The 144179-nt window shown below is 38.5% G+C and overlaps 2 protein-coding genes across 11 annotated transcripts; one reads left to right on the plus strand and one right to left on the minus strand.

Annotated features, from left to right (window-relative positions):
* Nucleotides 1-1244: 1244 nt before the first annotated feature.
* On the minus strand, nt 1245-30097 carry SLC25A27 (solute carrier family 25 member 27). Of its 10 annotated transcripts, none has more exons than XM_058554202.1 (9): nt 29802-30093; nt 27028-27219; nt 24870-24954; nt 21658-21780; nt 19535-19647; nt 15976-16060; nt 10932-11024; nt 10215-10317; nt 1245-1411 (listed from the first exon to the last, which is right to left on the minus strand). In XM_058554202.1, the coding sequence occupies exons 1-9, from the start codon at nt 29905-29907 to the stop codon at nt 1343-1345; spliced, it is 969 nt and encodes a 322-aa protein (XP_058410185.1). In that variant the 5' UTR covers nt 29908-30093; the 3' UTR covers nt 1245-1342. The 10 variants fall into 10 exon arrangements, 9 of the variants coding, with proteins under 9 accessions (XP_058410185.1, XP_058410189.1, XP_058410184.1 ...); XM_058554206.1 differs by lacking the exon at nt 1245-1411 and adding an exon at nt 5382-5824; XM_058554201.1 differs by lacking the exon at nt 1245-1411 and adding an exon at nt 5382-5991.
* A 266-nt stretch (nt 30098-30363) lies between these two features.
* On the plus strand, nt 30364-120136 carry LOC131413600 (24-hydroxycholesterol 7-alpha-hydroxylase). The gene is made up of 12 exons (XM_058554211.1): nt 30364-30727; nt 42792-42927; nt 45164-45338; nt 47267-47416; nt 48331-48424; nt 62739-62846; nt 67626-67716; nt 87462-87595; nt 97069-97164; nt 98289-98377; nt 115962-116049; nt 119382-120136. The coding sequence occupies exons 1-12, from the start codon at nt 30551-30553 to the stop codon at nt 119451-119453; spliced, it is 1410 nt and encodes a 469-aa protein (XP_058410194.1). The 5' UTR covers nt 30364-30550; the 3' UTR covers nt 119454-120136.
* The last annotated feature ends 24043 nt before the right edge of the window (nt 120137-144179 follow it).

The following is a 144179-nucleotide window of genomic DNA, read 5'->3' on the forward strand; positions in this document are numbered from 1 at the left end:
TGGACATTTGGGTTGTTTCCACCTTTCAGCTATGTGAAAAATGCTGCTATGAACATTGGTGTACATATATCTGTTCAAGTCCTTGCTTTCAATTCTTTTGGGTATATACTAGAAATGGAATTGCTGGATCATATGATAATTCTATGTTTAATTTTTTGAGGAACCCTCATGCTATTTTGTATAGCAGGTACACCATTTTATATTTTCAGTAGCAATGTACTGTTCCAGTTTCTCTAAATCCTCACCAACACTTGTTATTTTCTTTGTGTGTCTGTGTGTGTATGTGTTTTAATAATAGCCATCCTAATGAGTGTGAAGTGCTGCTCATGGACTTTTGCATCTATTTTCATAAGAGACACTGGTCTGTAGTTTTATTTTTTATAAATGGATTTAAGCATTCTAGACAATAAGTAAAACGAATGAGAAGTCAAGGATGTTCTGAGGTTTCTTGGCTGCAGTACTGGGTTTGTAGCACAACAGAAAATCCTGGAGGAAGAGCAGATTTTAAAGGGTAGGGAGGAAGGATTATTATAAAAAATACTGATTTAATATTGGGAAATTTGAGCTCATAAGGACTGTGGCCCAACCTGATATATAGTTGGCAACTGAGAAAACATGACTAAAGCTTGAGAAATGAGTAACGATCAGAAACACAGACGATGGTAACATCTACCATTTACTGAGTGCCAATTATATACTTGGGAATTACCAGCCTAAGTGCAGGAGCTGAAGTCACAAAAATGTGTGGCTCTTCTTAGAGAGAGTGAAAATTGAGAAGAGGGCCAAGAAGAGAATGTTGAAGAACCAAAATTTAAGGACTTGGCAGCAAAGAAACAGCAAATAGAGACTGAAAAGTAGTAATGAAAAATATAAGTGACAGGAGGGATAGTGTAGTGGAAATCAAAGTAAAACATGATATCCAAAAAGGGCGAATTTTCCAATGTTTAAAGTAATTCTAATTTATTTTCCTCTTCTATCCTTAGCCAGTGAGCATGTCTATCACTGTAATTATTAGTTATCCATCTTTTTAATCAGAGCAGAACTGGGTAACAGGGAATATGTATAAAATAAAATTTATAGCGACAAGGTATGAGTGTCCTTTTTGCTAATATTTCAAATCTGACATTATAAATTAGGCCACTTTTTATTTCAATTGTGAAAAGATTAAGAATTAAAAATCATCTCTAAATTTACCATTTTAAGTCAAAAATGCACCAAGACAAAACAAAACCCTTAACAACCAATTAGGCATTTTAAAACATTTATTTTAAAAATCAGAATAATGCACTATATTTACTCACATATATTCCTGTTACCAGATATTTTCAGCAGACAGACATCTTTAAGCATCTTCATCTGCTTTTATCAAACGTTCAAAGTGGCTCCTGCTGCTGCTGACAATCACAGCAGCCTGTTGGGGGTAAAGTATGGGGAGAGAAAAATAATCATGTATTCCTCAAAACTCAGAAATAATAAAACACTTGAGTGGGTAAAATGTGCATTTTTATGGTATCAGTGAAGGCCAAAAGAGTAATTTAATTTCCATATACACTCTAAAATGAAGAATACAAACTCATTTCTTATTTATTAACTATTAATCAATTAACCAAATATTTTGTATTATTTAAAACTATCAAATTCTAGATTTTTGTGGAATTATAGCCATTAAACTGATGCAGATAATACTTCTTAAAATTATAACTACACGTTTAAACACACATGATCTTTTGAAAATGCAGTTAAGCACTTAATATGGTAAAGAATGTCATGAAATCAAGTGTTATTGACCCAACTTAATTATTCTGAAGGTAGACAGAAAATTGCATATGACTTAATCGTGTGTACATAAATGTTTTTCTCTCTCCACCCCCAAAAATCTCTGAATTCAACAAATACTTTTTAATTGGCGTCTATTGAAGTTTATAAGAGATACAGAGATGTATTACTTGCTTGCAAGCAGTTCATCCTGTATAGGGGAAGTAGGTATACATCCATACATACAGACAGACATACATCCGCAGTAGGGGAAACTAGGGGAGCACGGAGGTGCTGAAGATGTTGAAGTCTTCAGAGATCATTCTAGATATTAAAGTAGGACTTAACCAGCGAAAATGAAGATGAATGGTGGTAGTGACGGGAGGAAAGTTAGGTGGCGAGCACAGCATGAATACTGCATAAAAAGGAGCCACGTGAAGAGCATCTCCAGAGAAATAAATGGAGCAGTGCATTTGCAAGGAGGTAGAGTGCAGGTATGCAGTGAAATGGAAAGGTTAGAAAAATGGGTTGAAGTCAGATTGAGAGGGTCTTGGATATAGTATTAAAGATTTTAATTTTTATTGTGTGTGTATGAAGAAGTTGAAGGTAAGAATATGGGGTGATGTGCCCAGAGTTGCCTGCAGGAAGATAACTCTGCTACTCAGTGAAGGATGGATTTCTGGGTGAGACAGGCTAGCCATATACAAAGTTTGTATTACACTTTAATGCCTGAATAAACTTTCCCCAATCTTGAAATATAAGAAATTAATTAAATCCAAGAAAAAACAAATCCCAATAAATTTTTTAAAAATTCCCATTTTTTTCACATCAATATAATGGCACCCTTCAAGTTTATGCAAGTTAAGATTCTAGGGTTCAATCACTTAATCTTATAAAGAAACAGAAATCAAGAGAAGTGAAGGGACTTGAGCACAGATACAATCCTTTGTCAGAAGTAGAGCCTAAAATAGGATAAAGGTCTTTAGAATTCACGTTCAGTCTTTCCTCCACATGACCTAGCATTTAATAATTATATTTGTTTGGTAATTATCTTTAAAGAGTCTCAGTTTAAATGGGGAGAAAAGAATCGAATATTTCCCCCCCCAATTTTTTTAACCATCAAGTATTAAAATTAAAAGATTTTTCTTATGGAGGACCTGAGGGAATCTGTTTTCATGAACATATAACTATTTCAATTGTAAATAAATGATTGTGCTTGAGAATTTGAAGATGATGGAACAGCAAATATTTTTACATTTAAAACCTCCCTGAATTTATTTCCTTTTTTTCTTAGCAAAGTGAAAGAAATGTCAGACTAGTCTTGTGATAGTCACAGATTCTTAAAATAATGAAGACTAAATTAGTTAATTCATTATATAGTTATATATAACTATAATCAATTTTGGTTGAGGATTCAACAGCAAAGAAATGCTATTAATAAGAGTAGAGATTTATATAAAAACAAGGCATGGTCTTATCCACTACTAGCTTATAATCAAATAGTATTTGCAACACTTGATAAAGACACATTCCTTACTAAAAGCAAATTTAAGGTTATCTCTTTATTTAGATATATATGCTAATTCACTGATACATATAAAGAACAAAGAACTGTATATAATTAAAAATAAGAATATATATATTTTTTAATGAGAAAAAAATCATTTGAGGAGAGAAAAAAATGTGGAAGCTAAGCAAAAGAAACTTAGATATTAAGTGTTATCAATACCAAGCTGCAGATAAATATCACATACAGTAGTAGTATTAATAAGAAAGTGAGATTGAAATGGTTAAGTCTTTCAGTATGGACACAAAATTACTAAAAGTTTTATTCCTTTTTATTTACTTTGGATTATTTTGGAGAGGAACAAGATGATTTCAAGTTGATAAAAATAAAGCAAAGTTCCAAGATACATTAATGAATGATTTCACTGGAAAAGTATTAATGTGATGAGATACATGTGTTGGCCATACAGGATTTGGTCAGATTATGGACGGTCTTAACGTTCAAGCTAAAGCATGGTGACTCCCTTCTGAAATTGATGATAAAGGCTATTCAAATTCATTTAAAATGTATAAGACAAAAAAATGCCAGAAAAGAAAAAAATCTGTTTTTGGAAGACTCAAGAGCATTGGACTGGGTTGTTGTGAAGATGACATAAGGCATTTTACTCGATACCTAACTAGTGTGCAATAACTGTCGGTTGTAATAATAATGAGGAGATCTGTCTTTTTATCATGGCTCTGCTACTAAGTAACTTATGAGCATGAACAACTCTACTTCTCTGGGCTTCAGTTTCCTAACATGTAAAATGAGAGGGTTAAACCAGGTGATCCCAAGGCGTCACTTCAGGTTAAAAAATTCCAATTATTCATGTTCAATCTAGATACCAAGGAAGAGTCTCAGTACTTAAGCAATGTTTTCCCCCCAAGCCTCTCAAAGAGTAAAGCTAAATAAATTTTTTCATAGTCCAGTTTGCATATAATTATTTTGATCCAAACTTGACTTAATTTTAAAAATTCTAAAACATAAAAAACCAAAAGTTCCCCAAATGATTCCAATGCAGAACACTTGGGAAGTTAAGTACATGATATTATTTTAAATATATTTAACAACTCAATTCATACAGATTGACAAATGCAATGGAAAAGTAGACCACCTAAAGATTTTAAGAGATTAAAGTCCACATTCTTCAAATTCTATAGAAAAACAATAAGCCACTGTGTATTAGTACATCACATTAAAATATGTTTTAAAGTATACCTCCTCTCTGAAATGGCAGTGATTATGTATTAGTGCAGCCACAGAGCACTTGTAAACTTTTTTCTGTTCAACATCATCCATGTCCAAGATAAATCCTATTTGGTCAGGTCCAAGGTCTTTCTTGGATCTGAGTTTTTTGAATTTTCCTATTTTGACAGTTACAGCCTCAACCCATAACTGTAGCCGTCCATCCAGAAATGCCCATTGTCTGAGGTTGGGCAGCAGGTGGTATATAGGTGAATCTGAAGAAATCTTTCACCTTTCTAAAATAATAAAAGGGATGTGATTCAGTGATTGGAGACAAAACTGTATACCATGGACAGTTTATAGTTATCACGTTTAGGCAGAAAGCTTTGTCAAAATGAACAAGACTCAGGCTAGAGACAACTCCAGTGTGACTCCTGATCCTCTTTCTCTCTAGGGCCCTTAGTGTTAGGGAAGGGGACATAAAAAGGTTGCATGTCAGAATTGGTTGACTTCCTCTCAGCCTTGCTTTTAAGATGCCACTGGAAGGCTGATGACAACAGAAGTTGTTTTATAAAAAGGACCTATCCACTGGAGCTTTAATCAATTAAGTTGCATTTTTTTATATATTGAGATTCTTGAGAGCTAGCAACAAATCCAACTTGTAAGGGGATATGTAACAAAGTAAATACTCTTCTCTGTTTTCATCAAGATTCAGAGTCTGCGGCTGTCGAGAAGTCCTTAGCACGTGGAGTGCTAACCAGTGAACACAGATCTAACTCATGATGGGGCACTGAAAGAAAGCAGCTTCTTTCCTTGAAATTCAGACATCATCTCAACTTGATTTTTTTTCATCCTCCTTGCAAGAAAAGGTGCATCAACTTTCTTCAACACTAGGGAAATTCAAAATGTTTATTCATGAATTTGCATTCACCTTCATTTAATTTACAGTATGTATACTCGAACAACAGAAAAGTGAATTATCAAATTTCAATTGTAAATACTGACATAGATTAAATATATATTTCTTAATCACTATGTATGTATGAATTCTCCCACGTTCCTGTTGTTTACTCCAGGTCTGAGATGCTGTCTCCCTCTGGCACTCCTCTAAGCAGGCTCTTCAGCATAGAATAGCATCTCAAAGGTCAAGTCTTCTCCTCCAAGGTAAGTGGTCAGGATTCAACTCTTCTCTAGAAAATGCTGTGCTGGGTCTCATCTTGTGTGATCCAACCAGATTGCTTTTGAACAAAAAGAGGAGTCAAAGAGAACTCGGGTTTCCAGAGAAAAATAAAGTGCTGCCCCCTATAAATCACAGTCTCTGTGGAGTAAGGTGTCTTCCTAAAGAGGTAGAAATAATAGGGGCGGTGTGTTGCAGATGCCCATATTTCAATGACACTGAACACTGTATCTTTAAGGGCTGCATCTTTAAGGGCTTAAAATGGACTGACTCCACTCATCTCTCTGATTTTTTCATAAGTAAGCCAGAACACCAGTGACCAAGGGGTCTGAAAGATTAACCAAAGAAGTTAGTGCATATTTCAAAGCAATTATAGATATTCTACACATATACATACACATCTTTGAATGATGAAGTCATTTTGAATCCACTTAGGCTGAAAACAAATATTTTGGCATTTTGCCTTTGTAAAGCACTTTATAATTTACAAAGCTTTTTCATGTCTTACATTTCTCACAGATTTCTCTGCACAATTTACAATAGAAAGGAAAGCTGTTGATATCCCTATTTCACAGATGAGGACACTGAGGCTTAGCAATCAAATGCCTGTTAGCATGTTGTGGAGGTAGACCATGGGCTTCTAGCTTCCATTCCACAGTTCTTTTTACTGAACCATTACTGGCTAAAAGGGTAGGGCTCAGCATGCCTGAATTCTAGGCGGGGCTCCTCTACTTGTAGTTTTATATGAAGCATGACAAGGAGGCACTTAAGAACTTGAAAGTGAAGATAAAACATTATCTTTTAAAAGTTACTTCATAAAACCAACACCTGATATTATCACAAAATGGATATAAAAATTCACATTAGAGAAAAGAGCTTCCAGCTCAGAAAGAGTTGACTAACTTGAATGAACGTGTAGCTGTACCAAAAGGAATTATATATAAGGGGATGAGTTTTATTCAACAATAGAAGATATAAATGCTACAGACACAGAGGAAAATCACAGAGTAAACATTGGAATTAACCATCAGAGACAGAGCGTCCTGGATCCAGTTCCTGTCTGGTTTAGTTCATAGGTGATGGGTAATGTTGATCAGAGAGAAACTCTATCATATTAGAAAAATAAGCTTAAGCAACTAGATGTAAAAATTATTTGGTTAGAGAGTTTGTAAAGTAATATGCATGTCATATATGTTTGGAAATAGTGAGCATGTTATATTGGTAGATGAGAATTTACTAAATAGTGGATTTAGGAGAACACATCTTGGTCAGTTAGATGTATGAAGACATAGACAAAATAAAGAATCTGAAGCTGTGACAATACAATATTCTTGTGACAACAAAAATGAGTGAGCCAAGGATATAACTGTAATCGGATCAAGGAGCAGAGGTCTTAGTTAAGAATGGACTATGCAATCATTCCTAATAGCTCTGATAATCAGACTTTCTCCTCATGTTAATGACATAGCAACTAAACTATATGGAAATGAAATAAATATTAATCAGGGATTGAGCAAAGCTACCTCTACTTAGTGGATGGGATTGGGATGGAGTTTAGCTGGGTTTTGAATAGAATTTAAGGAGGGAGATCATATAGCCAAATAACATGGGTAGTCTATAAATGGGATATATTGAGCCTCTGTGCAGGGGCTCATGTGGGTAGTGCACGTTTACTTCTTTTTTCCTCACTGGCACAGTTGTACCACTGAAAATGATCCAAGTGTATGTGAACTCATGTTTTCTTCTCTGATCTGCCTGCTGCCGTAACTACTGGTGGAGTCCTTCTTCATGCCTATTAACTGTGGAGTTGAACACAAAGGGCTCATGGGTTGATACTCTTAAATATTAAGTTTACAAATAAGCTCTTCCTGTTGTTATTCTGTGTTCAGCAAGCAACCTTCTGATTATAACTTGGTTCCCCACATAACTTGAATTTAGGAGGAAGCATGCTGTCTTCAGCATCTGGGTCACTTGCTAAGTGTGTTTCTCCATGTGAATGAGCCGATATTGTGGTCTAATCATCAGTTTTTATGAGTTCAGCTGAAGTGAATCTGTATTTGCAAGGTCAGTTTACTTGGAAGTGTTCATGAGTCAGGTTTTTAAGCTCCATGTCATGCAGTGTGGCAAATCAACAAGGCAGTGCCACCCTGGTGATCTTTGGTAGTTAGCCAGTCTTTCTGTGGTAATCTCTCTCCATCACCCCACACTGTCTCTTTTCTTTTAAAACTTCTATAACTAGCTGTAGGATTTAGAGAAACTCAGTATTCTGTATTAGGAGCATGGGTTTAGAGTTGAACAGACCTGCAGTCAGTTCCTAGCTCTGCCACATTCTAGCTATATGAACTTGAGCAAGTTTCTTATACTCGGAGCCATGGTTTTCTCATCTGAAAAATGAGGCTAACACCACCTGTTTTACTAGGTTCTTGTAAGACTTTAAAAAAATAATGTGTGTAAAGAGCTTAGCACAGTGCTGGTCACGTATTAAGTATTCAATTTTTTTTTTTTTTTGGTCATTTATACTTCTTGAGTCTCATGGATAAAGAAAATGGGTTGACTAAGTGGTCTCAGTATTCCTTTGTACTTGAATATCCTCCCTGCCCCTCACCCCTCCTGACCCTGATTTTGTTTTTCATCAATGGTCTCACCCATCCTCACGGTCTCCCACACTAGAAACCTATAAGTCCCATTTCCTTCTTTCCCTCTCTCACCTTCTACATATAATCAGTTACTAAGTCCTGTGGAGTTAACCATAAATGTCCCTAGAATCTATCTTCTTTCCATTTCTACAAGCATCTCCTGGCTAGACCACTGCCAAAACTTCCTTTTCTGTCCTAGCTTTCAATGTATCTTCTGTATTGCTGCCAAAGTAATCTTGTCCCCAAACAAATCTTAGCACATTGCTTCCACATTTAAGTAGCTGCTTGCTCACTATAGGGTTACACCTATACTACCAAACTCACCCCACAAGGTCCTTCTCAACGTAGTCCTTGAGTACCCCTCTAGGACTCTCTCCCACCACCTCCCCCGAGGACCTATTCTCCAGCCACACTGAATTGTCTGTGGTTCTCCAAACATACGAGGCCCACACATGACCTGACGCCTATGCTCATGTTGCCCCCTCATGCTTTTCTTGACAAACACCTACTGATCCTCCAAAGCTCATATCAAATGTCACCTCTGTGAAGGCTGCTGTTTCTTCCCAAACAGCTAAAGCCAGTTTCACTCCACTGTCCGTGTTTCCACAGCGTTTTGCTCATACCACTGGCGGAGCACTAACATAACCTCCTCACTAAGACCATGTCCTCTGGAGTCAGACTGCGTGGGCTGGACGCCCTGACTCCATTAGTTCATAACCACCTAACCTGGCCTGGTTATTGAAACTCTTTAAGCTTTTGTTTCCTCCTCTATAAAAGAGAGAGAGGAGAGTAACCTACTAAAAAGATTGTTGGGAGAATTCAATGAGGTAAGCCATAAAAATGATTAGCACAGTGTTGGCCATATACCAAGTAAATCAGTAACATTAGCTTTATTATTTCTGTATAAATATTTGTATTATTTCTGTATAAATATACTCCAACTATTCCCTCTACCTAGAATGTTCCTTTCTGCTCTTTTTACCTGGCTAAGTTATACTCACTCTTCAAATTTCAATTCAAAAGTCCATTTTCCAAGGAGATTTTCTTCATCTCCCAGCCTAGGCTGCACTTACTTGCTATATCTTTCCAGAGCAGCATGCACTTTCCCCCTACCATTCCACACTTATCCACTGTTTTCCCTCACCCAGACTAGAAGCTCCAGCAAGAGAGCAGGGGCTGAGACTCTTCTGTTCATCCCAGAGCCAGGCATTTAGTACAGGGCTCTCCAGCGAGTAGGTGCTCAGTTCATATTATTGTATTGGATTGTGTAAAGTATTGATTGTTGGAATGTCTAGACCTATAACTCATTCATTCTTTCAAATATTTTCTAACTTACAAAATACTTGAGTACCTTGTTTTTATTACATTTGTTATATTACTTAAATAAGTCTATCTAATTCTACATCTTAGTTCACTTCAGTAAAAAATCCAAATGAAATAAAAATGACATAATGCTTTCTTACTAAGCAGAGCTTTGTGCTAATAAGTATTAATTGGTAACGCAACATTTGCCATTAAAGTAACAGATTTTGTTTGAAACAGTAACATTTTCATAATAATGGTCTCTGGTATAAAATCTGTATACCTGTCTCCAGCTACAAAATTTTGGCTAAATAGACTACTAAAGGGTTTATATGGCAGAAAATCTATCCACTGGCATTATAACAACAGAATATCAACCTATTCATTTCTGGATGGAACTGAATTATTTTTACCTTAATCTACCAAGGAAGGTAATATGACTCTGAGGAGAGGTAAAAGAAAACAAAAGAGATATAAAAAAGAAACAAAGAAGTGTGGTTTGGGGGCAGGGCCATGCCAAACACCAGAAGAGAAAAGGGAAAATATTTACAGATTAAAAGTAATTTAAGTACAAAGAAAACAAAAACCAAGGAAGGAAAAAACCTAACTTTACCATTCGCAGCCAAGATGGTAAAAAGCCTTTATATAGACTCATGAATCCTTCTCCTTGAACAGCCTGTATCAAGCAGTCAGTTGATGATTTATACAAAAGTCCCCTAAAAAGGAAGCAAAACAATTTTATTAAATTTCTTGTGTATAAATGATGTATAAATAAAATATAAATAAAAAACAGTTTAAGGAAACTTCTGATAAGTTAAATATTTTCTGCTAGTTTAGAACAGATAATATTTGTGGTTTTGTATATATAGATCACCTCTTAAGTTTAAAGATATTTTCAAAGTTGACTCTTCTGATTCATCCCACCCTCGGTTTTATACTTAGAATTCACTCTACCTGATCTCTTCCAGAGAGAACATACTGTTTTATATCAAATCAAATTCTCCATGTTACCTGTAAGTCATAAGCTTCTGAAGAAAGTGCTTTGTAAATTCTCAGCAGAGTATGTTTTCAAAAACTCTTTGGAAACAATAAAGTCACAATAAATACCTTGTGTCTAAATAATATGATGGTTAAATCAGCTTATTTCCCTAAAAATGCACAGTACTTTTCCATCAGACAAAGAGCAGGTAATTGCATAAAAACAATTTCCTGGTTGAACACATAAACACACAAATACATTTCTATCAAGAATAAATACAGGGAAGCATCTCTAAAGAACAGTATTACAACAGACATTCAAACACATGGATACTGAAGACTTTCTATGTACCTTCCTTGTTTATCTCGTGGTTGATTCATTATTCGGCTTTTGATGACATCAGCTGGTGTTCCCAGAATAGAAGCTACCAGTCCAGAACAAAAACTATAGATACAAATAAATAAAATTTAAAGATAATATGTAGCAGTTTCTAAATCTTAAGGGAATTTGATATTGAGAAGGAATGGAATACCAAATATATTACTATGATATTCTTCATAATAATGCTCTTTTAGCTTAAAATCAATGCTAAATTAATTCATTAAAGAGGTACAAAAAATTAAAACAAAAAGAATGTCAGTCAACAAATATACACTGAACACCTACTGGTGCCAGGCACTCTTCTAGGCAGTGAACAAGACCGATAAGATCCTTCCCTCAAGGTACTTTCACACTAGTTGGGGAGAGGCGGAGGAGAAAGGAAAAACTGCAGATGCTGGTAAGTGCTATGAAAAAAATTAAATGGGGTAGTGTGATACGGAGTAACTGGGTGTCACCAGTTACAGAAAGGCTGTTGGGGTGACAGAAGAACTGAGACCCAACTGGTAAGAAGGAAGTGTCTATGTGCAGACCTGGAGGAAGAGTGTTGCAGGCAGAAGGAACAGCACCTTAAAAGCCTGAGTCAGGAGTACTGTTGGTGTGCTTAAACGACAGAAAGCAGCATCCTGAAGGAGTGAGAGGCCAGCCAGATGAAAGACTAAAGAAGCAGGAGAGATGAGCCCATGCAGGCTATTTAAGGAGTCGGATTTTATTCTAGATGTGAAGAGAAGTCATTGAGAGGATATTAAGCAGGGGAAATCACATAATTTGGTCAACATTTAACAAAAAATTCACTCTGGCCACGGTTTAAGCCTCACTTCACTAAGCTATTCCATTTGAATATTACAACCTTACCTTCTTCTCTCCATCCTAAAAGATCTTTCTAAAATACAAGTCTAATTATGTCATTTTTCCTACGTAAAACCATCCAGGGCTCATTCCCTATTATCAGATTTAGCTCATACTTCTGGCCATGTCATATACATCACTCCAAGGTGGCATCTCTCTTTGCCCATTAGGCTCTAACAACACAACTAAGTAGTTCTCTGTACTTACCACACTATGCAACACCTCCATGCCTTTAATTCTTCCATTTGGAATGTCCTGCACGCCATCTAATTGGAAAATTCCTGTTTTTCCTTCAATCTATGCTCAGGCATAAGGTTTGATGAGTTTCTGCTTATCCCTTCTTTCTTTACCCAACAAGGTTAATCACTCCTTGGAAAAGGCTTCTTGTAAATTACTCAAAACAGGCAAAATGGATGCCGTCAACCTACTGCAGAGTAAATCAAGATTTTGTAAATGAGTAATTAAAAAGTTAAGAAATCATGAGCAGTTTATTGTGTACGTGAGCATGAGAGAGGCAATACTGCAATATGATCAAAATTCCATAAACTGAAAACCCATTAACTGCTTTAAACTTTTCTAGGAGAAAGACGTGATGAGAAGAAGGTGGTCAACCTGAATCACAGAAAATGGGAGGCCCAACTCTATGGCAGTTGAGTCCATAGACTGGGGTCATGGAAGTCTGAAGAATAGCTCACGTTTGGCTAATGGAAAGCTAGAAAGGAAAATTGTGGAGAACTTTTATGTCCTTTTGGCACATCAGATACCTCACAAAGATGAGCACTGCTGAATTCTGTGCCAAGACTTTTGAAGTCTCTGAGGGCTCTGTGGTAGGAAGTTGAACTGCATTAGGCATCTTCATACTCTCTCTTACTCTAAACTGCTGTAGCAGAAAGTACCCAGGCTGTTTCTACCTCTTTCAGGTCAGGATTTAAAATTCAAAGGAGAAAATCACTTTAGAACTATTTGAATTCAAGAGATGGAACCCACATAACCTGTTTACATATTCCAGCAAATGACCCAACTGTGTATAACTCTTCTTGGGTCTCTGTCCACATAACAGGCATTGCCTCTGTGGAAAGAACTTGTTGTTCCGCCGTATATATTCCAGTAGATGCAGACTGCTGCTCTTTTTATGTTCTCTCCTGCTTGTTCAGATTCTTTAAAAGTCAAATTTTTATATCACTGATTTTAATATACCTTCACATTTTCACACAGAAATGTCTCAACTAACACAAAATTCACCAAAGTTCTAAAACTATCTACCAGAAACAGCATACAAAACTAATCGAGAGGTAAGGGAAAGCAAAGAAATAGGGTAGAAAACAGATACATAGCTTTCCCCTCTTTGCCCAAAAGATTGGAAGGACACACTACATTGTTACTTGTTCACTTGCATCAGAGAGACTGGGTGCCAGCTCAGCTTCACATATAAATGGCAAGAGAGGAAATTACTTCTACCAGAATGTTAATATTAATAAATTCTATTTTTAAAATGTGGGTAGCCCTCATAATTGGTTATTAGAGAATTTTTTTTAATCTGTATACTAACCACATCAAGAACCCCTTTCAACAACTGTAGGCCCCATATGACACATGGAGACTTGAGAATGCAACTGCCAATGGCCTCATCTTATCAAATTGTTTTGAGGACATAGTGTGAACTGGATAGACTTCTTTAAAAAATAAATATTAAAAGAGAGCAAATAATGTTTTATAGAGCCCTCAAGTAAGACGGTATCTAGAGTCAAAGTGAGAAGATGGAGCAATCAAAGGAATATGGATTTCACCAAGCTACTGGTGTGATAATGGACGTTGCTGCTTTTTGCTAATGACCTTTATCACTCCTGGCTAGTAATACCCCCAAAATGAAGCCCAGGACACAGCTAAAGTGATAATAGACAGAGACTGATTGGGCAAGTCTTTGGTTCTCTCCAGGAAACCAAATGGCTATCTGCAAGTCTAGTTTAAAACATTCCACCAGCACTATGTCAGAATCAGCGATCCTCTTCAACATCAGCTAAATAATCACGCTCACGTATAATCTTCACACAATGTAAACTAACCTTTTGCACAGTTTTACCTCTTAATAGCCTCATGATTTAAAAGGAGGAAAAAGGGGATAATCCTGGTCTTTCTGTTCTATATCATTTCCTGACCATTACTGCAACTCTCCCTTTCCTCAGCTTTCCCTTAGTAACGTACCTGCCACCTGCCTTCCTCCCTCACTAAAATCCTGGCCACAGTCTCCCACTGCTCCTGCTCTGCTCCAGGACTTTGTTTTACTTATACCATTTTTTTAAATTGTAAAATATTCATAGCACACAATTTACCATTTTAACTATTTTTAAGTGCATGGTTCAGTACTTATACCACTTTTGTTATTATTCTTCACATCAAACTCCTTTTTCCTCAGATGTTGATGGCTCATATAAAGCTCTCTGACTGTACACCTGCAGTCCCCTTCAAGCCTCCATGAGAATTCACTTTATCCTGTGCCACAGCACCCAGAACTTCCAGATCACACAGCACTGTTTACTTAGATTTGAGTTTGTGGTTAGCAACTTTTGAGCTGCTTTGTATACCACATACTCATACCAACCCATTTTAAAACCTGATTCAGTGGTGGAGCTGAAAAATGAACCAAAAATGAACCAAACACCAATGATCCCATTTTCTCAAATCCTGAATTAGAGAGCAGTAAGACTAAGTTATTTCAGATTAGGGCTGGAATACAGTGATGGGAAATCCTGTGTTTTTCCAAAAAAAGACAGATCTGTTAGGTGGAGTAGGGTACATTTGGCAGATTTACATCTGCCAGGAAATCCATGAATCTTAGGTTAGAACTGTGGTATTTCAAAGAACATTTTGGTAGAAAGACAATGAAAAAGAAACAGAGGTAATATCACTGTGGAACTATTGGACAGACCTCAATATCCTGTTCCCAGAGTAGATTGTAACGCTGGACTAGAGAGGCATCTTGACAGAGGAGACTGTCTCACAAGATGACTTGACTGGGTAGAAATTGGAGAATAAAGTCTCACAGGCAGAGCAAACAGCATGAACAAAGATAGTGGAGGAAAGAAGGTAAGGGTGGGTACAGATGTAATACATATGTTTATAGGGATAGAGGTAAAAAGTGGAAGGAGGCCTACAATGCTCAGTTTCCTCTGTGAAAAAGGAGGCCAGACTTTTGGCTGGAAAAAGTATGGTGTAGCTTGTGAACACACCTGGTGAGAGTTTAGAATGGGAAAGAACGGTGAGCAAAGACGTACAAAAAGATTGCCCCAGCAGCACTGAAGATAACACTTATTTTAAAAGAGGAGGAATGGAGAAAAACTACTCTAGGAATGTTAAGGTGAACCTGACATTAAGAATCATTTATATCTATATCTATATGTTTCCAAATATCATTGATTTTACACTATTAATATACTTTTGGGATTGTCTAAATAGCATAAAGCGTTCTAGAATTTGGAAATGAGATCAGAAGCTACATAAAAACAATAATGTTAAGAACACTAGACATCTATGAAGTAACTCTCTCTAATGGATAATTTGAAATTGTGTTGCAAAGAGATTAAGGTACTGCTCCTTCCTGAGAGCTCTTCTTCCTGTCTCTTTCTGTCAAGAGCCACAGTCCTTCAAAACACTTATCTAATTCCATTTCCTTTGTAGGCCTTCAAGTGATTATTTTTTCTCCCTCCTCTGAACTCTACAGTAACTAGTCACTTTCTTTTAGCATTTACTGTACAGTGTTTTTATACTTGTCTTGTTTTCCCACTTGGTAAACCCCCTGGGAAAGAGTTGGGTTTACCGTTTGTACCTACTGCAGGGCCTTGCAGTGCCTTTAACATAAAAGATGCTCAATTGCATCTGCTGAGTTGAGTTGGAGATAGATCATCAGAATCTGACCCTGGGACAGCTCCATCAAGTTGCAAATATTTAGGGAGGCTGAGTATGAAACCTTCGACAACTCTGTCCCTTTCTTCCGCATTTTAACTGCAACAAACTTTAAGAAAGTTGCTCTTTATAAATGTACTATCATCTTTCTCTAAGGGTGATAGCACTAGATTCCCAATCAAAAGAGAGACAAAAAGTTAGAATTTATGCCAAATATGGAAGAAAAGATGATACAGAAAAAAATAGAAAGAGTTAAACAATCCCTTACCTTGATAAACCATGAGTCATGATATTGTCCTCAAGTGGTGTATTCAATACCAAGTAGTGTTTCACTGTATCGTAAGTGGTTAAATCTGGCAACAGAAAGAAAAAGAAGGCTTAAATATTCATTCATTCGACAATGAATGTCTTTTGTGACAAGAATATGCTAGGTGTGGAGCAGGAATGTGCACAAGGCTGAAAGATACCATTCTTGTTCTCAAGCAGGGGAAAGCAGAGCTACAGATGGAGGGGGAGGAAAAGAGGGAGAGAGACAGACACTCACTTATATCACTGGAACATCTGAATGCAGCCATGCCTAAAGTCAGCTCAACCCCTGGCCTTTTCAGTATTTGAGCTGATAAATTCCTTTTTTAGCCTAAGTTGGGTTGAGTTGAGCTGTCACTTATAAACAAAAGGTCCTGACAATTTTTCTACATTAAGCTTTTTACACTTTTTTCTAATGACAGTGGAGAGCTACTGAAGAGTTTTAAACAGGGGAGTGATATATCACAATACTGGAGTTTATAAAGATGACCAACACTGAAATATAGGGAAGTGAATTGTAAAGAGGCAAGAATGGATAGATAACGTTTGATCATTCACCATATACTTGAGTGCCTACCATGTGGTAGGCATTATTCTAGGCACTGGGGAAAGAGCCATGGACAAAATGAACAAAATCCCCATTCTCTGTTGAGAATGAGACAATAAACAAATAAGTAAACCACACGGCATTTCAGATGGTAGTAACTGCTCTGAAAACAAATAAGGCAAGGAAAGGGCAGAGAGAGTAACAGAGGGTGGAAAGATGGGGGTATATGATTTTTAAAAAGGGTGACCAGGGAAGGCCTCTCAGTAACTTTTGAGCCGAGACCTAAAGCAAGCCTGAGAAAATAAACCTTGCAGATATTGAAGAGAAAGTGTCCCAGGCCAAAGAACAGGATGTAGTATAACCCTGAGGCAAAAGTCATCTCGGTATGTTGGAGGAACAGCCAGAATACTGTTGTAACAAGAACAGAGCAGGCAAGGGTCAGAGAATAGCAGAGTCCAGATGATGGAGAACCAAAAAAGCCAGGGGAGGCTTCTGAGCAGAAGTGACTGGCCTGGTTACTATTTACAAGGATCACTCTGGCTGTTCTGTTTAGAGTAGACTATAGGGAGGCAAGGCAAATGAGCTGTGAGACTACAGCAGCTATCCTGGTGAGAGATGATGATGACTTGCATAAGGTTGCTGTGGAGCACCAGTCAGATTCTGGATATGGATCTTATGGGTTTTTTTTTTTTTTTTGCTGATGAAGACTGGCCCTGAGCTAACATCTATTGCCAATCCTCCTCTTTTTTTTTTTTTTTTGCTTGAGGAAGATTACACCTGAGCTAACATCTGTGCCAGTCTTCCTCTATTTTGTATATGGGTCACTGCCACAGCATGGCTGACAAGTGGTGTAGGTCTGCGCCTGGGATCGGAACCCGTGAACCTGGGCTATTGAAGTGGAGCATGCCGAACTTTAACCACTATGCCACCAGGCTGGTCCCAGATTCTGGCTATGTTTTGAAGGCAGAATCAACAAGATTAGCCAGCAGACTGAATATGGACTGAAAGAAAGGAATCAAAGATGACTTCAAGGTTTTGAGTTTGAACAATCTGAATGACAGAGCTGCCATTTATGGAGATGGTGAAAATGAGAATTGACTAATTTAAATTTTTTTAAATAAAATGGTAGGCACTGGTGACCTTGATAAGAACAGTTTCAGAGGCATCGTGGAACAAAACGGCTGTGGGGTAGACATGGGGAGACCAGTTAGGAGGGTTTTGTAGTGGTCCAGTAGGAGGAGGCAAATAATACTTGGACAAAGGAGTGGCTCCAGGGATGAAGACAAGTAGACAAATTTGAGATATATCTGGGAGATAGAATTGGCTGGACTTGGTGACTGACTGGCTATAAAGAGTAAGTGACTGGAAAGAGAACAAAATCATACCTTGGTTTCTGGGTTGTTCAACTGAAAAAATGGTGATATCATATTCTGAGACTAGGAAGAATGAAGAAGGAAGTGGTTTGATAAATGAGTTTGGTTTGGACACATTCAAAGCAATATATTTGAAATAACCAAATGAAGATGCTGAGTAAATAGCTGGAACTTAGAAAAGAAAACCTGAGCTGCAATAGATTTTGAAGCAATGAATTGAGAAACTAGAATCAGAAAGGTTTCCTGACAACCAAAATATCTGCCAATATGATGCAGTAAACATGGATGGACTGAAATAGCAAAATAGAAAATAAATTTACTTCCTTTTATGTTTAAGTGACGTATTACTATAACCCTCAAAAATGCTATTCATCAGTTTCTTAGAATTGTATAATTTTAGTCTTAGAAAGGATTCTCTCATTCATTAATTCATTCATCAAATGTTTATTGACTACGTATGAGGGGCTGGGAAAATAAAGAACAATAAAACACAGTCCTTGCCTTCATGGGGCTCGCAATCCAGTGGAGGAGAAGGAAGTGAAATGAGGTACAAGCAAGGACAGAGATAAGCACAGGGAACCCCAGAAACACACACAAGGGCATCTAACACAAGACTAGGGAGGGGTGGTTGTGGGAGGTTCAGGAAAAACACACTGATGGAGAAGACACCTTAGCTGAGTATTCAAAGATCTGCAGAAGAAAACTAAACAGAAGAAGAGGGAAGAGGACAGAGTGTACAGAGGTGAAGAACGATTGGGTATGTGCAGGCAGTGGAACCTCTTTACTCCTTTCTGCTTCACTGTGCTCCAGAATCAATGGAGTGTTCACGTCCCTGAAGGCCCAGGTTGGATTATGCAGACCTTCTATGTTATGTTAGGAAATTTCCACTTTATTCTGTAAGTGATGAGAAGCCAGTGAAGGGTTTTAAGGATACCAACAACATGTTCAGATCTGTGTTTTAGATAAATCACTCTGGATACTGGGTACAAATTTGAGGACAGAGGAGGAGACCAGTTAGGGGGCTGTGGCAGTGCTTTAGTTGGGAGGTCTTGATGGTTAGTAATATACAAATGGTCATTTTAAGGATACTAAGATAGTAGGTACTGGAGGGGGAAACTTAAGAAATAGAAGACAGAAGAAATCAGTGACTGAACGCGGTAAGTGCGGGATAGGATGAGTTAAGGAAACATTCAGGTTTCTAGCCTGGGGTGCTGGGCTGTACAAGGTGGCTTATATAGCAATAGGAGCAGGATTATTGGGGGGAAAGATTTGGACAATTCGGATATAATGACTATCGCATGGTTACATAGACCAGTTTGAATCTCAGAGGAACGTGCGGCCTGGAGAGGAGACTTTAGAAATAGTTTGGTTTTATGTCCTGATTGCCGTAATTTGTTTGAAGAAATCTTTTTCACACATCACCATAGAATAAAGTGAAAATGCTCTAGGGAAAAGATTCAATTACGATATTACAACATAAAGGAAGACTTACCAGTATATATTGTTAAAAATAATAAAAATGTTCATTTTCCCTGATATAAGGCTTATAATTATGATTAAGGCAATTAGGACCTCTCAGAACTCAATAAAGTTTCCATTACCTCCCATATTCACCAGCGCCGCTCTTTGTATATTGGGTACCCAGCCTGCCCAAAGCCCACGTACTCCTCCTTCAGCTAAGATTTTTGCAAATGCATGATGCACACCACGAAATCTAAGGAAAATAATAATGAAATGTGAAAACTCTATGCATTCCTGTGTATGGAATGCAATTGGATAAGCGTCACCTATATAGCTGTTATGATTTGAAGTAAAATAACATCTTCTTTATCCAGAATTGTTATTAATTAAAGCAAAACCACATAAGTCTAATTTCCAGATAAGTTTAATAATCCTTTAGAAAAAAGGCCAACATGTGATTTAAACATTTTTTATGGAAATCTTTATAAATTGTGTCATCCTCTTTTTATCTTCCCGGGTTACTGAACAGATTAAAACTCCTTTCTTGACATTTTATATCATCAGTGCACATATTAATTATAGAAGGGAACAATGGTCATCAGATTACCGAGTTCATTTTATTAGTATTGTGGGAGACTGGCAAATTTTGTAATTTCACCAAATAACAACATTAAAAAACACTGATACTCACATAATCTCATAAAAGAAATATTTTTAGACCCAAAGGCAGGAAGGACAATCTCATAATAAGAGTTCTTAAAACTGAACACTTTTGGCTTCAGAAAATTTACTATCTTATCCTTATTTTTCTGTCACAGATAAAAAATGGTGCTGAGCCATGAACCAAATCTGGAAACCTCTGGTATAAAATAAAAGTCTGGGTTTTATATAGTCAGAAATACCTGGAGTCAGATGCCATCTTTACCACTTACTAGCTGTGTAGCTTTTACTCAGGCATTACACTCTCTCGGTCTCACCAAAAAGATAATATGAGATATTTATTGGGCATGCATGATTACTATTATGCCACATGGGAAGTTATGTTCACAAAAGATGGTCACAGTAGCTAAAATTTATTGTGCACTTATTAAATGCCAAACTTTTTATATTTATATATATTTTATATATATTTTATAAATAAATAAAATTATATATATTTTATATATATTTATATAAGGCAACATCACTTCTCCCTACTACTCAGTAATTAGAAGTTGTTACAGATGACAAAATGGACCCTGGGATTCTGTAAACTACTTGGTTAGACAGAGTGATACCCTTTTCTCCCGTCATTCATATTCTCTCCCTGTTTCAAGGCTGAAGGGGAGCCCCGACTGCCACAGCCCAACCTCACTTTCCAGTGAGTCACCCAGAGGAGCAACAGAGCGAAGAGCAGTGGTCAGTGGTAAACTCCCAAAGGAGGCCCCAAACCCTCCTTCACCTCTGGCCAGCAGCATACCTGCAGTGTTCAGAGGGGCAGACCCCTTTGTACTCAGCTCAAAGCATCCTGTAGTTTTCCTCTTTCCTGGGAGAGGTCTATCTATTGGCAAGATTTTGCCCCTTTCCCAGGGGAAACTGGCTAAGTGGTATTTTAATAAATTGTTGAACATGAAGCCCTTTGAAGAAAGGCAGACTTTGATAATATAGGGTCATGCAATAGGAGGCTTTTATATTACAAAGTCATAATAAAAAACTTGCTTCAACTTGGGAAAAAGAAGAGAAGTGGGATTAGACAGGCAGTGAGAAGAATTTGCAAGGTCAGCCTTGCTATTTCCCTTCTTTCAAGGAGAAACGGAAAGAAACCAAGCTTTTTGGCACCTTATGAGCCAAGCAGTCTAACTGTCATGCAAGCCTTTTGAATGGCCCCTTTGAAAGATGAAGAAACAGAGACTAGAAATGTTAAGTGACTTCCACAACACCAAGCCACAATGGCAAAATTGGGATTCACACCAGGGCAAATTTTAATTATCAGGTTCTTTATACCAAGCTGCAATGGGAGACAAGTCTAGCTGCCTTGGCTGGGAAAAGCAGCAGAGCTATGCACACATATAATTCGTCTGGCAGAGAACATGTATACCTTACCATGCAAAGAAAAGAGCTATCTCGGCTCTCCTCTTAATGAATATAACTTCTGGATTAAAAGTCAGAATTAATGTCTTTACTGAATTTTGGATTACAAAAATGCTTAAGTCACTAGGTAAATGTTCAAAATATGGTGGTGGCAAAGGGGAAAGGAAAGGTCTCAGTTAACTGGAGATCTTACCGCAGTGGTTTTCCTTCAAGTTTCCTTTTTCCTTCCATTTGCATCTGAACCTTTACTAGGTCTGTTGGGTTGGCTAAAAATTGGCCAACAACACCAGCCATCATCCCTCCAATCACTGATTTCCTAATTATAAAAGGAGATACACTTTTTAAAGGTTACCATTAATTTCACAAATTTTGTAGTGAACAATACCGAGCTGGTACAGCCCTGCATAAGAGATTTAGGACAAAGTGAAGAAAAGGACAGACCAAACAAATCAGAGAGGAAAGTAGATGGTTTGCCTCCTTACTGATGGGAGGGTTAAAGGACCACAAGGAGTTGAAATGCAACTCTGAAATTTCAGGGGCTTACATGGCCTGAAATTCAAACAAAGGGCAGTAGCTTCAAAGACATCAACATCTGAACTGGTAATTTAATTGCACTTTAATTCTGACCACATGGGAATAAAAACAGCATAGATGTAATCAGTCTAACAGACAAAGGTTGGTAAGTAAAATTTTATGAACTACTATTTTAGTAGTTTTCCAAGTGAAGGGGGTTTGAAAACTTTCCTCTCTTGGAAGAAACTCTTTCTGTCCCTAGACTCTTCCTTCTCCTCACCTCCCAGAGCCAAGAGCGATCAGGTTGAGACTATTATACTTAAACACGGTTTGAATCCATCCTCTTCTCGCCCTTCCAGCCGCTCTTGTCTCAGGCCAGGCTCCAATCATCTCTTACCTAGATTATTGCCATAGTCACAACTTTGGGGGAAAAGGGGAATTTTCTCTCCTTTTACTCTAAAACAATATTTGAAGAGGTACAAATGGGTATAGAGTAAAAAAGGGTCCCTAGTTCCCCTCCTCCAAAGCAACCACAGTGACTAGTTTCTCATGCCTTCCACAGATGATAATAATGCACTCACTGAATTTATGTCAGGCGCTCTGTTAAGCATTTTTTAAAAATATCATTTTATTCTCACATCAACCCTATAACATTAGTACTCCTGTTATTTCCTCTTTACAGATGAGGAAACGGAGGCATAAAGCAGGTAAATGACAGCTCAAATCACACAACTAGTGAGTGGTACAGTAGCCAAGGTGTAACCAGGAGTGTGAGTGCAGGGCCTATAGTCTTAAACACTAAGTTACAATTGATAGTTTGTGCACACACCAACATATCTGTATAAATATTCCTTTTTAAAAGTGCAAATGTAGAATGCCAGGTTGTATACAGTTTTGCACTTCGATTTTTTCCGAATAGTCTATCTTAAAGGTTATCCCAGTCAGTTCATTGGAGCTGCCTCATTTTTAAAAATAGTTTCATAGCATTCCATTTTATGGATACACCATAATTTATATAACCAGCATAACTTTTCACGAAGAAATCTGAAGATTTACAAGACATTGATAGACCCTGCCAAATTGCTTTCCACAGCACTTGTATCAGTTTACATTCCCCCTGACAACCTAGGAGGGTGTGTCTTTTTCTCCTCACAATGACAAGCACAGTACATTATCATTGTTTTTTCTCTCTGAGAACCTCATAACCACTACTTCCTGTGACTGTTACATAATTCTAATTGTTTAGGCATCTGTCTCTATTACTGTGAGCTCAGTGATGGCAGGGACTATGTCTTTTTCATTACTACAGCCTCAGTATTAAGTATGGGACGGGCATGCCATAATCATTCAATAAATACCCACTGACTGAATGGCTGGTTCTGACTAGCTCAAAGGACATCAAGCCAATCCACCCTGAGAGCTGACTTCATAGTGAATACTTCCTTTGAACTCCTTACCTGTACCTTTCCCTTCTGGAGGGAATTATAAAATGCAAGGACTATTAATCTATTCCATCTCTAACTCCAGGAAAGCAATTAGTATAGCTTAGTACATTACAGTTTTTCAAACACAGGGCCAAGACACTTTGCCTGGAATGTGAATTCTGCCTATTGCCCTTTTCTCATAGTTGTGACTTGGATTTCTTTTAGCCAAGAAAAGATACTATAGACATCTTTATATGTTAGTCATATAAAACCTACCTTATTCTTTCAAAGCTGTGTTATGTTTCCCTGCATAAATATATCATAATTTATCTAACCACTTCCAAATTGATATTTAAATTAAAAAAATTTTTTGCTACTAACAACGCTGCTACAGTCAATATCTTTGTGTGTGTGTGTGTGTGTGTGTCTTTATGCACAGGTACAAGTATTTGTGAATGATTATAATCATAAAGGAAGGGTTGCTGGGTCAAAAGATTACACATTAAAAAATTTTAACAGGTACTTTATGCTCCAAAACGGCTATAGTAACTTGTATTCTCATTAACAGTTTAATGGCTAAAAGATAGTTTTAATTAATTTCCCTGATTACTGGTAAGGTTGAACACTTTTACATGTTTAATTAACATTTATATTTCTTCTTTTGTGAATTGCCTATTGGCATCCTTTCCCCATTATTCCTTTGTGTTCTGTATATATTTTTTGATTTATAGGCGTTCTATGTGTATTATTTATAATAACCTATTTTTCTCTGTTTCTGTTATAAATGTTAGAAATGATATGCATTTACAGTCATCATCTCATCTAATCATACAAAAACAAAAGCCTGATGGTAGATATAGAGTAGCTAAGAAAACCGAAGATTAAAAAAAGGTGAAGTAGGGGCCGGCCCAGTGGTGCAAGTGGTTAAGTGAGTGTGCTCCGCTGCGGCGGCCCGGGGTACGCCGGTTCAGATCCCAGGCACGCACTGACACACCACTTGGCAAGCCATGCTGTGGCGGCATCCCATATAAAGTAGTGGAAGATGGGCACAGATGTTTGCCCAGGGCCAGTCTTCCTCAGCAAAAAAAAAAAAAAAGAGGAGGATTGGCAGATGTTAGCACAGGGCTGATCTCCTCACACACACACAAAAAAAGGTGAAGTAGTTTAACCAGATTGCATAGTAGTAGAGTAGGAATTGAAGCCCATTTCTTCTGATTCTAAAGCCCAAGCTTTCTCAGTAAAAAGAGGAATAAAGAAGGTGTTCTGTAAGAATTCTTTTAATATTAAAATATTGAATAATATAGAAACAATTTTATATACATATGTACATGTATATTTGTATAAAATGTGCAGAAATTGCTCAATTATTTAGATTTATATTGCAATTATTTATTATTTTATACAAATCTAATGGATAAACATTAAAGAATTAGGGGCAATAGTATATTATTTTCAAAACAAAACTTACCAAAGGGGATAATGCTTATCTTCAGTTTTGCCAAACACAACTTCACGGAGATGTTCGTATGTGACCATTCGACCTCCAGAGTACACTGTATAAAACAGATTATTAAAAAGGTGAATTCAGTTATATGTTTAATAAAATAAGAGGACATTCTGACCTGGCTAGTCAGTCTCTCTAGCTGTGTGTTTCTCCCATGCGCCCTATGCTTCTGACACATGGGCTTCTTGATGTTTCTCCAAATGTGGCCTGCCTTTTTTATAAGCCTCAAGGCTTCTCACATGTGTGATCTTGCTTGAATGGATTCTCTCTTCTTTGCTTTGCTAACTCCTCCTAGTCTTTCAAGACTCAACTCAAAGAACATGTTTTCCAGAAAGTGCTCTCTGATCTTTCCTCCAGTGTTCTATACTGACACTGTACCTGCCATGCTTCTCCCCTGTTCCCCCAGAACTACCCAGGCTACATCTAATATGGCACTTATCATATTGATTAGAGAGTAACTTGATTTTCTTGCTCATCTTTCCATCAGACCACGGGTTTTTTTTTTTTTTTTTTTTTTTTTTGTGAGGAGATCAGCCCTGAGCTAACATCCGCCAATCCTCCTCTTTTTTTTTGCTGAGGAAGACGGCCCTGGGCTAACATCGGTGCCCATCTTCCTCCACTTTATATGGGACGCCGCCACAGCATGGCTTACCAAGCAGTGCGTCGGTGCGCGCCCGGGATCTGAACCAGCGAACCCCAGGCCGCCGCAGCGGAGCGCGCGCACTTAACCGCTTGCGCCACCGGGCCGGCCCCCAGACCACGGGCTTTTTAAGGCAGGTTTTGTGTGTTTTCATTACTCTATATGTCCCAGTAGAGAGCTTGGTACATAGCAGGCATTTTCATCCAATACACGTGCATAACTTCATTGGATAATTTATTATTTTAAGGTAATTTTTCAGTCAAATATCAAACATGAAATGAATCTTAACTGTAAAACCATATATGGTGGTCAACAAAATACAAATGAAAAGAAGTGAAACTCAAAACAATAATGAGAAGCAGGGGAGAAATGTAAAAAAACAATAGAAAATAAAAATCATTAAAATCAGTACATGATATTCATGTAGAGAACTTTTCTTGATATTTCAGGAAGTTTGATGAAGTATTTTAAATATTCAAAAATATACAAAGTACCAAAACAATAACAGTCTTTATGCACACTTCTGGATAGTTCTTGATGAATACACTCTAACTCATCTGAAGAACTGAAGCTTTAAAAATAAGAAGTCAGTAAATATTAGCACTGGGCACTTTTCTGATCAAGGGTCCTTACATACTTCAGGAAACGTGGTGAATGTAAAGGAAAAAAATGCCACAGCTGCCCCACTTCCTTTTGAAGACAACTTTATGTTCTGTCCACAAGCTAAAAACTCAACAACTTCTGTCTCTGTGAGTGCCACTTTGGAAGCAGAGCAGAAAAGTGTTCTCATTGGCTACAGTGTAGTTACGACTGTTTTCTTTTAAGAGGGACTAAAGACCCACACGGCTAGTTAGGGAGTCTGAGGAACAGAGGCAGAAACCACCAGCGCTGCATTTCCTCTCTTGCCAGACTTGGGTTAGACAGTCGTCCCTGCCCTCTTTCAGAGTAGCCTGGTCTCTAACGTGTGCAACTGAGACTGGTGAGATATGGCATTGTGGTCAAATATATTTTAATTTTCAAAGAACATAAAAAATTTAAATTTTGTGTTTAAAGTTTCTGAAGTGGATAAAAATATCAATTATTCATGTTTTTCTTTCTTAAAGTTTAAAAAAACTTTTTATTAGGAAAATTTTCAAACACACAGAAAAGTAGAGAAAATAATATAACTCCTATATTTATCACTGAGATTTATCAATTGCTAAGATTTTTGCCATATTTGCTTCATTTTTTTTTGCTTAATTATTTTAAAGTGCATTACAGACATCATGACAGTTTATTCCTAAATACTTCTGTATGCATTTCTAAAAATTTAAGGCAATACTTCCTTAAAACAATTGGTAGTTAATTTTCTTCTTAAGAAACTATATATTTATCACATTCATAGAAAAAACTAATTGGTTTTTGGATACAGCTAAACAGAAAAGCAGAGGAGACAAACACAGAACTCATAACAAACTTACCAGCTAGAATAAAGATAAATACCTATGTGTCTGTAAATGGCGGGTGTCACTCCTTGCCAAAGCTTTAGAAAGCCTTCCTCTTGGACAATCCCTAGGGCTGTGCGCACCATGCCCCTATAGGGAGCAGATTCTCTTGCACTGTCTCCCAACCGAGCAAGGGCAGCTTCTCCTTGCATTTGGAGTCGAGTTTTTGTAAGATCGAGAGGAAAGGTTGCTAACAAACAAAAAACGAGGAGGAAACCGACAACATTCAGAGAAACAAACAAAAATTCTAAAATTCTAAAAGCATAGGACTAATATTTTAGTCACCACAAGATCAGTAGTTCTCAAATTTTAGAACACATCAAAATCAGCTTGGGAGATTGTTAAAAATTACAGATTTCCTAGCCCCATACCTATGGATTCTCAATAGGTTGATGTGGGTTTAGAAATCAGTTGATTCTTCTGCACTCCCAAATTTAAGAATCACTGTCCCAGAGCACCCGAGATCACCATGAAAACAAAAGTGACAAGCCTTAGAATTTTTTTTTATTCACAAATTTCAGTCTAAAATTTAATTTAGTCCTTAATTTTTGCTTTCCAATGGGAATAATTTCAGGTATCCATATTCTGTGATGTCCTCTTGACTGCAACCATGATTAAGATCCAGTGTGACTTTTAGAATATGGTACTACTTATGGTAGGTTCTTAATAAATGCCAGATAAAGCTGAATTCTATAATTTCCTGAGTGATAGTCACATGCACATGAATCACTGACCTGATGTTTGAGATATACAAGATGAAATATGGAGTTTATAATATCTTTTATATACAAGAGTAGCACACTTAATATTCTTTCAATTAAGGCAAATATTGAGTTCTTTTTCCACCACTGATAAGATTTATACATGGCCTCCTTACAAGTACCAACTGTACTTGAAAAATTTTTTTCTAATAATTAAATTTTGAATTAGAGATAGACCTTTTACCTTGAAACAGAGTGAAGCTAACTGGCCCACATAAGGAAGTTCAACCTCATAACTTTATACACACAATGTCCTGCATAACTGAAATAACCAAATTCAGATAAGCTCGTGAACATTATTGACATTACCTAAGTCTTTTCAATGACCACCACCTGATACAAAACCATAGCTATACCTTTTCCAAGAGAAAACAGAGTGGGGGGAAGAGACTATTAAATCTTACCACTGGTCTTTGGAAGAATTAATATCTTGCTAATAGCTCCCTAAAACAGAAGTAGTTTGCATATAGAGAATTCAAGCACTGCTTTATCGACATATGCAACTTGCAAGTCTTAAGATATAGGAGCCTCTATATTAGCATAGGTTATGCCTCTCAAAATAACTTTGGTTTTCTTGCTGGTTACTTAATGCTTCAGGTTCTGATCCTAAATTGTTTTGTACTCAAAACCATCTCATATTTTGATTCCTCTGCCTCCCATTTCCAGCCCCCACACAATTCTCCATGAAACTTGAACAGAAAGAAGGGTCCTCGACCAAAGCCACTGGTCATACAGGGAAACAGGTTAAAACAAACAAAAACAAAAACTGGAAATATATCTAATCATTCAGCAATCTGCTTTTAAATTTTTTAAAAAGTTGATGAATTATATTTCAGTAAAAACAATGAATAACAATTCTTCCTCAGCTTTGGGAGGAGAGAGAAAAAAAAGAATGTCCAAAAGGCCAGAGTGGGGGTGCACAAAGGACAAAACAGATCATGCGCTGGCTCCACTGGAAATACAAAATAAACTCGCTTTAGAACAGGACAAACTCACATTTACAGATGATTACACATCGGAGCTGCTGCTTTATTTTGTTTTTTTTTTTTTTGGGCAAGAAAATGAAAGGGCAATCTTAAAATGCACAGTGAAGGCTTCACGGGAACACACAGGCAAAATCCTCGGAAGAAACACCTCCAGCTCATGGAAGAACATCATAATTCTGCTCTAGCTGGCCTCTTAAGTTTTCTCTGACTTGCTTAGGCACATGTAATTGTCCGTCCTCTATGCTCTTATGACACTTAATAATACCGTCATTATAATAAGGAGCACAATGTAATTGTCTATCCCTGCATGTCTCCTCAGCAGCCTGTAAGAAGGTCAGGGCTGGGTCTATTTAACTGTATCTCCACAGGCCTTAGCATTGTAGTAATTATAATAATGTCACAATTAGTGGGTGCCCTGCCTTGGATTCAGCATTTATAGATTAAGGACCTCTCAGAATCCTGCAAAGTAAACACAATATAGATGAGTTAAGCTCCAAGAGGTCAAGTGGCAGATGTTGAGTAGATGCTCAATAAGTGATAGGTTAATAGCTTAAGTCCCACAAGTTGGGTCCACAATTTGGACCCCCCAAAAATGATACAGTGAAGCTGTGTAAGAATATAAATCACAGAGATTATCTGGATTATATCATTATAAGGATGAAAAGTGGATTGTGTTTTTAAAAAGGTCATCCTCACGAAAGGAAAAATGATTCCTATAGAGAAATGACAGCTCATGAAGGTTCTAAAAGTCCACATTCAGGCACAAAAGCACACCTCTGAAGAAGATGAAATTGGAAGGAAGAGACCTTAGTGACCTCCAATCCCTCCTCCTCACAAAGCTGGCCTTGCCCCTACACGCCACATCTGCGTGCCAGGCAGGTGTGGGAGAAGAGGGCGCAGCCTCGCGAGCTGCATACACCCGGGAACGAAGCCGCCGCCCCCCGCCCCCCGGGCTCCCCGCCCTGCAAGCCCCAGCGCGGCGCCTCGACGACTCGCAGGAGGCCCAGGCGTGGGCGGCCGGGTACCTAGCTCCGCCACCGTAGCCGCGCAGCCCGACAGCAGGAACTTGCTCGCTCGGGGCCATCTCTGGGCGAGCGGCAAAAGCCTCTCCTCATCCTCGGGAACCGACATTCAGCAGCAGGACAGGACGACAATGCACCCCTTCTGGCCGGCGCCCCGCGCCGCGGCTGGCCTGCCACCCTGCCAGGGCGGCCCCTCCTCACGCGGCGAGTGGCGGGGCGGGGACCATGTCCCTCGTTCGGCTCTGCCAGGCGGGCCGGGCAAACACGCAGCCTCCCTAGCAGTCGCAGGCTTGAGTGGTCCAGCGGCCTGAGAGCAGGAAAAAAACAACGCGAAGCCCACGAGGCTTCTGGGAAATGTAGTCCGCCGGACTCCGCGCCTTCCGGGCCACATTCTCTGATTGGCCGCGAGCCGGGCGCCCACCGCGCCACCACCCCCGGTCTCTATGGCAACAGCGCGTGGTCTGCCTCCTCCACCTCTCCGCACCCTAGCTGGCTCCTTCCCGCCCCCTGCAGTCCGTCGGGAGGGGCCCGGAGTTGGAAGAGAAGTGGAGGTGGGAGGGAGCGATGAAGCAAAAGTCACCTAAACGTTGGGGCGGGGAAAGGAGGCTACAGTTAAGAAAGCGAACAAGCTGCGGAACTTGCAGCAGAAAGATTGGGAGGTCCGGTGGGTGCTCTATCCCAGAGGGAAGGAACAAGTACCACGGCAGCGGGACTTTTCCCGTCCCTGATTCTGGAAGGTGCTAGACAAAAACATGGAATTAATTTACCCGGCGGTGATTATAATCCTTGGGTGCGTTGCTCTTTTGTTATTCCTTCAGTGGAAGAACTTGCGTGGACCTCCGTGCGAAGGGGGCTGGATTCCTTGGTTTGGAGCTGGATTTGAGTTTGGGAAAGCCCCTCTAGAATTTATAGAAAAAGCAAGAATCAAGGTATGTGACCTTACAGGTGGGGTTTCTGGTGGAGTAATGTTTTCTTTTTTATTTCCATTTTTTGGCCTTCAAGTGCAATGTTACAACACGGGGAACATACCTGCTGTGCACACTTAAACCATCTAGTCATTAATTCCTCAACTAACAACGACTATGTTTTATGCAAGGTTTTTCGAAATAAATAGATTTTTGTCATTATGAAATACAATGCAGCTTGTAAGCTGCCTTTTTGGAAATAGAGATTAATTTATAAGTGCTAGTTACTTCATCATTTAAAAAATCCTGGGTATACATATTAACTAAATACTTCCAATAATTGGCAAAGACAAGTGTAATACAATTAATTTCAGTGTATGAAAACGCGTAATAAATTAGTATCCAAATCGAAGTTTACACCAGGCTATTGTAAAAATTGCTTGCAAACTTGGTCTTGACAAATTTAGCTGGCACTGTATTTTCGGCTGTTTTTATTATTTGATGATGATGAGATCCAATTTCACTGCGCACTAAGGAAATTAGTATCGTTGTAGTAGATGTTTTTGTCCTTAAAATAGGTTTCAAATATATCTTTCAAAAGTATGTCTTTCAAAAATAGTATAAAGGTTACTGCCAACTTTTTCCCCTTATTTCAAACAATCTTTTGATGAACAGTCTCGTGTGTGTGTGTGTGTGTGTGTGTGTATTGTGTGGTTGTGCTTTTTGCACATATCTGATTGTTTCCTCAGAATAAATTCCTAAAAGTGGAATTGCTCAGTAGAAGGACATGAACATTGAAATTGTTTATATTATTGTGTTACCTTTGCAAACGGGTGTAACAATACACACTTTCTTTTCCTTAGAGTGGAGGGGATTGCCAGTCTCGTTGTATTCTGGCTCACACCAAGTACCATAATTCTTGCTAATCTTAAAGATGAAAAAATACCTTTAAAAGAAATGCTCTTTTGTCTCCCATAGCCTTCCTTAGGCATACGTTTTGATAAATTTTAAGGAAGGTTTTTACAAGCTTGTCTCAGAAGGTCAAACAAGGTCACAAAGATTATTCTGTTTTCTTATAAAAGGTGTATAGTTTTGCATTTTACATTTAGGTGTATGATCCACTTTGAGTTCAATTTTTTGTATGGTGAAAGTAAGGGGTGAGGGTCGTTTTTTCTCTAGTTGGAAGTCCAGTTGATCCAGTATCATTTCTTTAAGGACTTTCCTTTTCTCATTGAATTGTATTGGCAGCTTTTCAAAAATTATTTGACCATATGTGTGTAGATCTATTTCTGGCCTTTCTATACTATTCCATTGATTTATATGCCCACTCCTTTGTTAATACTACACTGTCTTAAATACTATAGTTTTATAGTAAGTCTTTAAATCAGGTAGTAAAAGTTCTTTATATTTTCTTTTGTAATTGACTTGGCATTCAAGATTATTTGCATTTTAATATAAATTTTAGAATTGGCCTGTCAATATTTATAATAAAGACTGCTGGAATTATGATTGGAAGTTTAACTCAGAAAACTTGAAAGAGAATTGACTTTTTAATAATATTAAGTCTTCTAATCTATGAATGCTGTATATCTCTCCATTTATTTAGCTATATAATTTCTTTCAGAAATATTCTGTAGTTTTTTTGTGATGAAGTCTTGCCTGATTGTTAATTATTTCTCAAGTATCTTATATACATATATTTTTTTCTTAGAGATTGTCTCTGAGCTAACATCTGTTGCCAGTCTTCCTCTCTCTCTTTATTTTTCTCCCCAAAGCCCCAGTACATAGTTGTATATTTTAGTTGTGAGTGCTTCTAGTTCTTCTATGTGAGCTGCTGCCTGACAGATGAGTGGTGTTATTCTGTACCCAGGAACCGAACCTGGGCCACTGAAGCAGAATGTGCCGAACTGGAACAGCTAGGCCATCAAGGCTGACTCAGTATTTTATATTTTTGAGCTATTGTAGATAAAATTGTTTTCACATTGTTCTCCACTTGTATCCTGCTAGCAGGTAAAAATACAGTTGTTTTTTTGTCTGTTAACTTTGTATCCTACGACCTTGCTAAATTCACTTATTAGTTCCAGTAGTTATTTTTTACCTTCCTTAAGATTTTTATAGGCAAACAATATGTCCTGAAACAAATATATTTAATTTCTTTTTTTCTCATTCTTGTCCCTTGTGTTATTACAATCAGTACGACATCTACTATTTTGTTGAGTAGACGTGGTGAGAGAAGACATGCTTGTCTTTTTCCTAATATGAGTGGAAAAGTATTCAAAATTTCACCATTAAGTTTGTTATTAGCTGTTTTATTGAAGGTGATCTTTCAGTCCTGACCTTCAATCCAAATCCAGAATTGACAGATGCCGCCAGGTAAAAATAGTAACTCATTATCTCTTTACCTCCATGCAGTTCTCTGTCTGTGGAATTTTAGTTCATTTAGTCTTGATTATTTCCCCAACTCTCAGATGCCTTTAAAAATATGATCTTTGTAAGCTATTCATCTTTTCCTAGTGGCTAGTGAGATCCTTAGATCACCTGGTTCTACCTCATCCTACACAGAAACAGAAGCATCTGCATTTGTTTTAAAAGCTGCAAAGTATCCCCTGGATCATAGTTCACTGAAACAGTTGCTTAATAATTGAGATGGTTTGTTTTCTGTAGTTTGCTACTATCAATAATGTAGCAACAAATGTCATTTATATGTGTGCAAGTATATCTGTACAGAAAATTATCAGAATCAAAGTGTAAATGCACTTGTAATTTAGAATGAGACAGGAAAACTTTTGAGTGTTTTAAGCAGAGAAGCAATGTGCTCTGATTTAAATTTTAAAGAGTCACTTTGGCTGTTCTGTTAAAAACAGGAGCATAATGGTAAAAGAAAGAAGATAATATGAATGTTACTGCAATAATTCAAGCTTGAGATCATGGTGGCTTGGACCATGGTGGTAGCAGTGGCGGTTTGAGAAATCCTTGGATATAGTATGAAGGTGGAAGCAACAAGACTTACTGGTGGATTGAATGTGGCATAGAAAAGAATGGAAAGGGTCAAAGGTGGCTTCCAGAAGTTTGGCTTGAGAAACTAGAAAGTGGAGTTGCCAGCAAGTGAGATGGTCAAGATTGCAAGAAGAAGAAATTGGAAGGGAAGATCAGTTTCAGATATGTAGGAGTTTGAGATGTCAACATCCAAGTGGAGATGTTGAGTTAAGCAGTTTATGGATAAATGAACGTGAAGTTTGGGAAAGAGGTCCAGTTATGCATGGGTTTAATCTCTTTTGCCTGTCTTCTACAGCTGTCATTTCCCCTGCAATTCTTTTCACATATTTATTTGTATTTCATGTTTTTTATTTTTCACATTTCTATACTTTCCTTTCTGTAGACTCTCTGTGTTTTGTGGCTTGGTCTCCCTTGTCCTTCTTGTAATTCTTGTCTTTTATTCAGAAATGTCTTTATCATCTCTTTCTTTTCTGAATTCTTTTATTTCCTAATTTTCTTCTATTGTCTCACTATTTCTTCCCTGGTTCCTTATATTTCTGCTTTGTTTATTTCCTTTGCAGCTGCAATAATTACATTAATTTTTTTTCTTTTGTTTTTGCTGAGGAAGAGTCACCCTGAGCTAACATGTGTGCCAGGCTTCCTCTATTTTGTATGTGGGTTCCCACCACAGCATGGCTGCCAACAAGTGGTGTAGGTCCGCTGCTGGGAACTGAACCTGGGCCACCGAAGCAGCATGCACTGAACTTAATCACTAGACCAGGGGGTGGCCCCCTAATTTTTTAATTTCATAAAAATAATTTTGCATTACAGGTTTTATGTACTCTTGAGCAAATATTTTTGAGAGTTTCTTCATTTGTAAGGAACTTCTGCTTCTCTCTCTTTTTTATTTTTAAGAATTTTTCTTATAGTGCTGAAGTTTTCCATTTTGTTTAACCATATCTTAAGGAGTTGTGTTGTCTTGGACCAGCTGTCAGCAGGAAGTTTTGGTTGGGGCTGTTGCTTTCCAGGTTTCTTGGCTTAAGTTTCCTATACTCTTTTGCTACAGTGAAAATATAGTGCCTCTGCATGCATGGCTCCTCTGCCTTCAGGATCAAATCTTTCAGACTTGAGCTTTCACTGCCTTTCTTCAATAGCTGCTGCTTCTAAGAGAAACAGTGCTTGTCTTCTCAGCACTTTTAGAAGATGGTCCTTCTGGAACCTTCTGAACACCTTCTGTGTCATCTTTTGTTACCTCCCTCAATATCCATGGCCTATTTATCTTAGCCCATCTCACAGTGATCCACACTCTGTGTATTGCCTTCTCCTATCTCAGAGTGTATATTTCTGAGCTTTTCCATTATTGAACCCCGTGTACATTCCTTATTCTTTCCCACCATAATGTTATAGCTTCCACTGCCAGTCCTGCTGGTTTCAGGTGCTGTGGGCCACACTTTTGTAGTTTGTAGATTTTCTTCTTATTGTTTAGCTCAACATATTGCTTGTGCTTGCATTTGTTTCATTCTCCTTGTGGCTCTGTGTGGTTTCCAGGAAAGAAGTGGCACAATTCCGAAAGAAGTTGCCACAATATTGCTACCAAAATTGGAAGTCCATCTTCTTCTTTAAAAATTAGTTAGTTTTTTTCAAATAGGTTCATATTCTAAAGGCATAAACTTGTATGCAATGAAACGTATTCTTCTCACCTATGTCCTCCAGCTGCCTAGTTTCCCTTCCAGCAAGAATGTTTCCATTCTTGGAAGGAGGATAAACAGCATCATGGGCAGAAGACTCAGAGATATTTAACTTTCAGAGATAGTCTATGAATTAAAAACAATGAATCAGGGATGTTTGCTTTTGAAAAGATGGCATAGTTGTATTTTTCCCTATTCCTCCCAACTAAGTACAGCTAAATAATACTTGGACATTACATGTAAAATGAACATACGATTCTGAAAGGTGGAGAGAGGAACGCAGACAGGCTAACAACCACAAGATCTGAGGAACAACATGGCAGTGAGTTCTCTGAGTCTTCTTTCTGCTTTGTATCTGTAGATTGGTTTCTAGAAAAGCCAGCAACCTGGAGATGCCAGTGGGCACAGACCAAAGAAAATAAATAAATAAGCTCCCCTCAAAAGCCTAATTTCTCTAGGTAAAGGACCAGGAAAGGAGCAGCTTAGCAAGACAGAAAACTTTTAGACAATATCTGCTCTACTCCAGCCAAATACTATAGGAAAAACCATGGCGTCACCTCAGTCAGCAAGTCCCATGTGGAAAGCCTACCCATAAACCCTTGTCAGGCTGTAATGAAGTAACACTCCCCCTCCTAGGTGGGTGGTATCAGAGAAGGCCTAGTGGACAATCATGACTTTCAACACTGCTCAGGAATAATGAGGCCATCACCATTTCAGTGTTAGTGGAGACCACATCAGGAGCCTGGACTTCACCACCACCTAGCAATAACAAGGAGTCTTCTACTCACTGGGGTGGTGATTGATGAGCCCTAGCGGCGGGGTCTGGATTTTCACCAGCACTCAGCAATAAAGAGGCTACTTCCTGAACCCTTTTCACCCCCATGCCAGCAGAGGTCATATTGGAGCAGCAATGAGGATCCCCTCATTTTCCCAGCCAGAGTGGTGTAAGAAGAGACCTAGTGGGAAGACTTAACTTTCACCCCAACCAGCGGTAACAAGGAGCCCTTCTCCTCCAGGTGCAAATAGAGGCCAAGTGAAGAACTTCAATTTCCACCCCACTACCTAGCAGTAGTGAGATGGCATCACCCTTCTCACATCAGAATAATGTCGGAGGAGGCCTGGAAAAATATAAGATTTAAATAAGATTCAGAGTGTCATAACATAAGATTCAAAATGTCCAGATTTAAATAGAAAACCACTCTTCATACCAAGGACCAGGAAGATCTCAACTTGAATAAGACAATCAGCAGATGCCAACATTGAGATCACCCAGATATTAGAATTATCTGACAGGGATCTTAAGACAGCTGTAATAAAAGGCTTCAACAGGTAAATATAAACATGCTTGAAACAAATGAAAAAAAGAAGTCTGAGCAAATAAATAGCACATGTAAAGAAGAAACAAATGGAAATTTTAGAACTGAAAAACTAGAATAATTAAAAAAGAAAAAAAAACTCAGTGGATGGTACAATAGCACAATGCAGAAGAGAGAAAAGAATCAGTGAACTTGAAGATACATCAATACAGATTATCCAATATGAATAACAGAAGATAAACTGAAAAAAAAAAATGAACAGACCTTCAGGAACTGTAAAACTATAAAAGAAGATCTTAACATTTATGTCATCTGAGTCCCAGAAGGAGAGGAGAAGGAGGGTGGGGCTGAAAACTATTTGTAGAAATAAAGGCTGAAAAATTCCTAAACGTGGCAAAAGACATAAACCTACGGATTCAAAAAGGTAAGCTAATTCCAAACAAAAGAAATCCACATCAAGACACATGATCATCAAACTTCTGAAAACTAAAGACAAAGAAAGAACTCGTAACAGCAACAAGAGACAAATGAAACTTTATCATCAGGGGCGGGGTGGGAGGGCACTGGAATGATAGCAGATTTAGTGGCATATCATTTTTCAAGTACTCAAAAGAACTGTCCACCTAGAATCCTATCTCCAGCAAAAATATCCTTTAGGAATTAGGGAGAAATCAAGACATTCTCAGTTGAAGAAAAACTAAGAGAATTAGTTGCTAGTAGACCTATCCTAAACAAATAACTAGAGAAAGTTCTCTAAACAGAAAGGGAACAATGAAAGAAGGAATCTTGAACATCAAGAAGGAAGAAAGGACACAGTAAACAAAAAATATGTAAATACAATAGACTTTCCTTCTCCTCTTGAGATTTCTAAATTATGTTTGGTGGCTGAAGCAAAAATTGTAACGCTATTTGATGTGGTTCTAAATGTATGTAAAGGAAATATTTAATGCAATTATATTATATATGGGAGACAGTAAAGGGACATAAAAGAGAGATTCACTTGAACTGGTAAAATGAGTACACAAATTGACTATGGTGAGTTATGTATGTTTAAGTAATACTTAGAGCAATCACTAAAAACGCTATACAAAAAGATTCACTCAAAAATACTATTGATAAATCAAAATGAAGTTCTAAAAAATGTTCAAGTAACCCACAGGAAAGCAGGTAAAACAGAAAAACAAAAACCAGAGAGAACACACAAAAAGCTAAAAATAAAATAGAAGACTTAAGCCCTTATATATCAATAATTGCATTAAATTATAAATAGTATAAATATAATTATTAAAAAACATATTTCCAAAATGGATAAAAACATGACTCAAATATATGACATTGGTGAGAAACTCACTTCAGATATAATGAAATAGGCATATTGAAAACAAAAATATGGAAAAAGCTATAAATGTAAGCATTAATCAAAAGAAAGTAGGAGTGGCTATATTAATATCAGATAAAGTAGCTTCAGAGCAAAGAAGATCATCAGAGACAGAGAGGGATGTTATATAATGATAAAAGTGTCAGTATACCAAGAAGAGTTAACAATCATAAATGTGCATGCACCAAACAGCAGAGCTGCAAATTATGTGAAGCCAAAACTGAAATAAATTTGAAATGGGCAAATCCACAACTATAGTTGGACACTTCAACAACCCTCTCTCAGCAATTGATAGAACAGGTAGACAGAAAATCAGCTAGAATATAAAAGACCATCAACTAAAAGGATTTAAGGAATACTTACAGAACGTTCCACATAACAAAGCAGGGCACATGTTCTTTTCAAGTTCCCTTGAAACTTGAAGATATGAAACAGAAAGATAACAAGAAGCTAGAAACTAAACAATATACTTAGAAACTAAAGAACATCTAAGTAATCCATGAATCAAAGCAGAATTCTCAAGGGAAATAAAAATTTATTGAATTGAAAGAAAATAATGCAATCTATCAGAATGTTTGGGACACAGCTATAGCAGTACTGAGAGGAAAATTTATATCACTAAATATTTACATTATAAAAAAGGATGTCTAAAATCAGTAATCAAAGCTTCACCGTCAGCCCCCTCTCACAAAAGAGCAAAACAAACCTAAAACAAGCAGGAGGAAGGAAATACTGAAGAGCAGAAATCAATGAAATTGAAAACAGAAAAACTATAGAGAAAATCAATAAAAGAAAGAGCCAGTTCTTTAAAAAAATCAATAACGTCGAAAGACCTCATGCAAGACTGGCAAAGAAAGAAAGAGAGAAGACATAAAAAACCAAAGTCGGTATAAAACAAGAGATATTATTGCATACCCTGCAGACATCAAAACGGTGATAAGAGAATACTGTGAGCAACCCTACACATATAAATTTGACAACTTAGATGAAATGGACCAATTCATCAAAAAGCAAACCAGCACAACTATTCAATATGAAATAGATAACTTGAATAGGCCTATGCAATTCAGGAAATTGACCCAGCCCTGGTGGTCTAGTGGTTAAGATTCGGTGCTCTCGTGGCTGCAGCCTGCGTTTGTTTCTGGTCAGGGAACCATGCCACCCATCTTGGGTTGTCATACTGTGGCAGCTGGGTGTTGCTGTGATGCTGAAAGCTATGCTAATGGGATTTTGGATACCAGCAGGGTCTTCCACGGTACACAGGTTTCAACAGAGCTTCTAGACTCAGACAGACTAGGAAGAAGGGCCTGGCCACCCACTTTGGAAAATTGTCCATGAAAACCCTGTGAATAGCAGTGGAGCATTGTCTGATGTAGCACCAAAAGGTGAGAGGGTGGTGCAAAAAGACTGGGCAGGGTTCTACTCTGCTTTACAGGAGTTGCTAGGAGTTGGAGTTGACTCAACAGCAGTAACAATAATATTAAGTTAATAATTTTAAAACTCCCAAAAAGGAAATCTCTAGGCCCAGATTGTTTTACTGGAGAATTATGCCAAATATTTAAAGAAGAATTAACATCACTTCTATACAGAAAGTAGAAGAGAAGGGGGAATTTCCCTGTTCATTTTATGAAGCAATATTACCCTAATACCAGACCAGAAAAAGACAGTACAAAAGAAGAAAACTATAGTCAATAGATGCAAAACTCCTTAAAAAATATCAGCAAATAAAATTTAGCAATATATGAAAGGAGTTATACCCAGTTCCCAAGTGAGGTCTGTTCCAGGGATTCAAGACTGGTGCAGTATTTGAAAACCAATCAGTGTAAGCCACCATGTTAACGGCCAAAGAAGAAAAAGCAAACAATCATGATAATTGATACAGAAAAAACATTTGACAAAAGTCAACATCCATTCATGATTAAAAAAAAAACCTCTCAGAAAAGTACTAACAGAGAGGATCTTCTTCAACTTGATAAAGAACATCTACAAAAATCCTACAGCTAATAGCCGTCTTAATGGTGAAAGATTAAATGCTTCATCTCTGATTGGGAACAAAGCAAGGATGTCTACTATCACCACTCTTATTCCACATAGTGCTGGAAGTTCTAGGGAGTGCAATAAAGCAAGAAAACAGAAGTAAAAGACATATAGGAAGGAAGAATAAAACTGTCCCTATTTGCAGCTGACATGATTGTCTCCTTAGAAAATCCTAAGAATCTACAAAAAATCTCCTGGAACTAATAAGTGAGTTCAGCAAGGTCGTAGGATATAAAGCCAACATGCAAAAATCAATTGTATTGATACATATTAACAATGAATATGTGGAAATGGTAATTAAAAATACAATACCATTTACAATGACTCAAAAAGAGAAAGAAATATTTAGGTGTAAATTTAACAAAACATGTATAGGAGTTGTGTGCTGAAAACTACAAAACGTTGATGAAAGAAATCAAATGAAGAGACATACTATGTTGATGGACTGGAAAAGCCAACATTGTAAAGATGTCAGTTCTCCCTAAATTGATTTACAGGTTTAATGCAAATCGTATCAAATTCTCAGCAAGTTTTTTTTGTAGGTATAGGTAAGATTACTCAAGAATTTATATGAAAAGGCAAAGGAGCTAGAATAGCTAAAACAGTTTTGAAAGAGAAGAATAAAATGGGAGGAATCACTCTACTCAATTTCAAGACTTATTATATGGTGACAGTAATCAAGACTGTGTGGTATTGGTGGAGGGATAGATTCAAAGATCAATGAAACAGAATAGAGAATCCAGAAATAGACACACCTAAATGCTCAACTGATTTTAGACAAAGATGTAAAACCACCTTTACTCAATGGAGTAAAGATAGCCTTTTCAACAAATAAAACATAAAACCATAAAACTTTTAGAAAAAAATATAGGAGAATATCTTCTTAATCTAGGGCTAGGAAATAGTTCTTAGACTTGACAACAAAAGCACAGTTTATAAAAGCAAAAACTGATAAATTGGACCTCATCAAAATTAAAAACTTCTGCTCTAAGACCCCATTAAGAGGATGAACAAACAAGATATAGACTGAGGGAAATATTTGCAAGTCATGTATCCAACAAAAGACTAGTATCTAGAATATATAAAGAACTCTCAACACTCAATATTTTTTTTTGCAGGGAAAGATTCGCCCTGAGCTAACATCTGTTGCCAATCTTCCTCTTTTTTCTTTTCCTCCCCAGTCTTCTGGCACATGGTTGTATATCCTAGTTGTAAGTCATTTTAGCTCTTCTCTGTGAGCTGCTGCCACAGCATGGCAACTGACAGATGGGTGGTGGTGTTCCGTGACTGAGAAACAAACCTGGGCCACTGAAGTGGTGAAAGTGCCCAACTTTAACCACTGGGCCATCAGGGCTGGCTCTCAACACTCAATATTAAAAAAAAAAAATAACAGTCCAATTATAAAATTAATAAATGACATGAACAGATAATTTACTGAAGAGAATAGATATACAGGTAGCAAATGAACACATGAAAAACTGTTCAATGTCATTAGCACTTGGGGACATGCAAATTAAAACCACAGTGAGATATCACTATGCACCTAACAGAATGGCTAAATAAAAAATAATGAGAACAGCCAAATGCTGGTAAAGATGCAGAGAAACTGAATCACTCATATATTGCTGGTAGAAATGTAAAATGGCACAACCACTCTGGAAAACCCTTTGGCAGTTTATTAAACAATGAAACACATAGCTACCATATGACTCAGCAATTGCACTTCTGGGCACTTATTCTAGAGAAGTGAAAACTTATGTTCACACAAAAACCTGTACATGAATGTTTATAGCAACTTTTTTTGTAACAGCCTGAAACTGAAAAGAACATAAATGTCCTTCAACAATGTTTAAACAAACTGTGGTATATCCATACCATGGAATACTACTCAGAAATGTAAAGGAATGAGCTATTGATACATAAAACAACCTGGATGGATCTCAGTGAATTATGCTGAGTGAAAAAAAGACCCTCCCCCCAAGTTTCCATTGTGGGAGATCGAGATTTGGCCATCCTAAAATATATCTCTTTACCTTGATTGTTTTCTCTGAGGGACATTTGACCTCCCCCACTAACTGCCTAAAGAATTTGACATGGTGCCTCCTTCCTGGAACAGTTCTTCTATCATGATGGCTGTAAAGATAATGTAGGATAAATGTTACAATAGGAAAGGCACCAACAAGCCCATCTTATCAGAAGTTCTGTCTCTCTGGCCACATTCTCTGGATGGCCCTGCAAGGAGTTGCCAGACAAACATTTACATTTAGAAGGGAAATCTCCATTTGTAAAGGTATCTCCCTCTCTGTTTTGGGAAGAGGGGGGGATGGCCTCATTTCTAGAGGCTTATCAATGTGGAAGGTGAGGCCTTAAATCTGCATAATAACCTTACTCTTGTTTACTGTGCTTTGGTGGTAATCTCCTGTAACTGACTCCCCCCACCCCCAACATCCTCCTTTGTCGTTGGCTGAACATGGTATTTAAGACGAGAATTTCTGCTATTGTGTTGAGAAATGCAGTGTCCCTGCTTTCTCCCATGTATACATGTTATTAAACTTGGTATTATTTTCTCCTACTAACCTGTCTTGTTAATTATTTGGCCAGCCATAAGAACCTTAAGGGAAAGGGCAGAGGGAGATTCTTCCTCTTCCCCTGACACTTACTAATATGATCTGTATTTGTGTGTTTTCTTTCAGCATGGACCAATATTTACAGTCTTTGCTATGGGCAACCGAATGACCTTTGTTACTGAAGAAGAGGGAGTTAACGTGTTTCTAAAAGCCAAAGAAGTAGATTTTAAACTGGCAGTGCAAAATCCCGTCTATCATACAGGTGAAGAATTTTTTCAGATATTTCATTTAAAATACAACACTGGAATCCAAAAGTAGTTTTAAGTAACAATTACCTCCTCCTCACTCCTCTATCAAGAAATGAGAGGGCCCGTTTTTTTATTCTTTAGAGTAGGGATAGTAGGAGAAAAGAATTTATGATGAGTTTGGTCATTGAAAAAAAAATTATTGGCAACCTGATACATTTAGATCTTGATTAGACATGTATAAGAGATGAGGTTACCTCACTGATGTTTACTTTGGAAAATATTTGGAATCTGTATCCTGTTACAGCTCTCCATAATGTTGCTAACTCTCTTCTGCTGCTGTGTATACAATGTTCTACAGGCTATAGCTCTTGGCTTGATCCCTTGTTGCTACTCTTCTCTCTGAAAGTAGAATTCCACTGCTTAGTAAACCCTTTACATGGCATTTCCTGACATATTCCATAGGGCTGTTAAGGTAAGTGGGGCTTGGCTTCATGTAATTGGTGCCCGTTCATTCTCCATCCTCAGAGACTGCTGGATTGTACAGTCAGCACGCTTCCAGTGTGACAGTCTGCCTTTATTTTTTCCCAGGCTGCAAACATGCGTCCTGAGGTCATTTGTCCTCCCAAGAATGCAGAGCTGGTTCATTTTGTGCCTGGTTCTTTTCTCTGCTTTCACAATGTCTGTGCTTGCTTCTGCTGTCTACGGCTTCTTTCTCTTTGCTTCCCTTTTTGCTTCTTTCCTAGGTTTTTTTTCAGGTAGCCTCTCGTGCATTTCTTGCCATTAAGACGAAACAGTTTGTTTTAAAAGCTGTCAGTGATTATTAGCATGATTATTTTTTCTTTCTGTTTGCATTAAAATCACAACATGTTGCTTAAATTCTTTGACTGTTTAGTGCTTCTTGATGTTTGGACTATGGAATTCCAGATCAAAGAATATAAATACTTTGAAGGCTCTTGATCTGTAAGTTCACATATCCCTTCAGGAAAATATGCCTACTTACTCACCTATCAGAGGTATATGGAATTGATCAGTTTTTCTCACTTATGTTTCCTGTGTGGACTTTTATGTTTAAATATTTCTACTTAGATGAAATATGTTAATATTTACTGTTGAGCCAGCTTCTTATTCCTCTCGTGTATTCCCCTACCACAGAGAAGATGTATGCTCAGGAAATCTAAAAATTATTTTTAATTAATTTACACAAAATGTAATCTACACAGAATAGAATGATGAATTACAAAAGTAAAAATTATTTTTTGAAAAAGTTACTTTGAAGACAATAAAACAGGATTAAAGAAAAATAAAAAGGAACAATGAGTTTAAAAACTCGCTCATACTCTCACCACCTCAACCCAAGCAGGAGTATGCATGGTGGAAGGAGCATGAATCCTAATGTGGAGGAAATAGTGGGGCCAAAGCTAGTCATGGGTTTAGGAAAGGCCTCCTGGTGGAAGTAATGTTCAAGAAGACGCTTGAAAGAGAAATAGAAATTAGCAGGAGAAATTTATGGCTTGTGGGTCGGGGGAAGGTTGGTCAAGTAGGGAACATTCTGAGCAGATAGAACAGCTCATGAAAATGCTGGGATATATAAAAGAGTGTGTGTTTTCAGCATACCTGGAATATAGATTTGGAGGGAGAAGGGGGTGGAAATATCATTGGAGAGCTAGAAAGATGGTAGAAGACCTTGTAAACTTTGTTAAGGATAAGAAGCCATGAAAGGTTTTAAACATGGACATAATCATTAGATTTGTGTTTTCTAGAGGCCCTCTTTTTTTTTATGTGAGGAAGATTAGCCCTGAGCTAACATCTGTTGCCAATCCTCCTCTTTTTGCTGAGGAAGATTGGCCCTGGGCTGACATCCATGCCCATCTTCCTCTGCTTTATGTGTGGGACGCTGCCACAGCATGGCTTGATAAGCAGTGCATACATCTGCGCCCGGGATCCGAACCTGCGAACCCTTGGGCCGCCGAAGCGGAGCTCATGGACTTAACCACTATGCCACCAGGCCAGTCCCTCCAGAAGCCCTCTTAATCACCCATTTATAGATCATCCCTTAAAGTGAATCACCCTACATGCTTTTACTGTCTCACAGAATAGGTTGGATCTTCATCTACTTTTATTTGCAGGAGGTGATTTTATGTACTGGGTGGACATTGGCTATAGTCCCCACTGACCAAGTATTAGTAGGGGTACACTGACTATTTGCTTTAAGGAGTTGTTTCTTTTGATAATAGTTTTCTCTGTTTATAGCATCAATTCCAAAGAATGTATTTTTAACAATGCATGAAAAACTTTATACTGTGATGAAAGAGAAACTAGGGACTAGCAATGTATATCAGTTCACTGGACAACTGACTGAAGAATTACATGAACAACTGGAGAATTTAGGCACTCATGGGACAATGGACCTGAGCAACTTAGTAAGGTAAATAGAGGCATTGGTATTATTTAATCTTGTTTTTTTGGAATAAAAATTTTAAAAAATTTGAAGCATATACCTTGGACTTCAAAAATTATCTGGTGGATTGATGAAGTCTACCTAACTAGGCATTTAAGAGATTATATTAATCTTTTAAATTCTAATTAATGGGCAATTTTCATTTAGCACTCTGATTTTAAGATGAGCAAATAAGCCAATGTAATCATTTTAATACGTTAAAGTAATTTCTCTTTAGTCATTCCATACAATTGTGTGTGCTCTACATGGATTTTCCTCTTACAATTGTCATGCGTCCATCAGAATTTTGAAAAAAACGTTCAATGTAATATGTGATTACAAGTAGACATTGAAAGGACGGGGAGAGGACAGAATCATAAAGTAGATGACAAAGGTCCGGATGTTTGAGAGGCTTGAAAGGGTGACTGAAGCAAAGTCAATGTGGGCCTCAGGGCTGAGCCCAGGGTCCTCCTAGAGGGTTGGTGCTGAGACACAGGTGAGACAGGAAAGAGCAGAAGCCAGGTAGCACTCAGCCATGTTCTGAGGCTTCCTGGTAAAGGTAAGGGCTGGGCATGGGAGCCATGAGAAGAATTCCCCACATGCATAAGGAGATTTGGTAAATTAAGTTACCAATAAGGCATTTTTCCGTCTCAGTGGGATACTGGGATGCTGGAGGCAGGATTCAACAGTGCAGACTCATAAGACAGAACATTTAATATTTTGTTAGAGGTCCAGAAAAAAAGAGAGAGAAAGCGAAAATAAAAACAAGCAACCAGCCAAACTTTTAGCATGCCCAGTATCTACAACAAAACAAAACTAATTCTTGGATATCTTTGAAACTTTGGGGTAAAGAGATCCTGCAAGTTTTCTAGTGAGGATGGGATAGTAAATAAAAATGAAATAAACAGTACTTAGTGTTACTATCTAGGGCATATTAACAATCTTTGATATTCTTTTACTTAAGTATGCCACAGTAATCATTTTATTCACTTATGGTAAAATTGACTGATGATAGGTGCTATATTTCAATATGAAATATTTCAAACTTGTAGGATCCCATGAGATATTAGGAAATTTGGTCACTAATATTGACCTTGATTCTTTGTTTGGTTATTTGGTTACTTTTTGCTGCTATCTAGAGGCATGAGCTGTATCTTAGTTACTGTTTTTTTGTTGTTAGTGCCATCGAATTAATTCTGACTCCTAGCGACTCTGTGTACAGCAGAGCGGAACCTTGCCTGGTCTTTTCGCACCATCCACTCACCTTCCAATGCTGTATCAGACAATGCTCTGCTGCTATTCACAGGGTTTTCATGGCCAATTTTTTTGGAAGTGAGTGGCCAGGTGCTTCTTCCTCGTCTGTTCTAGTGTGGAAGCTCTGCTGAAACCTGTCCACCACGGGTGACCCTGCTGGTATTTGAAATCCCGGTGGCGTAGCTTTCAGCAACACAGCAACACTCAGCCGCCACAGTCTGACAACTAACAGATGGGTGCTGCGGTTCCCTGACTGGGGAAACAAACCTGGGCTGTGGTGGTGAGAGCACCAAATCTTAACCACTAAACCACCAGGGCTGGCTAGTTATTGTTATTATTTGTTAAATAAATCCTTGTTGAAATTGTATTGAATCAATTTATTTCTATGTACCATCTCACATTTGTCAAGATCTAACAGTGCTTGCTTAGAAAGCATTTTAACATCTTCAGGTAACTAAGACCACAATTTCAGTTACTCCAAGTCATCTGGACCACAGTAAGCAGATATTAAAACCTCTTAAGAGTGACTTTTTCACAAAAGAGTCTGTCACTTATTATTATCTACCCCTAATATATAGCTATTAAATAATGCCCTCTTTGTCTCTTGTGCCTTTCTATTTTGGTCATCAGGTCTGACTTTTTATGTGTTTCTATCTTTGTAGGCATCTCCTTTATCCGGTCACAGTGAATGTGCTCTTTAAAAAAGGTTTGTTTCCCACAAACACGAGGAAAAGCAGGGAGTTCTATCAGCATTTTCAAGTTTATGATGAAGGTTTTGAGTATGGGTCCCAGATGCCAGAATGTCTCCTAAGGTAGAGTGTTTGTTGCCTATAATTACTTCATTGACCACGCTCTTCTCAGCGATTCATACATTTCTCTCATTTCTCTGTTCTAAGTAGACATAACAGCAGTTTAAGTGGAAGAGAGAGAAGCTATTTCTTAGGACCAGTTTGTTTTTGGTGTGTGTGTGAATTGAGGGAGGAAATGAAGAAGAAAGTTGTATTATTTCCATTTTTTCTTATTTTGAGGACCAAAAATGAGAGAGAGAAAGAGAGAATGAGAATGAAATGAAGAATTTATTTTGAGGCCTTTTATCTCATTTACAGCTTATTATCACATTCAATCCACCAATTTGGAACCATGCTAAATCATCAAGTGTGACCCGTCTCAGAATCAGACATTATTGTCCTTACTTTCTCTGAGGCAAAAGTAGGTGTGGTCAAATGTATTTCTCACAGTTGGCTCAGATAAATGTTTATAAAATGATTCGAATGCAAAGTAACTCATGATTTTTTAATCTCTTGGTACTTAGTCTACAATGATACCTGGTCAGAAAAGATTAAAAAGATCATAGCCAATTTGCTTTCCCTGGATAAACCCAGCAGTGGGTAGTGGGTCCCTGTGCTGGTTTTTCATCCTCCCGCAACTGACAAGAGCCAGAGTAAAAGTAGACCAAGCAGGTCATGGGCCCTGTTTTCTTATTCAATGCCAATCCTGTAGGAATTGGAACATTTATTTGCAAAAGACACTAAAATGTGGCTACCTTGCCCCTTTAATTTTCCTCTTGAATTAGTAAGTCTGAAGGTAGACCTCTCATGAAATTCTAGCTGAAAATGAAGAAATTTGTAGAAATAATTATAATTACATAGACATTCCCCCTTTTGTGCTGTAACCTGTTACTCATAAAGCGCTCTCAAATTAATTTATATGCAAATTTTTCACCTAGAAACTGGTCAAAATCCAAAAAGTGGCTTCTAGCACTTCTTGAGAAAAACATGCCGGAAATAAAAGCATACAGATCTGCAAAAGATAATCCCATGGTAAGTAGTCCTTAGCTTTTTTGCTAAAATATATGAGATGAAAACAGTAATAAACTATGATTGTTAAAAATATATTTTTGCTCAAAATCGTGAAATTACAAAAATGCCAATCACTGTGTTGGGTGATTACATATATTATTTTATTATTACATCCTTACAACAGTGAGGTAGGTATTAATTCTATTCTACATAAGAAAAAACCGAGGCTATAGACAACCAAATGAAACAAAATTCTGAGGTTTTTTTATTGGTTTATATAGTATACAGTTGGGTGTGTCAACAGTGATGGGTGGAAGTTATGACAAATTAGGCAAAGATAAGAAGGCTCTACAAAGTAGACTTTGTTCTTGATGCTACTACCACTAATTGTTTCTCTCTTCAAATGCAAAGAGGCCTGGCCCCATGGCTTAGCGGTTAAGACAGGCAACCCGGGGTTCGGATCCCGGGTGTGTACCGATGCACCGCTTCTCCGGCCATGCTGAGGACACGTTCCACATACAGCAACTAGAAGGATGTGCAACTATGACATACAACTATCTACTGGGGCTTTGCGGAAAAAAAGGAGGAGGATTGGCAATAGATGTTAGCTCAGAGAGCCAGTCTTCCTCAGCTAAAAGAGGAGGATTAGCATGGATGTTAGCTCAGGGCTGATCTTCCTCACAAAAGAAAAGAAAAAATGCAAAGAGGTACTGTAGTATAATTTAAAAAGCAAGGCCCTGAGAGTCACTTTCCTAAGAGTCCTAGATCTGTGGTTCTTCAAGTGTGGTCCCCAGACCAATGGTACCAGCATCACCTGGGAACCATTCAATCAGAGGCTCTTGAGTGGAACCCAACAGTCTGTGGCTTAATAAGCCTTCCAGGTGTTTGTGATGCTTGCTAATGAATGGTTCTCAGCCCTGGCTGCTCTTTGGAATCTTTGGGAGCTTTTCAAAACTACCTGATTCTCCAGACCCACCCTCCAAGTCTGGGATTCATTTGATCTGGACTGCCTGGCTCAAATCCAGTCACTGGTTATATGACCTTGGGCATGGTACCTAACCTCTTGGCCTCAGTATGGTCACCTACCTCATAGAGTTATGGGGATTAAATGAGTTAATATTTGTCAAGCATTTTGAACATAGTAAGGACTAGTAAGAGTGTATCATCTGTTTAAAAGAATCACTTCAGGGGCTGGCCCGGTGGTATAGTGGTTAAGTTTGCACACTCTGCTTCAGTGGTCTGGGGTTCACAGGTTCGATCCTGGATGCAGACCTATACACTGCTCATCAGACCATGCTGTGGTGGCGTCCCACATACAAAACAGAGAAAGATTGGTGCAGATGTTAGCTCAGGGCCAATCTTCCTCACCAAAAAAAAAAAATCACTTCAGATCTTTTAGTATTTAACGATGATATCAAACATTTTTGTTTGTTTGCTTTTAGTTATTATAGCAAATGTTATCACGAACAACTCTGCCTAACAGTGGAGAGGAAGACAGACTTAGAAAAAAAGGAATATGTGAATGTTTAGGTATCTCCCTCCTGAATACAGGGAATAGAAAGCTATATATATTGGAATGCCCTTCATTGACAAACTATGTTTCAGGTAAGGATTCTGTTCTACAAACAGACGCAGACAAAGACACATTTTGGTTTGCATTATTTTTCAGGATTTAGGGATAAAGCCATATGTGTATAATAAAAGCTGCACACAGATAAGTCTGTAATCTATGGGCCTAGCAAACAGAGTTTTTAATGCCCAAGCTAAAACTCTCTACTGACAATAGTCTAGAATAGCTCTTATTTTTATTATTCTGAAGAAATGAGGCATTTTTAATCATAGGTGTTCTAACTCCCTATTTGAATAAAGACACATTTTGGGAGTGACGTCAGCATCATGGCAGAGTGAGTTGTTGCCTTTGTCTCTCCCCTCTGAGTTACAACCAGTCAGACATCCAGACACCAACAAAGGACTCCCTGCACAGCACATCAGAATGCCTGAGTGATCCATGCATCTATATATCTGAAGGTGGGTGGTCTGGATTTCTGGGAGGCAGTGGAACTAGGGAAGCAGTCTGCTCTCTTTCCCCTAGTGGTGGTGATCCAAAATGCGGATCCTCACACTGGCGCACACGCCAGAGACTATTTGCTGCAAGGGCAAATACAGCACTCCTGGCTTGGTCCCTGCCCCCAACAGTGGTGGCAGGTGATGCACACATCCCGAGGCTTCAGGACACAGAGCAGAGCTGGCAAGCCGGCTGCCTCCCCCTCCCCCAGCAGTGGAACTGGTCTTTCCAGCAGTGGGGACTATATCCAAGGCATAAATTTCCTCAGTGAGGGTGGGGTGCCCTTCTTAAAAAGCACACTGGTGGGCACCAGTGACCAGAGATGGCAGGGCCAACAACAATACTTGTGGCTTAGCCTCTACTCCTCCCCCAGCAGTGGCAGGTGGCACCTGTGACCTGAGGCTTCAGGAACCACAGCAGAACTTGAGAGTCAGCCCCTCGTGATGGCACGCCTGGCATTGGTTCTACTGGCAGCGGGGGCTACATACAAGAACCTGGGCCCCTGGCAGCAACAGCGACACCTGTGAACCCAGTGCCCCTGGCAGTGGTGCTGCCAGCACCCCCAATAACCCAGGAGCAGCAGCACAGCTGTTGCATAGGGCAGCAGCACCCCAGCCTGTGGAGAGCCTGCAGAGGGCAAGTGGGGGAGCATGAGACCCAGGCGACCCCAGAAGCAGCAGAAGTGCACACAACCTGGTGACTCTGGTGGCAATACCTGAGACTGCAGCAACATCATAAGCAGCAAGGCAGCAGCAACCTCGGAGGCACAGTGGCACAAGGAGGGCATTGACGATGCCTCTAGCAGAGGCAGTGGAGGATGTAAAGTGCAGGCACTCAAATACAACCAGAAGCAGCTCAGAACCAAAGTAACCAAAGCCATACCCAAATAAGAATGGCGATTACTACCCCAAATGCGTAAGCAGAGGATCAACTCATCAAATGCCGTGGAGAACTACAGTTACACAGCAGAGCAGAAGGAGAATGACAACTCTCCAGAAACCAAACTTGAAGTCACAGAATCTTACAATCTGACTGACAGAGAATTCAAAATAGCTGCCGTAAAGTAACTCAACGAGTTACAAGAAGACTCAAAAAGACAGCTCAGTGAGCTTAGGAATAAAATTAATGAACAGAAGGAATATTTCACCAAAGGGATTGAAGCTCTAAAAAAAAAAACCAAACAGAAATTCTGGATATGAAAAACACAGTTAATGAGATATTTTAATGTAGAAAGCATAAGAAATATAGCAGACCTTATGGAAGAGAGACTCAGTGAACTTGAAGATAGAAACCAAGAACTGATCCAGGTGGAAGAGGAGAGAAAACTAAGATTTTTAAAAAATGAAGAAATTCTTCAAGAAATATCCGATTCAATTAGGAAAAGTAACGTAAGGATTGTAGGTATCCCAGAGGGAGAAGAGAGGGGCAAAGGAGCAGACAGCTTATTCAAAGAAATAATAGCTGAGAACTTCCCCAAACTGGGGAAGGAACTGGACATACAAGTACGTTAAGCTAATAGAATGCCTAATTACATCAGTGCAAAAAGATCTTCTCCAAGGCATATAATATTAAAACTGTCAAAAGTCAATGACAGGGCCGGCCCCGTGGCTTAGCGGTTAAGTGCGCACACTCCACTACTGGCGGCCCGGGTTTGGATCCCGGGAGCGCACCAAGGCACCGCTTCTCCGGCCGTGCTGAGGCCATGTCCCACAAACAGCAACTGGAAGGACGTGCGACTATGACATACAACTATCTACTGGGGCTTTGGGGCAGGGGGGAAGGAGGAGGATTGGCAATAGATGTTAGCTCAGAGCCGGTCTTCCTCAGCAAAAAGAGGAGGATTAGCATGGATGTTAGCTCAGGGGTGATCTTCCTCACACACACACACAAAAGTCAATGACAAAGAGAAAATATTAAGCGCAGCAAGAGAGAAGAAAATAACCTACAAAGGAACCCCTGTCAGGCTTTCAACAGATTTCTCAGCAGAAATCTTACAGGCTAGGAGAGAGTGGAATGATATATTCAAAATACTGAAAGACAAAAACTATCAGCCAAGAATACTCTATCCAGTGAAATTATCCTTCAGATATGACAGAGAAATAAAAATTTTCCCAGACAAACAAAAGCTGAGGGAGTTCATCACCACTAGATCAACCTTACAAGAAATGATGAAGGGAGCCCTCCTACCTGAAACAAAAGGCAAAGGTTTACAAAGCTTTGAGCAAGGAGATAAATAGACAAAATCAGAAAATTGCTGCTCTATATCAGAATAGGTTAGCAAACACTTAATTATAAAATTAAGGATAAAGGGAAAGAAAGCATCAAAAATAACTATAACTGGGGCCAGCCCAGTAGCACAGTGGTTAACTTTGGCGTGCTCTGCTTCAGCAGCCTGGGGCTCACAGGTTCAGATCCCAGGCATGGACCTACACCACTCATCAAGCCGTGCTGTGGTGGTGACCCACATACAAAATAGAGGAAGACTAGCACAGATGTTACCTCAGTGTCAATCTTCCTCAAGCAAAAAGAGGATTGGCAGCGGGTGTTAGCTCAGGGCCAATCTTTCTCACACACAAAAAAATTACTATAACCACTTCAATTTGGTCACAGACTCACAATACAAAAAAGAATAATTTGTGACAAGAAAAACATAGAAGGGGAAGAGGAAAGGGATGGAACCTGCATAAGCTAATGGAGATAAGAAACTATCAGAAAACGGACTATCTCATCTATGAGATCTTTTATACATACCTCATGGTAACCACAAAACAAAAAGTCAGAGCAGAGTCACAAATGATAAATAAAGAGAAAGTGAGAAAGCCATCACAGAAAGCCACCAAACTGAAATGGCAGACACAAATACAAGGGAAAAGAAACAATGGAAATATAGAACAACCAGAAAACAAAAGATAAAATGGCCGTATTAAGCCCTCATATATCAACAATCACTCTAAATGTAAATGAATTGAATTCACCAACCAAAAGACACAGAGTGGCTGGATGGATTAAAAAAACAAAATAAATTTTAAACTTTGCTGAAGTTAATGTAACATTTAAGACTTTGGGACAGAATTCACTTTGAACATTTAGTAGCAGTTTCACTTTATTTTTCAATGTATCACTTCTATTTTCTTCCAGCAGTGTTCATACTGAGCTTATGTTTTTATACCCACATTTTTTTAAATGTGGGCTAAGGAAAAAAAAAAGATTCTGTTGTCTTCTACTGCATACGTAGATCTCAATGGCTTAGTTAAGCAGAAGTCTGGAAGAAGTTTTTAATTTTTTTTAATGTTATACACACATTTTATCACATCATAATTTTATTACATTATAACATGAGTGATTTCTCCCATGTTATTCTAGATATATATTAAACTAGTATTTTCATTTAAAAATTAAGACTCTACTACAGAATTGCATATCAAGGGAATGAAATACATCTATAGAATTTTTCATGAGATGCAAATTTTGTGTTGTAACATCTTATATTGTAAATATGATAGAAACCAGCAGTAAATGAAATTTATACTTAAATTATTTTCAATTCTGTAATCCATTATTACAAAAACAGTAACAATAAGACATCACTGAGTTTATGGGGTGCTTACTCTGTTCTAGGCGTAGTGTTACACATTTCACAAATTCATTACTCATTTATTTTTCACAACTTTTTTTTTTTTATTGCGGTAACATTGGTTTATAACATTGTACAAATTCCAGGTGTACATCTCACAAGAACTTAATACCCAGAAAACTGGGGATTATTAAATCCAGAAATCTGGGGATTAGAGTGGTTAATCACTTTTGAAACATTACGTGCCTTAGTAAATAACAGCAATAGTCTCTCACCATGTATTTTCTTTGATACTGATTTAATAGTTATTTTCTGTGTTGTAGGATCTGAAGAAAAACTACTACCTTATAGTACAATGCAGTTCTCCTAGTTCCTAATCCATGCGAGTTAGGGACTGTGTCTCTAATACGGCAGTGGAGCGTAGTAGCAAAGAGTGTGGGCTCTGCAGCCAGGGCCAGGCACACGTGCTTTCATCCCAGCTCAACCACCCACAACCTATGCATCCCTGGCCAAGTTCCCTACCTTAATTGTGCTTCTGTTTCCTCAAAAGTAAAGTGGTGAAGATAATACTTCCTGGAGTTGTGGTGCGGATTGAATGGTTAAATACATAGAGCATTTAAAGCAGTACTTGCCTCAGCAAATGATGACTAGACATTAGCTAACATTATATCTGTCACCTAAGCCTGAGTTGTTTAAGACTCAAAGTGTACGAGTAACTTAATGGAAATGTTATAGTGTCTGTATTTCTTCTTCATGATGGAGAATGACCACTGGCAAAGGCAAATCTGGGGAAACCTTCCAATAAAGAAAATGCCTTCATGGAATTTGTCTGATGACCAGAGAGCAACCATAGTAGGTTGCTTTGGATGATCTGACCTGGCACCGTTCAAGACAAATATTAGTTCTCTGCATGGTTTTAGAGTATTGTAGTGTTCATAATATACTGGCTTGGCAATTCTCTCTCCCCTGGTGTGTAGGCTGAGAATCTGCATGGCAGATGGGGGTGATGTTTTCTCCTGAATGCTCCAGAGATCTGTGTTTCTGTGTTACTTGCATTTTCCTAAGAGCAGAGATTTATCGAAAAAAAATTTTTTAACTATAGTAGCATTTGTAAAAATGGTAATATGTACTAACTTTTGTTTTAAGTACTTTATGAGTAGTAACTCATTTAATTCTCACAGCAATCCTGTGGAGTAGGTACCATATTATGACCATTTTATAGATGAGGAAATTGAGACACAGAGAGCTTAAAGTACCTGTCCAAGGTGACCCAGCTCTTGAATAACTAAGCCGGGTTCCAGTTCTACATGTAAGGATTTAGGAAGGTACCATTCCGTCCTAACAAGTAAGAAGATGAACAGATGGAAAAATCAACAACTCTTCTCGGATTCATAAGAGAGAAAGGTCACAGGACAAACCACTGCCCCCAAGATTGGAGAGACCAACAGGCAAATAGAGGGAGATGACACTTCCCAGAGCAGAGACTCAAGAGCAGAAACTGCCGTGGGAACCAGTGCCAGGGTAGGAAAACCTGAGCTATAATTAATGAATTGCTGGAGGCTCAGTGTGGACAATTCTCAGAGTTAAAAACTCCAGGGGGACCCAGTTGTGGGAGGCCTCCACAATATTGTGAGACTTACCTATAGGAGCTTGACCAGGTTCCCATACTAAATATGAGAGCAAGATGCCCTTGGCTTCCAGCAGGGGGAAAGGAAAAGGAACCAGTTTGAAATATGGCAAAGCACTCTGTTCTTCTTAACAAGGCCTGCCTTAGGGGAAACCAGTTAACCAGAGCTTAACCTGCTGGAGTATTATCGGAGCCTAACTGACCTGGGGAAGGGAAGTACCTAACTTCAGCGGCTCTAGCCATCCTGTCCCACCTATGGGGGGAGAAAAAAAGTGAGAAACACTTGTGAAGTTCACAGTCTAGAAGCACAGGCTCACTAAAAGACTGAGACCTAATTGTAGGACTGTAGAATGCTTCTCTTCCCCTCAGACCTCACCACCACATTAGTAAAGGCCTATTTACAGCAGTTCTTTTTACCCAGTACAACATGTCTGGATATCAAGAAAAAACTGCGCGGCATACAAAAAGGCAAAAAAACACAGCTTGAAGAGACAGAGCAAGCATCAGAACCATACATGGCAGGGATGTTGGAATTATCAGACCAGGAATTTAAAATAACTATGATTAATATACTAAGGGCTCTCATGGATCAAGTAGACAGCATGCAAGAACAGATGGGCAATGTAAGCAGAGAGATGGAAATACTAAGAAAGAACCAAATGCACGCTAGAGATGAAAAACACTGTAACAGAAATGAAGAATGCCTTTCTTTGATGGGCTTATTAGTAGTCTGGACACAGCTGAGGAAAGAATTTCTGAGCTAGAGGATGTATTAACTGAATTCTTGAAAACTGAAAAGCAAGAAGCAAAGAGAACAAAGACTGAAAAAAAAATAGAACAAAATATCCAAGGACTGTGGGAGAACTACAAAGGGTGTAACATACATGGATTGGGAATTCCAGAAGAAGAAAGGAACAGAAGAGGGACTGGCCTGATGGTGTAGTGGTTAAGTTCATGTGCTCCACTTTGGTGGCCCAGGGTTCGCAAGTTTGGATCCTGGGCGCAGACCTACACTGCTCTTCAAGCCATGCTGTGGCAGTGATCCACACACAAATTAGAGGAAGATTGGCACAGATGTTAGCTTAGGGACAGTCTTCCTCCAGAAAAATGAGGAAGATTGGCAACAGATGTGTGTTAGCTCAAGGCCAATCTTCTTCTCACACACACACACACACACACACACACACACACACAACAATGGAACAGAAGAAAGATTTGACACAATAATGACTGAGAATGTCCCCAAATCGATGTCAGATGCCACCACCACAGATCCAGGAAGCTCAGAGAACACCAAGCAGGTAAACGCCGAAAAACTACAACTCACCATATCAATTTTTAAATTACAGAAAATCAAAGATAAAGAAAAAATCCTGAAGAAGCCAGAAGGAAAAAACATCATACCTGTGGAGGAATACAGATAAGAATTACATCTGACTTCTCCTCAGAAACCGTACAAGCAAGAAGAGGGTGGAGTGCGATATTTATTTATTATTTTTTTCTTTGCTTTTGTTTGACTAGCCTGGTGAGACATGGTATTCAAAAAGATAGTGCTAAGACCCATGTCAAAGAGTGTACTGCCTATGTTTTCTTCTAGAATTTATGGTTTCAGGTCTTACATTCAAGTCTTTAATCCATTTCGAGTTAAGTTTTGTGTATGATGTAAGATAATGGTCTACTTTCTTTCTTTTGCATGTGGCTGTGCAGTTTTCCCAATACCATATATTGAAGAGACTTTCATTCCTCCGTTGTATGTTCTTGGCTTCCTTGTCAAAAATTAGCTGTCCATACAAAGAGAACAGATTACTGGTTACCAGAGAGGAAAGGGATTGGGCATAAGGGGCAAAGGGGCACATATATATGGTGACTGACAAATAATAACGTACAACTGAGATTTCACAATGTTATAAACTATTATGACCTCAATAAAAAAATATTGGCTGTCCATAGATGTGTGAGTTTATTTCTGGGCTGTCAATTCTATTCCATTGATCTGTGTGTCTTTTTATGCCAGTACCATGCTGTTTTGATTACTATAGCTTTGTAGTACATTTTGAAGTCAGGGAGTGTGATATCTTGAGCTTTGAATATTGAATCTGTAGATTGCTGTAGGTAGTATGGACATTTTAACTATGTGAATCTAGCTGAAGGTTTGTCTATTTCATTTACCCTTTCAAAGAACCAGCTCTTAGTTTCACTGATTTTTTTTCTATTGTTTTTTTAGTCTCCATTTCATTTATTTGCACTCTGATTTTTATTATATTTTATTATTTATTTCCTTCTATTGATTTTGGGCTTTCTTTGTTCTTCTTTTTCTAGTTCCTTTAGGTGTACTGTTTGATTGTTTCTTTGAGATGTTTCTTGTTTTTTTGAGGTAGGCCTGTATTGCTATAAACTTCCCTCTTACTACTGCTTTTACTGTATCCCATAAATTTTGGTATGTCATATTTTCATTTTCATATTCATTTTAACTATGTTAAGTCTTCCAGTCCATGAGCATGGAATATCTTTCCATTTCCTTGTGTCTTCAATTTCTTTCAACAATGTTTTATAGTTTTCAGTGTACAGGTCTTTCACCCCTTTGATTAAATTTATTCCTAGGTATTTTATTCTTTTTGTTGCAATTGTAAATGGAATGGTATTCTTAATTTCTCTGTTTGCTATCTCATTGTTAGTGTATAAAAACACAACTGATTTTTGTATGTTGCTTTTGTACCCTGCAACTTTACTGTATTTTTTTATTATTTCTAATAGTGTTTTGGTGGATTCTGTAGGGTTTTCTATATATACAATCATGTCATCTGCAAATAGTGACAGTTCTTAAAGGTATACCTTTCAGTTTTTCTCCATTGAGTATGATATTAGCTGTGGGTTTGTCATATATGGCCTTTATTATGTTGAGATACTTTCCTTCTATATCCAATATATTCAGAGGTTTGTCATAAATGGATGCTGTGTCTTCTCAAATGCTCTCTGCATCTATTGAGATGATATGTGATTTTTTGTGTGTGTGTGTGAGGAGATCAGCCCTTTCCTAACATCTGCCAATCCTCCTCTTTTTTTTGCTGAGGAAGACTGGCCCTGGGCTAACATCCGTGCCCATCTTCCTCCACTTTATATGGGACACTGCCACAGCATGGCTTGCCAAGTAGTGCATCAGTGCGCGCCCAGGATCCAAACCGGCGAACCCCAGGCTGCCGCAGCAGAGCGCACACACTTAACCGCTTGCTCCACTGGGCCGGCCCCATGATGATCGTGTGATTTCTATTCTTCATTTTGTTAATGTGGTGTATCATGTTGATTGATTTGTGGATGTTGAACACTGCCTGCATCCCTGGAATAAATCCCACTTGATCATGGTGTATGATCTTTTTAATGTATTGCTGTGTTCAATTTGCTGGTATTTTGTTGAGGATTTTTGCATCTATATTCATCAGTGATATTGGCCTTTATTAAGTTTCTTTTTTGTGTGTTGTCCTTATCTTGTTTTGTTATCAGAATAAAGCTGGCTTCATAGAATGAGTTAGAAAGTATCCCTTCCTCTTCAATTTTTTGGAAGTGTTTGAGAATGGTAGGTGTTAAGTCTTCTTAGAATGTTTGGTAGAATTCATCAGAGAAGCCATCTGGTCCTGGACTTTTGTTTTTGGGGAGGTTTTTGATTACTGTTTCAACCCCCTACTAGTGATTGGTCTATTCAGATTCTCTATTTCTTCTTGATTCAGTTTTGGAAGGTTGTATGATTCTAAGAATTTATCTGTTTCTTCTAGATTATCCAATTTGTTGGCATATAGCCTTTCATAGTATTCACTTATAATCTTTTGTATTTCTGTGGCATCCATTGTAATTTCTCCTCTTCCATTTCTGATTTTATGTATTTGAGCCTTCTCTCTTATTTTCTTGGTGAGTTGGAGGTTGAATCAGTCACCAATGGCCAATGAGTTAATAAATCATGCCTATGTAATGAAGCCTCCATAAAAATTCAAAAGGACAGAATTCAGAGAGCTTCTGGGTTAGTGAAAACATAATGATTTGGGGAGAGTGGTGTGCTTGGAAAAAGCATGGAAGCTCTGCACCCTTTTCCCATACCTTGCCCTACACAGCTCTTCCATCTGGATGTTCATCTGTACCCTTTATAATATCCTTTTATAGTAAACCAATAATCCAGTAAGTAAAATGTTTCTAAGTTCTGTGAGCCACTCTAGCAAATTAATCAAATCTGAGGAAGGGGTCATGGGAGTCTCTGATTTATATAGCCGGTTGGTCAGAAGTACAGATAACAACCTGGAATTTCGTCTGGCGTCTGAAGTCCAAGGAGTGGGTTATTGGAACGTCCAGTCTGTAGCCAGTCAGTCAGAAGCACAGGCAATAACGTGAGCTTGCAACTGGCATCTGAGTGGGTAGGTGGGTGCAGTCTTGTAGGACTGAACCCTTAACCTGTGGAACCTGATGCTGTCTCCAAGTAGATAGTATCAGAATTGAATTGAGTTGAGCTGAATTATAGGACACCCAACTGGTGTCCTGAGCATTGTTCATTGGTGTGTGGAATCCCCATCCACAAACATTGGAAGTTGGTACCAGAATCCCTTCAGCAATGATGTCCCCTCTCACTCCTTTTCAACATATTACTGAAAGTCCTTGCTAATGCCATAAGGCAAGAAACGAAATAAAAGTTATACAGATTGGGAAGGAAGACATAAAACCATCTTTGTTCACAGATAACATAATCGATATATAGAAAATCCAAAAAAATCAACAAAAAAAAATACTGGCACTAATAAGCAATTATAGCAAGGTTGCTGGATACCAAGTTAATATACAAAAGTTAATTGCTTTCCTGTATACTAACAATGAGCAAGTGGAATGTGAAATTAAAAACACTTTATCATTTACATTAGCACCTCCAAAAGTTAAATGCTTAGGTATAAATTTAACTGTATATATACAAGATCTGTATGAGGAAAACTATAAAAATTTGATGAATACAATCAAAGAACTAAATAAATGTAGAGATATTCCATGTTCATGGATAGGAAGACTCAATATTGTCAAAATGTCAGTTCTTTCCAACTTGGTCTGTAGATTCAGTGCAATCTCAATCAAAATCCCAGCAAATTATTTTATGGATATTCACAAACTGATTCTAAAGTTTATATGGAGAGGCAAAGACCCCAAATCGCCAACAGAATATTGAAAGAGAAGAAAAAAGTTTTTCAAAAGAATGATGCCACCTGACTTTAAGTGTTACTATAAAGCTACAGTAATCAAGATAGTGTGGTATTAGCAAAAGAACAGACAAGTAGATTAATAAGAGAGACTAGAGAGCCCAGAAATAGACACCCTTAAATATAATTAACTGATCTTTGACAAAGGTTCGAAGGCAATATAGTGGAAAAAAGATCGATGCTTTAACAAATAGTGCTGAAACAACTGGACATCCACATGCAAAAAAATGAATCTAGACACAGACTTTACATCTTTTACAAAAAGTAACTCAAAATGGATCATAGACCTAAATGTAAAATGCTAAGGTATTAAACTACTGAAAGATAATGTAGGAGAAAACCTAGTTGACCTTGGGTACAGGGATGCCTTTTTAGATATAATTCCAAAGACACAATCCATGAAAGAAATTATTGATAAGCTGGACTTCATTAAAATTAAAAACTGCTCTGTGAAAGACAATATCAAGAGGATTAGAAGACAAGCCCTAGACTGAGAGACAAGATTTGCAAACAACTCGTCTGATAAAGAACTGTTTTCCAAAATATACAAAGAACACTTAAAATTCAACAATAAGGTACAGCAACCCAATCAAAAAATGGACCAAAGAACTTAACAGACACCTCATCAAAGAAGATATACCATATGTGGTAAATAAACATATGAAAAGATGCTCCACATCATATTCCATCAGGGAATTGAAAGTTAAAACAACAATAACATACCACTACACACCTATTAGAATGACCAGATCTGGAACACTGACAACACCAAATACTAGGGAGCATGTGGAGGAACAGGAACTCTCATTCATTGCTGGTGGGAATGCAAAATGATACAGACACTTTGGAAGACACTTTGGTGGTTTCTTACAAAACGAAACATGCTCTTACCATACAATCTAGCAATTGCACTTCTTGGTATTTGCCCAAATGATTTGAAAACTTATGTCCACACAAAAAAACCTGCATACGGATATTTATAGCAACTTTATTTGTAATTGCCAAAACTTGGAAGCAACTAACATGCCCTTCAGTAAGTAAATGGATAAACTCTGGTACATCCAGAGAATGGAATATTATTCAACGCTAAAAAGAAATGAGCTATTAAGCCATGAAAAGACATGGAGGAACCATAAATGTGTATTACTAAGAGAAAGAAGTCAACCTGGGAAAGCTATGTACTGTTTGATTCCAACTATATGACATCCTGGAAAAGGCAAAACTATGGCGACAGTGAAAAAATCAGTGGTTGTCAGAGAGGGAGTAGAGATGAATAGGCAGAGCATAGAGGATTTTTAGGGCAGTGAAAATACTCACTATGATATTGTAATGATGGATATATGTCGTTATGCATTTGTCCAAAGCCATAGAGTTTACAACACCAAGATTGAACCCTAAGGTAAACTATGGACTTTAGATGATTATGATGTGTCAATGTAGATTCATCCTTGATAAAAAATGTACCATTCTGGTGAATAATGTTGATAAGGGGGAAGGCTATGCATGTATGGGGGTAAGGGTTATATGGGAAATCTCTGTAGCTTCCTCTCAATTTTATTGTAAACCTAAAACTGCTTTAAAAAAAATAAAGTCTTAAAAAGAAAACGCCAGGATTTGAACCAGCTGAGGAGTTGAGCTCCAGAGTCCCTACTCCTAATTACTATACTACCAGTAAGTGTGTAAATCCCTTATCATGCCAGAAACTGCAAACCTAGGAATGGCAGGAATAATATTTTAGATGTTATTTCTAATACAGAAAAGAAGAAAAGAAAAGGCAAGTCTTTGTTTATTAGCATCAGTCTTTGTCGCATAGAAGTGGTTTAACAATATTTCTTTCTTTTAAACAGACATTCGTACAGGCTATGATGGATACCATAGAGATGGAAAAAAATGAACAAAAGCAACCCAATTATGCACTCTTAATACTTTGGGCTTCTCTGACCAATGCTGTCCCTGTAAGTACATTGGTAAAGTAAGGGTTACATTTCTGTCTACTGTACTTTCAATTTTTCCCTTCATTTTTTTTCCTTTTTTTCAGTCTTTTAACTTCTTATTATGGGGAAGAAAAGACTGCAGTGGATTTGGTTGTGAGATAGAAAAACAAAACTGAAAGCCTAATGAAACCTGATAAGATCACAAAGGAGGCCAAGCAGAGATATGAAGGGAATTCTGCCCTCTGAAAGGCAACGTGTAACCTAGGGGAAAGCTTGCACCTTGGGGCCAGTTGTGGCAACACCTGGTTATGGAGCGCTTTCTGTGTCAGGGAACTTGCTTCGTATTGGCCTGCAAAGATGAATAAGACTTGACTCCACCCTTTTATGGGGAGAGAGTAGGTAAACGGATAGTTTCAGATAGATTGGACTTGAATCCAGATATCCCCAGTCATAGCGATAAAATCTCATGAAGGTAACTCCAACTCTCTGAACCTCCATTTCCTTACTGATAAAAAAACAATAATGAAAACTCCTATTATAGTCCTAGGACTTGGGTGCTTAATAAATGGTAACTCTCATTTCTCTACAAGGTTGTTGTAAGGATTCAGCGAGATAAACCCAGCTGGTAACCAATGAATATTAGTTCTTTGTCTTCCCCATACCCATTCTCCTTCTCTGCACCATTCCATTTGCATTACTTAGCATCTAGGTCCTGTAAGCTTCCCCATGAATGGAACTGGTGACATTTGAACTCACAATACTTCTAAAGAGAGCAGAGACTTTTTAACTGCTTCTTTTTAAAGGTGTTATGAACTAGATTAAAGTCATGAGATTTGTCTGCCATTTCACATTCTATGCATACCAGTTTCTTGTGTCAGAAGGAATTCACAATAGCTTAAGCTGCATTTATATTATTTGAGAACTTAAAAGGTAATCTCTTTTATATATTTGTCTTCTACTAAACAGGAAAATTCAACCCATCTCTAATGATAAATGTGGTCATTTTTCTTTTTTCTTCTAATAAATATAAATAAAATGATTTGAGTACTATTTATTTCTCTTTCTTATGAAGATTGTGAAAGACTTTGTAAGTCCAGATAGTCTAGTTTCCTTTAACCTGTTGTAAAACTTATTGGATAAAGAGCAGAAATAGAGATTCTTGCCTCTCTGCTGAAATGTGTGTCGGCCACTAGAATATGTATTTCATCTGACATGGGCAAGTAAAAACAGTCCAATCTTTTCCCCCTCTTTACATACCTCTAATATTATTATCTGACTTTTTCCTTTTACGATTTTCTTGGAAACTGATTAAGCTACAGAAAAATTAAAAAGTAAACATCAGAACAACTCTCAAAACAGCAGCAAAACAGCCACTCCTGTCACAGGATTAATTTTCAAGATCTCGTTAGAAAGGTCCCCCGGAAGGAAAGGACACAAAGCCCCATTAATCTGACACAGGGGAAGTCAGTTCTTTGGAATTTGTTCCTGGCACTGGTCTAAAAGGATTTAAGTCACTTATTTCAGAAAGGAAGAGTCTGATGATTAGCAAAAGTTCCATCTTGCTGGCTCTTGTTGACACCTCCAAGAGGCAGCTGGTGTGCGGGCAGAGACCCTGGAGAGGCTTTAGAGTCAGGTCTAAAGCCAAGTCCCAGGGCTGGGTGACAGTGGGCCAATTGTTTAACCTCTCTGAGCCTCAGTGTCCTCATCTATAAAATAGGAGAAATGTTATCTACTTCATAAGATAGTTGTGAGCATTATATTTTTAAGAAATGGAATGTAGCTGACAGTCCCCGGCATGAGATAGGTGTTCCGTAAATGTCAGCTTTCTTCTCTTATAACAAGTAATGCCGTGGTTTCAATCAATCATTACTTTCAATGGCCTATTAATAATGGACTGCCCTGGCTTCCAAAACTTGACCACTTAAATGCCCCGGGGTTGGAGTAGCCATGCTGTCCTGGCTTCTGTGACCTCCCATCGCTTCCTGGAGGGCTGCTGAAAGGCCTGCCTTTCAGGTGGTGGGGCCTGTCCTGTCCTGGTGCCTAGATCATATTCTTATCTTCCCTGCTACTCTGCTCTGCCTCAGGCCCATGGAACTCAGAGCTAAGGTTTCAGATGCACTTGGTGCAGGTGGCTAGGAGGCTCCATGTGGTCTAGGTGGATTTTGGTGGACTGGCCCAAGATATTAACCATAACTTATGAAATTATTTCTATGAAAAACCCATTTCCAATTTCCAAGAAATTCCTGACTGCCAAATGAACTTTTCTTTTCTTTTTGGTGAGGAAGATTGGCCCTGACCTAACATCTGTGGCAGTCTTCCTCTGTTTTGTATATGGGGTGCCACCACAGCATGGCTTGATGAGCAGTGTGTAGGTCCACACCCGGCATCTGAACCCGCAAACCCTGGGCCACCAAAGCAGAGCGTGTAAACTTAACCACTACGCCACTGGGCTGGTCCCCCCAAATGAACTTTTTAAGAATATTTTTCCATACTAATTTCAAAGCTGGCATTTTACCTTTTTTATTGCTTCTCTGAAACTCTCAGTACTTTCACTAATGACAGCTACCCCCACCCCCCCCATCCCACCCTCCCCTCAACTCCCACAGCATTGACTGTCTATACTACCCATTGCCTATGCATGTAGCTGTTTTTTTCTCCTGTGTGTATCTCATTTCCCCAACTAGATGTGAAAGTTCTTTGGGCAAGAATTATGTCTTATACGTATTTGTGTTTACTGTGATTGGTAGAACAGTATCTGACATGTTATAGAGACTCCATCAATATTTGTTAAACCTTTTTCTGAACGGATAAAAAAATGATGCTGAAGAACATCCTGAAGTCATCTTCTCCCTGAGCAGCAGGGCAGAGCTTTCCTCCTTGTCCCTTCTCGCCTTGGTTCTTACCTCTCCGAAACAATGGAAAGATGCTGTAGCAGCTGCTTCTGAAGTTCAGTGAGACAGGAAGCCCTTCTTCTTTCTGCACAGCCCTCACCATGGACTTGACCCCTTTGACAAAATACTAATTGCTACTTTGGGAGCGGTTTTTTAACTCCTTTCCCAAATGTGGGTGCACAAAGACCTCAGGTCACTTACTCTTGTTTGTTGAGTTGGTAATATATGTAAACTTCTTATTTACCCTTTACTGTCTTTTACATGACTTTTATTTTTAAAAGAAAGTAATTTGGTTTTTAAAGTAGAAGAAAAAGATTTTTAGAAGAGAAATCTGTTAAGAAAAGAGGCATTAAAAATGGTAACTAACACCATTGTACAGCCATTTATAGTTTAGCTGAATTCCTTGTGTTTGTCATAAAAATAAGTATTACTGAGTTTTAGTGAATCTCTAAAACTATAATTTAGCACTAATTAATAAAACTCCAAACCCCTCTTTTGTGTAACTGAAAATCTACACTATCACTAAACTATTGTTTTTTTTCCCCCAACATGAACTCTGACTCTTTAAATAAGAGGAACTAAGTAGGGAGTGGTTTTTAATTAAATCCAGTAATTCAGCACTTCCATCTATAGATAACAGTAGAAAGGGCCTGAGCAGGGAGACAAGATAAGGAGCTCTCTGAGCACGTTTCTTCTTTTGTAGGAATGAACTAGATGATCTCTGGGGTAAGTCTTTTGTGATCTGGATAACGCCACCGCAAGAGGCCCTCCAGACTGTAGGGCCTTGGTTCCCCCGTTCTCTTTGTTTATGTAAACAGTACCATATGGATCCTTGCACTATCAGTTTTAATGTCACAGAGGGGAAAACAATGAGCAGTATTGAATTTGGCTTATTTGAGCACTTCCTCTTTTGACCACAGAGGGGAGTATTGGGATTATTTAAAGGTACCTCAAGTTACCGCACAAAAGAGACAAAAAGGCTGAAGTGTTTTTAAGTATTAATAATTTTTTCTTATTAATTTAATAATTTAATAGTTTATATATATTATATACATTGTGTATATATTGACTATATATTTCTAGTCCTTGTCATTTCAGGACTGATTTTCCTAGGTGAAATTTCTTTCATAGTCGTGTTCACAGAAAAATATGAAAGGGAAACTCAAGCTTCTTTTAATGATTTTATACAGGTTTCCTTTATCGTGTAATCTAAAAATATAAGCAAAAATATCTACCTGAATTAGCAGAAAGTTAATTTTTATGATGTGTAGAAGTATAATTTTAATCTTATAATACCACAATGAGGAAAGATATGAAATAATTTTGTTTGGTCTGGAGAGAGAACTTGCTAGCATGCTATGTTCAGTAACATTCAGGTGTGGAAGGACTCGAGTTTCCATATTGCGTACTCTTATAATTTAGTTTATGAGATTTTAGTTATAGTTCCTGGCTTATTTAAAATTACCGTGTTTCATTTGCAGAATATATGATTTGCTAATTCATTTGTATTTCAAGGAAATTAAATCTTGAAAAATGTTTTTGTTTTGGATTAACATTCTTAAGTGTCATAATTTGTTGTTTCTGAATATTTAATGTATGGCTATATAGTAGTTCATATTGTGTATTCATAAAATTTCACTTTATTGTTTAGTAAAGATAGTTTAATCTATATAAACAATATAGTTAAACTATAGTGACAGAATAAAATTACAGATTTGACCTCTTAGAGATATATATCTCTTTTGTTCATAAAATCTAGTGGTTTTCAAAGATGCTCTTTACTAACATGCTTTTAAGTTTAATTTAAATATTTTCCATATTCTTTGAAATGTTTATGGCTAATACTAAGTATGCTTTTGCCCACTTTCAAAGAAGGTTGTATTGTTTGATATATGTTTTTCTTTTTAAGGTTACATTTTGGACAATTGCCTTTATCCTCTCTCATCCCAGTATCTACAGGACCATCATGAAAGATATATCTTCTGTGTTTGGCACAGCAGGTACTAAACCTGAGTTAAATTATGTAACTGAAGAGAAATTAAATAATGTATGCTTGTCACATGTTATGGGCAAAGCTAAATGCCCATAATTTTATAGAAATTCAACATAATCCAAAATTGACCACGATTTATGTGTTTCAGGATATAAATTGATCAGGTAGAATCCTAGAATTTACTTATAGTCAAGGATTTTAGAGGTCATCTAGGCTAATCCCCTTACTTTCCAAATCACGAAATAAATGCTAGAGAGATTGTGATTTGGCTACCCTACTTATAAACATAAATATATATATGCAGGTATTTTCTTCAAATTTCTTGGCCCATTACCTCAATTGAGCTATAAGTCCATAGTTTTGGAATTCAGGATTTTCCAGATTTTATAAAAAGGTGTATGGTGCATATTCCATATATTACATAATAGTACTGCTGAAGTGTGGGTGTCAGGTAAGGTTTTGCCACCAAAGGCATTATTTTAAAAGTTGCAGCTGTTAGAGATTTGAGGGTTAGACCTGCAGATGGAGATTACTGCCTTGCACTTCTTAGTTCAGATTTGACCTCTACAACTGTCATATGTTTTTAAAAGCAGAAATAAACTTGAATGGAGAGCGCTCAACCACTTGTTTATTTAGCATAATTTAACCTATTTGGGAGTAGATTTTTTTTAAACCTTAATATGTCAAATTATGATTATGATATAAAAAGAATAGTAAATAACTGGTTTTCTTGGAAGAAAACAATATAATAGTAGGACAAAAGGTATGATGCCAATTAACAGTTATTCCCCCTTTCATGATTGCTGAAAATATTTTATTTGGAATTTTTTCTTTATTTTTTACTGCTTCTTATTGAGTTAAACCAGAAAGCAAATAGGCTTGACCAACATGGCCATCTAAGCCATACTGTCTCTGAGCCGTGAGTGTGAATCAGCGGGTGCTGGGTCTTATCTCATAGAAAGGGTGAGCATTACAATAATTGAGTACCAACAATGCTAACAAGTGAGATTCTGGAGGTACACTAGTGAGTATTAGAGAAGACTGCCTCCTTTACGGAGCTTACATCTACAAAGCTAATGGACGTGTGCATGCCTGCGTGTCTACAAATGATACAAGAGAATGCATCCTGGGTTGTTACATACTCTACCATTTTCTTGCTAGAGTCTTCTCCTGACTTAGGGTTCTCCAAATTCTTGGTCTTTAGGAAATAAAAAGGTAGATATGAGGATGGTGGGGATAATGTGGGGAGCCTATTTGACCCAAAGGCCACGACAAAAGTGTTGCATTAATCTAAATTTCTGCAATGCTTGAATCTTGAACTCTTGACCACAGGTCTAATGGAGAAAGCTAAAACTTCTTCTCTTTTTCTATATTCTGGTTTATTTTTAGAACCTGTTGTTCTTCTCTGACAGAAAAATGCTCCTTGAAATAGTAGTACCAGTGTAATAACTATACTATATCAATGTTTTCAGTCTGTAAGACTCTTGTGGGATTGAAAACAATTTATAAAAAATATCACAAACATTTTTTGCCATGTTATATTGCTTATATTTTTGCCATGCTAATATAACAGAAGCAATTCAGATCAATTCATGCATAAGATGTTGTAGCAGCTCTGGAATTTAGGTATTGCGAGAGGAAACCACAGATCTTTGGAGGGTGATGTCAAGGAAAATATCCGTGTCCCATACAAAGGATCCTGTCAAAGAAAGAACATTCAAGTGCATGGATCTAGAATCTGACTTAATATGGTAATTCTCCCATTCTTATCCTCTTCTCTATCACAGGATCACCTTTTCCTTCTTGGAGATGTCCTTAGTAAATTTCCAACTCTGAATCTCTCTGGCCTTAGCACTCACCCCTAGAGCCCATCCCAGACACTTCGCCTAACTTTCTTATAAACAGGTCTCAGAGTAAAAGCTGCTATTGAATACTTTGTCCTTTGTGTCGGGGTTCTTCCTCTTAGCATAATGTTTTACTTCATATCGTGATGTTTTACATTAATTGACTTGATTACATTCATGGGATAAATCCTACTTAATCATGGTATATAATCCATATAAAATGTATAATTTTTATATGATGCTGGATTCAGTTTGCTAGTGTTTTGTTGAGGAATTTTGCATCTACATTAATAAGGGATATTGGTTTATAGTTTTCTTGTGATGTCTTTGTCTGGTTTTGGTATTAGGATAATTCTGGCTTTATAGAATGATTTCAGAAGTGTTCCTTCATCTTATATTCTTTGGAAGAGTTTGCAAGGGATTAGGGTTAATTCTTCTTTAACCATATGGTAAAATTTACCAGTGAAGTGATCTGATTCAGAGATTTTCTTTGTGAGAGATTTTTTGATTAATTCATTCTCACCCCTTGTTATAGTCCTATTCCGATTATCTGTTTCTTCTTAAGTCAGTTTTGCATTTGTGTCTATTAGGAGTTGGCATACAGTTGTTCATAATATTCTCCATAATCTTTTTTATTTCTGTAAGGTCACTAGGAAAGCATCTCCCTCATTCTTGATTTTGGTAATTTGTGTCCTTTTTCTTTTTTCCTTGGTCAATGTAGCTAAAGGATTGTCAATATTGTTTTCAAAAAACTAACTTGGTTTTATTGATTTTGTTTGATTTTAATTTTTCTATTGATTTTCTATACTCTATTTCATTTATTTCTGTTTTAATCTTTAGTGTTCATAATTTTGTTTCTTTTCTATCTTTACTGATATTCTCTAGTTCTTTAGACATGATGTTTTTAGTTCTTTGAATATATTTAAAATATCTTTTAAAGTCTTATTTTAAGGCCAACATCTAGATTTCTTCAGAGATAGTTTCTATGGATTGCTTTTTTCCCTGTGTATGCTATATATTTTCTTATTTTGTCTTATTTCCTATTTATTGTTGCATGTTGTAATTTTTTGTTGAAAACTGGATATTTTAAATAACCTAATGTGGCAACTCTGAAAATCAGATACTCTTCTCTCCTCAAGCGTTACTGTTATTGCTGCTTGTTGTTATTTGTTTGTTTGTTTAATGACTTTTCTTAACTAATTCTGTAAAGTTTGTATTCTTTATCATATATGGCCACTTATGTCTCTGCTTGGTTAGTTTAGTGGTCAGCTAATACTTGAACAGAGATTTCTTTACACTAGGAAACAATAAGACTCCCGTTCTTTGCCAAGGGGCTCTGTGAGCATGTTGGGGCATGCCTTCAACACTCAGCCAGGCAGTTGAGAACTCTGCCTTAGCTTTCACTTCCTGCTTGCGCAGAGCCTCAAAGTCAGCCTGAAGTGAGACCTTAGGGCCTTCTCAGGTCTTTCCTGAGCATGAGTAAAGCCCTGGGCATTTGCTCAGCCCTACGCCTGGCCTTCCATGTTCCCAGGAATACATTGGACCTCTTCAAAGCCCCTAGGACATCTCATTCCCTAGCTTTTCATTTTAATCATTTTGGTTTGCCTCTTGTTTGTCCCAACTGTCATCTGTTGCCTCAGGTAGCTGCAAAGTTAAACAATTATCTAAAGGTTTCCAGCCAACGCCCCTGGGGAAAATACTTTTTCAAATGGATGAGCTCTAAGTCAGGTCAGATAAAGACAGTCTTGCAAGTGGGATCTTCTGGAGAACTGCCAGGCAGGTCAAATAATGAGAATTCTCTAGTAATGAGGTTTTGAAGTAGTTCCAACCCTGTGTGGCCCCCTCTGGTGGCTACTGGGCTGCTGCTTTGTGCTGTGATTGCAGGCTGTTGGTCTTCAAGGCCATGTGGATCTGTGGAGAGGGGGATGGAAATAGGGCCAGTTAAAATGTCATTAAGCTTGCTGTTCTTACCAAGATTCAGCCATTTTTCTTGGGTAAACACTCCCTGGATTGCTGCAAGCCTTTGGTTAGTTTCTAGAGTTCTGAAAAAATTGATTCTCACAATATTTACCAGATTCTCATTGATTTTAAAGAGGGAGTTTTTGGAGTCCTTACTCTACCATTTTTGTTGACATCATCCTGAACCATAATTTTTAAAATTTCTTTTAGGAAACCTTCTAGGTTCATAGAGGTTAACCCTTTATTCATCTATTCGTTGACTTAGCCCTCAAACATCTTTTGAGTGCCCACCATGTCAAGGCACTTTGTGAAGTGCTAGGACTATGAAGATGAAGAAGGTATGGTTCATGCTCTCAGCTCCTGAACGAAGTGCTTTTTATAAAACTGAAAGTAGGCTTGGAATTATCCAGAAGATGTTAGGAAAGAAAAATGAATATTTCCAGTTTCTTTGGAGATATGTACTTGCTGGTGAATTCTGTAGATTTTCTGGGCCTGGAACCCTTTCCCTGTTCTTGTTCATCTTTCAGTCAGCTTGAATGTCATTTCCTTGGATAGGTCTTTTAGTTTACCCTGTCTAAAATCACTTTCTCTAACTCTGCCCTTAGTGATTCTCTGACTTGTCTCACTCTTCATTTCGTTCATGAGTTATTTTTTATTTATTTCTGTAATTATTTATTTATCCTCTGCCTCCTTCACCAGAATGTAATCTCTCCAACAACAGGAACAATTTCTGTCTTGGTCTCTGTCTTCTGTCTTGGTATCCCCAGCTGCCTAGAACCAAAAAATTACTCAACAAATATTTTCTGAATGAATTTAATGAACAAATATAAGGATATATTTTTAAGAGATGAGTGTCTTTGTGTAGACTTCATTTGCAGCTCTATCACCCATCCCATTAGACAGTTTATATGAAATGGGTGTTTTATGTAAGGAAGTTTTTCACAATTTTCTACGCTTAATTTTTGAGTTAGTAGAACCAATATCCGATTAGCCGATATCTGATCAGTACTTAGAGAAACTGAGTAGTCTCAAGCCAAAGAATTCATATGAATGGTAATATAACATTTCTCTAGGGTTTTGAATTCTGCAAAGCGTTTTCTTGCCTATGATTTTATTTTTATCCCTTGATCTTGAGTGAAATATACATTATCAAATCATTGAAGATCTGGTAAAGAATATTTTGCTCTATTACAGAGTTTTGGGGTAAAATTCCTGGAAATTAGTCATTTTGTTTTCAATTTTAATTTATAAATCACCACACATTATTTTAATCACCTGTCATAACCTCAAAAACATGGTGCAGGTACTCATGTCAGATTGCCTGGGTTCAAATTCAGTCTAAGACACTTAGTAATGGTATATTCTTGCTCAAGTTAATGAATTCTTTAAGCCTGTTTCCTCTTTGGGAAAATGGCAAAATAAGAATGCCCATATCATGGAGTTATTATGAGGATATAGCAAATATAAAGTAGATAGAACAATGCCTGTCAAACCACAATTGTTTTATAAATCTGTTATGAACAAAACTAATATAACCATATCAATTATATGAAATTTTATAATCTTCCCATATCATGAAATTAGTAACTAGTATGACTTCAAGTTTTTCTACTTCCAAGTGTTAGTTGGTGGTGTTTTTTGAAATAACGTAGTTTTCTTGAATGTTTACAGCAATAAGTGAATTACTTTTATATCAATTGGCTGTACTTTTAAAGGGATTGAAGTATGGCAAAAATATAGCGTGAGGATATTTATGTCTAATATTATCCTAAGGGAAAGAAAGAATCGCAACAATAATAGCTAACCCTCAGATAGCACTTACTAAGTACTAGGCCTTAGTACTTAGGCCTATTCTAAGTCCTTTTCCTACTGACTCACTTTATCCTTGAATCATCCCAATCCTTGACTCATCCCTCCTAAATGTTATTGTTTACCCCCATTTCAAACATGAGGAAAATGAAGCACCAATTAGGTAACTTACCCAGACCACACAGCTAGTAAATGGTAGAACTAAGATTTGAACCAAAGTTTGTCTGGCTTAAGAGTTGATAACACAAATTAGCAGATCTCCTTGTTTCAAAATTTTACTCAAGAATGCTTGAATTAAGATACTTAGATCCAGTTTCCAGCTTGATCCCATTCCAAGTCGCTCCCATATTAGGCTTCCTAAAGCACAGCTCTAGTTATATGACATGTATATTCAGAAAATATTCCTGGAGTGACGTTCATGCGCATATCCTGAAACCAAGGCCCTGGTGGTCTGACCCGCCTTTGTGTGCACAATCACAGTCTAACTAAGGAAGACCTTTGAATACCCTCTAAAAACACTCTTCTTTTTCTTTCTGCTGTGTGTTACATTTGTAACACTAAATGTGATTTAATTTTGATAACTTTATAAGACTTTGCACAGACATAAATTTACAGATTAGAAAAAATATTTTCTAAACTATGCATCTCATGTTTAGTTCAGAAAATATGATTACCATATTTATAATCAAACTGTTTTCTAAAACAATATGGTATGACTATCAGGACAATGAAATTTACCAAACAAAATAATGGCGACTGATAATAAACAGCATAAAAGGGATCTGATTTGTGGTTTATGTGTGGGATCATCTTTACTTATTGTGTACCTATGCCTTCTTCTGACCAAGGTCACCTAGACATATGGATCCCAACCCCTCTAATTACCTCCTATACTGTGTTTTCTTCATCACTAATCCATTGTAGGTTCAACCTCTCTTCCTCCACTGGTTTCTTTTTCCTTCATCTGTCAGATCCCGGTACTCAGTGCTCAGCAACATCCAGTGGCTTCACTTCTCACTCAGAATAAAATCTAAAGCCTTCCTGTGGCTTTGGAGGCACTTTGTCATCTCCACAGTTTCTCTTCCAGCCTCCTCCTCATTTATTTCACCCCAGCCACAATCATTTATTCTTTCCACAAATATTTATTGAGCCCCTGTTATATGCCAGGAACTGTTTTAGCAGTTTGGGATATATTTTTAAAAAACCACAAAGATTACTTTTGTTTTGGTGCTTATATTCTGGTAGAGGAGACAGACAATTAACAGTAAACATGACACATAAGTAAACTCCAAAAATATTAGACTAGGTGATAAATGCTATGTAAAAAAGAAAACAGAGCAGAGTATGGAGGATTAGGAGTGCCAGGGGTGGGAGCAGGTGGCGGCCTTAAATAGCTGGATCAGGAGAGGGCTTATTGGCAAGATGAGATTTGAGCAAGAACGAAGATGGTAGGAGTTAAGAGAAGCAGATATATAAAGGAAGAGCTGGTTGCGGTCAGAGACTGTAGGTGTGGCCTCACTGTGTTCTCGTCATAGAATTCTCTGAGATCGTCACCATCAGTGGCATTTCTGTGGAGTTTTTTCCAGAGAAGAATGTGAGCACATATCTAACAAATGGTAAATAACCTGATTTACCATATTTAGAGAGAATATATGAAGAGGAGACGATGTCATGGCTTCCATCCCCACTGAGACTCTCCCCTTCTCTTGACAAGCATAGGCCTATCCTTCCTAGTTTCCATCACCACAAGAACCTGCTAGATTCATGACTTTCAGACTTTCCTTTTCACCTGATCTTCTGCCCCCTACAAATGTTTCAAATGTGAAAAGTCCACTGCTCATTGATCACAGCAGAAAATCTGGGTAGAGGTGTCTTCTCTTCCTTATCCAACTCACCCTTGCCACCGTTGGAAATCATGGCCCTTCCCTTCCTGTGGTTCCATTCACTTTCCCAAGAGCTGGACTTTGTCACTTCTAATTTTTTTCCACAGTGGTCACTCTGGTTACTCTTTCTATAATTTATAAGCAAGGTTTCTTAGAGGCAGCAGCAGAAACTAACTATAGCTGATTTAGTAAAACAACAAATATTAGAAGTTTATTAAGGAGTTCACAGAACTTCTAGGAGGGCTGGACAACCAGGCGTGGAGGGTGCATGGCCTGAAATAATGCTCCAAATCATTCTGCAGACCTGGTGTGGCAAGCACAACACTGCCACTAATGCCAAGTGCATTGTGACCACTGGCACAGGATGCTGAATGATGCTATGTCCCCAGGAATGTCATCCTGCAAAAACTGCAGTTGCTGCCAGAGGAAATTTTTTCAGTCTCCATTTCTTTACATCACTAACTCTATTCAAAGTCTGGGTTGGTAGATCTGATTGGCAAAGTCTTATTTTCCTAGTAATGTCCTAGCTTCAAGGGGGGCGAGGAAAGCAAGGATCTGGCATTTTTCTGCTCTGTGATGATAGACAAGCTTCTGCGGAAACACAGGATTCAGCTATTGCATAGCCAAACCTAACGAATATCAATCTGTGTGTGCAAATAATATATACTTTTACAAATGTATGTGAGTATAAGAAATAAATATATTTATTATATTATGATATAAATATTTTTTATAAATAGAAATATATTTTATAAATATAACTGTGTACCTTTATATCTATATACTTGTGTGTATGTACACATACATTCCTTGTCTGTTGCCGGGTGAGGTGACCCCTTGCCTGCAGACTCCATGAAAGCAGGCTGAGTACAGTTAAATCTCCACCTTTCTCATGAAACTTCATACTTGTATGAACTATGGACAATTCTAAAAAATAGTGCAATAATTAACTGAAACACCTGTGTCCTGACCAAAGACAAATGCTCATCTCCTTTATTCTGTTAATTTAAAACTTCACACACTCTTAGATCAACCAAACTTTGTTTTGTATGTTTTGATAAAGCAAGCAAAGTTTTTTCCTAAATCTCTTCCTCCCCCTATAGTGTTTTATCTCTGTTCAGTATTGTGAGCATTGCTCTACGCACAGAGCTGAAGAAGAATATTAAGTTATTCGTATTTTTACTTTAATGTTAAACTATATATTATGACATAATAAATTTTATTTAAGTATTTACATTTTAATTTAAGTAGCCTTTCACTAACCCACTATATTATGGTTTACTTTTATTTTTTATTTTAGTTAAAATACAGGAATACATACTGAGATCCTTCTTGCATTTTTAGCTTCATTGTACTTTGTTTCTTCAAGATAACTGCTAAAGGATTACTGGGTAATGCAAGATTAATCAACTCAGCATAAATACTCATGTGTCCTAAATGTCCATTTAGGCACTAAAGCACTCCCAGGCATTAACATTTGGGTCCTGTTTAGACTGTTTTAAAGCAATTTTCTTTTCTAATTCAGGATTCCCATTGTGAATATTTGCCCACCAGCAAAAGGTCATTTTATCTTAAAAACAAATAAAAATGCACTTGAATTTTTTAACTGGTTGCATTTGGGCCCTTTCCACCTATTCTTTTTAATGTAAGGTGGTATACACAGCACACTTCTTTTTGGCATTCAATTTTACTGTGCATTTATTTAAGGGAAAAATTAATAAACTTATTTTCTGTTAACTTACAAGGAATCAGGTTAGTTAATAGACATGCACCTGCATAGAAATGATCTCTATCTTACATAAAGTCATGATTCGTACATCATAAAAGGTACATTACAAAATTTTCATTGGATAAGAGTCAGGAATTTGATTCATGAGTTTCAGTGCTGTCACTCACTAATTGTGTGACTTTGGATAAAAGAGAAAATTTACTCAGAGCCCACCAATAAAGTTTCTTGGCACCACTGTGTTCTGATTTAGCAGCAGTCCTGATTGGGGACATAGCGATGCTGTCGAATGGCCAGATGCTATTACAGGGTGACATTGACTCAGATGGCTACACTCACCATGCACTAGTGAGAAAAGATGCTGTCACTGCTCGTAATTATAAACAAATATAAAAAACTAGCAAGTGATAAATGAACGAGAGCCTGTGGTGATGCTCTAGGCAAATTCCATGTTGTTTGCATTATTTTAATTTGTTCATCAGTTTTACTTCATTGCATTTAAACATTTTCATTTATTCTTGAAACCTTATTTATAGTCATCTGTTACCCATATTATAACTTGTATGCAGCTTCTGTCCACTTGGATGTGTCTCAATACCATCTTGCCAACCAATAACAACATTCTTGGAGGACTCCATCATGGCATATCAAAGACCCAAGTCCCTCTAGTTAACTGAAGAAGCTCACTCTCACTACCCCGCTGCAGCTGCCAGGCTCAATGTTTGATAGCCAAAGTTGTGTCTGTGATAGATTCTTGGCCCTTTGCGTTGTATGTTGACCAAAATATTGAGGAAAGAGATCGAGTAGCAGAGCCACGGGCACTCCAATGGAGTTATGAGCAGGGGAAAGTTATTTTATTAAGAAAAAAAAATTCTCTCCGCTCCCACTGGTAGCCTGCCCATATGAACCTAATACAGAGACTTTAGAGGCTATAGCATATCATATAGGAAATTTCTTACTAAGCCTCATTTTCTGTTGCTAGCCCGGCTTTTAAAATCCTGGAATGGACCCAGGAAACACTATATTATGCCGGAGCTTCTCACAAACTACTTCTCATTCGTCAACCTTGAAGAACATGTCGATTACCTAAGAAGATATTTATAAATGCAGGAGATTTCATCTGAAACTATTCTACTCCAAATATATAGTTTTGTTGTCTTCTTTTTCTCTTGACCTTAAAGACCAATATGGTATCATTTTGGAACTCACAACTTGTTACTTTCCAATCCACTAACCCAGCCCCAAAGACCAGGCTGAAACTTACATGTGTGATAGCTGGCCCATGAGAGATTTCCCAGGAGGCTACATTTCCTCCACTGTTTTTTGCCTTTAATACCTGAAGTGTGTCTTGTGACATTCTAACTCAATGGATTTGGTGTGAAGTCACTCTCTCCTCCTTTATTGCCTAGTTTCAACAGGCTGAAAGAGATGCCTCTAATAGCTGTAGAGTATTTAATATCCCTGTTTAAATTTATGAGCTTGGAGACAGGTCCTACTCTGGTGTTTCTCATTTTATTAAGTCTTTCACTATCTCACCCCGGTGTGGCACTATTAATCTGCTTTATTTATCCTCTACATTTTTCATTCAGACAGTTCTTTTTTCCCAGTGTGTTCTGTTGGAGAATTATTCAGGCATTTGGATAATCTTTTTTCCTCTTTAAAAAACACTGAGGTAAAGGTCTTTAAGTCAGGGCAACATCTCCCCGGAGAACACAATCCAAAACTTCAGAATTATTTAGGCAAGAGTTTATAAATAAAGGATATTTCTCAATCAAAATTTATTTTACATTTTTTATCTACCCATTGTTGTCTCGTTTGGTCAATATCTCCCCCTTTTATTTATTATAAATTGGACTATGTCCTTTATTCCTTGAAGAAACCGTCATAATTATGAAGCAGACTCCATTTTATCTTCCAGTAAGTAGAGAAACTGATCATGTCTTTTTAATATCTGAGAGAAATACTTCTGAAAATTACTTGAGGTATTAGTTTCTCAGAAGAGAATCCTACACGGTTGACTTGGTATAGTGGCATTAAACTTTTCTTGAAATGATGGAGTGGGATTTGGGATATTTTTATATGGGCATGTAAGGATAGAAGAAAGGGTGAGGAGGCTCAGTCTGCCGATTCTTAACTCCTTATCTTCCATCGGCTGTAATAACCTGTTCTGAGCAATGTTGCAGTCCTGAGTATCTTTCTCAATCCGTTGTTATCACTGCCTCTCTCATATTCGGTCTGTTGTTATGATGTCCAACTGAAGCAGGTGAGCAGAGTCTACTTCCAAAAGGTTATTGCTTATAATTTTTCAACAGGTGTCAAGCAGAGTAGTTATCAATGCACTAGTTATCAATCCCAGGGGAGGCCTCTAAACACTTCTGCCCACTGCATCTTGGAATCAGAGTCGACAAGAAAAACACAACGCAGTCAAGCACTGGGTGGAGCAACGCTTTACTCACGTACAGAAGAGACAGAGCACGATCAGCTTCAGTAGTGGGCATCAGTCCCCCCTGGCCAGCAGCTGACACATGGCAGTTGGCCTAAGCGTACCCCTCTCCTGCTGCAGTGGAAGGAACCCTGTCCCCTTCTCTTGGAGGATAGATAGAGCAGTGGGTTGGCCAGGTGCCATATGCTGCACACGCTTTAAGCAGAGACAACTAAGTACTCATGGCTCCTGAAACAAGGAAAGACATTCCCACCTGAGGTGATAATCCTGGCACGAGCTGGGTGGGCTCTTTATCTCCTGGTAAGGCCGTGTTCCAGGACTAAGGCACATTCTCATGCAGCTGAGTTGGGGTCAAAAAACTGCGCCATGAGATGGACTTTCCCAACAATAGGAATATGCCTCCTTGATAATAAAATTTTATCCTAAATCCTTCAGATGCCAAAAAGCCATAGCCACCCCTGGAAAAGTCAGAAGAACCGGAGATGGAAGCTCAGAAATAACTGAGGGATTTGGAAGAAGCGGGTGGCTCGAGGGGGAGAATTGAAGGAGGTGTGCCTTGCTAGGTTGCAGCTACAGTTCCTAACCCCGCAATGCCCATATTCAGAGTCCACGGACAATCTCCAGGCTTATTCTAAGCTTTCCCCAGTCTGTATCCACCACAAATACCTTGCTGCTTTTTAAGCTGCCCTTCCCATTTTACATCTGAATGTAGGGATATAACTCATCTCCAAGGATCCATTCTACTCTTTCTTTAATTAATTTTTTATCTTTTTCTTCTTTTTTTTTTTTTTTTGGTGTTAGCAAAATCATATTTACTCCCTAGTTATTTTAGGTGCCTGATAAACCCCATTCTGTAGCTTCAGATGCCATAAATTCAGAGTCACCCCTTCTATATGCACAAGGAGCTGGGCATTCTTCAAGAGGGAGGAGGGAAAGGCAAAGAGGGAGGGAGGAGAGGAAGAGGGGAGAAGGAAGGACTAGATTGGAAGACTGTCTGCAGTGGTAGGCTGGGTGTTTTCAAAGCTCAACTCTCCTACACGAGGGAGCTTCTGGTTTACTCCTCAGGCCTCACTACCTGGTGACCTCTCCAGCACTCCCTCCCTTCTTAAGAGCAAACAGCCTCTCCGTTTCTTGACACAGAACTCTTTTGAATCTCCTTTATTCCTTTCACATCTGCTCTAGAAATTCATTTAAACTTGGTTTTTCTTACTTAAAGATATTTGGTTGTAGTGTGCTCTGTGTGCTGCTGATATCAATGGGGCCTGGTCTTGTGGCTCCTCGACCTAGGGAAGGTCTAGCCCTAAATGTAATCTGCTACATTAGGGAAAACCTGGGTCTCATTGTGCAGAATAATTAAGTCCCTCATAGTTTGCACTTTGCTCAACCAACTTAGCTGTGCAACCTAGTTTACTCACTAATTCTTTTATCATTACTTTTCTTCCTCTCCCTGCTATCTTTGTCTCTCAATTCTGGTCTACCCCTGTTCTAGGCATTTCTCTCACTATCTTTTAGTCCTCAGGAAGAGAGGGAAATACATGTTTGAAGAAGAGAAAGGTCATTGGGGTCTTTATCCAAAATTTAAAATTAATTTTCCTTTCCAATAATCAAAGATCAGTTTCACAAAATTTCTTTTCAAATTTAAAAGAATAATTGCAGAAAGGGGTTTATTGCTTTCGCCATTTGGGAGACAAGTCAACAAACAAACCTGCATCTCGCCAAAAATTTCCCGGAAACTGTAACCAGCACATTCTCACTACCTATAAATAACTGTTATAGGGTCATTTGACGTATAAAATCTATTGTAAATGATATTATCTACTTCAGGACATTTTATCCATTCTTACTCTTTTTTTTTTTTTTCTGAGGAGGACCAGCCCTGAGCTAACATCCAATGCCAATCCTCCTCTGTTTTGCTGAGGAAACCTGGCCCTGGGCTAACATCCATGCCCATCTTCCTCTGCTTTATATGGGACACCGCCACAGCGTGGCTTAACAAGCGGTGCATCGGTGCGCACCCAGGATCCACACCGGCGAACCCCAGGCCGCCGCAGCGGAGCGCACACACTTAACCACTTGCGCCACCAGGCCATCCCCCATTCTTACTCTTTTTGTTTGAGATGTGCCAACCTTTTCCAGTAAATGTAGGTTTCTTCTGAGAAGAAAACAGCAAGTTTGTAAATATAAGAACATATTCCTGGAATAAAGTAGAAGTATAATTTTTAAAAATTGAATTTTTGAACATTACTTATCATATTAAAGTTTTTTAAATTCTTGAAATGAAGGGAAGGCTATAAGATACTCCTTTTTCCCCCCCTCTGGAAGACTGTAAATTCTTTATTTACTGTTTCTCTTTAGCTTTGTCTCTGTTCTCTAAAAACTGATTTTTTTTTAAGAGCATGTTGTCAGGTCTCTGGCTGAGAAAATATGCCAGAAAACCAGTTTCCTGCCCTTATTCTCTGTCAGCAATTGATGTCACTGCTTCATTATTTTTTAGTAGAAATCATAGAAATGCTGTATTTTTTTCAAAGCTGTTACCTAATTTCCCTAAATAACAGTCTAAAGGAAACACTAACTTTTATTATTTGATTTACTTTTTAAAGAAATTATTAAAATTTTGAGAAGCAAATTTCTTGACCAAATTTTGGTAGGAATCATTGCTTAAGGTTATTACATCAGTTTCTTTATTTTTCAACATTTATCTCATGCATTTTTATCCCCGGTTCATTCTCCTTCCTGTGTACTCTGACCTTTCGCACACACCTGATTTTGTAATATTTTAAACAAGCTGTTCTATCAATATGAAAAGACAACCTCTGTGAAGGAAGCTTACCTCCCAGCATAGAACAACAGACTGAGAATCCGTGCTTTCAAACGTAAAGAGAAGGGTGGAATGTGTAGGGATGCACTCTTTAAATTTCAGTGGAGTTTATTATTTGCTTCTCTTCCTCCTTCTGTCTGTCCCTTGTTAGTATATTCACCTGTATACACACACACACATACAAATAGTAAGTATATAAATAAATACATAAAATATAAAAATTCTGTTTCTATAGTCCTGGAGTAACATTACATAAGGATTTAACTAATAATTTTAGGGAAATAAGCCATGTTTTGACAGAAAAGGCAAGTAGTAGGTATTTGCTGAGTCATTCAGACCTGTTGAGACACAGTTCTGAGGAGACTGAATCAGAAGGTGGGGTTGCAAAGTGGAGTTGAATCCTGAGGAGGTCCTGTGCTTCCTCACCAATATATATTTGTGTATATGTGTGTGTGTGTGTGTGTGTGTGTGTGTAAGGAAAGGGGGCTTGAAATAGTATGGAACCAGAGGAGCCATCTCTCAAAGGACTTACTTTAGTGATTCTCTTTGAGTCATGTTTCTTTTTTTTTTAAGTCCAAGAAATCATATTTTTGTAATTAATTTTGGAATTTAAGTTACTTTTCTTTCTGCCTGGATGAGTCGTACTCATCCTTCTAGGCTTAGCTGAGGCTCCAGCCCTACCTAGGCAAGAGGGGATGAATACCACTGACACCCAAATCCTCTCTCATGAAACTTATATTATAGTTATTTATATCCAGATATTATCTTGTGTCCTGTGTCCACGCTCCTTTAAGGCAGTGGCTGTGTCTTTCTCCTCTTAGGGGAAGCGATGGGACACAGGAAGCAAGGGCAAGGGCTTCCAGTGTAGACAGACATAGGTTTGAAGGCTGCTCTGACAGTTTCAAGCTGTCTCCTTGGACTGCTAACTTCTCTGAGGCTCATAGCTTACAGGTAGTTATGAGGAATAAATGAAGTGATCCAACGTATTTGTATTATTGGATGGTCAATAAATCAGTATTATCTCTTCCTAGCCCTGACAGCACCTCTGCTTGTGCTAGCACATAACAGATATGAAGCAAATTTATAGTGAGTGAATAAGTGGCTGAAGTAATAGAATTTCAATCTATTATATATCTTCAACAAATATAATTTATAGTTACTGTGTTATAACTTGCTTGTCATCATGCCTGTGGAATCCCAAAACTGTATGTAATATTTTAAAAACATTTTTTTGCTATTTCTGAGCTCAAGACTCATCCTTTCTTTTATTTGGTTTCAAATATCCTATGATTTGCTTTGACCTTTATTGCATTTATGCCAAGAGTTAAACAGATGGTTTCTGAATGTTACCCCAAATCACCCATAGTTTGTTCCCTAACTGTCTTCTGTACTGGTCCCCAGCTCCATGAGGCTCTAGTCTGTTGTATGATTACCTTGGCATTCTTCCAAGTGGAGCCTTCTAATTTTAGAGTCAAAACACTGGAAGAACAAACCACAGATTTGCATTGAAATATGCACAGTATGGGTACAGAGCCATTTCTAAGAGTTATAATAAGAAAGGCCTTTAACCTAAAAATGTTGTTTGAAAACTTAGCATATTTCCTTTTCTTTTTTTTTTTGTCTAGTCCAAGAAACTACCTTATTTTTCCCACATCACGCTGGGATTTGAAAAACTAAAAATATTTTATCAAAACATTTATTTGCCAAGTATAGTCTACATCTCTCATACATTTATAGGTCATAAGAGATTTTCAATATTTATTTTCAACGCAGAACAGGCTTTTATTTCTATATAATATAATACAAAGCATTTTTGCACTTTATAATTCAATTAGTCTCTTAAGGATACTTAATGAAAAACTTTTTTTCCAAAACGAGGTCAGAAGCTTCACTATTACTAAAGTCCAAACTTTTCAAGGCCAGAATTATGCCTGTCTTATAATAGGTGGTCACTTCAGAGTCACACAGAACTGATTTCAAACACAAATCCTAAACCTTGGTGGTCATCTACCCTTGATCAAGTAGAAAACTATGTATTTTCGGAATCTGATAGCTGCAACAAAGTAAAATAGAAAAAATAAAGAGAGGGATTATTTGGTGAATTTGTCTAATGTAGATGCTCTAAATAGATTTTTAAAGAGAAAAAATTTTTTTTTGAAAAGTAAGATTTAGAATCTGAATAGTAGCTTACTGCTAATTTATTTGTAACATCTGTTTGTCAAGGGCCCTGGCTTGCTGGGACCACCTTGGTTTTCAAGATAAAGGTGAAATTGGTCTGAACCCCATCAAGAGTTCTAGGAATCTCTGGAGGGAGAAAAGGGGGAGGGAGTAGGAGGTGGAGGCTTGTGTATCTGGTAGCTTTCTCTTGACCGGTTCTTGTGTTTGCTGATTTCTCCATTTCCACTCTCTTTTCCCTTCTGCATGTTCTGCCTCTTTCCTGTATTGCGTTGCCTTGCTGGACATCACCCAGATCTTTATTTCTCCAAGTGTTAACTTAAGGTTATTGTTAGTTAACTTTATTAAAATATTAAAAATATGGGACAAGGAAAGGGAAAATTATATTGTAGCCAGAAACAACTTAAAATTGAATATTTGACATAAAGTTGAATTTTCTCCTGTTCTTAAAAGTCCAATCTGCCATTTTGTCCCTGGAGAATTTTCCTTAGCCTTCTGCTAGGTTGTCCGTCACCTGCCATGTAGCTGGGTCTCCCCCTTCTCTCACATTTCCAGCCTTGTTTTACTTACCTCCAAGACGCCAGTGCCCCGGTTCCCTTTCACTTGCTCTGAAGAGCTGTTGACTCTCCATTTGTCCCACTACAGATATTCAGGGCTTCCACCACAGGGCTTCATCTTCTAATATATGCTGTTAGACAGTGGTTTTCTTTTCTCTCTTTTTTTTTTTAACTCAAGTACGGTCTAGAAGAATTTCAGATACCCTCACACATTTTTAAGTCGATGTGTAAAATTTGTTTTCCTGTGTTTCAGTAATTACGAAGGATGTCATTTCTGGTATATTGTCTGCATGCTTTTAGTCTATTTAAAATATTTAAGTATTTATTATATTTAAACTATATTTATTTATTTAAATATTTTAAATAATATCATTTAAATATTTCACTCAGTTATGGAAAATGACTGCCATGTAGCCTAATTCCCAAAGCCAGTTCTTATCAAACTAATCAACCAATCCAACCTATTTTCTAACAGAAAAGATCAATTCACATAAACATGTTAATATGTGTTGCTGTGACACTTATCTCACTTTTGAATTCTAAGATAGACAAGTAGACAAACATGGAAACAGATATATGATTTATTTATTTTTTTTTTTTAAGATTTTATTTATTTATTTTTCCCCCCAAAGCCCCAGTAGATAGTTGTATGTCATAGCTGCACATCCTTCTAGCTGCTGAATGCGGGACACGGCCTCAGCATGGCCGGAGAAGCGGTGCGTCGGTGCACGCCCGGGATCCGAACCCGGGCCGCCAGCAGCGGAGCGCGCGCACTCAACTGCTAAGCTACGGGGCCGGTCCAGATATATGATTTATGGACAAAGGTCTTAATAAGGAATAGCACTGTATATCACTCTTTCATTGTTGAGGTTTTCACTCTCCCTTGGCCCAAGACAAGAAGTCTCCAAATTCTCTAGTCTCCACATTTTCCAGATGGCATTAAAAACCATCTATGTATGGCCTTAGTGGATCTCTCACTGTTCTGTCACATTTATCCCACTTTCCAGGCAAACTAGACCCATTACCTTTTCCTGAACATATGTGTTTCTGCAGTCTTCCTTTTGTTCTTCCTCTTTCCTTTGCCAAGAATATCCACTCGTTCATCTCCCTGTATAGAAGTTGGACCATTTGTTTATTTCATATATATTTACCAAGGTCTACTCTATGCAAGGAACTAATTATACTTGTGGTTTTAGAGAAAGATACTGATAGAATATTTTGCTTTTCCTTTAGCTGGCCGTGAACCCTCTCTGCTTTTAACTATCTTAGAATGATTTACATCTCACAGAACAATTTCCTTGCCTGTGTGGTACACCAGTTAACTGTGTGCTTGTCTCTTACCTCCTACTAGACTAAGTGTATTGGAAACAGGAGCAATGCCTTCATTGTTGTAACCCTAGTAGAGCCTAACTCAGCTCCTCACCCTTACTTGGCACTCAAGAATCTGTCACGTTGAATGGAGTGTAGAGGTGCTCCTATGGGGCTTAGTAGAAACAGAGCTCAAAAACTGTGGTTCCCAGACCCCACTAACCAAAGACATTTGCTTCTGAGTCCTCAGGGATTGCAGATGTACTGACAGATAAGTTTTCCCAGGCAGCACCCACCCAGTCCTTTCCTGCGAAAAGGGCTTGCTTTAGAACAAGCCTCATCCAGGGTCAAGAGAGAGAGACTGGAGACCCTATGTTCCCTTCTCACCTACTCATTCCCAATACAGTTGGCAAGCACATGTGAAAGTTGACTTAATTAAACTGATGATGTTGTTGACTTTTATTAAGCAAATATTGTCAAAACCAAATTGAAAGCTAAGTTGTTTTAAGTAATTCAGAATGCAAACATTTTACTTGAAATCCCATTAACTAAACTGTCTAATTTGACTGAAGGCCCTGACCGTGCTTTACATCAGAAAGATCGACCCCAATCCTTTTTCAGATGCCTTCAATCTAAATATCAGCTAAGGTATGTGCGTTACAATAGGAATGTTTGATACACCTCTGTTCAGAGAGCTCATCATTCCACATGAAATACATATGCCCCATCACCTTTTGCCTAACATTCTTTTTGGGCCTTCTGAAATGTATGATAGCAAAAACAGAAAGGAATCAGCAGGAAAGAGACAGAAGAAGTAACCCAGGTGGCTTCTCAGATCTTTTACTTTGTGCTTTTAATGTCAATCTTTTATTGCTGTTTCCTTGAGTGGAATAAGAATTTGGACACGAAAGAATGAAATGAGTGAAAATTGAACACCTTTCTGACAGAGACTTAGTTATTTGATAGCCATAGAACTGTGAGGTTGGATACCAATCCAGCATGTTACAGTAATCAACATTGGTTTAGTTTTTTATGCCCAACATTTTATCTTGGTTAAAAAAAAAAAAGATAAAAAGAGACAATAAATAACTAAACTTTGGTATGCAAAAAGTAATAGTAGTATTAACACTTGCTGTCAGAGGCAGTATTTAACCTATGTTGATGAGCTTACATAAAACCACTTTCTGGCCTCTTTAAGTTCATCTTTTTTTTTTTTAATTTTCTTTGCAGGTAAAGATAAGATTAAAGTGTCTGAAGAGAACTTGAAGAAACTCGTTCTGATTAAATGGTGTGTTTTGGAATCCGTTCGTTTAAGAGCCCCTGGTGTCATTGCCAGAAAACTGATAAAGCCAGTTAAAATTCTGGTGAGCTTTGGTTTGGTTTTAAAATAATCAACCTTCTAGGAAATAAAAAAAAGTACATATTTTGCCCATATATTATTAAATAATTCTTTTAAGTTCCATTAAGCACTAAGTGACCCTGGAACAGGTTACTAATAAGAGCTGTGCAGCAACGTTTTATTAATATAGATATATATCTGTTGGTGACTATTTTAGCTAAAACATAACCCTTTAATAATTATTTTGGCTATGTGATTCTGCATCAGAACTAGTGTAATCCTGTTTCAATCAAGCAGGTGGATTGGATAGTCTCTTCTCTGCTGAACCAACTAACAAGTATCCCTGAGCAGCAGTAGGTTGAGGAATTCAGGGTGTGAGGAAAGTTCTTTGGGATAACTGGAAGGCAGTTTCGGGCCACAGATCACAGCTATGGGAACAGATAGCAGGAGTGCCATGGATAATGGCAACTGTTATTAGCAATCAGTGACTGAGTGATGGAGAGAGGTCCTTTTTATGGGCAAAGTAGAATAAAATTCTGAAGTGCACCATGATAGGTACATGCACAAGGCAGACTTTCAGTTCAATATTTGGTGTATCAATCAGACGAACAAAGTATTTCTTTCAGAATGATTTGACTCATGGCCTGCATTATCCAGGTAGATTGCATTTAGTCAGCCCTCCACTCTTGCAAGATTTTTTTTTTTGTGTGAGGAAGATTAGCCCTGGGCTAACATCTTTTGCCAACCCTGCTCTTTTTTGCTGAGGAAGACTGGCCCTGGGCCAACATCCATGCCCATCTTCTTCTACTTTATATGGGACGCTGCCACAGCATGGCTCGACAAGCAGTGCGCAGGTCCACACCTGGGATCCAAACCCGCAAACCCCGGGCCTCCGAAGCGGAGCATGCAAAGTTAACCCCTACACCACCGGGCTGGCCCTCTTGCTAGCTTTTTTTAATACACAGATTGAGAGTGCTTGGATTTAAACCAAGAAAATTTTATGGTAGTAGAACACAAAAGAGACAAAAAATTCAAATTTTATGAAAGTTGCAACTTGCTAAATCCGGAGGAAACATAGTTTATTTAACTGATCTCACATAAATTTTAGCATTTTGTTTCAGTGGAATTTTAACAATTTTTGCTTTTAAATAACCGAATTATTAATTACTTTAAACTATGAGTAATAAATAAACACGCTTTGAGAGGAAATAGTCAAATAACTTCATGCAATTAAGTAGAGCAATGTGTTTATTACTCTGAATATTACTATAATTTTATTGAACTTTTATTAAGTCTCATTTATATTCTGGCTGGTAGATAATTAGCTGAATTACAGAATAGTTATTTGTCTGCCAGTGGGTATCTTGATTGTTACTTTAAGCAGACAGATCCTACACATGTTTTGTATGATTTATACCTAAATATTTCAGTTATTTTGGGGCTTTCGTAAATGGTATTTTTTAAAATTTGGATTCTCAATTGTACATTACTTGTTTGTAGAAATACCGTTGCTTTCTGTGTTTTCATCTTGTATCTGCACCTTTGCTAAACCTTAAACTTAGTAGTCCTAAAAGTGTTTTTGTAGATTCCTTGGGATTTTCTATGGAGATAATATTTTAATTTCTTCCTTTCTTATCTCCATGGTTTTTATTTCTTTTTCTTGCCTATTGCACTGGCTCTGACTTCCAGCACTATGTTCAATAATAGTGGTGACAGCACATATCCTTGCCTTGTTCCTGATCTTAAGGGGAAAGCATTTAGTCTTTCACCATTAAGTATGATGTTAGCTGTAGGTTTTTGGTAGATGCTCCTTATCAGGTTGAGGAAATTTCCATCTATTTCTAACTTGCTGATAATTTTAATAACACATGGATATTGAATTTTGTCCAATGCTTTTTCTGCATCAATTGATATGTTTTTGCTCCTTTAACCTGTTGATGTGATGGATTTCATATACTAATTTTTAAATATTGTACCAGCCTTTCATACCTGGAATAAATCTCATTTGATCATGGTATATAATTCTTTTCATATGTTCTTAGATTTATTTTGCTAATATTTTGTTGAGGACTTTTGCATCTAAGTTCATGAGAGATATTGGCCTGAGTTTTCTTTTCTTTTCTTTTTGTACTGTTTTTGTCTGGTTTCTATATCATGACAATCTCTTAAAAGGTGTTTTATGTTTGTCCTATCCTCTTCTCATAAACACTCAGATTCCCTTTTTTCCTTCTTTCCTCCACCCTCCCTTCTTCCCTTCTTTCTCTCTCTCTCTTCTTCCTTCCTTCCTCCATTTCTTCCTCCCTCACTCTTTCCTCTCCTTCCTTCCTTTCTTCCTTCCTTCCTTTCTTTGACATTTATTTCCTTGTGAAAGGCAGTAAAGAAACAGTCTGCAGATGGTTTCCCTCTTCTTCTTCCTTAATTCTTTTCTTTTTCTCTAATTTCCTCCTTATGATCTCATTCTTCAGGTTTTTTACCCTGAAATCTCTCTCCATTAAAGTTCCTATTTCATGTCTACAAACTATCCCCATGAGCAAAACAGAGAGAAAAAAACCATCAGGATCCTCATGTCTAAATTCTTGTGGATATTTTTTTCTGTTGCTTTTGCATTTTTTCTCTTTGAGTTTCAGTGTGGCTTATGGAGCTTCAACACAGTCTATCTTGGGCTTCTGACCAGTCATTCTGCCTGCCACATATATGGCAGCTTTGCACCCCTCTTCTCAAATGCAAAACCCAACTTGTGCTATTGCATTAGGTAAATATATGAGACCATGACGGGATAATTATATAACAAAAAAATTTTAATTTGTTACATAAGTAGATTTTCTTCCCAGACCCCAATGAAAACCTTTAGGCACATGCCACTTGCCAACCAACAATGCACTTTTGAGATTGTGTTCTTTTTGGCTTCTGCTATCCTGACCTTCAATTCAGTCATGAGTCTCTTAATGATGAGGATACATTCTGAGATATGTGTCGTTAGGCAATTTCATCATTGTGCAAACATCATAGAGTGTACTTAACAAATCTAGATGGTATAGCCTACTGCACCCTAGGCTATATGGTACTAATCTTATGGGACCATCTACATATACATGGTCTGTTGTTGACTGAAATGTCATTATGCAGCACATGACTGTATTCTTATGCTGTTCATTTATCTTTTTTTGCTTGATTAGACCTACACACCAATACTTCTTCCTTCAAGTGGATACTACCTTTTCTGTACTGTTCTCTTGTCACACTGTAATCATCCCCTTACTTTTCCTTTATCTTTTACCGTACTACCACCTAAAGTCTGTCTTCTGTGCCCCTTCTTTTTTCCCTTCTAGCAGTAGTTTTGTACTAGGTAGATGTTAGTTTCCTGGTTATTTCGTTTTACTTTTCATTTTAGGACCCTTGAAGATGACTCAGTCAATTTCTTCCTTCCTTGTTTTTATTTTAGCATAAGGTGTTGGCACAAATGGATTTGTTTTGCACCATAAAATTTCTATGCAACTCACTTGTTTGCTGGTCAAGCTGCAACATTGCTTGATACAGTCACTCTGTATTTCCCCACTCCATGCACCACCTGAAACTCTTCTCTATCCTTAAGCATGTAGCTCTTGGAGGAGCTTTTAACTTCATGTCCTTGTCAGGATTGTGTTCTACCGCAGGCGTTGTAACTTTCCTTGGGGCTATTAACACCTCATATTTTTTCAAAACGAATTTTTACTTATTTCAACAGCGTTACCAAAAGAAACATCCATGCTCAAACACATGCACACACATATACGTTCGTGCATACACGACCCCCCATGACCCCTTAACCTTATACAACTATCTAACATGCTCTTTGTGTGACATCAATACAGAAACCCATGTTTCATCATAATATACATGTCATTAAAAAAAATTTTTTTAACATTATTCTTCACATTTCTTGCATCTAGAGAGTTTTCATATTTATTTCAGTGGCCACATAATACTACATTGAGTTGATAGCTTGAATATTTATTTCTGACTCTCAGATTTAGATTGTTTTCCTTTGTGGTATTTTAATGTAGTAATTATTTGCATCTTTGTGCATAGTACATTTTCTTTTTTAATGATTACCTTTGAATTATGTTTTAATGGTGGATTACTGGTCCAAGGGTATAAACACATTGATGATTCACTGCATATAATCCTCTTACAAAACTGAACTATTGTATAGATCCAATATCTATAAATTCCTAATAAAATTTTTTAAATTAAAAGTAATATATATCCAAAATAATTTAATAAATTATAAAAAGAAACTAATAGTCTGTTACTTCCACTCACACTTTCTTCCTAGAGGACATGAGGCTCAGATACATCCAGGCTCCTTCCAAGCCCTAGCTGCTGGTTGTGGCCATCCTAGTGGTAGAAAGATTTGGTCAGGCTGCCATCTTCTGAGAATGTTCCAGCATTTTCTTTCATTATTTTTTTTAATATTTGTATAAGGTGCAATGTTTCCTGTACTTACTATTTCTTTCATAAATAAAATAAACACAGCCTTTCATCTTAGGAGGGCCAAACTAATCACTGTGAAGTTCTCCCTGCAGAGTTGAGAATTGAACTTTAAAAATAATAACTTGCACAGTTATTATTATAACTGTTATTACTATATTATATTATTACTATATTATTATAACTATAGTTATTATTATAACTTGCTTTCCTTATTATTACATAAGTAAAACATGGTAATTAGAGAAAAAAAGAGAGACCATAAAAACAAACTGAAAGAAACAATTAAAAATTGCTTAAAATCTTGCAAGTTAGAGATAACCACTATGAGCATTTTGGTATTATTATAATTTCAGACTTTTTTCCTGTAGTGTGTGCATTTAAAAAAAACTTAAGTTGGGGTCACACTATACTAATTTTCTCATAGCCTATTTTTATTTTATTTAATAACATCATGAATAGTTTTCTATATCAATAAAAGACATCTACATCATTGTGAATCACAGCATAATAATCTAATATATGGACATAGTATAAATTTTTGAATCAGTTCTCTATTCTTGGACACGTATGTGGCTTCCAGTTTTTCACTATTACAAACAGTGTGAAGATTAACATCCTTATAGCTAAATCTTTATGTACATTACTAATTATTTCCTTAGTATAAATTCATACAACTTGGTCCTTTTAAACTAGGTGTATTTTCTAAAACAGGTGAACTGTCTTTACTGAATGTACCAACATGTTTCTAGGAATTTGAATTGTAAAAAACATCTCATATGCGATCATCTATGTCGAGTAATGACCATTTTCTCTCCTATTGGGTTGCCGGTCAAGGTTCCTTGCTATGAATGCTAGAAGTATTTCCCATTGCTTTTCCCTAATGTCATCTAAACAGGGTATCGTTGATTATTCTTGCTTCTGTAACCATTCCATTCTGTATTTTTTAGAACATATTAAAATGAACAAACACTATCTACTTTCTTGGATTTACTCCATTCCTTCTTTCTCTTTATTATGCCACCTTTCCAAACTCTTAAACTTCTATCTGTACTATCTTTTCAAGGTTTCATATTTTTAGCACAAAGTTAATCTGCAAGAATACCAAGGAAAGAATAAACAAGAAAGTGCTGGAAAATATGAATAATTAAGGAATATTAATTACCTTCTTAAGCTATTAAAACATGTTATAAAACTACAGCAATTAAAATAGCATGATACTGATGTCAGGCCAGATGGTCAAATCAATAGAACAGACTGGACAGATAACAAAGAAACAAACCCTCTTGTACATAAGAATTTAATATAGGTGGGGCCGGTCCCATGGCGTAGCGGTTAAGTACATGCACTCTGCTGCTGGCAACCTGGGTTCAGATCCCAGGCGCGCACTGATGCACCATTTGTCAGGCCATGCTGTGCCGGCGTCCCATATAAAGTAGAGGAAGATGGGCACGGATGTTAGCCCAGGGCCAGTCTTCCTCAGCAAGAAAAGAGGAGGATTGGCATGGGATGTTAGCTCAGGGCTGATTTTCCTCACCAAAAAAAAAAAAAAAAAAAGAATTTAATATAGCATTAATGAATCATTATAAGTCGATGAAGAGAGAAGAGATTAATATATGGTTTTGGATGTCTGGCTAAAAGTATGTATTTTTTTTTAATTTCTAGAGTAGCAGTTCTCAAACTTTTTGGTCTCAGGATCCCTTTATACTCTTCAGAATTATTGAGAACCCCAAAGAACTTTTGTCTAAGTGAGTTATATCTATCAATATTGACAGTTATTGGAAACTAAAGCTGAGAAATTATTAAAATATTTATTTAGTAATTCATTTAAAAAATAATGAGAAACATATTACATGTTAAAATAATAGCATGGTTTTATGAAACACAACTGAACTTCCCAACACGTAAAAAAATGTAGAAGAATAGCATCATTTTAAATTTTTGCAAATCTATCTAATGCCTTGCTAATTGAAGACATCTGGATTCCCATTTATGTGTCTGCGGTCAATCTGTTGTGATATGATGTTTACCATTGATGGAAATGAAGAAATTCCAGCCTCACATAGACATGTAACTGGAAAAGGAAAGAGTATTTCATTAGCCTTCCAGATATTTGTGGCTATTCTTTAATACTACACTAACACTCAGCAGTGGTAGTTTCTTAAAAGTTTATTGAAATCTCGAAATATATCAATGAATTTTTTGTACTCAGTGACATTAAAATCCGCTGGTCTATCCTATACTTTGAATAAGTCTCTTACCCGGGAATGATTTTTGACCTGACAGATCCTCTGCAAAGGTCTTGGGGACTCACAGAAGTCTCTAAACCACCTTTGAGAGCCACTATTGTAGAGAGAAGAGCTGCCTAAGCTTAGGTTAATCAAGGAAACCACAAAGCACGTGAACAGATATAAATGCACCATATCAAAATGTATCTTATTTTTTAAGTATAACCTAAACTAAATGTAAAGCAAATATTAAGAATAAATGTCGGGGGCCGGCCCCGTGGCTTAGCAGTTAAATGTGCGCGCTCCGCTACTGGCGGCCCGGGGTTAGGATCCCAGGCGCGCACCGACGCACCGCTTGTCCAGCCATGCTGAGGCGGCATCTCACATACAGCAACTAGAAGGATGTGCAGCTATGAGATACAACTATCTACTGGGGCTTTGGGGAAAAAAAGGGGAAGAAAAAAAACAAAAGGAGGAGGATTGGCAATAGATGTTAGCTCAGGTCCTGTCTTCCTCAGCAAAAAAAGAGGAGGATTGGCATGGATGTTAGCTCAGGGCTGATCCTCCTCAAAAACAAAAAAAGCATAAATGTCAATAGAAGTACAACACAAGGGTAAATAATTTTAATATTTAAAGAATTCACAGATCAGTAAATCAGTAAACCAGTGTTGACAACTAATGACTCTCTTTTGTTGTCAACACTCTGGTTGTTTCCTTTTCTAGTTTTTTCTATTTTTCTGAATATTCCAAAATTTTTATAGGGAGCATTTTTTATCACACAAAAGAGTATACTCTTTAATTTTTCAAGTACTATTTTTAGCCACTGGCACCAGCCGAGCTCCTGGCCAAGAGCTAGGAGAGAAAGTCTGTGGACGTCCTCTTATAGATGCTTTGCCTTTATGCGAGACCTCTTTCTCTTCAAGATCCTACACCCGTTTGCTCTCAGCATCCTTCTTGAGTTACAACAGAGAGCCCTGCCTTCTCTTCCCTCTTTAAGAAAGTCCCGTCTCCAGACTAGCAGAGGAAGCTCATTTGGCCTCACAGTAGCCCTGTTCAATTCTGTCTGCCTGAGAGATGCAGTTACTGCACATGGAGAAGTTATGACTTCCCTTTGCTAGTGGTCTGTATTCCGCTCCTATGGCTGTTTTGTCTCCCTCTTGATCTTTCTCTTTGTCTTGTAAACAATGACAGGGACTGTTTAGACTGGCATGATGATGTCCATTTGCTCAGAGAGTTCCTTTGATCCAACCAGCTTTCACATTCCTTTATGCCATTCATCAGCCTGGCATTTGCTGCTACAATAGGAACTTCTTTCTGGTCACTCTCTGTTGCTAATATTAATGCTGTTACTGAGGCCCCATTTGAAGTCTTCCTCTACTGGCCTGCTTTGTAGGCTGCAGCAGTCAGCAGTCTCCAAGTCATTATCCTAGAGCAACAGCCACTGAAGAGGACTATGGGGTGGGGAGGGGAAGGGCAGCAGGTGCCCTGACTGGAGGCCTGTCCCAGGGCTGGCCCCAGCCCTGCCCCCAAACATATCAGGACCCTCCCCAGCTGATTTCAGAGCTCCAGCCTCAGTTCCAGCAGAGGTAGAATGAACAGATTGGGATCTCACAAGTCTCTTTCCACTTTAAAAATGGTAAGAGGCCACCAGCAAAAGCCTCGCTCTCTTCCCAGTTCTGGATCGGACTTCTCCAGCAATCCTGGTACTGAATTTACCAAATTCAAGCAATACACAGCTCCCATTAGAGCCAAGAGGGCTTCTTCTTGGTTAAAAATGATGACCCCTCCCCACACCCCACTTCCTGCTACCGTAAAAAGACGTTTTTAGTTGTGAAGTGCTAATGTTCTAGATACATGAACTGAAAGCAAGTGTTTAGCAGATATCTTGAGGACACTTCACAATTCTGCAGGGTTAAATAGATGTGGCTTCCAATCATTGGCAGTGGGAGTTACTAATAATATGTCTTCACCTCAGTAAAGTTGTTAGCTAGCTAGTGATCACACACTGTGGGAGAGCTCTTTTGTCCTGTGGTTCCTGAACATGGTGATGTAAAGGTGATTTTATGAAATGGTTTTTAGTTCTTGGTATAGTTTATATATCATGAAAATCTAATATAATGTGAACAGGGAAGGGTAATGCAGACTCTGCTGCTTGAAGAATCACACTGCTTATCCTCAGTCCCACAACCATCATAACCTCAACCACAAATCCAACCAAATAAATGCACAACACACCCTTTTTCCTATGTCTTCCTAGCCAGTTGTTTTCATATTATTTCTACCCTAACAGCTGCTGCTGGAGTGAAAAAAAAAAGAATCCGCTGCCCTGCCCTGACACTATCATGACTGTCCCCAAGGACAGGACACCCACTGCCCCTGTCCTCAGTGCTACTATGGCCAGTGTCCTGTCTCAGAGTTAGAGTTTTCTGTTCCACAAGCTGGGGGTCCACTGTGGTTTCCATCATCAAGAGCACTTGCTGCAAATCCCAATATCAAACATCAAAAACTGCATTACAGTGGATTTATACTAATTTCAGAAATTATCACATTTATCTAATATTTTCTTCCCATGTAACCAAACGTGTATGTACACATAACTAGTTATCAGAATTAGAAATCAGTCATTGCCTAAGTTGGAAAATAGAAACAATCTGTCCAGAAAAGAGTTAGGTTTTCTCGCCATTGATTAAAACATGTATATGTCTTCTCCACGATATAGTTGTAGCATTGTTTCTAATGACCTAAACTCTCTTTAAAGCAGATTTCAAAAAATGACTTGGAACCTATTTTTCTATCATAGAATTATACTGTTCCTTCTGGTGACTTGTTGATGTTGTCTCCATTTTGGCTACATAGAAATCCAAAGCATTTTCCTGAACCTGAATTGTTCAAACCTGTAAGTTATCTCTTTCAATATACATTGTCCTTTAATTTTAATTTCTTTTTATGCCAGGAGTATGAATTCATTTTTTTTGATTTAGTAATTCATTTAAAAAATAATGAGAAACCCATTGCATGTTAAAATAATAGCATGGTTTTATGAAACATAACTGTATTTCCCAACACAGAAAAAATATAGAATAGCATCATTTTAAATTTTTGCAAATCTATCTAATGCCTTGCTAATTGAAGACATCTGGATCCCCGTATATGTGTCTACAGTCAATCTGTTGTGATATAATGTTTCTCATTGATGGAAATGAAGAAAATCCAGCCTCACACAGACATGTAACTGGAAAAGGAAGGAGTATTTCATTATTAAGCAGCCATACTTCTCTCGTAACTAAGGCTACAAAGTACAGATTAGATTTGCAGTATAGATGGTATAACACTTACAATCAGATAGAAACGTTTTTGGAATAAGCTTCACCAACTGTAAAATAAATTTTTATCTGAAACCAGCAGGGTGTGTTAAAGTAAATATGCCTAGTCCTGATAGACTTATTTCAAGTTCTTCACTCAGTTGCTCCTGTTAATTGGTTTTCAAGGACTACAAAAATCAAAAATGAAGCAAATTAAAACTGTGTTCTGATATTTCTTAGAATTTGCGAGTTACAAGGCTGAACAGAATCTTAAGAGGTCATTTAGTTCATTCTCTGCCTTTAGGTAACACTGTCAAAAATGGCATCCAGATATATTCATTCTGCATCCCAAGCTTTCTCCAACAAGCAAAGCTGTCAGTGTCTTACTACGAAATTTATTACCAAGGGCAATTTTATAATGGAGCCTGAGGCCTTATTATAAATATTCTTCCTTGTCTTGGGTCAATTCTGTGGTTGATTTACATTATCATTTACATTTACCACTTAACAGAATTCTTTTTAAACCTTTTTATTTATTAGTTCACGTTCCAAAAACACAATTGTGTCTGATATTAATAACAGGTTGGAAAAAATTACCAACAACCCTACAACTTTATATGCAAGGATTAGCTGTACAAGGTCATTTTTAGCCCAGAGAAATAAAGTTAAGCTTATTTATATAAGGCTGATTTGGAACAAAAATGCTTTCTTCCCACAGGAACGTTGGAAAAAGGCAGATTTAGAGAAGCATGCTTTCTTGGACTACTTCATGGCATTTGGAAGAGGGAAGAACCAGTGTCCTGGAAGGTCAGTGAGACAGCTGGGCCACATTTATCCAGAAAGTCTGCAGAAAGATGATGGCTCAGAGGGGGAAAGCTTTGGCTTAGTCTCTCTTTTGTTTATTACCAAACTGTAGAGAAATCCAGGAGACCATATTTTATTTGGTTGGCCGTTTTTATTGTGTGATGTCTTTGTGGGAAGGTCTAAAGTGGCTTCTGATAGGAGACCTCTTAAGAAAAAAATATTACAGTTGCAGCTGCCAGATGACAGCAGGGTTTATGTTTAAAATGCTCAGCTTTCATATAAGAATAATTTGAAGTGTTTTGAGTTCCACCTTTCTTAAAGATAGAAGCATGATGCTTGTTTAACTACCACGTTATCGTGGACATTTGCTGGGGTTACAGAACGTCTTTAGCTTGGAGCATAACAGGAGCTTACTTGGTGGTTTTTGTTTATTGGGTTAGTTTGGTTCTATAAAAACTTTCCTTTGGTACCTTTTATAGTTAAATTAATCTGGCACCTGGGACTCCTCTTTGGCGTGGTGCCCTGTTCTAGGGCAAGTGTATGTCATTTAAAGAAAGATATTTAATGTTTATTTATTCAAGCAGAAAATTTTCTGAACGTTATCATCTGTGCCAGGCCCTCTGCTAAGCATCAGAGATAGAGCACTGAGGACAATGGACATAGACCCCTTACTTCATAAAACTCACCATCTACATTAAATAAGTCCCATTTCTTCACTGGTGATGATTCTGTTGGAGAAATGTTGTTACCTGTTTGTAGCAAACTCTCACTCAGTGAATGCACATGTCATTTAAAAATCTTATATCAGAAAAATTGTAGTGTTTTTTTTTATTGTGAAATTTTTATTATACATTATTGTTTATCAGTCACCATGTAAGTGCATCCCTTCACCCCTTGTGCCCACCCCCCACCCCTCTAGCCCTGGGTAACCACCAAACAGTTCTATCTGTCCGTGTGTTGGTTTATCTTCCACATATGAGTGAAATCATGCACTGTTTGTCTTTCTCTTTCTGGTTTATTTCACTTAACATAATACCCTCCAGGTCCATCCGTGTTGTTGCAAATGGGACGATTTTGTCTTTTTTTATGGCTGAGTAGTATATATACCACATCTTCTTTATCCAATCCTCAGTCGAGGGACACTTGGGTTGCTTCCATGTCTTAGCTATAGTAAATAATGCTGTGATGAACATAGGAGTTCATAAGCCTCTTTGGATTGTTGATTTCAGGTTCGTTGGGTAGATACCTAGTAGTGGGATAGCTGGATCATAAGTTATTTCTATTTTTAATTTTTTGAGGAATCTCCATACTGTTTTCCATAGAGGCTGCACCAGTTTGCATTCCCACAAGCAGTGGATTAGGGTTCCCATTTCTCCACAGCCTCTCCAGCATTTGTTGCTTTTTGTCTTGGTGATTATAGCCATTCTAACGGGTGTAAGATGATATCTTAGTGTGGTTTTGATTTGCATTTCCCTGATGATTAGTGATGTTGAACATCTTTTCATGTGCTTATTGGCCATCTGTATATGTTCTTTGGAGAAGTGTCTGTTCATTTCCTTTGCCCATTTTTTGATTGGGTTGTTTGTTTTTTTGTTATTCAGTTGTGTGAGTTCTTTATATATTATGGAGATTAATCCCTTGTCAGATATATGGTTTGCAAATATTTTTTCCCAGCTGGTGGGTTCCCTATTCATTGTGATCCTGGTTTCATTTGCCTCGTAGAAGCTCTTTAATCTGATGAAGTCCCACTTGTTTATTCTTTCTTTTGTTTCCCTTGTCTGAGTAGACATGGAATTCAAAAAGATCCCTTTATGGCTGATGATGAGTAGTGTACTACCTGTATTTTCCTCGAGGAGTTTTATAGTTTCAGGTCTCACCTTCAGGTCTTTGATCCATTTTGAGTTAATTTTTGTGTATGGTAAAAGAAGATGATCTACTTGCATTCTGTTGCAGGTGGCTGTCCAGTTTTCCCAGCACCGTTTATTGAAGAGACTTTCCTTTCTCCACTGTATGTCCTTAGCTCCTTTGTCCAAAATTAGCTGCCCATAGACATGAGGTTTTATTTCTGGACTTTCAATTCTGTTCCATTGATCTGTGTGTCTGTTTTTGTACCAGTACCATGCTGTTGTAATTACTGTCACTTTGTAGTATGTTTTGAAGTCAGGGATTGTGATTCCTCCAGCCTTGTTCTTCTTTTTCAGGATTGCTTTAGCTGTACAGGGTCTTTTGTTGCCCCATATGAATGTTAGTATTCTTTGTTCTATTTCTGTGAAGAATGTCCTCGGGATTCTGATTGGGATTGCATTGAATCTGTAGATTGCTTTAAGTAGTATGGACATTTTAACTATGTTTATTCTTCCAATCCAAGTGCATGGAATATTTTTCCATTTCTTTATGTCATCATTGATTTCACTCGATAATGTCTTATAGTTTTCATTGTATAGGTCTTTCATTTCCTTGGTTAAATTTACTCCTAGATATTTTATTCTCTTTGTTGCAACTGTAAATGGGATTGTCTTCTTGAGTTCTCTTTCTGTTAGTTCGTTGTTGGTTGTAGTTTCTTAACTTAGGAAGTCAGTCGTCTTTGTTGTTTGAACAGTAATGCCAATCCATATTTGCAATTATGACTTACTCCATAGCATTCATTCTACCCCTCCTTTGTTTTATGTTTTATAGTATCAATATGCTTTTAGTAATTTACACCTCCCCCAAATGGTTTTAATTAGTCTTAGAGTTCTGTCTTCCTTTTTGGAAATTATTCTGGAGCCTGAGGGTAAGCGTTTGGTGCCTGGTATTTCCCTGGAGACAACTGTTTGTCCTGGGGTATGTAGTTGACCTAAACTGACCAATCAGACTGAAAGGACTTTTCTTTCACGGTTAGGAGAGAGGCTCACTTTGTCCTCTCCCACTGAATATGAACAAGAAAGCAGGTAGCCCCAGCTGTTACTCGCAGCAAGTTCCAGCAGAACAAGGCTTATGATGGTGCAGAGTCTGTGCACAGCAGGGCAGAGACAGGAAAGAACCTGGACCATGTGATATCACTGAGTCACTGAATCATCACTTTTGAGGAGCTTATCTACTCCTGTTATGTTAGATTATGTGTCTTTATTTATTTATTTTGCTGAGGAAGATTGGCCTTGAGATAACGTCTTCCTCTATTTTGTATGTGGGACACCACCACAGCGTGGCTTGATGAACAGAGCGTAGGTCCACGCTCGGGATCCAAACCCACAAAGGCTGGGCCGCCGAAGTGGAGCATGCAAACTTAACCACTACGCAACCAGGCCGGCCCCGTGTCATTATTTTTTAAGGTAGTTTGAGTTGGAGGTTCCATTGTTTAGAATTGAAAGCATGCTGCCATACCCACCAAAAAACTCCAAAGTTAAACATTGTTATTGAGTGTCAGATACTTTAAGGGCATAGGACAACAAATAAAAACAACAATAACAACAAAAACCCATCATGCCCATCCTGTTTCTCATAGTACTTTTACTTTAGAGAAGCAGTTCTTAAACCAATAACACATTTATTGTTTTTTATTGTCTCCTACTAAGTGTCAGTGTTCTAAGAGTAGCTCTTCTAAAAACAGTAGATGTTCCTTTTTTTAGGTCCCTTTGCGTGTATTCACAATAGCAACTAAAGAGTTTATTATAACCATCTTTGAAATTGAGCTAGGAGTATTTTAAACCAGGGCCTAAAGTGCTTTGCAGTGAAGCATGTAGTATGGGCCAGTGGTCAAGGGTTAATGGATGACTGTTGTTTCTAGGAGAGGCTGTTATGACATTACTGTGATATCTTTTGATACTGATAGACATTTGCTTGAGTTTGACAGTAATGTGTACAGTAGAAGGGAACCATGACATTTCAATTCCATCAGTAGTATCTTATTTATACAGAAACTATACGTTTTTGAAGGTGCTGAGCTCTTACTGTATGCAAGGCAGTGTCCTGGGGTCTGCAGGAGCTTTGGATTAGCCTAAGACATGTGTTCAGCCCTCTGAAGATGACATCTAGGAGAAGGCAAGGAGGATATCAGGTTTGTAAATAACTACAAGGAATGCAGGATGAGAGATGCCCGAGTACCACACTGTGGAGATTTAAGAGAGAAGGTTCGTCTGGTCACGGTGATCTTAGATTTCCTAGTGGCTTTTGAAGGGCTGGATGAACTTTCAGACTGAGGAAACAGAGTGAGCAAGGGGTCATTAAGCACAGGGGTATGTAGGTTAAGGGGCTATGGTTTTCCTGTTCTTGGGACCAGATTATAGGCAGTGGTGGGAATTAAGACTAAAAAGGTACATTAGACCAATTGGGAAGGCCCCTTAACACCTGGTTTAGGAGTTGGCACACAGCTCCCAAGGCACTAATGCAGTGTTAAAAGGTTTGGGGTAGAGTGGAGTCGAGTGGGACATAACTTAGGTTATGTGGTCATGCTAATATTCCATGTGAGAGACATGGAGTAGTAGAATCTACCAGATTTGGAAAATGATTAGAGGAAGGATTTGAGGAGGACTGTGGCTTTGAATCTAGTTGGCTGGAAGAGATGGTAGAAATAGAGAAATCAGGAACAGTAGCAAGTTTGGGGACAAGATTTTAAGTTTTCCTTTGAAAACTTTTGAATCTGAGGTGTGGCAAAATATATATCATATAACCAAAATCTATAGGTTAAATATGAATGTTGAATAAATATGATTTAATAAACAGAAACCTCCTTAGTCTAGTTATCTATTAACTTTCTATTTTTAAAAGTCTTTAATTTTTATGTTATTTATTTTAAACAGCCAATCCATGAAACATTTTGTTTTTGAAGACAGACAAAACAGAAAATTGTTCAGGAAAGCAAATGACTTCATTTGGACAGTATATACCAAGACAGATCTTTGCACTAGAAATGTAATCCCACAAACCTTTAGTATAATCTCCAGAAAATTGCAGCCATTCTTAGTTTGTGTACCAGGAGCCAACTTATTTTCTCATGTACAAAATACTCAGTGAGTCAGAGAAAGTTGCCTGAAAGTAGCCAACAATCAAAGTTCGTCATGAATACAGTCTTGTGGCCTCGCAGCTGTCACCTCTTGTTGTCCAGGCCACTGAGGCAGTATGACAGCCCCTCTCACAACTAACACAGAAAGTTTTGCTGAATTTACTAAATAAGTACTCAGTGCTGCCATCAGCTGCCAGCCAAAAAATCAGAATGGAAGAACCGGAGTACCTCTTCCGAATAGTGGGAGTTCTGAAAATACATTTTGGGGGGGAACCCCTTGATAGGCACTTTCCTGTAGCTGGGAAGCTCCTGGGTACACACAGGAAGGGAACTCTTCCCAATAGTTCCATTGCTGGAGAAGTCTGGTAGTTTTGCAGAAAAACAAACAGGAAGAAGCAGTGTGAACTACTGGACTTCTTCAGCAGTGGTCACATTCAAAATGAGGAGTCTTGTTGGAGTGGACATTCTCCTCTTCAACTATGAATTTAAATGGAGGAGTAGGACAGAGGATTTCCAGTGTCAAGTGGGTGTCTCTGAGAGCTGATGATCTTAGCAGAAAGGGATGTGCTTGCTATACCCACCCCCTGGAATGTACACCAGAGCCAACAGCCGTGATTTTTTTGGTTCCCATCCCTGCAAGAGGATGCCTGGTTGGCTGTATCATTGTGCTAATTGATATGGGTAAATTCCAGTGTAAAACAATAGCCCCAATCTTTGGCAGGGTAACCCCGCTTACAAAGGCATGCTTGGATAAGAAGAGGGTGTAATAAGAGTAAGGTTGCAGTGCTTAAGAAATGGAAGTGAAGCATGGATTCCTCGGAAATAGAAATGGTGATTTCTGCTTGTTTGTGTGTGTTTGGGTCCTAGGGCAGTACCAGGCCACAAAGTCATGAATTTGTCTTGAATTACTAATGAAAATCACACAGATATGGGAAAATTAATTCAAGCATAGTCCGGCTGATAGTAGATTAGTAATATTATTATTATTATAACCTAACGAGTATCTCTTGAGCACCTAGTATTAATATGATTATTCTTTTATTGAATAATTATTTATCGAGTATATGCTGTATGTCAGAGTAGGGATCTAGGAGTTACCTTGAAAAACAAAATAATGGATGAAGTCCCTTCCCTCAAGGACCTTATAGTCTAACTCAAATCACTTTGTTAAACAACGGGGAGATTCAAAGACGCATAACACTCCTGAATTGCTTATAACATAGTTGGGGAGATGAGACATAGCAACATGAGAAACAAGCCCTACTTAACAGCGTAAGATAACACTTGAGAAATGCCAGATGACTCATATACATCATAACTGCCATAGGAGTTCAGAGGAAGGGGCATGAGAAAAGGCTTTATGAACTAGATGAGAATAATCAATAAACAGCATAGAAGAAAGCACAACTTCCCAAGGGGCAGTGGTATAAACTTTGGGGGGAGAAAAAAATTAAGTGCTCATAGGTATGTAATGTGACTGTATGCTAATGATAGCAAGGCAACTATATATCTGGGGTTTGTGAAGCTCTGAGCACAGTTGTTTCTATATGTTTATATTAAAGATAATGTTATTTTAATAATTGTGCCTTGTTCCATAAAACATCTTTGCACAATCTTGTATTTGAGACATACTATAAGTAGCTTTTCTCCCTTTTATACTTAGAGATAGCTCGTTACTTTTGAGGAGTGAGCAAACTCATATGCCTATGGATTTCATGAGAATTTGCAAATTTGGTTCATTGCATCCTCTCAAATCCAGTTGTTAAATAGATTTGAATGAACTGTATGTACTTATATGATTGTTTCCTAACATTTTCACTATGGTGGGCACATGTCCCCAGAGGGTGCATAAAAAGGGTTCGGAATGAGGGTGGGAAGGGTGGATAGATGTGGTTCATTCCAAGACTGAGCCAGGCTGCCAGAATCGTTTATTCAGTTTAAGCCATGCTTCTCGCTTCTTTCTGCTTTACTGAGAAGCAGTGACTCACTCAGAGGAGCACAGAAACCATTGGCAAAATTGCACTCATTTCTTTCCCAGCCATTTCATTTTGACACTTCATTATGAGGCTAAGATTTAAGTCTGTCAAGAACAGAAGAAGCAATTCAAGAGTGATTTTTGATACTTAGGCCAAAGTGCTTCTAAAATAAAACATTTGTTTCTGAGGAAAAATTTCAGAAAGGACCCTTTTTTTATTTTATTTGCAAAATAGATCTTCAGCCCCTCTGTGACACATAGAACACCTGGGCAGGGTTTATATCTATGGAGAGAAAGAAAGGGCCATTTGGGCTGGGTATCTCCCACCCATTCCCCCTTTTTTTCTGATGGTCCTTCTCCCCTCATCAAACTCAGTGACTGCTCTTGAATAAGTTAGGGGTATGCTGTTCAGAAAGAGGGATTAGTTTCTAGGAAGAGAGGACTGGAATTAAAACTGTACTGTATCACAATATTGCCCATAGGTTATCATCTCCCCGTCACCTAATGCCTTCTCCTCCCTTTCTAACAGTCCTCATTTTTACGGAGATCCATGGGCTTCTGGGGTGTTGATTCCACCCCCAGCTCTATAGGAGTGGAGCCCCATTCCCTAAGCCAATCCGTAAATCCCTCCCTGTCCCCTCCCTGCCTTCCCATGGTGATTGGTTTAGGTGTTGGCATATGCTTTAAGCAGTCCAGTTAACTACAAGGGTTTCTGTTGAGACCTCTGGGTCAAAAATAATCATTCCCTCTGGGATGTGAGTAAGGAAGCACTTGGCCCCATAAACTGTCATCAGCTATTTAGAGACTATAAAAGTAGATGGTGTTAGGATGAAGTTGGTACCATAGAGCAGAGCAGCAAAGGCCAGCTGGCTCTGTGCTAACATGGCGGAGCTGCTGGAGGGATCTCTGCCGGAGGCCTGCACCAGCTCTGGGTTTTTCAGGCACATAAAGCAACGCATTCCCTTTGATAGAGAAACCAGTCTGATGTGAGTTTTCTGTCGCTTTCAACCAAAAGCATCCTAAGTAATATAATTTCCTTAAAAGCAAAAGTTTTCTTTCAAGATTTACTGAATTCCATGAAATAGTGTATTAACATATACCAGCCACACACAATAGGTTTCCAGAAGGTCTGGAATTTAAAATATACCATGAGATCATTTCTATTTGGTGAGTACTTAATCTTAATGAAGTCAGTACTGTTCCTCTGCCTTTTTCTTGAATAAGAAGGTTTACAAAGAGGTATCCAAATTTCTAGCCCATCCGTAGGGGAGCTTGGCTTCTAGGAGGTGTAGCTGTGGAATCACCATTAGAACAATCCAGGCTGCGACTTTGAAAAACAGTGACTTCAGACAACGCCTCCCTACTAGAGCCAGGTCTAATCTTCCCAATGAAACAGAAAGCAGTATCTCCAGTCAAGAACAGCTGAGGTTCTCCAGTCCTTTCCTCTTTGCTTTCTCATCTGCTTTCTCACCTCCTTTCCCCCTTCTAAATATTTCCCATTCTCTTCTTTTCTTCACATGTTATCTTTTGCTTCTCTTCCAACTTATCCTTATCCCATTCTTCTCTCCCCATTTTATTCTGGGTTTTCCCCCTCACTTAATATAAACATCTGCCTGCTCACTCTACCAGCTTATGCCCACACCATCATTCCCATTCAAAAGTTTGCTACCCTAGCCCTAGCATTTCATGTCTAGCTGAGATAGTCTTTGTAATTTTAATTTTGTGTGCTAAAACTAAAAGGTTTGATAAACTACGTCTTCTAACATATTTTTCCTCTTTTCTCCTTGTCAAGTTTCTCTAGATCAGTGATTCTTAAAGTATGATCCCCAGACCACCCATAGTAGCATTACCTGGAAGCTTGTAAAAAATGCTGACTCTTAGACCCTTCCCCAGACCTACTGAATCAGAAACTTTGGGAGGGGGCCCCAGAGATCTGTGTTTTAAAAAGCCTTCCATGTGGTTCTGATGCATGCTCAAGTTTGAGAACCGGTGGTGTAGATTATTTTGCCTCTTGCCACCAAATTGATTTTATTTTCCTAAAAGATTTGTTAGGGGACTGAGGTTGTAAGAAAAGTACTTTCCCTTTAACTCAAGTAGCCATGCTTCTATGAAGGATGTCTGTGAAAGTATGTCTGCACGCTGCCTTCTCTGAATTCCAGGGCGAGATCATTCTCTTTTCATAAGCTGCAGCTGGTAGCAACTAGGAATATACTTCAGAGCCCCTGCTCCTGGCAACAGTGGCAGTTTTCCAGCCCATGCTGGCGTTGCCTGCAATGACTTCTAGTAGGAAAAAAGAGAGAGATTCAATCTCAAAATTAAGACATCTAAAACTAAAATCATTGATTTCCCCTACTCCTATCATTCTTTTAGTACTCTCTGTTGCTTTTCGACGTTATCATCCTTCTCCTAGACCTTTACTCCTTCCTCTTTTTGGCCTTCCATATCCATTCCCACCTCCGAAACCAGGTCTTCCTGCCTCAGCATCAGGTGACATAATAGTTTCCTGACCCTTCTCCCTGGCTCTATTATTTCATCTTTCAATCCGTCTTACTCACTACATACACATTAATTTTCCTTAAATAATCATCTCTGATTGTCTCTCTCTTGTTAAGACTCTTGGCGCCTGTGGGCCAAACTCATTAGCCTAGAACTCCAGGCTCTACACAATCTGACACCAAGTGTACCTTTCTGGACACCTGGGAACACCATCCCCAGAGTGTCTGCTAGCTGTCCTCTAACTACAGTGCCCGTTCCTCCCCTTGCTCATGCTCTCTGCTGGGTCTGGAATGTCTTCACTCAACATGTCTACTTATTTAAAGCCTGTCCTTCTGTCAAGGTCCAGCTCAGGTTTCACCTCCACATCAAGTCAGTGCTGATGACTCCAGGTCCTGGTGCTCTCTCCAGACTCCAAGTTTCCACCACCTTTTGTTTCCACCTTTGTCTGAGACTGTCATCTTTCCCGTCTCTCCAGGCGCATTTCTAGCAACGTGAGGGTGGAGTCTGTGTTTTGTTGGACTTTGTGTTCTCAGTGCCTGTGTGGTGCTCCCTGAGCACTTATCTACAAATGGGGAAAAGACGCAAGCACTAAGTATTTAGGGAATTTTCAACATGTTTATATTTTAATGAGCTTTATTTGTAGATGTGTAATGTTGTTCTTGTAAGTGTGAAAAATAAATCTGTTATAAATAATATGCCTCATTATTTTCACTGTTTTGACATTAGAAGTATTAAAAAAATTCCTAACATGAACATTGCTCAGTTTGCTTCTGAAGAGCTTCTGTAAAAATACATTTGTGAAGCCCATTTTCTTTGACATAAAAAGCTTTTAATGTCACAGGTACGTATATGTTAGTCTCTGGTATTTTAGACGTTGAGCAAAATTCAGTAACATGGTAAAGGCTTGAAAACACAATTTATTTTTTGCCATTGCAAAAACATTAACTTTATTTAGTGGATAGTTGAGGTAATTCCGCTAGAATATCCAAATATTTGGATTTGGAGACAATAAGATTTTTAGCACATATTATTTTATTATCTGTATTATTAGTTCATCTTACTTTTCCTTTAACTAGGATATCAAAATGTTTAGAACTGATATGAAATATAAATATAATATTAATATTTACACTATTTTAATAACTAATACTAATTTAATACCTAGGCTAACTTAACACTCAAAAATAAGAGAAGAAAAATATTAAAATCTCACTAATGTACAGTATGAATTGATCAAAAGCCTGAATTTTAGTCTTACCTTAAGGGAAATGCAGTTTTATGATTTTTAAGAACATCACAGGGACTCAAGTTAGATAACGAAATGCTGCCTTACAGATTCTAGTGGAAAACTATTTTAATGAATTGATAAACATTATTCCTAATCAAAATATACATAGTATTTCTAAAATGTTGACATTTGTACTCTTTAATAGCCTGTGAACATTGGTCTTGTTTAATTACGCATTTGCATGATAGAGGAAGTATTTATTGAGGGCTTCCTATGTGTAATAATGCTTAAAGAAACTTGGCTTTCGCATGTAGGTACAATTTTTCAATAGTACAGTTTATTCACTAGGTCTGCAGCGCTTTCAGGATCAAAGTCCCAACACTGTCGCATGACACATTCAGCCCCTCCATGAACCAGCTCCTCCTGCTCTGTCTGGCTCCATCTCTCATCACCTCACCTTCTGCAGGGAGTAAACAACTCGTAGGCCCCTCGCTGTTCCAGGGCCCCTTCTCAGTCTGTGCCTTGGGACAGGTTATCCCTCTGCCTAGACTGCCCCCTCTGCTGGGACAGCCCCACCTTGCCAGCCAGATGGCTTGTTGTCTTGATTGCTTGCTACAGTGCCTCTCCTCGAGGGACTTGGAGGAAGCGTGCAGGGGTCCTTTACCTCCGGGCGCTGAGCTCAGAGAGGTGCACTGGTCTCTAGCAAGCTATTGTTAGAGAAGGGCTAAAACTGGAGTTTCAAAAGAGTAGGATCTATTTGGATAGAGTGGAACCTATAAAACTGTTCTATAATTCACAAATGCAAAATTAGCCAGTATTTTTCTGGTGCTGCCAGGTAAACATTGAATCCTGGGGAGTCTCTGGGTATTCTACTGAACACGAAATGTCAGCTTAGTTATCTGAAAGAGTGATCTCATCTAATTTACTTCTAGGAAGGGAGCAAAGTACTGAGAACTGGCCAGTTAATGCAAGGGGGAATTCCGGTGTCTAATTTCACGTCAGTACTCCTCACCACCTTTTCCGTTTGCTAAGGGGCTCTTTCTTCAGGGTTTGGAGATCTCACCCTCTTATTGTTATTCTACCCCTCCAGCCACTTCTTCTCAGTCTCCTTTGCTCATCTTCCTGACCTCCAAATTTTGGAGTGTCCCCAGGCTCTCTCCTCAGATTTCTTATTTTTTCTATGTAACTTACTCCCTAAGTAATTTCATGCTGTACCATGGCTTTAAATAATTGTCTGAGTAATGATGACTCTGTATTCCTATCTCTTATATCTCCAGTCCTGACGAATCCTTCCTAAACACCAAGCTCATTTACCCAGCTTCCACCCAACGTCTCCACTGGGTGTCTCCAAGGCACTAGTCTATAGCGAGCTCCACTTAACGGGTCAGATCCGAGCTCCAGCTGACAACTCCTCAACCTGCTCTTCCTTCAGTCTGCCCCGTTGCTGGGGTAAACAGCAGCTGTATCCTCACGCTTCCTCGGGTCAAAAACTTGGAGTCATCCTTGACTCTACGTCTTTCACGCCTGCGATGCAAACCATCAGCGCATCCTCCAGAGCGTAGCCACACTCGAACCGTGGCTCATGGCTGTTTCTACCGTCCTGGTCCAAGTCACCACTTTCTATTGTCTGGAAAATTGTACTGGCTTCCTAATCAGTCTTCTAGCTTCCATCCACATCATCTTATATCTTGTTCTCAATGTAGCAGCCAGAATGATCCTTTTTAAACTTGTCAGGTTTGCTCAAAACTATCCATAGTGGCTTCCCATCTCACAGAATAAAATGAAGTCTTTACCAGGTCCCACAAGGCTCTCTGCATGCCTGGATTATTTCTCTGACATTCCCCCTTTCTCGTTCATCTCCAGCAATGCCAGCTTCCTTATTGTTCCTCATCCTCCAACCTCTGGCTTTTTGCACCTTTTAATTCCTCTGAATGGAATACTGTACTCAAATATTCCTGTGGCTTACTCTCTTACTTTATTCCAGTGTCTGCTAAAATGTCACCTCATTAGAGAGGCCTTACTTATCTGAAATGTTTTAGCCTACATCTCCATTGCTCTCTTTCTCCTTACCTTGTCTTTTTTGTTATTCTAGTACTTATTCTCATACTTGATATATGCATTTCTTGTTGGTTTACTTATTTTCTGCTTGCTACCTCCCTACTAGAATTTAAGCTTCATGAGAGCATGAATGTTGTTTTAACTTCAGCACTTGGAAGAGTATAAAGCACAGGAAGACAATAAGTATTGAATGAATGAATGAATGAATGAATGAATGGAGATCTTATTTTATGGTAAGAACTCCTAGCGTGTAACCTAAGTGTCTGTTCACTGTTCCCATAAATATCACTGTCTTCCAGGGAGAGTGGGGGGCAAAGGCAGGTGTCTTACATCCACACCCTAGTTGTCCACTTCAAATTTGACCCTTCGTGTTCTGCGATCTTTGCTGCACCCCCAGCTCCTCACTGAACATGGGACGCTGTTTCTTTCACACTGTCTCCAGCAGTGGGGTAAACATGAGGCTCTTCATGCTTCCTGCCATTTTATCATCTCTATTCTTCACTGCACTGTCACACAAGACAGTGTAAGTGCATCAGATTTATCTGAATTTTTGAGGTAACAAAAGTTACTGTGTAGGCAGGGAACTATTAAAATTATACATAAAATATTTCTTTTTTCATTGTCCGGGAGAAAAGTATTTAGGTTGAGCACTTCATAGCAGGTCCTCTATTCCTAACTGTTTACTCCTGTACACGAGGCTGGGCTTGTTTCTTTTGCAAAATAGCTGCAGAGCAGCCACCGTCCTCTTAGCTTCATCCCACCACTGAGGAGTTGATCTCACTCCAGGAGCCATCTCCCTTCCTCCATTAGAACATTTCTCAAAGTCTGAGAATAGAATAACACTGGGAGCTTTCAGCAGGACTGTCCATGATTGTCCTTAGGACTTGAGTTCCTCAAAACAACGGAATGTTTTAAGGAACTCAAGTCCCAAGGCACACCATATTCAGTTCTCTTAAGATATGTCTAAATGTTAATTCTTCAAATTTTGTACTGAATGGTTAACTGTCATTTCAACATCTCTTTCTTTTTCTGTCTTTCACATATTTTCCCAAAGACAAACATCTTGTTTTCCTATAAGATGATATAATCCAAATCTATAAAGAGGAAATTAAATATTTACCCCCAAGTTATCAAGACTGGCCTCTGTCAAAGTAGAGTTAGTGCATTATTATAAAGAACCATATTAGCTCCTTTTCTTCATACCTTGACAGTTAATTTTTTTCTTTCAACACTTTAAAGATGTTGGTCCATTGTCTTCTGGCTTTTGCGGTTTCTGATGAGACGTTTATGACCATTTTTAATTATGTTTTTCTTTATTTATTGTCTTTTTTCTCTGCCTGCTTTCAAGATTTTTTCTTTGTCGTTGTTTTTTAGCAATGTGATTGTGATTTGCCTTTGTATGGTTTTCCTTATGTTTCTTCTGTTTGGGGTTCATTGAGCTTCTCGGATCTGTAAATTAGAGTTTTCACAAATTTGAAAATGTTTCACCTATTATTTCTTCAGATATTTTTTCTGCCCACCTATCTGCATCTCCAAATTACATGTACATTAGTCTGCTTGATATTATATCATAGATCACTGATACTCTGTTCATTTCTTGTTTCAGCCTTTTTAATCTATGTACTTCATTTTGGATATTTTCCATTGTTAAGTTCCATAATCTTTTCTTTTGCAGTGTTTTGTCTTCTATTAATCCACTCCAGTATATTTTTCACTTAAGATATTGTTTTTTGTTGCTAGAAGTTCAACTTGACATATTTTATATCTTCTGTTTCTTTCTTCATCATGTGTCTACCTTTCTGAACATGTGAAGTACATTTAATTAGCTGTTTCCAGTATCTGTCCTTTCTGGGTCTGTTTCTTGTGAGTGATTTTTCTCTTGCTTATGTGTCATGTTTTCCTGTTTCTTCTAGGTCTGGTAATTTTTGAATAGATGCAACATAGGAATTTTAAGTGTCATGGATACTAGATTTTATTGTATTTCTTCAGTTTTAGGCTTTATTATAGCATGTAGTTAGTTGCTTAGAAAAACAAGTTTTCAAAATTTGTTGTTAAGCTGTGTTAAGGTACACCCAGAGTGGCATTTAGTTTAAGATAGTATAATCCCCCACTAAGGCAATACCCTTTTAAGGACTCTACTCAATCGTCTATGTGTTGCAAGATCTTTCCACTCTTGCTTGTGGGACACAGACTTCTGTGTGTGTGTACCCTCTATTCATTATTCAGCTTACTGCTCTGTGGCTTTCTTTCCATCTTCCTTCTCCAGCCTCAGCAGTTTCCTCTCACAGAGATCAGTACTCAGCCAAATACTCAAGGAGACCCCTGGAGCAGTCTTGCTGTCTCTCTGAAACTCCCTCCTCTCTGATATTCTTCCCTGCAAGGTCTAGTCTCTTTAACTTGCCTGAACTCTGACCTCTGTCTCCGTAATCTAGTGAGACTGTCGGGTCTGTGTGGGCTTTCCGCTCCTTGTGCCGTGGCCTGGAAACTGCCGTGGGCGGGAAGCTGGGGGTCCTGGGGCTCACCTCCTTCCTTTCCTTTCTCGTGCGGCTTTTCATCTCGCACTGTGGATCTTGCCCGGTTTTTGAGTTATTTAAGGTGAGAGGATAACGTTGATTTCTGTTACTTCCTCATGGCCAGAAGTGAAAGTTTTAATTTGTTAGACGTTTGACGAAAACTTAGTTGTGAGAAATTCTGAACCTGCACACAAACTAGCAGAATTGCTCTTTCTTAGAATCGCTGCTTAATTTGATCTGAATCAGTAAGGATTGGGTGTGTTCTATTTCATAGACATTGATACTCTGTTGAAATTCATTATCTTGAGCATTGGTGAGTAAGTAGAGTTAAATTTGCATCATAAATGTTCGTGAAGAATTGATGTGGTATCCAAGTGGGTTATAACAACACCTGGAGTGCTCCAGATTTCATTTGAAATAAAATATAGTCAAGATGTTTCAAGAATACCAGTGGAAAACAAATCTAATTATCTAGTATGAGTATCAGATTATTCATATTCATTCACTTATTCAATCAACAAACATTGAGGATTCAAAGATAAATAAGACATGGTTGCTGCTTTTTGTAGGAATGTAGTCTGTAAGAGGAGACACTCGTGCAAATGATTAACTGTAATATAGTAGGATTGTAAGATAAGGACGTTTGTTAAGGGATGTGTAAAGTGCCACAGAAACAAAGAAGACTGGAAAGGGCGAGAAATTGAATCTGCTTTATGGAAGGTATCACCTTCCATCATCTATTCACTTATTCCATTAACGTTATTAGACACCAGTAGTGTGCTATGCACTGTGTTAAGGTCCAGCAATACAATTCCTCCTCTAGAAGAGAGATGGCTAATAAGCAATTGCAATTCAGTGCAGTAGATGCTGTGGCTGTGTGGCTGAGGGAGCCATAGAAGTGGAGAGGAAGGGCACCTCAGCCCAGAAGCAAGTGATCAGGGAATGCCTCCAGAGGAGCCTGAGCCTCAGATGGGGAAAGGGCTTGCAGCAGAGACTATCGCCATTGAGGGAACGTCAGGTATACACAGTGTGGCAAGAGCACAGGTTTCAAGGAGGAGCTATCAGGGAGAAGAGGCTGGGGAGATAGGTAGGGAGCAGATCTTCAAGGGCTGGCTGTGCTCTCCTATGGCATTTGGAAGGAAATGGGAAGCATTGACAGATTGGGTGTATGTGTAAAATGAGGAGACAGTGGTAGATTTGTGTTTTAGAAAGTTCACTCCAGTGGTAGAGTGAAGGATAGAGTAGAAGGAAATGAATCTGGAAGCTAAACTGATTCGGTAATCCAGACAATAAATGATGAAGAACTACACTGAGGGAGAGGTGGAGGGGCTGGAGATAAGGGGATAAGGAGAGGGATTGGGAAGTAGTTAAAAGACCAAACAAAAGGACTTGGTGCCTGATTGGATATGGAGGATGATGGACAAGATTGAGTCTACGATGACTTCCAGTTTTCTGACCTGTTCAACTAAGTGCATTCATTAAGGGCTATAACCCCTAAAAGAGTTTGCCTGCCCTGAGGAAAGCTCAAAACAACCCACTGGGATGCAAGAAAAAATAACAGAATTCCATTTACACTTTTCTCAGTTTTTTAATATCTGTTTGTGTCTTACAAAGTAGACAATAAACTGATAACAGTAGTATGTGTATATAATTTACAAATAAATGAATATCGATATATCGTAGGATATGCTCAAATATTTTGTTGTTGGAGTGTATGAGCAAAAAGCTTGGAGACATCTGAGTGAAGGATTACAAAACAATGAATAAATTTGGTAATTATGGGGAATTTGAGGTGCCTATAGAACATTTAGGCAGTAATTTCAAGTGGGCAATAAAGGTCTGGATCAGACAAGACTTCCCAGAACTTTCTGTGATCATGGAAATGTTCTAAACATGTACTGTCCAATATGGTATCCAGTAGCCACGTATGGCTATTGAGCACTTGAAATATGGTTAGTGCAACTGAGGAACTGAAATTTTTCATTTTGTTTAACTTTAATTTATTTAAATTTGAATAGCCACATGTAGCTAATAGCTACCAGGTTAGAAAGAACAGATCTAAAACAGGAGAGAGACCGGGCTCTCATTTATTGAGTGCTTCCACTGGCTAAGCATTTTACATACATTTTTAAGCAATTGAATCATCCTACCTACCCCATGGAGTAGCATTATAAAAGAAAAGAGTAAGTTCTTTACTTATCCTTTTAATAGTAAAAGTTTATATTACAAAGAAGAGCATATTTGCTTTGAAATATGTGTACTTTCTAGATATTCTCTATTGGTAGATATTTATGCATCTTTTAACACCAAGTAACAATTTTATATTTTTCTTTCAGGTGGTTTGCTCTGTTAAAGATTCAAATATGTGTTATTTTAATATTTTATTATTATGACTGTAGTCTTCTAGACCCATTGCCAAAACAAGTAAGTGTTTTCAGAATTTTGAATAGTATGACTTTCAAATTTGATATAAACTCTAACCCCTTGGTTTTAATTACTAGGGATGAGCTGACTGATTTTTTCACTTAGGCCTGATCTTAACATTGAACCAGACTGAGAAGACACTCCCTTAATTCCGGATCTAATTTATGTGCCCCATTACCACAAGACCGGGACCTAATAGCAGTGTTTCTACCACTCAGTGTTAGGAGCTCCTCAAGGAATTTCCCAACTTTGACCCTTTTCCCTGGGTCAAATAACATGGCCTTGATGTTGGACTTGTTTTCCTAGAAAGTCATGTCTGTGGGTCTAAAAGTGAACCATCAGTATTGGAGTCAAGTCATAGCCCTTGGTCCATTTGGAAAGCAATGGCATGGAAGAAAACTAACCCAGCAGTGAAATCAGTGAACAAACATGAAAAGGCCGTGACCTTTTCCTACCTCTGACCGTTGACTATTCCAATCATTTACTCCTCTGTGTTTCTATAGGTCTATTCTCCTAGACCAGTGGCTCTCAAACTGGTGCAAGCATCAGAGTGACCGGGGTGGGGGCTTGTTAGAACACAAAATACTGGGCCCCACCCCTAGAGTTCCTGATCCAGGAGTTCTAGGGAGGGGCTCAAGAATTTGCATTTCTAACAAGTTCTGGGTGCTACTGATGCTGCTCCTCTGGACACCACATTTTGAGGACCACTGTCCAAGGAAGTAAGGGAAAGTTCAATTTAATTCCAAATGTTTGGACGTTATTTTGAAAACTCTGAATAAAAAGTTCTATTTAAACTGAGGGTAAAGCTCAGAATAAAGCATTGTAATCTCAGGGCTATTCACATGGCATTTAGTGCTTTGATTTACTCTGGATATAATAAGTATGGAGGAATAAACAACACTCTTGGGTGACATTCCAATAAAAATTATGTAAGTGTGTGACAGACAGTATTATATTACTCATAAATATGCACACTTCAGCACTTTCCCTTGATTTCTCTTGCACTTCTTTTTTTTTTTTTCTGTGAGGAAGATCAGCCCTGAGCTAACATCTATGCCAATCCTCCTCCTTTTTTTCCCTTTTTCTCCCCAAAGCCCCAATAGATAGTTGTCTGTCATAGTTGCACATCCTTCTAGTTGCTGTATGTCTCTTGCACTTCTGTTTTGAGTACAAGTAACTATCAGTGATGAAGAGCCCTAAAAATCCTACAATGAAAGGGAATCAAAACACCGTTCACAAAGGTTCACAGCCAAGTATAGTTTTGTTGTCAAAATGAAGATCAGGGCCAGGCTGTCACTCACCAAATACCAGTTCCTGGTGCACCAAGTTGGATGTCACCATTTTGCCCAGAACTGATTCAGCATCCAACTGTTTTCTCACCAGCAAGAGGACGCATGAATGCCTTTTCAGATTAGGATGACATTTGTCAAAACCGTGTAACACCTAACCCTAGAGATAAGTAATTTTGACCAGTTCCTTAGGCAAGATTTTGCCCAGCACTTTCTTCCTAGCTAAGAATTCTATTGTATTTACTATATTGTTCTGCATACGTCATATTTCTGTTTTGACACTACTAAGAACATTTTTTAAAGAAATATCATCTCAGTTTGTAAAAAGGAAAGGTCTAAGTGAATTCTTACAATCTCAAAGGGCATTTCATTTCACAACTCTTATTCTAGAAAGAGAAAGATCGATTAAAATTATTTAATTATTGGACCTGTTTTAATAAGCTGTAAAATGAGGTGATCAAAAAAATGCAGGAAATGACCTTCAAATTACCAAGCTCTTGTAGGAGATGGGAGGGCTGGGTTGCCAGGGTATGTTCTGAACACTCTTTAGTCAAGTGCAGGGAGATCACTGGGTTTGGAAATCAGCTCCCCCAAAGAAGTATACTTGTTCTAATAGCATAAATCAAATGCTAGAATCCCCAGTTTTTATTTGCAACAGCCCAGTGTTTTATTTTACTTCAAAGAGTCTTAATAAATTAATTTAATTTCAGTTCTCTCTCATTTAGAACCAAATAATAAAGAAATATCACAAAGCTTCCCAGGATCCATGATTGGGTAGCAGTGTCCAGATGCTTGCAATGGGGGCTATTCCCTTTTGAGGATTCTTAAGAAAACCAACTTCAACTCTTGCAAAAGCAAGCCCATTTTTGCTAACACAGTGGGGTTTTCTTTGTCTTGTTGGTTGGTTTTGTTCTGTTTAGCCTTTCTGGGGGTCATGGATCCTTAGAAAATCTCACAAACCTATGAATTCCCTTTCTAGAAAAGAACATACCTCTTTATATACGTACAACTGTGGATCCAATTTCAGGGAGTCCACGGAAACCCTGCACCTCATTTTATCAACTCCACTAAGAATCTCCTTGCTAAGGAGCCCATTCTGTGCCCTGAGCATTCCAACCTGACAACAGACTGATGGTCTAGATTGGACTGACTGCCTCTTTCCTTACTCCTCATCTTCCCCCAGCCCTCAAGGTTGACAGCACAGTTGCTTTTCTTTTTCAAGCTCCTAAGACTCAGCAGTCTGTTTGTATTATTTTCAGTAAACTGACCTCCCCTCACCCCCACACACATTCATCCCTTGTTCGTGGCTAGGACATATCAGAACATTTGGAACCCACAAAATATCCTTTTGGAAATTTATGATCTTAGGTACATGGTAATGGTGGTTCACACTACCAACATCTATAACATGTGGTATAGAGGTCTTATGCAGCAATTATAAATGAGATGTCACAGCTCTGGGGACAGAAATGCAGAAAGAGGGGAGGGCCCCGTGGCATAGCCGTTAAGTGCACGCACTCCGCTGCTGGCGGCCCGGGTTCGGATCCCAGGCGCGCACCGATGTACTGCTTGACAGGCCATGCTGTGGCGGCGTCCCATATAAAGTGGAGGAAGATGGGCACAGATGTTGGCCCAGGGCCAGCCTTCCTCAGCAAAAAAAGATGAGGATTGTCATGGATATTAGCTCAGGACTGATCTTCCTCACAAAAAAATAAAAAAGAAAGAAATGCAGAAAGAGCCTTATTTGTGGTATCCTCTTTAGCCAGACAAAGTGAAGGGTGAGTGGCAGGCCCATAGCCTTGGAGCATGTGAAACTGTGAAGAGATTGCTGTTAAAATAAGGAATTTGCCTCCTTTTCTGTTCCTTGAATGGAAGGCTAGAACTGATGCTTGACAATGTGAAATGCATCAAGCAAACACTTCCAATCTTTCAAACCTAAACTCTGTACCTTTTAGAGATAATTACAGTTGAATAAACTTTAGGTCTAAAACTGTTGGCTTATGTCTCTTAATTTCTGTATTCCTTCTGCATTTCTGCTTTTAGAGTCCTCTGCATTTGGTGGGTGTGCAGCAGCCAGAAGGACAATGCCGAATTGAATTTAAACGAAGAAAATGACATCTGCTGGGCCTAAGAAGGGCCAGGCTTTCTGGAGGAGTGACTGCCCCCCTTCACCAGCCTGGCAGCAGCTAGACCTGAGCTCTGCTAAAACACACTGCCTAACTTTGCTTTAGGACTTAGTTCAAGCAACTGTCCAAATGGTGCGTTTGTTATCTCGAGAGTAGACCAAGAATCTGACATCACTCTTACTGATATAGAGACCCAAATACATGGTTTATAGAAAATGTTTAAATGATTTTAAAAAATGAGACATTTCTTCAGAAGTTGGAATTTGGTTTATGCATAACTGTATTAAAACTTCAAATAGAGATATGTCATTTGAATGAAAATCTTAGCACAGTAACTTCACTGTGAAGGCAACATACTTAAATTTCTATTTTGAAAAAGGCTAAAAGTCTTAGACTAAAGAAATATTAAATAATTTCTGGAAAATTTCTATTTTTTTAATATGATTCTTAACTAGCAGTTGGAATTCTTAAGCTCTATTAATATAATTCTTTATTGTAAACACATCTAATGCTAAAAGAATGAATAAAATGAGAGCTTTCTAAGACCTGTGGAAACAGGGAGCAGGTCTTACACTCATTTCTGCACTCAGCTATGCCTAGGACAGTACCTTCTCTGTAAGGTATGTTCAATAAATGTATGTTGATTGATGTGTTGATTTGTATTTTAATTAAAGTGAAAGCACTCCTTTTTTTTTTTTTTTTGCTGAGGAAGATTTGCCCTGAGCTAACATCTGCTGCCAGTCTTCTTCTTTTATGTATGTGAGCCACCACCGCAGCATGGCCACTGACAGGCGAGTGGTGTAGGTCGGTGCCCAGGAACTGAACCTGGGCCACTGAAGCAGAGCACACTGAACCTAACCACTAGGCCACCAGGGCTGTCCCTGAAAACACTCTTTTGCCTCAAGGTGTTTGTAATCACAGTTTAAGAGATAATATTTTTGTGAATATATAGAAACAAAATGATGTGTCAAGGCAAATGACAACATTTGAATCTCTCACTTAAGATTTATGCCTGAAATATTTACTATGAAATGCAGAAAAGAAATCTTATCGTGTCCAGGGGAAACATATAACACTAATAGCAGAGTGATCAGTGAGGTCATTATTTGTCCTCTAATATTAGGTAAAATGCTGCTTGCCTCCTTTATTTCACAATAAGTAAGTTTTATAGTACATGTTGTCCTCTGATTATTTGCTCTCCTATGCTAGAATTATCCCATGGGGTTGATAATGATTGCTTAGTCATCTGTTTCCTACCAACGAGCAGATGACTCCCTCGGAGAAAATTAAGTACTTTAGAGTGCATTAACTTTTCCAGACTAATATAGTGATTTTGAAGATTAGCTAGTAGCTCGTAGCTGTAGCTTAGCTTAGCAAGCTAAGGGGTTCTGGAGACTGAAAGGGCTGAAGAAAGCAATTTAGAAGTCCACAGCAGACCTGAGAGTTGCAGACCATACCCTGGCAGGTTCTGCTAAATATGGCAGGTGTGTTCTAAGGGAAGGCGTGTCCTCCTGAACAGCTGAGGCCCACCATGAAACACTGTATTTGCATATAATATACACTGCAGCTGAATTTGCAGCCCCTCAGAGCTAGTGTTTATCTACTTATTCTTGCTTGGTAAGGATGAATGTTAGCTGACAAGTTTATGCACTTTAAAAAAGAATGCAGACTCAGGAGATCTGACCTTTGAAATAATGAATGGTAAGAGGAATATACTTGGAGGTCCCATATTTCTTTTTATTTCCCTAGCCTGAGATTTTATATTATCTATCTATTTATTTATATGTGTTAACTTGGGTTTTCCGGAAAGCAGAGCCTGAGACAAGGACTTGTGTGCAGTGCAGATAGTTTATTTGGGAGGTGCACCCAGGCAGCAGAAGTGAGGAATGAGGGAGAATGTGCCAATGTTAGAGTTAGAGTTAGTTATCAAGGTAGGTGTTGTAGCACTGGGGGCTTGATTTCTCTGGACCACCTGAGAAGCATCTGCACTACCTCCCAGAATTGTCAGCCTGAACGATAAGCGGTGGGAGCAGTTATCAACTGGCTCCTGTTCTCCATTGATTAATGATTACCCCCGAGGACGTTGACCCTGCACTTCCCAGCTGCATTTGTGTGTGGGCCCAGCAGGTTTTCATAGCGTCAGAGGAGCTCTCCATGAGTCGGAGCTTGCACAGAATTGTTCGCTGCAGCTGAAATTAGAGCTGAGCTGAGAGAACGCGATGTGGGGGCACCAGACATATGAGACACTCTACTCCTTGCACCACTCAGACCAGCTCCTGCTCCACATTAAGCCAAATCCATCACCAATCTTCAAAGTGGTGGCTGGCCGCAATCTCTACGAGGGACCTATTTGTTTAAGAAGCCACAGTCCCCACTGCTGCAACTGCATCTGAAGCCATTCCGAATATTCGTCTCATTCCACCACCCATTCTCGATTTCTCTCACCCTGAGGCAGCACTTAAACTGGTTCTTGCCTGGTGAAATGAACCAGACCTCCTCTCTGAGGGATCTGAGCCCTTAGCAGGCTTGCTTTTGTCAAGCTGTGACTACAGCAATTTCCCACTCACATTGTTACAGACAGGAAAGCACCAAGAGGTGCCATAGTGAATCCTCTTAGTTTCAAAATACTTCTCCGTCTTTCCATTGTGTAGCAGCAACCTGACCTCCTGATGATAAGCGGGGTCAGTTTCTCCCACCAGAGTAGTCACTCCCTTCTCTGACCACTGGTGTAGCAGCATGAACAGCCCCAAGACTAAGTGGTAGTTGTAGCTTCAGGTTCAGTGGAAACCTTACTGTATCACTTGGTGGAAGCATCCCCTTCTCCCATGGGAACCAGGGCCTCTAATCCAGCAGAGCCTAAGATTTCAGGTGAAGGAAGCACATATTTCTCAAGTGGTTCTCTGCAAGTAATTGTGGAAAAGGTCAATCATATTTCAACCTCTGTGTTCCCAGACCTGTGTATTCTAGCTACTGGCGACATTCTAGCTACTGGAGATAATGCTGGCCATTGAATTAAATGCACTGGATGCATAATACATCCTGGAGAACAGAATTCCAACCCCACAGATATCATCCCTAAGTTGCTTCCAAATAATGTGATTATATCAATGGATCTCATATTCATGGCCTGTTATTGAACTTCTTTTGCCTCAGCACTCCTGTGTTGTAAGGTCATGTTATGAAAGATCCCACATCGGTATGGTAGGCATTTTGTAAAACCTCTGATGGTGCTGTTGTGTACGGCCTACAATTAAGACCCAATATTGTGTGCTGCCTTGATATCTGAAACTGGGAGGGCCTTAAATGGTCTAACCACAAGCTCCCCTCCCCACTCTGTTCCCACGGATGAGGTCCCCTAGCCAAACAGTCCTCCGTAGTAGGGGAACCAGGCACAATTTCTGCTTGTGCCTCAGCAGCTGGTCTCAGTTCTCTTCCAGCCCACAGGATTATTCAAACAAGCTAATCATATCCTCCAGTGGGAACCAAGGGTCACTCTATCCTCTTGATACTGCAAAGCCCGCCTCCTACAGCTCGTGGTTGTTTACTCTGTTCCTGAGTGAAACTCCTGTGTGGCCCTGTGTGACATGCAATGTCCTCCTCCCCCAGGCCGTGAGCCTATATGACTAATAAACTGCTGTTTATCTGACCTGTCCAGGGTCAGGTGTAGTGAATTTGGCCATCCCCATAACCATAGGGTGGGGATCACTCCCTCATCTATAGTGTGAATAGGAGGTGATTAAAACAGCTGTTGACATTGGGGCTGGACTGGTGGCATAGTGGTTAAGTTCACGTGCTCCACTTCGGCAGCCCAGGGTTCGCAGGTTCGGATCCCGGGCGCAGACCTACGTACCACTTATCAAGCCATGCTGTGGCAGGCATCCCACATAAAATAGAGGAAGAAGGGGACGGATGTTAGCCCAGGGCCAATCTTCCTCAGCAAAAAGAGGAGGATTGGCAACAGATGTTAGCTCAGGGCTAATATTCCTAACACACACACACAAAACCAGCTGTTGACAGAGGCACTGCAGGCAGTGAACGCAAACATACATCAGAAGTAGCTGTCAATTCCAGGAAAGAAAAATTGCTGCCCTTTCCATGGTAGAAGAGTTCCAAGTGGCTGGCTCTCCCCTTCAGCAATGGTACATTGAGACCTCAGTATTGCTCTCTGCTCATGGTAGGTCAGCCATTCAGCAGTGGCAGTGGCTATATCAGCTTTGGTAAGAGCAGAGCGTCCATCTTGTCAACCATAGACTCAGCATTCATGGAGCCACTGAGCAAGGAGTAGAGTGGTGGAGAAGAGAGACAGGCTGACAACTATAGGATGAATCATCCCACCCTTCTGGTTGTTGGGAGCATTCTCTGCAGTGGATGATCTCTGCTAGACATTAATATGAGCGAGAAAGCTCCACACACTTTGTGCTCGCTCCCGTAGATCCCTCCACATCTTTGTCTCTGATCTTCCAAATTTGTTCCCTTCAGGCCCAATCAACCAACCAAACCATTTTCCACTGCCCAAGAGTCTATGTATATTCTTACCTCAAGCTATTTCTCCCTTCACGCAAAGGAGATGGCCAAGTATACTGCTCAAAACTCAGCCCAGTGGGAGAATTTCCCCTCACCACTGTCCATTAGGGGCACCCCTGAATGTGGCTGAGTGGAGTAGAAGTCCATTTTCAGCTTACTCCAACTTATCAAGTGAACTTATATGTCAATCAGGCCCAAGATTTTTTCTCCTCTGTCAACTAGTCATACCCAAAAGGCCAAAGGTATGAATTGAGAGAGATGCCTCAGTATAGCAGAGGTAACTGATGACTTGTTTATGTAACTAGCTTCTGGACTTGCTCAGATCTGATCCCAAATGTCCCACTTTCATTGTATAATGGATTGCTGCTGAACCCACCTGATGTTACGCTTGGTAAATATAACAATACCCAGCTCGTGATGGGCAGCTCTGGTCACATATTCACTTGGCGTGTTCAGGCATTGGAGGCTTAGTAGCATGTCAAGAGCTGCTTTTCAAATGACAGATAGTTTTCAATTGCAGAAAGCATGACCTTGTTCTAGAATTCTAGGGATCTAGCTATCCCTCCAGAGGTCTATCACTGCTGGTAGTGGTAGCGCTTGAAGTGGAATCAGAGCTTGAAGATGCCACTGGTGAGCTGACAGCAGAAGCTGTGACAGTGGGAGTACTCCTGCTTGCAGTTGATGAATTTAAAGGCATGTCCTTGTAGGGTGGACCTGCATGGAGACACAAGATGGCAAAGTCTTTGTTGTTTGGACAGTCCTCCAGGAAGTACTCTGATGTTGAATGCTTATCAAGGTCTGGGTAGAAGATGTTGAACTTGTAGCCCTGCATGATCTTGGGTGGCAGTTTGTTAAAACTGTACTAGATCTGGTTGTACTTTTTCCACTTGAAGCCTGTGTAAACATAGTTGAAGACTGGACTTGCAGTTGCGAAAGCAGTATGCTGAAGAAGGCGTAGAAGGAGAGAGACAGAGGCAGCACACATAACACGGAAGAGGTTTGCCTGTGAAGGGGAGAGTGGTGTTTGGAAGGGGAAATGGGAGGACTTCTTCCTTTTCTCTCTCTCTCTCTTTTTTTTTTCTGTTCTCCCTTTCTCTCTTTCTTTCCTTCTCTCTTTCTCTCTCTTGTTCCCTCCCTCCCTCCCTCTCTTTCTTTCTTTTCCTTCCTTCCTTCCTTCCTTCTTTCCTTCCTTCCTTTCTTCCTGTTTCTCTCCCTCTCTCTCTTTCTTTCTTTCCTTCCTTCCTTCTTTCTTTGTTTCATGCAAAGAAGACAACAGTATGTTTCAGTGCTTACGGGAGGAAGCCTATAGAGAGAAGTTGAAATAACAAACGAGAGAGAAGATAATTTTTTGTGGGAGGTCTCTGAGATGGGAGATATTGGGATTGAGAGCCCAGGTACAGGAAAATTAACTGTAGACAGGAGGCAAGTTGGAGTGGCATGACAATGTTCAAGTGTGGGTGTGTGTGGGGTGGCTGGTGTGCTGGTTAGGCGAAAAGAATGGAATTCTGATGGTAGTTTTGATCATATTTTAATACGAATGTGAGATCACATGTGTGCAGAACATCCTTGAAGAGGTAGCTATTGTGGCATGTGTGATAATAAAAATTAACCCTCCTGTTCCTGGTTTCAAAGAAAGAAATGGGCACGGATTATAATTTCATTTTTACTTGGCAGCCTGAAGTGAAAAGAGTCCTTGTATTTACTGACAGAATTGCAGAACTAAATGGTGATGCCATTGGACACTTGTAATTAAAATAGGAAATGGGGAGGAGGGGCCACTAAAACTTAAATTAGGAAGTCACGTGCTGAAACTTAAATGTAAGTGGTTAGTCAGAGCTTGCGCTCATTTAGAGGCAGGTCATTTTAAGATTTTAAAATGGAAAAAAGGAATTTTCTTAGTTCAGGCTGCTATAACAAAATGCTATAGACTGGGTGGCTTTTAAACCACAGAAATTTATTTCTCAGAGTTCTGGAGGCTGAGAACTCCAAGATCAAGATGCCAGCATGGTCACGTTCTGGTGAGGGCTCTCTTCCTGATTTGCACTTGGTGGCTTCTTGCTGTGCCCTCACATGGTGGAAGGCGCCAGGGATCTCTGTGAGGCCTCATTTATAAAAATAGTAATCTGATTCTTGAGGGCTCCACCCTCATGACCTAATCACCTCCTCCGAAAGAGCCCTCCTAATATGATCAACTTTGAGGGTTAGGATTTCAACATATGAATTTTGGGAGGACACAAACATTCAAACTATAGCAGGAAGTAATCCTCCACAGTTGTTTAACTTTCTAAGTTCTGGCTGTGTCTTTGGCTCTGATGGAGGACCCTAGACAGCACTCACAAATTAGGTGCAGGTGAGCCCTCTGCTCAGGGGGCCCCACACCTCTTGGTGAAGCAGCCTAGGGTATGCAGATGGGAGTGGACCTAGCTTTCATTAGCACTGTATCTTGTGGTTTTAAAAATGTTTTCAGAATAAATGTCTCCATCTATCTGCATTAATATTGGATTTGGGTAATTAAAATGAACTTATAAAAGTTTTGTTATTAGTTTTAAAACCTCATTTTTTGATGTTTTAATAAATGGCTATAGGTTGTCACTGACAAAGGTACAACTTGTATAAATTATTTATTTTCTTGACAAAATGCCTATTACTTACCAGAACCAGTAATATGACCTTTATCACTTGAGCAATTACTATATGGCAGGCACTTTGCTAAGCCCATTTCATCCATCCACTTATTTTATTCTCATGATAATCCAATGCATTAGGTTTATTTCTACGATTATCTCTATTTTACAAATGGATCTTGGAGAGACTGGGTGATTCCTCGAGGTCACATGGATAGTAAGTGGCAGGGGCAGGATTTGAACCCAGGGAGTCTGGCCCCAGAACATGTCCTCATAACACTAGACAACACTGCATCCTTCCTAAAGAGAAAAATGTGACCCATCAGAGACAACTCCTTTGACCTTGTTGTCATCATAATCTAAAATCTTGGTTCTCTCTTAACTCCTAGGAAAAAAGTGGCTAACTTGATGTGTAGCCTACCTTACAAATGGAATAAGAAAAGGACTCCTGTTGTGGGCCACAGTTTTCTTCCTCTTTAGCTTCCTTCTCCAGAAGACCCCCGCCCCCACCTTGTGAGAACTGTGTGATAGACTGGCCTAGAATAAGACCTAGCAGATGTGGGCGGGGGCCATTCACTGTTTTAAGAAAAATGTCGGATAAAAATGCATCTTTTTAATAAGGGCATATAAATGTAAATGTTGAACAAATGTTATAAATCTTAATGATATATTACAGCATGCACAGTCTATTAACAGCAACTGGCTTTTTTTGGAGCAGTGTTCTACCTTGTTCCTTCACAAAAATAGCCCTGGTTGTTAGAGACCCAGTAGGCCACAGGGTAAAGAAGATACGTGGATTTTCTCTTCTGGTGGAGAGAGGAACTAGCTAAATATCGAATGGTCTTAACTTAAGCTTTGTCTTCAGGTGATTTGGAATTTTGGGAAGAATTATTAAAAGAGACCTAAAGAAAGGGGTGTGGTGTTTGCTTCAGAATGCATGAAAACTCTCTTTTGACTTTCACTGTTGTTGTTGTTGCTGAAGATAAGCATGTATAAAGTCATAATACGTAAGGAGAGATATCAGCCTAACGTCCTGGCTTTACTGCCTAAGAAGCTGAAATCCAAGGAAATGTCATGTTATGTGTCCTTGAGTGAAGACAGCCCTCTGGGTGAGATGGTTTAAGTGAATGACGCTTTGAAGACAGAAAAATGGAACAAATGAGTAAATTTCCAACTTATTTTGGGAGCAAAACTTTTCTTTCTATAACACATTAATTTATAGATCTTCCAATAAAAAAGCAGATAAAAGTTGATAAATCCAACTTAACATTTAGTTGACTATACTTCATTGTTTGCTATACTTCATTGTTTGCAGAACTCATTATACACACACCCCTGCAGAGCCCTAGGGGTTAAAGAAGTACATTTTGAAAAACATTAGACTGGATTGGCTCTGTGTAGCAGAAACATTCACTGCCCTCTGAATGTCAGGCACCTCCCCGCATTTCCCTGGGCCTTGATAGTTGCGCAGGGTCATATGAGCAGTTTGGGCAAATGAGCTATAAGTAGAAATGATGAATGTCAATTCCAAGCTGAAACATGGACATAGGGATATAAATTGTCTTTATGTCCCTCTTCCCCTGAGGTCATGATGGCGGAGCTATGCAGCAACAAGAAGCCAGAGCCTCCATCAGCCTGGGTCCCTGCGTGTCAGGGCGGGGAGAGAGACTTTTGCCGCAATCTGCACTAGACATATAGTGTGAGCAGGAGACACTGATGTTTGCTCCCACAGCACAAACCAGCCTACCTGAACAATCTCAGAAATGAAATTCTCTGGGTCCTGGGTTTTTATTAATGCCTTTAGTCCTCTTTTTTTCTAATCTAATTTCTTTTAGAGGAATACACAGTTCCAGCATGCTGCATACCAGCTCAAGAGTGTCAATGGATTATACTAAAATGACTTCGTGGATATGCTATGCAATAAGGTTTTTTTTTTAAAGTCACAACACTGCTGTCAAAATTACATTTTAGCTGTTGTGCTTTATTTTCTGAGCAATCAATTGGCTTATTAAATAGAAAAGGATTCCCAAACAAAATAATTTCTAAGTGAGTCACATAGGTTATGAGCTCATATAAGAGACAACAACAACATCAACAAACAATATCTCTTGAGCACCTACTGTGTACTAGGCACTGTGCTTGTAATTATAGGGAGTAGAGCATAGAGGTCCAGAGTAGGAAGTTTGATATCCAATAACTTGTGTTCAAAATCCAACTCCGCCACTTCCTGATTTGCAAGTTACTCCTCTCCCTAAGCATTGGGACTGTCGTGAGACTAATAAGGCACACTCTTCAGGGTTGCTGTGGCTTGAATTAGTACTCTCACACAAAGCCTAGCCATAGTAAGTGTAAAACAAATGTCAGATAATATCGTTGATTGGGTTACTTTAACTAACTCCATCACCAAGATTGAAATTTTCTTTCTGTTTTATCAAAAAACGCCTTGTTAGTATTAGGTCACTAATCAACTTCTTATGCAAAAGTATAAAAACAGGAACAATATTTAGCTCTATTAGAATATGTTGCATGATTGAAGATCTTTTCTTAAATGGTAATCAAGAATATCATTTTAGGGGCCGGCCCCGTGGCGGTTAAGTGCACGGGCTCCGCTGCTGGCGGCCCGGGTTCAGATCCCCTGCGGGCACCGACACACCACTTGTCAGGCCATGCTGTGGCGGCATCCCATATAAAGTAGAGGAAGATGAGCATGGATGTTAGCCCAGGGCCAATCTTCCTCAGCAAAAAGAGGAGGATTGGCATGGCTGTTAGCTCAGAGCTGATCTTCCTCACACACACAAAGAAAAAAAAGAATATCATTTTAAATTGCTCTCTCTCTTCATTTAGTCACCTCAATATAAAATAACTTTGTCCAAAAGCAACCAAAGTGATTCAATCTTTCCCTCTCAATCTGTTAACTGGCCATTGTGTATTTTATTAACTTAATTCATGGATTGCATAAACTATTTTCCATCATGTCTAATGTAATATTCCTTATTTGTTCATTAACATATGAGATTAACCATGGCAGAGCTAGTTTAACACAGATTATTTTCTTCTACTTTTAAAAGTAAAAGAAAATAACAATTCACAATAGTGAAAAAAATCGAATCAGTGTCCAAAGCTCTCTGTGGTTGGAAATAGGAGATACGGAAGCAATTGCTGTATAATGAAAGAATAATGATAGTATTGTGGGAAGACAAAGTTCAAATTCTAGCGTGGCCCTTCAGCTTCATATGATAGTGAGCCAACCAGTTCAGTTCTGTGAGCCTGTTTCTTCACATGTTAAATGGGCATAACATAATCTTAATTTAAAAGACTATGTGTGGGACAATTGTATATTCACATGGAAAAGAAGGAACTTGGACTCCCTACCTCACACCATACACAAAAATAAACTCAAAATGGATCAAAGACCTAAAACTATAAAAGTCTTAGAAAACATAGGTATAAATCTTCATTACCTTGGATTAGACAATGGTTTCTTAGATATGACACTAAAGGCACATACAACAAAATAGATAGACAGGACATCTTCAAAATTAAAAACTTCTGTGCTTCAAAAAACACCATCAAGGAAGTGAAAAGACAGCCCACAAGATGTACTATCGTGTGAATGTTTGTGTTCCCCCAAAATTCTTATGTTGAAAACCTAATGCCCAAGGTGATGGTATTAGGAGGTGGGGCCTTTGGGAGGTGATTAGGTTCATGAGGGCAGAACTCTCACCAATCAGATTAGTGGCCTTATAAAAGAGGTTCCAGAGAGCTACCTCGCCACCTTCCACCATGTGAGGACACAGTGAGAAGTCAGTAGTCTACAAACCAGAAGAGGGCTTCACCAGAACCCAACCATGCTGGCACTCTGATCTTGGACTTCCAGCTTCCGGAACTGTGAGAAATAAATTTCTGTTATTTAAAAGTCACTCAGTTTATAGTATTTTGTTATAGCAGCCTGAACGGCCTAATATAGGATGGGAGAAAATTTTTGCAAGTCATACATCTGAATAGGGACTTGTACCTAGCATATATAAAGAACTATTCCAACTCATTAATAAAAGGACAAAGAACCCAATTTAAAAATGAGCAAAGGATCTGAATAGACAGTTTTCGAAAGAAGATATACAAATATCCAATAATCACATGAAAAGATGTTCAATGTAATTAGCCATCAGGGAAACGTAAATCAAAATAAAAATGAGCTACCACTTCACACCCACTTGGATAGCTTTCATCAAAAAGACGGATAATAAAAAATATTAGTGACAATCTGGAAAAATTGGAATCCTCATACACTACTGATAGGAACGTAAATGGTGCAGATGCTTGGGAAAACAGTCTGGCAGTTCCTCAAATGGTTAAGCATAGAGTTACCATATGATCCAGAAAGTCCACTCCCAGGTATATACCCAAGAGAATTGAAAACAGATGTTCAAAAAACGACTTTACGTGAATGTTTATAGCAGCATTCTTTGTAATGGCCAAAACGTGGAAACAACAGATGTCCGTCATCAGACGAATGGATAGATAAAATGTAGTATATCCAAACAATGGAATATTATTTGACAATAAAAAGAAAGAAATACTGATAATGCTATAACATGGATGAACCTTGAAAACATTATGCTAAGTGAAAGATCCCTGACACAAGGATTACATATAGTGTGATTGCGTTTATATGAAATATCCAAAAAGGCAAATCTGCAAAGAGAGAAAGTAGATTAGTGATTGCCTGGGGGATGGGATGACTCAGCAAGTGATGGCTAAGGGGCTTAGGGTTTCTTTTGGAGGCAATGAAAATGTTTTAAACAGATTGTGGTGATGGTTGCACAACTCTGTGAATATACTAAAAGCCATTCCTGATTCTGAGGTCCTGTTCTTTGGGGCCAGCTGCAAATTTTATACGAATAATTAATTCTCCACTTTGCATTTTTGGCAGTGGTGGTGTCCCTCCATCATTACCGCCCTCGTCACTTGGCCTCTCCTCTTGGGATCCAGCTCTTGCCCTTCAGACCTCAAAGTGGTCCTGCTGTGCCTGGATTCCCAGGGCCTCAACAGGCTTAGCTGGTTTCCTTAAGCCCATCTGCACTTCTACAAATCATCTCATCATTGGTCTCTAACTATCTGAGATGGATTCTGTTTCCTGCTGGATTCTGGTGGTACAGCTGCTCCCTGACTGTGACCTTAATTATTTTGAGTCTCAGTTACCTCATTTGTGAAATTGAGATCAGACTCGTTATGATCATTTGTTGCCTGGGTCTCTGCCCTATCTCTTATTGTAAAAGCGCCCTAAATTTTGGGGGGAGAAACTCTTTTTCTACAGTGAGGTTTGAGCATGTGACTGAGCATGTATCCAAGATCTGGCCAATAAGAGCATCAAATCCCGTGGGCAACAATCCTTGGATCCAGGATGATCACGTGACCCAATCAAAGCCAATGAGGTAGTGTCTAAGATTTGAGCCTGTTGAGCAGAGGGGTTCTGTAAAGGTCACAATGTAGAGAGAACCTGCCTGAGAGTAGCCAACAAAGAAAGAAAGCTGGACCAAGAAATGAAGAGAGGCAGGATGCCAAAGAGCTTGTTTGGACCTGGACATAGTCAGGCCTGCACTCCACAAACTCTGTGCGTTTCTCTGATTAAGCCAACAAATTCTCTCTTTTTACTTAAAGTAGTTAGAATTGGATTTTGTATCTTGCCGCAAAAGATCCTAACTGATATAATAATATATATTTTGTAGATTCGCAGTGAGGATTAGAAATAAGACAGAGGAAGTATCCACTTCAACACTAGCAAAGAGTTCATTATCATTATTGCAAAGGCACAGAGACCTTATCCACTATAAGAAACAACTGTATCACAGATACTTTGAGTTAAAAAAAAAAAACTTGAAAATCATCTGGATTTGAAGGATAAGGGTTGAATAGTGTTCCCTAAGGTAGAGAGAACAATCATTATCTCGTGAGTGGCCTCAATTTGGAATCCCTGATCTGGAATCGTGAACTGTAATCTGGTCTGAGATTCCATAACCACTAGACCAAGATGCTATAGGCAAGATTAATGTGCTCAATGGGGAAATGGGCCCAAATGTCCTCTAAGTACTCTTCAACTTCTAGAATGTCCAGGTATGGAGTGCTAAGGATAACATGTTATTTGCAGTAGCATCTCAGTCATGGGCAGTTTGAGAAAGGTCCCACCAGTGTTTCAAATATTAAGTCCCTCCTCTCTTCCAATTCATCAGATCATTCCATCGAACTTATTCTCTCCCCTGTTCTCCTAGTCCACTTTCTAAGGGTTTCTATTACAGCATCCTTGAAGCCTGTTTTATGTTCCTGAATAGAAATGAGAGCCTGAGGAGGGCAGGGGCAGCATGGTGTTCATCGTCATATCATTTTCTTTACTCATTCATTCAACCAGCATTTATTTATTACCCACCACCTGCCAAGCACTATGATAGACACTGGAGCTACAAGAAAAAAAAGAATCACGGGTCCTACTTTCATTATGTAGTGGGAGGGGCCAAGGTAAACAAGTGAACCAATAATTTCAGTTCCATGACAGGGGCTTTGCCCTCAGAAACCATTTTCAGAATTGAATTGATTTAAATAGGAGGGTGGGTTCTGTTTCCAAAAGGTTCAGCTCCTGGTTTTATCTAGATACTCAAGTGGAGGAGTTCCGAAGGCAGCCGGAGACTCGAGACAGGAAGAAAGAGTCCAGTTTTCGAAGCTGATTCTGGAGTTACACACAGAGAGAGGATGTTCAGAAGCCGAGAGTGAGAAGGGGATCTCTGAGGCAAAGAGTTCAGAAGGAGGGGAAAGAAAACCATCCTCCAGGGTCAAAGGCATAGACAGTACCTTCACTAAAATATGGAAAGGGGGCACATATGTCTTGGAAATGTCTCCACACAACACATGCAGTTTTTACATGGCCAAAGTGTAAATTTATTCGATTTATGGATCGGAATTTAAGTAGCTGATTTCATCTACCCTAACGTTTCCATCATGTTTTTGATGTTTTATATATATATATATATATATATATATAACATGTATATATATATATATATATCTTTCAGTTTGAAATTGGAGTGTTGGATCTCTTTCCCTTTCCCTGTCGCCCGTCTCCCACCCCGGCTGAAAATTCCTTTCCTCTGTACCCCAGGGTACAGAAAATGGGGGGAATTTCCAGGGCTCCAGACTGGAGCAATGGGTCAGGGGGCACTGGTGAGAAGATGCTCTAGCAGTTGGTGCATATATAAACCCAACTTCATCTGCATAGCTAGACAGTCACCCCATAGCCCTTCACCACGTCCAGACAAAGTGTGTCCGACCCCGTGATCCCCAGTAAATTTAGGCCTTGGCAATCACTGACATTTCTGCTCTTCTTTTGGCCATTTAGAGTGTTCTTTATTTTCCATGAGATTTCACTTAAGTGGTTGGGCAGAGGGCAGGGGATGGCATGGAAGGGGCCAGTGCAAGCTGCTTTTCCTCACGCCTTTCCCCTGACATACACACACACGCAGGGATGGTTCAGGATCTCCCTACCTGCTGGCTTCCTTTTTCATCCACGGGTATCCAGAGTACAGCATGGAGGTCTGGGTCTTGCTGGATTACAAAAACAATAATGATGTTGATGATAGTCTTAACCCTTATTGAGTGCATAGGGTGTATGCCAGACCCTGTTCTGAGCACTTTCCACTAAAGCTCTATGAGGGAGGAACGACCAGGAGGAAACTTAGGCACCCCGCAGTTCCTGACTTGTCTGAAGTTACGGAATTGGTAAAGTGGCGGGATTGGACCCCGTGCACCTGGCTCCTGCCCCGTGTATGCAGCCCAAACCCACACTATTGGTGCTCTGACTGCCACTCCCTCCTCCACACCCCCCACAGATCATCACATCAGAACACACTTGCTTTTGTCAGGTCATGGCTAAATTTGTAAAGCATTCAAAGCACTAGCTCAATCTCCTTGTTCTTGGAATAAAGTCCAACTATTTCTTTTTCTATAAATATCCATGAAATAAAAAATGAGGGAAAATAATTTAATACTTTATTTTATAAAATTAAGTAATCAAATGCCTCCTAAAAGGAGAACATGGCTAGATTCCTAAATGTCCTTGGTCCTATTTTTAGTGCTTTAAAAGCTCTATGCACAATCTCTTGACATTTCCTAATTTTACTGTTTGAATATTTAGAGTAGAAAATTACATTTTTTTAATGTTTTCATTCTCTTTATTGGCTCACGTGAAAGACGCTTGATACTTCGAACTGCCAAATCTCCCCTTACTGGTCTAGTTGTTTTTCAGATAATACTAGAACATCTTAAAATGTTCATATAAATATTTAATTACATAAAACAGTGTTCATCATGTTGTAAGTACAAAAAGCAAGTTTATAAAGTTCTCTGTGGTATGACACCATTTTTTGTAAGAAGAGTTAAAATATGTATGAATATGTACATACAAAGATAGAGAAGCAAATTGAAAAAACGTATATTAGAATATTAGTGATTATATCTGAGAACTTTATATCTAAGCATTGAGAATGTGCAAGATTTTTATTTCCTTATTTTTCCTTATAGCTATTTTCTAAATTTTCTGTATTACTTTTATAATGAGAAAAGACACATGCTAGGATTCTTTATAATATAGAACTAACATTTGATGGCAGACACTATTCCAGGTGCTTTACAAGCATTAATTTGTTTTAATTCTCACATCAGCTCTTTGAAGTGGACAGTGTAATTATCCCCTCTTTACATAAGAGGAAACTGAGGCAGAGAGCAGTTCCATAGGGCCGGGCAGCTGGGTTTCAGACCTGTGCTGTGAACCACTTCATTGTCCAGACTCAATGAAGCATTAAGTCTCCCACTTAACTATTTGCTTTTGTGGGCCTACCATAGGAAGATGTCAATCCCTATGCTCTCTGTTTCCATTTTTCATTTAAAATCCTTTGACCTGGAACCAGCCTTGACCTAATGTTGGTCAGGCAATCCACTCACATATCTCCTGGATATTTAGCTTACAATATCTCTGAGAAGCAGAACACGCAGATATAAAAAGACAACTAATATCACAGAGCAGCAGATGCCAAGTCCCAAATCTGAGTATTTCAAGGATCAGAGGATGGGGAGAAAGCACAAAGAAAATGAAGATTCCCACAACCTTGCCATTCAAAGCTATCCACTGTTGATAGTTTTAGTACATTTACTTTCATTCTCTCTCTCAACCAGCCTTAACTTAGTGTCGATCAGACAGTCCATTCATATATTTTGAATACTTAGCTTACGATTTCTCTGAAACGGAAGAATTCATTTATCAATCAATTTCCCTTTCTGTCTCTCCTATCTGATTATGTATCCATCCATCTATACATCAGTCTTTCTTTCCATCTATCCATTATCTATTTTTATATCTATCAAACATACTTTCTTTTTAACTTTGTTTGGAAATAATTTCAAACCCATAGAAAAGTTGTAAGAACATGACACTCTCATAAAAACAAAATGGGATCAGATTATATGTTAGGTTTTGTAATCCTCTTATTTCATTTAATAAACCAGAGACATTTTTTCGCACTCATTAAACTTGCTTTTTTTAACAACATAATCTGAATGTTAATGGCATCATGGTATTTCACTATTTGGATCTAGACTAATTTATTTTTCCGACCCCATTCTGTTGGATGTTTAGTTGCTTCTGATTTTTTTTTTTTTTTGGCTAACATTAAACAATACTATAATGAACTATCTTGAGGATAAATCTTTTCACACATCTATGATTTTGTTAAAACTATTCCTAGAAGTGGAATTCCTAAACCAATTTATGTTTATTTTCATAAATTTTAACATACGTTGCCAAATTGCCCCCTCAAAATGCTCAACAATGGACGCTCACCAGCAGGCCATGATAGCATCTGTTTTTTTGCACATTGGGCATTGTAATTTTTAAAGATGCTTTGCAATTACAAATACAGCTGCTATAAATATCTGTGTGCAGATTTGTTGAGGAGACTATCTTTGCTCCATTGTCTTGCCTTTGCTCCTTTGTCAAAGATCAATTGAACATATTTATGTGAGTCTATTTCTGGGCTCTCTATTCTGTTGCTTTGATCTATTTGTCAGTTCTTTCACCAATACCACACTGTCTTGATTACTGTAGCTTTATAGTAAGTCTTGAAGTCAGGTAGTGTCAGTCCTCTGATTTTGTTCTTTTCCTTCAATCTTGTGTAGGCTAACCTGGGTCTTTGCTTCCTCATAGAAACTTTAGAATCAGTCTGTCCATATACACAAAATAACTTGCCAAGCTTTGGTTGGCATTACGTTAAATCTATAGATCAAGCTGGCAAAAACTGACATCTTGACCATATTGAATCTTTCTATCCTGGAACATGGAATCTCTCTCCATTTATTTAGTTCTTTGATTTCTTTCATCAGAGTTTTGTAGTTTCCCTTATATAGACCTTGTACATATTTGTTAAATTTATACCTAAGTATTTCATTTTGGGGGGTGTTAATGTAAATGGCATTGTGTTTTTAATGTCAAATTCTACTTGTTCATTGCTGGTATATTGGGAAACAATTGACTTCTGTGTATTACTTAACCTTGGATCCTGCGATCTTACTATAACTGTGTATCAGTTCTGGGAGTTTTTCTATCGATTCTTTTGGGCTTTCTACACAGATGATCATGTTATCTACAAACAAAGACAGTTTTATTTCTTCCTTCCAAATCTATATACATTTTATTTTCTTTTCTTGTCTCATTGCATTAGCTAGGACTTCCAGTACAATGTTGAAAAGGAGTGGTGAGAGGGGAAATCCTTGCCTTGTACCTGAGCTAAGTGGGGAAGGTTTGAGTTTCTCACCATTAAGGATGAAGTTAGCTGTAGGTTATTTATAGATATTCTTTACCAATTTGAGGAAGTTCCCCTCTATTCTCCTCTATATCTAGTAAGACAAAAACTCTTACTAAGAGTTTTTATCATGAATGAGTATTGTGTCTTGTTAAAGCTTTTTCTGCACCTATTGATAGGATCATGTGATTTTTCTTTTTAAGTCTGTTGATATGATGGATTACATTAATTGTGCTCAGCTTCTTTTGATTTGCTATGAGACCTCAGCCAAGAAGCTCAATACACACAGAATATTAAATGGTCTAAAATAAAGGCTCCCAAGCTCTTCTTTACTTTAGCCCAAAGGGTATTAATTTCCTCCAACTCTTAGCAGGTACTTTCTCCAAGCGTTTTAAAAATGTATATTGTAAAAGGTAATAACATTATTGATCAAGAAAGTTTTATATAACAGAAGCAAAATTTTCCTGATGTTCTCAGGCTCGACCTCCATGTATCAGTCCAAGATGATGTATGATAAGCCCAACAAAATTCAAAAGTGGGTGAAAATAGATGCTTTCTCAGTTATATTTCTTCCTTCCTTCCTTCATTTCTTCTTTCCTTCCTTCCTACCTTCCTGATTTAACCCCAAACTAGAGTAAACTATTTTTTCCACACCATATTTTAAATTTGGAAATGAGATCCCAAAATTCCACTTGAATTTCTTACTATGAAACTTCCTACTTAAAAAAAGCGAACCCAACTATTTGGAAGTATTAGTGTTTGGAAGTATTAGAGCTTCTTCAGCTATTGTCTTCTTAATTATTTTCTGCCCCTAGCTGATCTCTGAAATAACTCTATCAAAACTTCAGTTTTAAAGTTTCTCATTACCAGTACTAACTTCCCCACCCTGTATTTCATTCTAAGAATGTCAAAACTTTCATTATTTTTGATATTTCATATATATTTGAATCAAGCAAAAAAGCCATAGGAATTGTATTCTATGTTTACAAAACTAATTGAATTATGAACACTGTTAAAGCACCTCCAATATACATGCTCCCTTTCTTCTTTAATAAAATTCTTATTTTTATCTGAACAAATTAACATCCAGGTAAAGCATAACATTTCCAGGTGTCCTTTGTAGCTAGGTAAGGCCGTGCCACTAAATTTAGACCAATAAGAAGTGGGTAGAAGTGTTGTGTGCTACTTCTGGGAATCCTTAAAAAGAAGGTCAGCCCTTTTTCTGCGTTTCTTCCTTCTGGTAGATGGGATGTGGTGCCTGGCACTCAAGTGGCCATCTTGGATCATGAAGTTGAAGCTGCGTGCTGATAATGGGGGAGCAGTAGGGGAGGAACCTCATCATGGCACCATGGGGTCACTGTGACTGCATATTCCTGAACTCCTCTTATATGAGAGACAAATGTATTTGATCTTAAGAAATTATTTTGAAAAATTTAAAATGATATGTGGCCAACTGTCATTGTAACTATCACAGACATCTGTCAGATCCAAAAAAATTCCTCTTTTCTCTTCAAGTTAGTCTGAATGTGCTAATGTCTCTGGCAACTAAGAAAGCACTCATCAAGTTAGATATATGCTGTATAATATAGTGTATAATTATGCACATTTATCTTCATGTGCACATATAACCTGTATTCATACATTCAAATTGTTTATAATTATAAGAGTATTTTCACACACATGCAAATATATGTGTGTGTGTGTGTGTGTGTGCATGTAAAGTTTAGTTGGTGAAGAAGTCCGTAATATTCAAAAGAACATTCTTATTTTTAGTCTTGGGAGCAGGCTATGGGCTATGATAACAAAAGTAAAAATATATATATATGTATACATATACACACACACACACACACACACACACTTTTGAGAATGCTAGAAAATATTTGTAAAGGTTAGAATTTATAATTGTTTTATAGTCTGGGTCACATTTTAGTTTGGTTGGCCTTTAATGAAGTCAAGGCAGTGGGTCCACCTGTTCATTGTGATGGTGGCTGTCATTTGTTGAGGCAATTTGCATGCTTACATCACCATTGTTTTGGAATTTTCCATCATATGCAGCCAAATATAATCTCAACTGAGACAATGAGGGTACATTTTTAGTGTTAAAAGTGTACATTTTGAAAGAATCCCTTGACACTTGATGGAATAATAAAAGATTTGGAAAAGCGGTGGTGTAAATGGTGATGAGGAAAAGAAGAAGAGGAAGAAGCAAAGAAGAGAAGAGGAGGAAGAAGTGGACAGAGGAGGAGGAGGAGTCTGAGGAGGAGGCAGAGGGGAGGAAGAATAAGAATACCAAGAGGAGGAGGAAAAAGAAAAGGAACAAGAGCAGCAGCAACAACAACAACACTAACAACCAAACAAGAAGGAGAAGATTCCTTTCAAACAGAGACTTCAACTCTTCAATGGACATTCACATCATATCTTCCAAACTCTGGGTAACTTTAGAGGTCCCCTTACTCATCAAATACAATTTTCCCCCAAAATTTTATGATTACATTCTGCTATCGTTCCCACCAAAACCCATAACACAAAGGTTCAAAGTTCCTATTGCATATAATGAACCAGTAACATTTTTATCTTTTAGGTTAACTTGATCAAACCTATAGCTCATTCATGAACTAAATTTTATCAATTACTCCTTACTAATCTTAGCGTTCTGCCAAGGTTTACACCTGCCTCACTGAGGCCAAAATCTTCCTGGGATTTGTGTCTGGCTTCAATCCTTCTTTCAAGCTTCAAATCAAAATCCCTTCCCTCTGCCTCTTGGATGGTCCAAGCTGGAGTAAGTTGGTCCTCTCACCAGTCTACAGGTCCAATTCTGTCTGCAGCAGACTCCTCAGTGGAGCTTGTGGTAGGATAATGGCCATTCCCTAAAAGAGGACTACGATACTCACCATACTCGTATTCAGCTAGGGTATGTGATTTGCTTTGGTCAATGAAATGGGAGAAATAAAACTTGAGAAGTAGAAAGGCTTCTGTTCATCCCAGTTGCCAGATTAGAAAATGATCCTCTGACAGAAGGACAGAAAAGATGAAGGGGAAATAACCAAGAGAGGTCACAGGGGAAAGAGGACAAAGGTGGCCCCCCGATCTGAAGGGAAATTGCAAGTGAGCAGGGTCAGTGCCTGAAGATGGCCCAGCCTCTACTCCATCAATGCCTTGCATTAGCCACAACCGGGGACCAAGAGGAGCCAACCGAGTGCCCCAGACCCCACCCTGTGAGTCCTGTACATCTCCTAAACTCACGAACACATGAGTTTTTCTTCCTGCTGGCATAGGATGAAGATTTTCTTTAGCAGCAATCAGCTTGATGCCTATTTATCAGTTAGGAGGTGTGATACTCCTTTGGGCCCTGTGTCTTTGCGTCAGCCAAGTGTGACTCACCTGGTGTGGATAATCACCTACCCCATTCTCCACCACCAGCATATACACCACTCACAACACTCATGATCCCCATGGGCCTGTCAAGCTTGTGGAGTGGAGCTAAATGGTAAAGGAAAGGCTTCAGGCTTGGGACTCAGGTGGGCTAAACACCTTCCACCTGAGATTCTCCCTTAACTGGTGCTGTGGTCACGCACATCTTTGTTAAGCTTGAACTTACTTCTCCATTGCTCGATCTTTTGGTTTGGCAGCTGTCTTCAGGCTCACGTGCCTACGTGTGTCTCTCCTGCCATAACTGACCCTTGGCTTCATTTGAAGTTTCCAGTGCCTGGAATGATTACACCAAGTCATTTCTTTTCCTTTCATACCTGCAGCCACCCAATCCTGGGTCTGCCATTTTTTTTTTTTTAAAGTTTTTTTTTTTTTTTTAACCCCCAAAGCCCCAGTAGATAGTTGTATGTCGTAGTTGCACATCCTTCTAGTTGCTGTATGTGGGACGAGACCTTAGCATGGCCGGAGAAGCGGTGCATCGGTGCGCGCCTGGGATCCGAACCCGGGCCACCAGCAGCGGAGCACACGCACTTAACCGCTAAGCCACGGGGCCGGCCCTGGGTCTGCCATTTTTCTTCACCTACTGGCATTTTCCTTCGCAGATGAGATTTTTTTCTAGCATAAGAATTAGAGAGGAGTGAAATCAACCTCTCAGCTCTTAACAATCACAACTTTGCACTCATACTCTTTTCCTTACTGCAGCAGAAGCTTCTAGCAAAGAAGAAAAGAGAAGAAAAAGGAAAAATAAGTGTAGTGGAGTTTCACATGTGAAACCTCCTTGTTTTTCCAAATCAGAGGGAAGTAATTCCAGTGCCCCCGCCATCCCCGACACCATCGTTTTTTTGGCTTTTGAAGCTATTGCTTGTGTTATTATTAATTTGCACCAAATGGAAGCTTAGCAACAATCAAACATACTGTATTAAATATAAAACTACTTTCTTAAGGAGCTCAGAATTACAAAAACAAGCTCATTGGGGCAGAGCGCCTGAGGTCCCATATAAATAGAACATAAAAAGTTGAAAGATATTTCACCACATTCCATTTATTGATGGATAGACTACAGTAAATCAAACCAGATAAAATTTTAATCTGGTTTAAATTCATTTTGTTTCATTTCATTTTATGGTACTTGCACTCCAAAGTAAGAAAACTGAGTTTAGTTTTTTTGTGGCATGGTAACAGAAATAATTTTCAAGTGATGTTGAGGCTTATTTACATCTGACCTAAAGGACAGCCCAGCATTTAAATTATGTTACACAGCTTCTATATAAACATATAGGGTAGGTTGTCGCCTGGAATTTAACAATCCCCAAATTTTAGTGGCTTAATACTGTAAAAGTTTATTATTTACTATCTTTACATTTCAAGGTGGGTTGGACTGGGAGGAGGTGACCATTCAGAGACCCAGACTTCTTCCATCTGTGAATCCACCATCCTCTAGAACCTCAGCACCATTTACTGAAACCCTGATAGAGGAAGAGAACAGAGTGGTGCATGGAAGGTGTTATAGGCCAGGCCAGAAGTGGCGTAGATCACTTTTGTCCACACTCCAGTGGTCAGAACTCAGTCACATGGCCACACCAAACTGCAAGGAAGGCTGAGAAATGTAATGCTGCTGTGTTCCCAAGAGGAAAGGGGAATCAGTTTGGTGGAAAAAGTTTCTGGAGATCTCAGTGGAGATTGGAAGAGGCTCCTTGCTCAGCAAAGGAAAACCAGAGATAGAAGTAGCACTGTAGGAAAGGGAAAAGACACGTAGCAAGGAGTCTGCAATTTCTACTTTTGCCTCTCCAGCGTGAACAAAGACGTGAATTGCAACATGAAAAAGGGCTGAGGGCTTACCTCAGACGATGGAACCTCCTCTGGGTTCTGGAAGGTGTGGATATGATGCCACCACTGAGGGGTGACACAACTCTTCAGCCACTCGTGGGTTTTGATGGCAGAACTGATTTAGGCATCCAGTGTGTTTAATGATGCTCTGTTATTTTCTATCTTTTTATATATTTAAATTTATTGAAATAATCTTGTGATAAGGATGTGTGCCCCATATTTCAGAAAGTTCCAGGAACATGTGGTGTATCTGTGTGTGTCTGTGAGTGTGTGTATGTGTATTGGTGGGAGTAATGGATGACTGTTGAGAAGAGAAGCAGATAATGGGCTGAAATATACTAGTAAGAGCAATGTTGCATAGAAATTAATTGCCTAGGAGAATTTGTGGAAGGTTGAATAGACATTTTTCCCCCAATTACACTATCAAGCATTATGAATGCTAGTTATTACGTACTGGTGGCTGTTTTGTTGGAAACGTATCCAAATTCTGTAGCATCTACTGCACTTGATATCTACCACATATCGATTCTGGAGATTGGTCCTGTGGGTTAATGGAATTTTGATGGAATTCAGTAGATATTCTCAGAGTGAAATCACTGAAGCGTGTTGATAACATGGCTAACGAGCTAGACAAAGGCCATTTATTACTGTTTAAGTCTCCTCTCTCTGATTATATGTTATTCCTCCCAATGGTGGCAGTGATAGGAAGTATGAAAACATTTAGAGAAAACAGATTTTTAAAGTAAGAACTAAAAATGCACTACATCCTCCTCCTAGTGGACAGCACTGCTCCGTGATATTTAAAAAGTCTCAGAGATGTTTGGGATTATAAATTACTGGAAGAGATGATTGCCTAGTTAGTGTTTAGAGATGTGGGGATTTGAAAGGCTTCAACGTAGTATCTGAAATATGTGCATGACTCACTCCTTTGGAGTAAATCGCTGACAGTGACTATAGAAGAAGAAGCAAAGACAAATTTAACAGCGCAGATCCTGGAGCCAAAATGCCTGGATTGAATCCTGGCTCACCACTTACTACCTGCGTGCCTTTAGGAAAGTTACCCAACCCCCCCAGGCCTCAGTTTCCTGTTTTAAAAAACGGAGATAATGTTAGTACCTACATCACAAGGTTGTAATAGGTATGTGATGTTACAAGGGCTCTTGGATGGGAGATGGTCTAATTCCTCTACTAATAGGGACATCCTTGAGGGCAGGTGCCCTTCTCTCTTTCTCTCTCTCTCTTTTTTTTCTTTTTGATCAGTGCTTGGCACTCTCTTAATTCATTTTAGGTGATGAATCAATGAATAAATATCCTCAAAGACACTGTCTGGCTTTCCATGAACCATATTGAATGACATATTATGATATAGAGAAAGATCAGCAGAAACTCAGTATGTAGAGTCTGACAAAATGGACTGTGGTTTTGGAACTCATCTAGAAATATTTTTATGAACTTTAGTCCATTTAT

This window comes from Diceros bicornis, chromosome 14 (assembly GCF_020826845.1).
Source record: "Diceros bicornis minor isolate mBicDic1 chromosome 14, mDicBic1.mat.cur, whole genome shotgun sequence".
In the NCBI taxonomy this organism is placed as follows: Eukaryota; Metazoa; Chordata; class Mammalia; order Perissodactyla; family Rhinocerotidae; genus Diceros; species Diceros bicornis.

Excerpts from the sequence above, each read along its gene's own strand:
- SLC25A27 (XM_058554201.1), bottom strand. The coding sequence starts at position 29,907 with ATGTCGGTTCCCGAGGATGAGGAGAGGCTTTTGCCGCTCGCCCAGAGA. Across the intron at positions 21,781-24,869 it reads GATAAGCATTATCCCCTTTG|GAAATCAGTGATTGGAGGGA; the intron begins GTAAGTTTTGTT and ends TTTTATAATTAG. Across the intron at positions 19,648-21,657 it reads CTTGAAGGAAAACCACTGCG|ATTTCGTGGTGTGCATCATG; the intron begins GTAAGATCTCCA and ends TATTTTCCTTAG.
- LOC131413600 (XM_058554211.1), top strand. The coding sequence starts at position 30,551 with ATGGAATTAATTTACCCGGCGGTGATTATAATCCTTGGGTGCGTTGCT. Across the intron at positions 48,425-62,738 it reads CTGCAAAAGATAATCCCATG|ACATTCGTACAGGCTATGAT; the intron begins GTAAGTAGTCCT and ends TCTTTTAAACAG. Across the intron at positions 62,847-67,625 it reads CTCTGACCAATGCTGTCCCT|GTTACATTTTGGACAATTGC; the intron begins GTAAGTACATTG and ends TTTCTTTTTAAG.